This window comes from Carcharhinus amblyrhynchos, chromosome 5 (assembly GCF_965287045.1).
Source record: "Carcharhinus amblyrhynchos chromosome 5, sCarAmb.v2.hapA, whole genome shotgun sequence".
Taxonomy (NCBI): Eukaryota; Metazoa; Chordata; class Chondrichthyes; order Carcharhiniformes; family Carcharhinidae; genus Carcharhinus; species Carcharhinus amblyrhynchos.
The window spans coordinates 123,102,682-123,246,860 of record NC_137328.1 but is presented as its reverse complement, the minus strand read 5'-3'; the positions used below and the strand labels follow the sequence as shown (position 1 = coordinate 123,246,860).

Here is a 144,179-nt window from a genome sequence, read left to right as displayed (position 1 = left end):
CCAGATCATCTATATAAATGGTAAATAGCTGAGGCCCCAGCACCGACCCCTGGGGCACTCCACTAGTCACCAACCGCCAATCCGAATAGCACCCATTGACCCCCACTCTCTGCCTCCTATTTGACAACCAATCCTCTATCCAAGTAGTTGTTCTCGAATCAGTCAGTAAGCGATCTGAGACTTCTGAATCTTTTTCCCCAATGGAAGATGGAAGAGTGTACGTCCAGGGTCTGTGGGGCCCTCGAATATGCCTGCTGCTTTTCTAAGGCAGCGGTGAGTGTAGATGAAGTCAATGGATGGGAGGCTGGTTTGGATGACCTGAATGGGATTGTGGTCGGTACAGACTCGATGGGCTGAATGGTCTCCTCCTGTACTGTAGGGATTCTATGGTTCTCCGAGGATAAAGGGCTGACTATCTTGGACAGAGATGAGGAGAAATGTCTTCACTAAAGGGTAGTGATTCTTTGGGAACCTCTATGCCAGAGGGTTATAACTGCTCCTGAGTTGAATAAGGTGAACTCTTGGACAGATAGATTTTTGGTCCCTCAGGGATTAAAAAGATTATTTCTTTTATTTATTACGTCACAAGTAGGCTTACATTAACACCGCAATGAAGTTACTGTGAAAATCCCCCAGTCGCCAGACTCCGGCGCCGCTTTGAGCACACTGAGGGAGAATTTAGCACGGTTAATGCACCGAACCCACACGTCTTTTAGACTGTGGGAGGAAACCAGAACACTCGGAGCAAACCCACACAGACACAGGGAAAGTGTGCAGACTCTGCACAGACAGTGGCCCAAGCCTGGAATCGAACCCAGGTTGTTGGTGCTGTGAGGCAGCAGTGCTAACCACTGTCATCATGTTACCCCATGGAAGAGTGTACACCAGCTGCAGTCTAACTAGAGTGTGAAACAGTTTGTAAGGTCATTAGATGATAAGAAATAAGCCGGGGGAAGGCCATTCAGCCCTTCAAGTCTGCTCCACCAATCATTAAGATCATGGCTGATCTGATTGTGCTCTAAACTTCATTTTCAAAGTACAAAGAACAACACAGCACAGGAGACAGGCCCTTCGGCCCTACAAGCCCACGCCGCCATTTTAACATTCAGTGAGTGCCCTCTTCTAATCCTTCTTCTACCTGTGACCCTTGTCTACACCTCCTGGACTCCACAATAAAGGTGTGCTAATTTAGAGAATTATATGTGCACCAGATTAAGGGAGGTCTAATTTAGGAACAATTTGTTAACACCAATCAGCTTAAAAGCACATTTTCCTGCTGTTCCCACAACCTTTGACTTGTAGGATAAAACTCTGAATAAGCCCTGAATATATTCAATGATTCAGCTTCCACTGCTGTCTGGGGAAGTGAATTCTACAAACAAATGAGCCTCGGAGAGAAGAAGTTCCTGTGCATCTCCATCTTAAACTGGAGATCCTTATTCTGAAACTTTGCCCCCTCGTTCGAGATGCGGGAAAGCTTCCTCTCAGCATCTATATGTCAGGTCCGCTCAGATTCTAAGATATTTCAAGAAGATCACCTTTCAATCTTCTAAACTCCAAAGTTATCGAAACAATCTGCTCACCCTTTCCCTAAAAGACCAACTGCTGAACCCCGGAATAAGCCCAGTGAATCTTTCTGGAACCTTCCTTGGATCTGGAGTCACATGTAGGCCAGGCTGGGTAAGGATGGCAGATTTCCTTCCCTACTGGACATGAGTGAATGAGATGGATTTTTACAATAATCGCTCTAGTCTTCGTTTGGGTTTTAGTTCCAGATTTTTATTTAAAAAGGGTGCAACTTGTAAATGTTTGTGTTCAGAGAGACTTGGGGGTGCTCACACTGGGAACACAGAAAGTTAGCGTAGAGACCCACAGGCATATCCTTCATTGACTCCAGACACCAAAGCCTCTGACCAGTGCAAGAGTAACCTCTTTTTCCGTACTCTATGTATCAGCTAATAACAGGAAAGTTTCCCACACACCTTCACAATGATCTTATCCACCGGGCTATCTGATTTATCCTCTCATTATAGTATCATACATTTGAGGGGTTTCATTTACTGCATTGCAAAATGTTCTTATTTGCAAAGGAAGCGAAACCTAACACACAAATCTAACAACACACATTCGTAACAATTCTTCTGACAGAGCAGCCCCTGATCCTATATCAGTATAAAATTCAGCACAATAGTCAGCAAGATATTTAGTGTGAAAGCATTATATTCAGTGTCATATTGAGTATCATATTCAGCAAGATTTTCCATGTGTATTCTGTATAATATTCAGAATACAATTCCATATATATTGGGGAACCGTAAAGTCACCATAGTGCCAGATGACCAGAGGCTGCTCTCCCTTTCAGTGGGAGAGCTGACTGGTGATGATTCAACCTGAGGATCATCACACCTCAGGTCAGGGACAAGGTTGAGAAGGCAGGGCCTTCATGAATAACCCCAGCTGGTACAGGAATTGAACCCACACTGTTGGCATAACTCACCAGCTGGCCATCCAACTGAGCTAAACAAACCCACAGTACTCTTGCAGGTATAATATTCAGTATAATATTAAGTTTTATATTCAGTATAATATTCCATGTAACACAAAGTCACTGATCTTTCTCATTTGCGGTGAGCCAGTTTTTTTCGACACTGTGAATTATTTTACTGAAACAGTACAGCAGAGGGAAAATGAGTTCATTCTTTGAAAATACATACATTTTGCTGAGCTGGTCACTGTGAGTGTACACAGCACGATCCACAGCATTCTCTTCACTCCTGCAGTATACAGAGCTCTCTGAAGGCTCAGCACCCACTCGACGGGACTAAGACCATTGCTCACTATCTGATCTCATTGCTTCCTTCAGTAAACTTGGTGTTTACAAAGAAACGAAGATACTGCTGAAATTTCGCAAGAATGCTGACCAGTTTAACATGGGGAAGTGCATTCTAACATGAGTTCAAAAACAGGATTCTATATTTATTCTTTCACAGGATGAGGGAGGTGGTCATTGCTGGCTAGGTTAGCACCTATTTGCCATGTATAATTGCCTTTCCAATGTGTTCATGAGCTGCCTTCTTGAACCGCTACAGTCCATGTGTTGTAGGTACACCCACAGTGCAGTTAGAAAGGGAGTTCCAGGACTTTGACACAGCGACAGTGAGGGAACAGTGACATATTTCCAAGTTAGGTTGAGTGTAGCTTGGAGGGGAACTTGTAGAGGGTGGGTGTTCCCATGTGTCTGCTTCCCTTGTCCATCTAGGTGGTAGAGGTTGCTGGGATTAAGGGTTGTGGGGAGAGGGCGGGGATGTGGAACTGAGGCACGTGTGGATCAGCCATGATCTTATTGAATGGCGGGGCAGGCTCGAGGGGCTAGATGGCCTACTCCTGCTCCTATTTCTTATGTTCTTATGTTCTTATGTTTGGAATATACTCTCAAAGGAGTCTTGGCGAGTTGCTGCAATGCATTGTGGAAATGGTACACAAGGCTGCCACTGTGCATCAGCAGTGGAGGGAGTCAATAGTTAAAGCGGTGGATGGGATGTCAGTTAAGTGGGCTGCTTTGTCCTGGATGAAGTCCAGCTTCTTGAGTGTTGTTGGAGTTGCACTCATCCAGGAAAATGGAGAGTATTTTGTTACATTACTGAATTGAGCCTTGTCAATGGTGGAATGGTTCCAAGGAATCAGGAGGTGAGTGACTCACTGCAGAATTCCAAGTCTCCAACCTGCTTTGTAGCCACAATATTTATATGGTTAGTCCAGTTCAATTTCTGGCCAATGGCAAGACCCAGTGTGTTGATAGTGGGGGATTCAGAAATGCTAATGCAGCTGAATGTCATGGGGAGATGGTTGGATTCTCTTTTGTTGGTGGTGCTTATTGACTGGCATGAATGTTACTTGTCACTTATCAGCCCAAGTCTCAATCTTATCCACGATTTGTTTCATTTGGACATGGACTGATTCAGTATCTGTGGAATCCCGACTGATAATGAACACTGTGGAATCATCTACGAGCATCCCCAGTCCTGATCTTGTGATAGAACATAGAACATAGAACATAGAACATAGAACATAACAGCGCGGAACAGGCCCTTCGGCCCACAATGTTGCGCCGACCAGTCTTATTTTTAAAAAAAAACATTGACCCACTAATCTAAACCAATCCCTTTTCGTCCATAAACCTATCCACCAATCTCTTAAACGCCCCCAAACTAGGCGCATTTACAACTGCAGCAGGCAGGGCATTCCAGTCCCTCACCACCCTCTGGGTAAAGAACCTGCCCCTGACATCCGTCCTATAACTACCCCCCCTTAATTTAAAGCCATGCCCCCTCGTGCTAGATTTCTCCATCCGAGGAAACAGGCTATCACCATCCACCCTATCTAAACCTCTAATCATCTTATATGTTTCAATAAGATCCCCTCTTAGCCGCCTTCTTTCCAGTGAAAACAACCCCAAATCCCTCAGTCTCTCCTCATAGGACCTCCCCTGCATACCAGGCAACATCCTGGTAAACCTCCTCTGCACCCTCTCCAAAGCCTCCACATCCTTCCTGTAATGTGGGGACCAGAACTGCACACAGTACTCCAAGTGCGGCCGCACCAGAGTTGTGTACAGTTGCAACATGACGCTGCGACTCCTAAATTCAATCCCCCTACCAATAAACGCCAAGACACCGTACGCCTTCTTAACAACCTTATCTACTTGATTCCCAACTTTCAGGGATCTATGTACACATACACCTAGATCCCTCTGCTCCTCCACTCTATTCAAAGTCCTCCCGTTAGCCCTATACTCAACACATCTGTTACTCCTACCAAAATGAATTACCTCACACTTCTCCGCATTAAACTCCATCCGCCACCTCGCGGCCCAGCTCTGCAACCTGTCCAAGTCACCCTGCAAACTTCGACACCCTTCCTCACAATCTACCACACCTCCGACTTTGGTGTCATCAGCAAACTTACTAATCCACCCAACTATACCCTCATCCAGATCATTAATAAAGATTACAAACAGCAGTGGCCCCAAAACAGATCCCTGAAGCACACCACTCGTAACCGAACTCCATGATGAATAATTACTATCAACCACCACCCTCTGTCTCCTATCTGCTAACCAATTCCTGATCCAAGTACCTAAATTACCACCAATCCCATACATCTGCATTTTCTGCAGAAGCATACCATGGTGAACCTTATCAAACGCCTTACTAAAATCCATATATACCACGTCTACTGCCTTACCCCTATCCACCTCTTTGGTCACCTTCTCAAAGAACTCAATAAGGTTAGTAAGGCACGACCTTCCCGCTACAAAACCATGCTGACTATCTCTAATCAATTCATTACTCTCCAAATAACTATAAATCCTATCCCTAATAATTCTTTCTAAAACCTTGCCCACTACAGAAGTAAGACTCACTGGTCTATAATTCCCAGGGAAGTCTCTGTTCCCCTTCTTAAACAATGGGACAACATTCGCTGTCCTCCAATCTTCCGGTACTATACCAGAGACCAACGACGACCTGAAGATCAGAGCCAGTGGCTCTGCAATCACCTCTCTTGCCTCCCATAGAATCCTAGGGTAAATCCCGTCTGGACCAGGGGACTTATCTATTTTCAACCCTTCTAGAATATCCAACACATCCTCTGTATCAACTGCAATACTTTCTATTTTACACCCCTTCACCCCAGTGACCTCCTCAGCTACATTCATATCGTCCTGCGTGAACACCGAAGAGAAATAATGGTTCAATGCCTCTCCAATCTCTTCCGGTTCCACACACAACTTCCCCCTACTGTCTGTAACTGGCCCTAATCTTGCCCTAACCAACCTTCTGTTCTTGACATACCTATAGAACGCCTTAGGATTCTCCTTAATCCTATCAGCCAAAGTCATCTCATGCCCTCTTCTTGATGGAGGGAAAGTCATTGATGAAGCAGCTGAAGATGGTTGGGCCTAGGGACATTACCCTGAGGAATTCCTGCAGAGATGTCCTGGAAGTGAGATGATTCACCTCCAGTCATCACAACCACCTTCCTTTGTGCCAGGTATGATTCCAATCAGCAGAGATGTTTCCCCCGATTCCCAGTTTCCCCCAGTTTGCAAGGGCTGCCTTCTGCCATCCTGGGTCCAATGGTGCCTTGATGTAAAGGACAGATCATGTCACCTCATCGCTTCAGTTCAGCTCTTTTGTCCATGTTTGAACCAAGGCTGTAATGTGGTCAGGAACTGAGTGACTTTGGCAGAACTCAAACTGGGCGACACAGAGCAGGTTATTGCTGAGCAGGTGCTGCTTGATATTCGATGACCCCTTCCATCACTTTACTGATGACAGAGAGCGGCAAGTTTTAGAGCACAAGCCTTCAGAACGACTGTCAGAATGATATCAGGGTCCGTTGCCTTTGCAGTATCCAGTGCTTTCAGCCATTTCTTGTTATCACCTGGAGTGCATCAATGGCTAGAGACTGGTATGTATGATGCTGGGATATTTGGAGGAGTCCGAGATGGATCATCCATTTGGCCCTTCCAGCTGAAGATTGTTGTGAATCCTTCAGCCTAATCTTTTGTAGTGATGTGCTGGGCTCCTCCATCATTGAGGATGGGGATATTTGTGGAGCCTGCCTTGACTGTGGTGGTACACCTGAGATACTCCTGGTGATAGGCATTGGAGGATATCTGTGGATTGAGGTTTTCCAGCATTCACCGATGGGGCAGAAACAGGTGAAAACAAGGGACAAAGTGATTTATGTTTCGCTGAGCTTAATCTGTTTGTAAAGATTAAAGCCTGGATTGAATCTCCCTAAAGTTTTGGGACTGAAACTTGTAAATTCTACTGGAGGCATTTAAAATTAGAAATACATGAGCTGAAAAACATGGGTGATTTATTAATATTTCTACCTAACAGATTCCCTCTGCTGGTACATGTGTTTATGGTAGCTTCAAGTGGACAAAATACACAATGCAATTTTTAAAATGCATTTTCTTTCAAGGGATGTGGGGGTCACTGGCTAGGCCAGCATTCATGGCCTTTCTCAATTTGCCCTTGAGAAGGTTGTCCACGTGGTGTTGGTATGCCCATCGTAATTAAATTAGATATAGCTCTTGGGGCTAATGGGATCCAGGGATATGATGGGGATGGCAGGATCAGGATGATCAGCCATGATCAAGATGAATAGTGGAGCAGGCTCAAAAGGCTCAATGACCAACTCCTGCTTCCATTTTCTAGTTTCTAAACAACACTGTGAGGTCAGGAATAAAGTGACCCCAGTGCGTGCTGAGTCCTTGCAAACTCCAGACTTCCTGCACATTTGTGTGATCCACCGCTGTGTTTGCAAAGGTGACAACATTCCTGCATCAGGCAATGTTCCTTCACCATTGAACACAACATGACAGAATTCAATTCTGCTTATACTGAACATACACTTGTCATTTTTTTCAACATGAGGTTACATTTTCCAAGTTATTATTGGCCTGCATGTGTGTGCACCTCATTTTCAGTGTGACCACTGATGAGAATATCAACACTGACGATCAGCCTGTTTCACTTCCTGAAATCGCTGATTGAATCATGGTCTGAAATAGCTCAGCTGCTGAACTGACTCCAAAGTTGAGCCTCTTGTATTGAAAAAGTCCGATGTGAGTGGAGAATGCTGTAAGGCACCTCGGTTCTTCAGCATGCTCAGTTTGATGGTCGCCTGCATTGGGGTCTAGTTGAACAAAGTGTTTAGCACCATGGATGTTCTCTACGGTCATGATGTGGGTATGCCGGCGTTGGACAGACTTTTTACTGTTCTCTACGGTGTCATTGATTGTCAGTGGCAAGGGTCTTTCTCGTTGCATACCTTGCTTTGGTGGTCGTGTTTCAATGCAGATTCTAATCTGCTTCTCACTCTTCGGTTTCCTAATGATCCTTAATGGTGAGACCTGAGGTATGGACTCATCACCAACTTTCTCAATAATATCCTGTTCAGGTAGACTCTGATGGTCCTTCCCTGGAAGGGGCTAAAGAGAGAGTTAAGAAGAGCTAGAAGAGCACATGAGAAGACTTTGGCAGATAGGATCAAGGAGAACCCTAAAGCTTTCTATAGGTACATCAAGAATAAAAGATTGGTTAGGGCAAGATTACGGCCAGTCAGAGACAGCCGTGGGAAGTTGTGCATGGAGCCTGAAGAGATAGGAGAGGCACGAATGTATATTTTTCATCAGTATTCACGCAGGAAAATGTCAGTGTAGTCGAGGAGTATACTGCGATACCAGGTTGTAGACTAGACGGGATTGAGGTACATAAGGAGGAGGTGTTAGCAATTCTTGAGAGTATGAAAATAGGTAAGTCCCCTGGGCCGGATGGGATTTACCCTAGGATTCTCTGGGACACTAGGGAGGAGATTGCAGAGCCTTTGGCTTTGATCTTCATGTCGTCATTGGCTACAGGTATCGTGCTGGAAGGCTGGAGGATAGCAAATGTTGTCCCCTTGTTCAAGAAGGGGAGTAGAGACCATCCTGGGAATTATAGACCGGTGAGCCTTACTTCTGTTGTGGGCAAAGTTTTGGAAAGAATTATAAGGGATAGGATTTATAATCATCTAGAGAGAAATAAATTGATTAGGGATAGTCAACACGGTTTTGTGAAGGGTAGGTCATGCCTCACAAACCTTATTGAGTTTTTTGAAAAGGTGACCAAAGAGGTGGATAAGGGTAAGGCAGTTGATGTGGTGTATATGGATTTTAGCAAAGCGCTTGATAAGGTTCCCCATGGTATGCTACTGCAGAAAATGCAGATGCATGGGATTGAGGGTGACTTAGCAGTTTGGAACAGGAATTGGCTAGCTGATAGAAGACAGAGGGTGGTGGTTGATGGGAAATATTCAACCTGGAGTTCAGTTACAAGTGGTGTACCTCAAGGATCTGTTTTGGGGCCACTGCTGTTTGTCATTTTTATAAATGACCTAGATGAGGTTGTAGAAGGATGGGTTAGTAAATTTGCTGATGACACCAAAGTTGGAGGAGTTGTCGACAGTGAGGATGGATGTTACAGTTTGCAGAGGGACATAGATAAGCTGCAGAGCTGGGCCGAGAGGTGGCAAATGGAGTTTAATATGGAAAAGAGTGAGGTGATTCACTTTGGTAAGAGTAACAGGAGTACAGAATATAGGGCTAATGGAAGGACTCTTAGTAGTGTTGACGAGCAGAGAGATCTCGGTGTACAGGTGCATAACTCCCTGAAAGTTGGCACCCAGGTTGATAAGGTTGTTAAGAAGGCGTATGGTGTGTTAGCTTTTATTGGTAGGGGGATTGAATTTCAGAGCCGTGAGGTCGTGTTGCAACTGTATAAAACTCTGGTGCGGCCGCACTTGGAGTATTGCGTACAGTTCTGGTCGCCGCATTATAGGAAGGATGTGGAAGCATCGGAAAGGCTGCAGAGGAGATTTACCAGGATGTTGCCTGGTATGGTGGGAAGGTCTTATGAGGAAAGGCTGAGGGACTTGAGGTTATTTTCATTAGAGAGAAAAAGGTTACGAGGTCACCTAATTGAGGTATACAGGATGATCAGAGGGTTAGGCAGGGTGGACAGTGAGAGCCTTTTTCCTCGGATGGTGATGGCTAACACAAGGGGACATAGCTTTAAATTAAGGGGTGGTAATTATAGGACGGATGTCAGAGGTAGGTTCTTTACTCAGAGGGTAGTAAGGGCGCGGAATGCCCTGCCTGCAGCAGTTGTGGACTCGTCAACTTTAAGGGCGTTTAAATGGTCAGTGGATAGGCATATGGATAACATTGGAATAGCTTAGGTTAGAGGGTCATTAGATTGGTTCCACTGGTCGGTGCAACATCGAGGGCCGAAGGGCCTGTACTGCGCTGTAATGTTCTATGTTCTATGTCCTCTGCCTGTTTCTGCCACGGAATGGGATTTGTCACTGTAGATGTGTGACTGGGGCCAACGTGCAGATTGTAACACTTCTTAGTGAGGAGTTTAGCACAGTTTGAGATTGCTCTTGTTACGTGTAGGAATTGCGCATGTAGCTGCAATCAGGTCTAGATCTGTAGCTGTGTGGAAACTGAGAAGTGTGTCACATTTTCCAGACATGTGACATAGAATCGAGCATTTATTCTGGTGTCTTTGAATGAGGCTGGTGTTTCCAAAATCAAGACACATTTCAGATTGCTCTGATGGCTTTCTGTCTTTCCCCAGCGATTCTGGGGTATTTATCCAGAGGAACAACCATCAATTCTTTCAGCTTTGATTTCCTGTTTGACACCTTCAACATCACCAAAATCACATTTAGTTGCTGGTTGCCAAAATCATGCACAATATTGGCCAATTGCCTGGTTAGTTTCTTGCTTAGTGTTTCGGAAGACAATTGTTTCATAATCTGTGCTTTGTTTCTGTGTGAAACAAGTTGTTTGTGAACTTAAACTGTGTTGTGGTCACTTAGCTCAGGCAGAAATATTTGAAAAATGTCTTCCAATTCCTCACCTCCACTGTGGTGATAATAATAATGCAATTGATAAATACATGTATATATCTCGATAGTTTTTTATGTTTAAGGGATATGTTTAAAAATTCAGCTTTATGCTCCAGGCAGTCGCTTTGTCTGGTGGGAATGCAGCTCAGATTCTGGTAGAGCAGGATAATTACTCATTTTAGCCTTGGTGTTTTGGCTAAGTTTAGGTTTATTTATTAGTGTCACAAGTAGGCTTACATTAAGACTGCAATGAAGTTATTGTGAAAATCACCACACTCCAGCATCCGTTCAGGTACACTGAGGGAGAATTTAGCATGGCCAATGCACCTAACCTGCATGTCATTCAGACTGTGGGAGGAAACTGGAAAACCCGAAAGAAATCCATGCCAGACCAGGAGAGAACATGCAGATATCACACCAGCAGTGACCCAAGCCAGGAATCGGATCCAGCTCCCTGGCACTGTGAGGCAACAGTGCTAAACATTGTGCCACAGTACCACCAATGTCTATAGATCTCTGAAAGTATATGTCAGTGAGGTGGTGAAAAAGGCATATGGAACACTTGTCTTTATCAATCGAGGAATAGATTACAAAAGCAGGGAAGTCATGTTGGACTTGTATAGAACTTTAGTGAGTCCACAACTAGAGTACTATGTGCAGTTCTGGTTGCCACATTATCGGAAGGATATGATTGCAGGTCTTCTGTGTTGGTGGGTACTCAATAGGTCGAAGGGTCTTTCTGTGCTCAATGATTCTATGATTCTCACCTTGCATGTAGTTCTGTTAAATAGAGTTCAATCACTTTTGGTTACTTTGTTCCCCCCAGCTTTCTGATCAGACTGATTAGAGCAATGATTTATGGTTTATGATTAGAGCAGTGGTTTATGTGCAGTCCTGGGTCTGTAGCAAAGAGAAAAAGCTTTTGCAGAAAGCAGTGAGTTTGCAGCTGAAGCCTGGTTAAATTTGGAAGGATTTTGAAGGCTTCTGGAACTCTAACTCTCTGAAAGCTCCAAGATTGTTAACAAATGTTAAAGCAAATATAGCTGGGTTTTGTGACTGTATTTATTTAAAAGTGGATTTAATTTATGCATGAATGAGGCTTATTTGGCAATGGAATAAGCTAAAAAATCAAGCTGCTTCCTTTCATTTTTAAATATTATTCAACTGCTAATAGCTAAACTAAATCATTTATTAGCGTTATATTAAAATTGTGGTATTAAATAAAGTTTGTTTCACTATTAATCACTCCTGGAAGGAATTCTGCCTATATATACTGTGCCTGCGGATCTCACTCCACTCCACCTGATGAAGGAGCAGTGCTCTGAAAGCTTGTAATTTCAAATAAACCTGTTGAATTACAACCCGGTGTCATACGACCTCTCATCTTGTCCACCCCAGTCCAACACCGGCATCTCCACATTTGAAGGAAGTATTCTTTCCTTAAATTTATGCCAAAGTAGAAAATTTTTTGAGGGCAATTCTCCCAAAGTATGTGCTGAATTCACAGTATAAATCACGATTATTTTTCAGTGGAAGTTCACACTAGAATCTCCCACTCCATGCAAATCAGAGGTCACAAGCATGAATATCATTAAACGTTCAGGGCCAATTGATGCCAGAGTCTGACCCTGAACTGTCAATCTGCAGTTTGCTGGTCAGCTCAATCACTGGCCATACTGGGATCTCCACAGTCCTGGCCCTCCCAACATCCCCATGGCATGATTGTGGCACCCACGGCCATTCCCTGGCCAGCCCTGACCACACTCCCCCCTCCTGAAGTGCCTCAATCACCAGCCTCCCCCATCCAGCAGTGACAATCCCTCCATCCTGGCAGGTCTCCCTGACAAACCACCCGTCTCCCAGCCCAGCCCAATCATTGGCATCTCTCCAACTCTGATCAATCCCAATGCAGAGTAGCAGCAGGACCTCTCACACACCACTGATCGCTCCTAAGTCCTGAACCCTACGCCCCATCCCACTGACACTGCCTGATGCCTGGCGGGCAATGCCAAGGTGCCCCCTGGGCATGGACACTTAGCCCTTTGGGCACTGCCGGGGGCACAGGCTGGCACTGCCAAAAGTGCCCATGCCCAGTAGGCATCATCCCATGCCGCCCAACCTCCTATGGGACCTCTATTGCCCCTCTTCACTCCAGCGGGGTCTCCCGCTAGTTTCCCAAAGCTGGGGAATTAGTTTGAACCCCGCCCGAGTGAAATTGTACTGGTGGGGTGAAAGATGCTATTGGGTGCGGAGACTTCAGTCCCAGGCCCAATAATGACATACAAAGAACATTGAAATAAGATTAAATTACTTACCAGCTAGTCTCGTCGGTTTCAAGCGTGGTCCCCACCGTGCCAGATATCCGGCACTCAGAGATGCGCGTGCTTCAGGAATGCATGCACAAATTCCATGAATCGGCGCATGTGCGATTCTGCTGGCCTGACACGATAAAAAATTAGCACATCGGGATGGGAGAATCACCCCTTGAGGTCTGAAGTCATGCATCAACCGACTCAAGAACAGCTTCTTCCCTGCTGCTGTCAGACTTTTGAATGGATCTACCTTGCATTAAGTTGATCTTTCTCTCCACCCTAGCTATGACTGTAACACTACATTCTGCAGTATCTCCTTTCCTTCTCTATGAATGGTATGCTTTGTCTCTATAGCGCACAAGAAACAATACTTTCACTGTATGTTAATACATGTGACAATAATAAACCAAAACAAATTAAAATCAAATTAAATTAAATCAAATCAAACCTGGCATCCTGATGTAATTTGGAGTTCTGCTCCGGGACCCTAACACTGTGAAGAAATAAAGCCTTTTTTCTTTGTTACCTATGGCTGCAAAACTGCCATTGCACCTTCAAAATGAATTAAATTCGTACATTGCTTCAGTCTTCACAAAGAAAGACATGAATAATTTACCAGCAGTGCTGAATCATAGAGTCATAGAGGTTTACAGTATGGAAACAGGCCCTTTGGCCCAACTTATCCATGCTGCCTTTTTTTTAAAACCCCTAAGCTAATCCTAAATACCTGCATTTGGCCCACATCCCTCTATACCCATCGTACCCTTGTAACTATCTAAATGCTTTTTAAAGAACAAAATTGTGCCCGCCTCTACTACTACCTCTGGCAGCTTGTTCCAGATACTCACCACTCTTTATGTGAAAAAATTGCCCCTCTGGACACTTTTGTATCTCTCCCCTCTCACCTTAAACCTATGCCCTCTAGTTTTAGACTCCCCTACATTTGGAAAAAGATATTGGCTATCTACCTTGTCTATGCCCCTCATTATTTTATAGACCTCTATATGATCACCCCTCAGCCTCCTACGCTCCAGAGAAAAAAGTCCCAGTCTACCCAGCCTCTCCTTATAACTCAAACTATCAAGTCCCGATAGCTTCCTAGTAAATTTCTTCTACACTCTTTCTAGTTCAACAGTATCCTTTCTATAATACCACCAGGCAGGCGTATTCTCTTCCTGTCGGGGAACACTTCAGCAGTCAAGGGCATTCAGTCTCTACCTTCGGGTAAATGTTCTCTAAGACGGTCTTCAAGACACATGACAATGCAGAATTGCTGAGCAGAAAATGATGACCAAGTTTCGCATACATGAGAATGGTCTCAATCGGGATCCTGGGTTCATGTCACACTACATGTAACCCCCATGACTTGCCTGGGCTTGCAAAATCTCACTAACTGACCTAGCTTGAGGCAATTCACACCTCTTTAACCTGTACTTAACGCTCTCTTCACTCACATTTTCTGTACCTGTAAAGACTCGATCACCTGTTAAGGCTCACATTCCATCCATTATTTTGTAATTGAGTTTGTATCTATATATGCTGTGTTTGTGAATCCAACTCCCACTCACCTGATGAAGGAGCAGCGCTCCTAAAGCTTGTGATTCCAAATAAACCTGTTGGACTTCAACTTGGTGTTATGAGACTTCTTATTATGCCCACCACAGTCCAACACCAGCATCTCCACATCTTTCTATAATAGTGTGACCAGAATTGTACACAGTTTTCCAAGTGTGGTCTTACCAATGTCTTGTACAACTTCACCAAGATGTTCCAACTCCTGTATTCAATGTTCTGACCAATGAAACCAAACATGCCAAATGCCTTCTTCATCATCCTGTCCACCTGTGAGCTATGAACCTGTACTCCTAGATCTCTTTGTTCTAAAACTCTCCCCAATGCCCTACCATAACCGAGTAGGTCCAGCTCCAAAATGCGTCACATCACATTTATCTAAATTAAACTCCATCTACCATTCATCGGTTCACTGGCCCAATTGATCAAGATCCCGTTGCAATCTAGATAACCTTCTTTACTATGTCCACTATGCCACCAATTTTGGTGTCATTAAAAACTTACTAACCATGCCTCTAAATTCTCATCCAAATCATGAATATAAATTACAAATAACAGCATACCCTTGAGAAGGTGGTGGTGAGCTACCTTCTTGGATTGCTGCAGTCCATGTGCTGTGGGTTGACCCACAATGCCGTTCGGAAGGGAATTCCAGGATTTTGATCCAGCGACAGTGAAGGAACGGTGATATATTTCCAAGTCAGGATGGTGAGTGACTTGGAGGGGAACTTGCAGGTGGTTGTGTTCCCCATGTATATGCTGCTCTTGTCCTTCTAGATGGAAGCAATCATGGGTTTAAAAGATGAGTTTAATGATCTATGGTGAATTGCTGCAATGCATCTTGTAGATGGTACACATGGCTGCTACTGAATGTGTGTACATGTGTGTGAATGTGTGTATGTGTATCTGTGTGCATGTGTGTGTGTGTATCTGTGTGTGTGTATCTGGTTGTGTGCGTATGTGTGTGTGTGTGTGTGTGTGTGTGTGTGTGTGTGTGCGTGTATGTACAGAAACAATGAAGGTAGGAGCAGGAGGAAGCCATTTGGCCCTTTGAGCTTGCTCTGCCATTCATTAAGATCATGGCTGATCATCCAACTCAATAACCTAATTCTGCTTTTTCCCCATAACCTTTGATCTTGTTTGCCCCAAGTGCTATATGTGGCTGCCTCTTGAATATATTCAATGTTTTGGCATCAAGTACTTTCTGTGGTAATGAATTCCACAGGCTCACCACTCTTTGGATAAAGAAATATCTCCTCACCTCCATCCTAAATGGTCTGTCCCGAATCCTCAGATTGTAACACCTGGTTCTGGACTCCCCCCACCATCAGGAATATCCTCCCTGCATCTACCATGTCCAGTTCGTTAGAATTTTATAAGTCTGGATGAGATTGGCTCTCATCCGTCTGAACTCCAGTGAAAACCTAGTCTGTTGCTTCTCGTACATCAGTCTCGCTATCCTTGGAATCAGCCTGATAAACCTTTGCTGCACTTCCTCAAGAGCAAGAACATCCTTCCTCAGAAAAGGAGACCAAAACTGCACACAATACTCTAGGTGTGGCTTCACCAAGGCCCCTGTATAATCGCAACAACACATCCCTGCTCCTGTACTCGAAACCTCTCGCAATGAAGGCCAACATACATTTACCTTCTTTACCACATGCTGCACCTGCATACTTACCTTCAGTGTCCAGTGCACAAGGACACCAACTAGAGAGCAGGCCATCTTGGTCTGGGTACCATGTACTGAAAAGGGAATCATTGCCAATCTAGCTGTACAAGACCCCTTGAGGATGAGCGAACATAGCATGATAGAATTTTTTTATCAAGATGGAGAGTGAAATAGTTGATACGGCGATGATAGTGCTTATCTTAAAAAAGGAAACTATGAGAATATGAGGTGTGAGTTGGTCTTGATAAATTGGGGGAGAGTTACTTAAAGGGATGACAGTGGATAGACAATGGCAAACATTCAAGAAACCAATGGGGGAACTGCAGCAACTGTTTGTTCCTGCCTGGCACAAAAACAAAATGGGTAAAAGGGCCAATCTCGCTGCACACTCCCCTCTCCCAATTTACAGCCATTCAGGCAGTAATCTGCCTTCCTGTTTTTGCTTCCAAAGTGAATAACCTCACATTTATCCAAATTATACTGCATCTGCCATTGATTTAACCACTCACCCAACCTGCCCAGATCATTCTGAACAATCTCTGCATCCTTGTCACAGTTCATCCTCCCACCAAACTTGGTATCATTGCAAACGTTGAGATGTTACATTTTGTTCCCTCGCCCAAATCATTAATATATATTGTGAATAGCTGAGGTCCCAGCACCGATCACTGTGGCACCCCCACTAGTTACTGCCTGCCAATTTGAAAAGCACCCATTAATTCCTACTCTTTGTTTCCTCTCTGCCAACAGTTTTCTATCAGCTCAATAACTTCCTCCAATCCCACGTGCTTTAATCTTGCACATTAATCTCTTGGGCAGGGCATTGTCAAATGCTTTCTGACAGTCCAAATATACATAAGAACATAAGAACATAAGAAATAGGAGCAGGAGTAGGCCATCCAGCCCTTCGAGCCTGCCCCGCCATTCAATAAGATCATGGCTGATCTGTCGTGGCTCAGTTCCACATTCCTGCCCTCTCCCCATAACCCTTAATCCCCTCGCTTATCAAAAACCCATCAACCCGCATCTTAAAAATATTTAGCGAGGCAGCCTCCACCACCTCAACGGGCAGAGAATTCCAGAGATTCACCACCCTTTGAGTGAAGAAGTTCTTCCTCAACTCCGTTCTAAACCGCCCCCCCTTTATCTTGAGGCTGTGCCCCCTAGTCCTACTGTCCTTTCTGAGCGGGAAGAGTCTCTCCACCTCTATCCTATCCATCCCATTCATCATCTTATACATCTCAATGAGATCTCCCCTCATTCTTCTAAACTCTAACGAGTACAAGCCTAGTTTATTCAGCCTCTCCTCATAGTTCAACCCCCTCAACTCCGGCATCAGCCTAGTAAACCTCCTCTGCACTCCCTCCAAGGCCAAAATATCCTTGCGTAAGTGCGGCGACCAAAACTGCACACAATACTCCAGCTGCGGCCTCACCAATGCCCTATACAGCCGCAGCAAGACTAGTTCCCCCTTGTCAACTCTACTGGTTACATCTTCAAAGAATTCCAACAGATTTGTCAAGCATGACTTCCCCTTCATACTGACCCTGTCTGATCCTGCCACTGCTTTCTAAATGCTCCACTATAACTTCCTTGATAATGGATTTGAGAATGTTCCCCGCTATTGATGTTAAGCTTACTGGTTTATAATTCCCTGTTTTCTCTCCACCTCCCTTTTTGAATATGGGAATGGCATTCACTACCCTCCAATCTGCAGCGACTGTTCGAGAGTCTATAGAATCCTGGAGGATGACCACCAATGCATCCACTATTTCCTTAACTACTCAAGGGTGTAGATTATTAGGCCCTGGGGATTTATCCATTTTCAATCAGATCAACTTTACCAGTACCATTTCTCTTCTAATATTGATCTCCTTCAGTTCTTCCCTCTCACTAAATCTTTCATTCTCCAACATTTCTGGCATCTGATTCTTTTATGAAGACAGAACCAAAGTATGTATTCAGTTGCTTGGCCATTTCTTTGTCCTCTATTATACATTCCCCCGTTTCTGTCTGTAGGAGACCCCATAAATCTTCACCAACCTCTTTCTCTTCATTTATCTGTGGAAACTCTTAGTGTCAGTCTTGATGTTCCCTGCAAGCTTACTTTCATACTGTATTTGCCCTTTCTTAATCAATCTCTTGATCCTTCTTTGCTGAATTCTAAACTGCTTCCAGTCCTCAGACCTATTATTTTTCTTGGCCAATCTGTATGCTTCTTTCTTAGATTGGATACGCTCTCTAATTTCCTTTTGTAAGCCATGGATTGGTCCTTTAACCCATTTTGCTTTTGTGCCAGACAGGAACAAACAGTTGCTGCAGTTCCCCCATGGGTTCCTTGAATGTTTGTCATTACCTATCCACTGCCATCCCTTTAAGTAACTCTCCCCCAATTTATCAAGGCCAACGCATGCCTCATATTCTCATAGTTTCCTTTCAGTACATAGTACCCAGTCTAAGATGGCCTGCTCTCTAGTTGGTTCGTCTGCATATTGATCAAGAAAATCATCATGTGTTTACTCCAAGAATTCCTCTATGGCATTGTGGCTAATTTGATTTCCCAATCTAACCACAGATTAAAATCACCCATGATCACTGATATTCCCTGATCACATGCATCACTAATTTTGTGTTTAATGCCATTCCCAACATCACTACTGCAGTTTGGGGTCTATATATGACACCCACTCATGTTTTTTGCCCTTGGTATTTCTCAGCTCTACCCATACAGACTCCACATTATCAGAGCCAATATCCTTTCTCACTATTGTGTTAATTTCCTCTTTACCCAGCAGTGCCACTCCACCACCTTTTCCTTTATGCCTGTCCTTCCTAAATATTGAATACCCTGGGACATTCAATTCCCACACTGGTCACCAATTATATTGGACCTGTTTATATCTATCTGTGCGATTAGTTCATTCAGTTTATTGCAAATGCTCCACGCATTAAGGCACAGAGCCTTTAAGCTTGTCTTTTTAACATTGTTTGTCTTGATCCCTGTATTTTTCTCTATAGTCAGTTTGAACTTTGTCCTTGGTTTCTCTGCCTATCACTTTTCTTATTACCTTTTCTACCTTTTGTATTTATCCTTGCTCCCTCCTTCTCAGATCCTTACATTGGTTCCCATCCCCCTGGCATATTAGTTTAAACCCTCCCCAACCTCTCTAGCAAACACTCCCCCTAGTACAGTAAGAGTAGGCGGTAAAAGAGGTGGAGGAGCATCTTTTAATCAAGGATAGTTTAACGGCTGCTGAAAGGCATTTCGAGGGGGACCTGCCTACTGAGGTAATATGGGCTGAAGTTAGAAATAGGAAAGGATCGATCACGTTGTTAGGAGTTTTCTGTAGGCCCTCAAATAGTAATAGAGATCTGGAGGAGAAAATGGCAAAGCAGATTATGGATAGGTGTGGGGGTCACAGGGTAGTTATTATGGGTGACTTTGACTCTCCAAATATTGATTGGAACCTTTATAGGTCGGATAGTTCAGATGGGATACTTCTTGTACAGTGTGTGCAGGAGGGTTTCCTGACACAATATGTGGATAAGCCAACAAGAGGTGGGGCCACATTGGACTTGGTACTGGGTAATGAACTGGGCCAAGTGTTATATTTGTTTGTGGAAGAACACTTTGGAAATAGTGACCACAATTCAGTGTCCTTCATTATTGCAATGGAGAGGGGTAGGGTCACATGGCAGGGCAAGGTTTATAATTGGGGAAGGGGTAATTATGATGTGATTAGGCAAGAATTAGGGAGCATTAGATGGGAACAGAAACTCTCAGGTATGGGCACAAATGAAAAGTGGAGCTTGTTCAAGGAACAAATACTGCGCGTCCTTGATAGGTATGTCCCTGGCAGGCAGGGAGGAAATGGCCGAGTGAGGGAACCATGGTTCACAAAGAAGGTTGAATGTCTTGTTAAGAGACAAAAGGAAGCGTATCTAAGGATGAAAAAATAAAGTTCAGTTGGGTCGCTTCAGGGTTACAAGGTAGCTAGGAATGAGTTAAAGAAAGAGCTTAGGAGAGCTAGAAGGGCACAAGAAGTCCTTGGCAGGTCGAATAAAGGAAAACACCAAGGCTTTTTACTCTTACGTGAGAAATAAAAGAATGGCCAAGGTGAGGTTAGGGCCAGTCAAGGATAGTAGTGGGAACTTGTGCATGGAGTCAGAAGAGATAGGTGAGGCATTGAATGAATGCTTTTCTTCAGTGTTCCCTAAGGAGAGGGGCCATGTTTTTGAGGATGAGAGTGTGATACAGGCTGATAGGATGGAGGAGGTAGATGTTCTGAGGGAAGATGTATTAGCAATTTTTAAAAACCCGAGGGTCGGTAAGTCCCCTGGGCCAGATGGGATACATTCTAGGATACTTTGGGAGGCAAGGGATGAGTTTGCGGAGCCTTGAGCTTTGATCTTTGGGTCCTCTCTGTCCAGATTGTGCCAGGGAACTGGAGAGTAGGGAATAAGAACATAAGAACATAAGAAATGGGAGCAGGAGTAGGCCATCTGGCCCTTCGAGCCTGCCCCGCCATTCAATAAGATCATGGCTGATCTGTCGTGGCTCAGTTCCTCATTCCCGCCCTCTCCCCATAACCCTTAATCCCCTCTCTTATCAAAAACCCATCAACCCACGTCTTAAAAATATTTAGCGAGGCAGCCTCCACCACTTCAACGGGCAGAGAATTCCAGAGATTCACCACCCTTTGAGTGAAGAAGTTCTTCCTCAACTCCGTTCTAAACCGCCCCCCCTTTATCTTGAGGCTGTGCCCCCTAGTCCTACTGTCCTTTCTGAGCGGGAAGAGTCTCTCCACCTCTATCCTATCCATCCCATTCATCATCTTAAATGTCTCAATGAGATCTCCCCTCATTCTTCTAAACTCTAACGAGTACAAGCCTAGTTTATTCAGCCTCTCCTCATAGTTCAACCCCCTCAACTCCAGTATCAGTCTAGTAAACCTCCTCTGCACTCCCTCCAAGGCCAAAATATCCTTGCGTAAGTGCGGCAACCAAAACTGCACACAGTACTCCAGCTGCGGCCTCACCAGTACCCTGTACAGTTGCAGCAAGACCTCCCTACTTTTATATTCTATCCCCCTCACTATAAAGGCCAACATCCCATTTGCCTTCCATTCGAGTAATATGTGCAATTTTGGTCGCTGCATCCAAGAAAGGATATACTTGGCATCGAGGGAGCGCAGCGAAGAGTCACCAGATTGATTCCTGGAATTGTCATATCAAGAGGGAATGGGTCGATTGGGCCTGTATTCACTACCACTAAGAAAGCGTGAGAGGGGATTTAATTGAAACATATGAAATTCTGACAGGGCTAGACAGACTGGATGCAGGGTTGATGTTGCTGCTGGCTGTGAGGTGCCTAGAACAAAGGGTCACAGTCTCAGGAATTTTGTGAAGGCCATTTAGGACAGAAGTGAAGAGAAAATTCTTTACTCGGAGGGTGGTGAACATGTGGAATTCTCTGTCACGGAAGGCCGTTGAGGCCAAGTCATTGAATATATTTGTGAAGGGCTTAGATTTCTGGACTCCAGTGATATCAAGGGGTATGGGAAGAAAACAAGTGCATGGCTTTGAGATCAAAGATCAGCCATGATCATGTAGAATGGGGAAGCAGGCTCAAGGGGCCTAATGGCCTACTCCTGCTCCTATTTTCTATGCTGCCAAAGTGCAAAACAATGCTTGCTGCTGCAGTTGTGTCTGGTTCTTTCACAGTCCTCCCTGAACAATGGCAGCAATGCATTCCAAACCCACTTCCTGCTGTGGTGTGAGAGTGCGGCACGCGGTTCCAGAAAGACACTGCAATGTAGAAAGCACAGGAAGCTTCTTGGTTTGTCCGTGAACATAGAATATAGAACAGTACAGCACAGTACAGGCCCTTCAGCCCTCAATGTTGTGCCAAGCTATGTCTAAACCCAAGATCAAGCTATCCCACTCCCTATCATTCTGTGCCTATCCAATAACCACTTGAAAGTCCCTAAAGTGTCCAACTCCACTATCACAGCAGGCAGTGCAAACACTCTCTGATTGAAGAATCTACCTCAGACATCCCTGCTGTTTCTTCCACCATGAACCTTATAGTAACAGCTACATCCACCTGAGGAAATAGTCTCTGCACGTCCACTCTTTCTATCCCCCTCATCATCTTATAAACCTCTATTAAGTCGCCTCTCATCCTCTTCTGGTCTAAAGAGAAAAGCCCCAGCTCCCTCAATCTTTCCTCATAAGACCTACCCTCCAAACCAGGCAGCATCCTGGTAAATCTCCTCTGCACTCTCCCCAATGCTTCCACATCCTTTTTATAGTGAGGTGACCAGAACTGAACACAATATCCCAAATGTGGTCTCACTAAACTCTCTGACAGTTTTCCACCATTCATCCACATCTCTTCTCATCCAATTCTGCCAGCATAACCTACTTGTAATGACCTACTGGAATATGAACTCTCTGAATGAGGTCCAAGTGATGGGCCAATTGGGGAGTCTTTGCCTTGTACTTAATCGGGTGTGTCAGTTCCTCTGACACCCCTGGGGATAGACTGCTAACTGTTCACACTCTGTTAGAGTGTGTTAGAGTTTGTAAAGAAAGGGATTTTGGTGAAGGAACTTCTACTCCCGAAGATTTATTACACCACTATTCCATTCTCACACCTGCCTATCTTGTCTTTCTTCAGATGCATTGATAATCTCCCCTGCTGGCAACATCCCCCCCTCCCCCACAAGTCTCTCACAGCTGCAAAAAGAGAAGTTCACAATTGGAATACCTTCAACTCACAAGTGAAAAGAATCAGCGATAATACCACAGGTGCTGCCATTGAGTCACAGAGCTTTACAGCACAGAGAGGCCCTTCAGCCCATCATGTCTGTGCCAGCCATCAAGCACCTACCTTTTCTAATCCCATTTCTGCCTGCCTTTGACGATATACTTGCCATAGAGGGGGTGCAGCGAAGGTTTGCTGCAAGGCCCAGTCTGCTCTCTCAGGCAGAAATAAAAGATCCCATGGCCACAATGGGTTGCTCTTCCTCCCATTTATCACTGGAGAGGTTCTTCCATTTCCTACTTCAAGGTAGATGGTGCTGGGCCGACTTCTCCCAGAATGTTCAGTGAAGTCCCTCTGCCGCCTCTACCTTTAACCCTTTCACTGGACACAGTTATTAATATGGTTACTGTTCTCCTTCCCATGTATCTTTAGTATGGATATTATTCTTCCTCAACAATGGTGCAAGGAGTACAGGTAATGATATTGAGAGTGTGACAGAAGGGGCAGAGTGTACTAACATAACACTGCACCTGCAAATAATGTCAAAGTAAGGAAAAACAGTGAAAGAAACAGAGTTAAAGGCTCTTTATCTGAATGCTCAGGTTGTTTGTGATAAGATGGATGAATTTATAGCACAAATTGAAATAAATGAGTTTGATGTGACAGTCATTACAGAAACTTGGTTACAAAGTGACCATGACCCAGACCTGAATATTCAAGGGTATTTGGCATTTCAGGAGATTAAGAAGAAAGGAAAAGGTGGTGGGGTATCTCTGTTAACAGTAGTGAGAAATGATCTTGGTTCAGAAGACAACATTTTAGATTCATTAGGCAATCAAGGACACTAGGGGCTTACTGGTTGGGTTGCAATCTTGACATGGACCTCAATTCTGGATTGGGAATCCGCGGTGTCAGCGATGATCTTTCCAGAGGCAGCTAGGTAAGAAGCAGGTACTGGGACCAATGTCCAATTAAGGATGGTGGGCAGACTGCGGAAATGGGACACCCAAGGTGGCAGCACAGTGGCACAGTGGGTTAGCACTGCTGTCTCACAGTGCCAGGGGCCCGGGTTCAATTCTGGCTTCAGGTCACTGTCAGTATGGAGTTTACACATTCTCCCTGTGTCTGCGTGGGTTTCCTCCAGGTGCTCCAGTTTCCTCCCACAGTCAAAAGATGTGTGGCATAGGTTGATTGGCCATGAGAAATTGCCCTGTGGTGTCAGAGAGATTAGCAAGGGTTACGGGGATAGAGCCTGGATGGGATTGTTAAGTTTCTTTATTAGTCACAAGTAGGCTAACATTAACACTGCAATGAAGTTACTGTGAAAATCCCCTAGTTACCACACTCCAACACCACACTCAGTGTTCAGGTACGCTGAGAGAGAATTTAGCATGGCCAATGCACCTAATTAGCATGCCTTCCAGACAGTTGGAGGAAACCCGAGCACCTAGAGGAAACCCACGCAGACACAGGGAGAACATGCAGCTCCACACAGATAGTGTGTACCATACTAATGAGCCTAATCGTCTACCTGCCACCACCTCAGTGACCCAAGCTCCCGCAAAGTCACTCGATTGAAGGAATGAGTTGGGTTGGGCTGTCCCAGGGACTATTTTGCGTTGTTTCCAGTTCCTCTTCCCCACACCCACTCCCACTCCTATTCTCAAGTCCCCTATTCCTGCCACCCCCACGTTTCCTATATTTGAAAGATGTCTCTTTATATCCATATACCTGAAACATTCAAGAGTAGAGAAAATGATCATTGTGGTAAAACATCCAATCAAACTTGACAGCTTCAATTACCAGCAGAGAGGAGTTGGTATTTCAAGGTTAAATTATTTGACTTGTCTCATATTGGTGACAGTGAATGCTGTAATATAGGTTTTTTAGATGTCTGGGTAATGAAATCTTGAGACTTGTCTATTTAAAAATGAACCATTTATTATTAATCTTTATGAACAGAACCCAGGCAGTGCTTTGGCATGCTGGTATGCTGCATTCAGAGAGTTCTCTCTGCCTGTCTTACCATGTGACTCTATACATCATACCATACCATGATGTATAGTAACAGTAATGGGAAAATGGTTGTGGTTGTGGAGGGTCAGACAATTTAGCTCCAGGACACCTTTGCAGGAGTTCTTCAGGGTAGTGCTCTAGGCCCTACAATTTTCAGCTGCTTCATCAATGACCTTTCCCCCATCATAAGATCAGAAGTGGGAATGCACACCAATGATTGCACAATGTTCAGCGCCATTCGCGACTCCTCAGATACAGAAGCAGCACGTATTCAAATACAACAAGATCTGGACAATACCCAGGCTTGGGCTGACAAGTGGCAAGCAACATTCACCCAAAACAAATGTCAGGCAATGACCATCACCAATAAGCGACGCTCTAACCACCGCCCCTTGACATTCAATGGTTTAAACATCACTCAATCCCCCACTATCAACATCCTTGAGGTTACCATTGACCAGAAACTCAACTAGACTCACCACATAAACACAGTGGCTACAAGAGCAGGTCAGAGGCTAGAAATATTGATAGTAACTTACCTTCTGACTTCCCAAAGCATCTCCACCATCTACAAGGCACAAGTCAGGAGTGTGATGGAACACTCCCCACTTGCCTGGATGGAGATGTAGCTCCAACAACACTCAAGAAACTTGATACCATCCAGGACAAAGCAGCCCGCTTGACTGGCACCACATCTACAAACATTCAATTCGTCCACCACCGACACTCAGTAGCAGCAGTGTGTACTACCTACAAGATGCACTGCAGCAATTCACCAAAGATCCTTAGACAGCACCTTCCAAACTCATGACCACTTCCATCTAGAAGGACAAGGGCAGCAGGTAAATGGAAACACCACTACCTGCTAGTTCCTCTCCAAGCCACTCACCATCCTGACTTGGAAATATATCGCCGTTCCTTTGCAGTCACTGGGTCAAAATCCTGTAATTCCATCCCTTATGGCATTGTGGGTCAATCCACAGCACATGGACTGCAGCGATTCAAGAAGGCAGCTCACCACCACTTTCTCAAGGACAACTAAGGAAGGACAATAAATGCTGGCCAGCCAGTGACGCCCATGTCCCACGAATGTATAAAAAAAAGACAAGGATCTCAGGAGTTGTGAGATACTGACCAATCAGGAATGTGGGATTTGTGGCTTCCTTGTAATTGGATGAAGGTTGAACCAGGTTACACCACCCCCAACAGGCATCACTGTGGAGGGATGTGTAAACACAGTAAAAAGTCTGACAACACCAGGTTTAAGTCCAACTGATTTATTTGATAATACTCACTAGCTTTCGGGGTTAGCCCCTTCGTCAGGTGAATGGAGAGTTCTGGCCTCAGACAGAGCATATAAAGCACAGACAGTTTACAGTGATTGTTTCAGTGATTGTTCTCCATGAGGCCAAAGGAAGAAAATGTCATCGATGTATCTAGTGTATAGCGTCGGTTGAAGATTCTGTGCAGTGAAGAAGCCTTGTTCGAACCTGTTCATGACAATCAGTGAAACAACTATATGAGGACATCAACAAGTTCCATCCCACCATCAGACTCACCATGGACTATTCCCCAGAATCAGTTGCATTCTTGGACACACGCATCTCCATCAAGGACGGTCACCTCAGCACCTCACTGTACCACAAGCCCACAGACAATCTCACAATGCTCCACTTCTCTAGCTTCCACCCTAAACATGTTAAAGAAGCCATCCCTTATGGACAAGCCCTCCGTATACAGAGGATTTGCTCAGATGAAGAAGATCATGACAGACACCTCCAGACGCTGAAAGATGCCCTCGTAACAACAGAATATGACACTCGACTCATAGATCGGCAGTTCCGATGCGCCACAGCAAAAAACCGCACCGATCTCCTCAGAAGACAAACACGGGACACGGTGGACAGAGTACCCTTCGTCGTCCAGTACTTCCCCGGAGCGGAGAAGCTACGACATCTTCTCCGGAGTCTTCAACATATCATTGATGAAGACGAACATCTCGCCAGGGCCATCCTCACACCCCCACTTCTTGCTTTCAGACAACCACACAACCTCAAACAGACCATTGTACGCAGCAAACTACCCAGTCTTCAGGAGAACAGTGACCACAACACCACACAACCCTGCCACAGCAAACTCTGCAAGACATGCCGGATCATCGACATGGATACCATCATCACACGTGAGAATACCATCCACCAGGTACACGGTAAATACTCTTGCAACTCGGCCAACGTTGTCTACCTGATACGTTGCAAGAAAGGATGTCCTGAAGCATGGTATATTGGGGAGACCATGCAGACGCTACAACAACGGATGGATGAACATCGCTCGACAGTCACCAGGCAAGACTGTTCCCTTCCTGTTGGGGAACACTTCAGTGGTCACGGGCATTTAGCCTCTGACCTTCGGGTAAGCATTCTCCAAGGCGGCCTTCACAACACACGACAGCGCAGAGTCGCTGAACAGAGACTGATAGCCAAGTTCCGCACACATGAGGACGGTCTCAACAAGGATCTTGGGTTCATGTCGCACTATCTGTAACCCCCACGACTTGCCTGGGTTTGCAAAACCTCACTTACTGTACTGTCTGGAGACAATACACATCTCTTTAACCTGTGATCAGTGCTCCTTTCACTCACATTGTCAGCCACTTTAAGACTTGAACAGCAGGTTAGGTGTAAAGATTCGCATTCTAATCAGTAATCTGTAAACTGTCTGTGCTTTATATGCTCTGTCTGAGGCCAGAACTCTCCATTCACCTGACGAAGGGGCTAACCCGAAAGCTTAAACCTGGTGTTGTCAGACTTTTTATTGTGTTTACCCCAGTCCAACGCCGGCACATCCACATCATGACTACGAGGGATGTGTACACAGATCGAGCTCTTTGAGAGCTGGGATTTTCAGGGTATTCAGTAAGGAGCCAAACATCAGACAGAGCCAACCAAAGATAAAATGGGCTAATGAAGGCACCTCACTCATGCTGCGCAAACTGGATTGGGGCACGTAGAGCATAAACCAAAGATCATGACCTTCTACCCAGCTGAAAACACATAACATAACCTACAAGCACACATTAAAAACCATTGCTCAGATACTGCTGTCAAATCTCATTTATACCAAATAAAAATATGTAATCACTGTTGTGATATTGTGTGCACGCCACTGTAAAGGTGCTCAGCAGAGTGAGGGTTAATGTGGGACTGGAAAATGGCACCAGCCATGATATGATGTATAGAGTCACATGGTAAGACAGGTAGCGAGAACTCTCTGAATGCAGCATACCAACATGACAACAACACTACCTGGGATTTGTTCATAAAGGTGGATAATAAATGGTTCATGTCTAAATAGACAAGTCTCAAGATTTCATCATTCAGACATCTAAAGAACCTATATTACAGCATTCACTGTCACCAATATGAGACAAGTCAAATCATTTAACCTTGAAATTCCGACTCTTCTCTGCTGGTAATTGAAGCTGTCGTGTTTGATTGGATGTTTTACCACAATGATCATTTTCTCTGATGCTGAATATTTCTCTTCCTTTTCAGCTCTGACTCCATGTTCACTCAGAATGCGAAATCTGAGCCAATCCGGTCTAAGTGATAATCTTCTCTTTACTGAGCTTTCTAACTCCGTGTCAAAAAGCCACTCAATCCGGCCTTGTGAGAGCCCCAAGCTTACGATCAACTATAGATATACTTCAGCCACTAGATGGTAGTGTGGCATCACCTATTACTCAACAGCTATCCACCAATGATTCTATTTAATTGTCCATCAAAATAGACTTTCCACTCTATCCCAATCCTTGCTAAGTACAAAACAAACCATTAGCAGTAAGAAGTAGAGAAGGAAACCCTCCCAGTTCAACTCTCTGCCCATCAGTTCCTTCGGTGGAATTTTACGGCCTTGCTTGACCCAAGACCGGAAAATCCCACCCAAGTTCAATGGACCTTCCCATTATCCGCCCCTCACCCGTTCCAATTCCCATGACGGGCGGGCCGGTAGAATTCCGATGCATCTTTCTGGTCTCATTTCTGTTGGTCAATGGAAAACTTCACACATCCTTTGGAATCCATCTGGCTAGTGTATTAGATCCTACATTCCCATTCAAAACCCTTGAATACCTCATCCTTCAATGCACCTTGCCAATTGTAGAGAAGGCCTTAGCATCAACAAGCTGGTTTCCACAATAACCACAGCACAGGGGACAGGTACTGGTCCTATATTAAAAACAGCTTTCAGAAAAACCTGAAGACAGGTGTGGTGTTCCTCGACCTCTCAACTGCCTACCACACTGGCCCTCTCCTGAAACTGCTCCCCCACCCACCCCCGCCCACCCCTTCCTGGGCAACTAAAAGCATCAGAACATTGTTGAACAATTGATGGTTCGGAGTTCACCTTGGACAGGCAAAAAGTACATTGACAGGTTAAATTGACGAGTAGAACTATGACTAGTGGCCGTCAACGTGGGGAAAACACGAGGCTATTTACTTCCTTTGAGAAACAAATCAGAGAAACTGACCAGAATTCTCTGGTCCCCATTGCCGCTGCCAGTGAGGATGGAGAATTCGGCGCTCAGACAAATCTCTGTTCACAGCAGTGAGGGTGGATAATCCCAGCCGCGGGCAAGGTCAGAGAATCCTGGCCAGTATTTTCTAAACAGCGAGAAGCTTGGTGCTACAGAGAAACAGAGGGATTAACAGGTCTAAGAATCATACAGTGCAGAAGAGGTCCTTTGGCCCATCAAGTCTGCACCGACACATGAGGAACACCTGAACTCCCACCTAATCCCATTTACCAGCACTTGGCCCATAGAATGTTATGATGAGCCAGGTGCTCATCCAGGCACTTTCACCGCCCTCTCAGGCAGCACATTCCAGACTGTCACCCACCCTCTGAGTAGAAAAGGTTTTCCTTGCATTCCCCTCCCCTAAGCCTCCTGCCCCTCACCTTGAACCTATGTCCCATTGTGACTGATCCTTCAACTGCCCATTTGACCATTCTATCTATATCTTCTTGCAGCCCACTGTTAGCCACCCAGTAAATCTTTGTGTCACCCACAAACTTACTAATCCTAGCCCCCACATTGTCATCCATGTCATTTATATAAATGGTGAATAATAGGTAGCCCAACACAGATCTCTGTGGTACACCACTGGACACTGGCCTCCAGTTATTAAAGCAGCCATCTGTCATCACCCTCTGTCTTATACAAGAAATGACTGAAATTTAATGCAAGTAGAAAAATGAATTAAAAACCTAATGGGATCTTGTTTTTTTCTCTCAGACACTAGAATGGAAAAAATGATGAATGCAATGTTAGACTTAGACCACACACTGGCTCTCTACCTCAGAAAGGATATCTTAGTCTTGGAGGGAGTAGAGGGTAGATTCCCCAGAATGACACCAGCCCTAAATAGGTTAAGTTATGAGAGCGGGTTGCATAGACTGTGTGTGTATCTCCTGGAATATAAAGGGCAATTATAATTGTGGTGTTTAAGATGATTGGAGGAGTTGATGGGGCAGATAGAGAGAAACCATTCCCTCTGCCAGCAGAGAGTCCAGAACAAGGGAAGAGTTTTAAAATGAGAGATCAGCAGGTCAGGGGTGACGTCAGGAAACATTTTTTCACGCAAAGCCTGGTAAACATCTGCAACTCGCCTCTCTGGAAAGATGAAACTGGGGCTCGATTGAAAATTTCCAAATGGAGGTTGAACAGAGGAGTGTCACGGTGGCACAGTGGTAAGCACTGCTGCTTCACAGTGCCAGGGACCCAGGTTCGATTTCCTGTCTGTGTGGAGTTTGCATGTTCTCCCTGTGCCTGCGTGGGTTTTCTCCAGGTGCTCCGGTTTCCTTCCACAGTCCAAAGGTGTGCTGGTTAAGTGCATTGGCCATGCTAAATCCTCCTTTGGTGGATCCACACAGGTGCCAGAGTGTGGCGACTAGGGGATTTTCACAGTAACTTCATTGCAGTATTAATGTAAGCCAACTTGCGACGCTAATAAATAAACTTTACTTTAGATTTTTGACAGGGAAAAGGATATTCAGGGTTACAGAATAAAGACTGGTAGAGGGGTTGTGGCAGAGATAAACTATGATTTAATTGAATAGTGAATCAGACTCCAGGAGCTGATAGTCTCAGTCCGGTTCTTATGTTCCGATAAATCCATTTTAATGAAACGAGATAAATCTCCTCTGAAAGCCCATTGCGCTCATTCTGACCTCCAGCACCATAAAACTTCAATACTTTCACAGTAATGTCACTGCAGTATTAATATAAGCCTCCTTATGACACTAATAAAGAAACATTAAATTTAAAATATTTAAGATATCTTTCTCTCCTAATGTTGGATAAAGAAAGCTCCTGAAGACTTTGAAATGGAGAGTAAGGATGAACAAAGAGACAGTCTGGCGTTGATTGGTAGGTCACTGATAGGTCTACACGGGACTCACTGGGACAACTCCTAATCTTTATCCTCTGTTTTCTGTCTGATTGTATTCATATGTCAGAAAAAATTCTAAGGAACTTTGGAATGGCACTGTGTTTATGGATCGAATAGCTGTAATGTTGGGGATAATGGTAATAGCAATATAGAGGCCTGGACTATTGGTCTGAAGACGAGTTGTCAACTCCTACAGCAACAGCTGGGGAATTTAAATTCAATAACTTACAGAATCGCAAGTTTATTAGTCATAAGTAAGCCTTACATTAACGCTGCAATAAAGTTACTGTGAAATTCCCCTAGAATTCCCATGGATTCCCTACAGCGCAGAAGGAGTCCACTCGCCCCATTGAGTCTGCACTGACCCTCTGACAGAATATCTTACCCAGGCCCTTTCCCTGGAAACCCATGTATTTACCTGACTAATTCCCCTCACCTGCACATCTTTGGACACTAAGGGGCAATGTAACATGGGCAATTTGCCTAACCTGCACATTCTTGGAGTGTGGGAGAAAACCAGAGCACCCAGGGGAAACCCATGCAGAAATGGTGAGAATGTGCAGACTCTGCACAGACAGTGACCCAAGACCGAATCTAACCCAGGTCCCTGGTGCTGTGAGGCAGCAGTGCTAACCACTATGCCACCGTGCTGCCTTGGAATAAAAAGTTAGTCTCTGCAACAGAGACATAAGGAGGAATCTTTTCACACAGAGTGGGAATGGATGTCATTTTTAAAAATAGTTTTGAGGAATATTGTGTTAGTCTGTGAAGAAGGGTGTGAAGGTTATTCTGTGCCTGTGTGCGTGCAAATACTTTAACTAAGCTCGGGTAAGGTTATTAGAGACAGGCTGTCTGGGAGGTTCAAGCCATGAAAGGAAACAGGCATTAAGTTTGAGCATTTGCTATGAGATTTGATGGTGGGTTTGAGGTATCAGTATATAGGTTGAATCTAACAGTTACACTTTTAGATAAGTTGAGAGTTTGTCTGAACATCAAAGGGAAGTCAGAAGTGACAAGAAACCTCTTTGCATCGGAATTCCACAGATAAACAGAAGAGGGTACATTAATTTCATTAATCTGAAAGCAGAAATAAAATTAAAACATGGAAGATTTTAAATTGGAAGGATCTGAGTTTCAAAGAGGTGTGAGAATAATGGAACCAGACATGAAAGGCGGTGGGGCGTTTGGGGGCGGGTGGGGGGAGGGGGGGTGGGACAGGCGTGCGGGAGGGATGGAGAGGGCAATGTTAGACTTACTGTGGAAAGCTTAGGGGCTAGCTATATGAGAATCATCTCCTATAAACAGCTCTAGGTTGAAAGCAGGTGTAAAGTTTGAATCCAATCAAGTCAGTAAAGTGTTTCTGAAGGTTTCCTGGATTTCCACAGCAGAGTGGGGGTGAGTTTGAGAGGTCATGTGATATATGTGATTAAAGAGACAACAGCTTTGCCTTGGGTAAATATTGCCAGATTTTTATAGCTAAACAACTAACAGTGAGTGTTGGCTAGGTTGTGATTAGTCGTGAGTCTTTTTGGGGGAATGTTTTGTGAGACTATTTTTAACCATGTAACTGTAATGTTTCATTTCAATTTAATTTTTAAATCCCAAAAGTGTTCCTGGATTTTGTGCTCTGAGATTTGTACATATCTTCTCAACACAAAATAAAAAGGTATGGTCCAGTAACCAAACATCCCCCTGGAATTTAAGTTACTCAGCAATTAACATCTGCTGTGGTCATAGTACAGAATGGGTGGTCAGGATCTGGGAAGCACATCTTGAGAGAACCCAGGTATTCAAGAAGGAATTGGATTATTATTTGAAAAGGAAGAATGTTCAGGGTTGCGGAGGGAAGGTGGGGGAATGGCACCTGCTGAATCTTCTTTCGTGGGGGCCAGCAGAGACATAATGGCCAAATAGTCTCCTTCTAAGCTGTTACAACTCTGTGATAATAATCATAAATGTATCAGATTGTTGTGAAAACAATCCATTTTGTGTACTTATGTTGTTTAGGAAAGGAAATATGCCAATGGTACCTGATCTATAAGTGACTTCATCCACAATAGCCTGGCAAGCAACTCAATTGTATAGGGATGGGTGATAGTTGCTGGGTTTGCCAAAGATGCCACACTGAGAATGCATTAATAACTTCACCCAGAGTATCAAAATATTGAATTCACTGTCACAAGAAGTAGGCAAATCACAAAACCTCTCCAAGGAGGTTAGATAAGCACATGTGGGAGAAAAGAGTAGAAAACTGTGTTGACTGTTTTTATTCTTCCATGGGATAAGGGGTTCACCAGCAAGTCCAGCATTTGTTGCCCATTCCTAATTACACTTGAACTGAGTGTCTTGCTCATTTCAGAGGGCGTTTAAAAGTCAACCACATTGCTGTGGCTCAGGAGTACCGTGTAGGCCAGGCCGGGTAAAGATGGCAAATTTCCTTTCCTAGAGGACATTAGTGAACCAGATGGGTTTTTAGCAGTCAATGATCAACTATCCAATGATAATTGTTATGGTGACCATTACTGAGACTAGCTTTCAATTCCAGATGTTATCAATTGAACTTATATCCCATCTGCTGGCAGCTGTGATTGTGGGATTGAAATCTCTGTCCTCAGAGTATGAGCCCAGGCCTGTGGATTATATTAGCACTGTGCTACCATCTATCCCCTGTTATAGTGGGAAACTGATATTGAGCGTCTGCAAAATTCAATGTAATCCTGGTTCTTCGAGTAGCTGGAGAGTCTCTGACACTCTGGCTGGAATTCTACCACCTCACCCATCCAGAATTGGAGTGGATGAGGATCCAACAATAGAAATCTCTGTTGGGAAACCTTGGGCGGGAACTTTTGGTCTCATCTGAGCAAGGCCATAAAATCCCGGCCCTCTGTATCTCAGTGTGAACTAGGGGTGTTTTGATGAGATGCTGAAGGCTGATTGGTGATGACCTAGTTGTATTATTGCTAAACTGTTAATCCAAAAAACTCAGCTAATGTTCTGGGGTTCAAATCCCACCACAGCAGATGGTGGAATTTGAATTCAATAAAAAATATCTGAAATTAAGAATCTACTGATGACCATGAAACCATTGTCGATTGTTGGAAAAACTGATAGATTCATTAACGTCCTTTAGGGAAGGAAATCTGCTGTCCTTACCCGATCTGGCTGACACGTGACTCCAGATACACAGCAATGTGGTTGACTCTCAACTGCCCTCGGGCAACTAGGGATGGGCAATAAATGTTGGCCAACCAGCAATGCCCATGACCCACGAATGAATTAATAAAAAGGTTGCTGGCCGGTGTGGAAACAGACTCAGCATGGACTGGGAATAGAATAGGTTTCATGGATTGTAATGTTATGTGTAAATTACAGAGTCCAACTTGCATTAAAGTAAACGTTACACAAAGTAAAATAGTGGGCAGAATTGGACTAGCCACATAAATACTGTGGCTACCAGAGCAGGCTAGAGGCTAGGAATACTGCAGTGACTAGCTCACCTCCTGACTTCCCAAGGCCTGTCCACAATGCACAAGTCAGCTGTGTGATAGGATACTCCCCACTTGCCCAGATGAGCGCAACTTCAACAATATTCAAGAAGCTTGACATCATCCAGGACAAAGCAGCCCCACTTAACTAGCATTCCATCCACCACCTCTAACATTCAATCCCTCCACCACTGACGCTCAGTAGCAGCAGTATGTACCATCTACAAGCTGCACTGCAGGAACTCACCAAGGTTCCTTCGACAGCACATTCCAAACTCGCAATGTCTACCACCTGGAAGGACAAGGGCAGCAGATATCTGGGAACAGCACCACTTGTAAGTTCCCCTCCAAGCCACTCACCACCTAAACTTGGAAATATATCACTGTTCCTTCACTATCACTGAGTCAAAATCCTTGTATTCCTTAACAGCACTGTGTTTGCACCTGCACCACATGGACTGCAGCAGTTCAAGAAGGCAGCTTCTCAAGGGCAATTGGGGATGGGCAATAAACGCTGGCCTAGCCAGCGATGCTCACTTTCCATGCAAGAAGTTTTTAAAAACTACCATTTCCCCCACTTACATAGAATCAGAGGTTTACAGCATGGAAACAGGTCCTTCGGCCCAACTTGTCCATGCCGCCCAGTTTTTACCACTAATTGCCTGTGTTTGACCATATCCCTCTATACCCATCTTACCCATGTAACTGTCTAAACGCTTTTTAAAAGAAAAAAATTGTATCCATCTCTACTACTACCTCTGGCAACTCATTCCTGTGTCTGTATGGGTTTCCTCTGGGTGCTCCAGTTTCCTCCCACAGTCCAAATGATGTGCTGGTTAGGTGCATTGGCCATGCTAAATTCTCCCTCAGTGTGCCCAAACTGGCGCAGGAATGTGGCAACTAGGGGATTTTTGCAGTAACTTCATTGCAGTGTTAATGTAGGCCTACTTGTGATGCTAATAAACAAACTTAAAAATAATGGCAAATATGACAAAATCACAGCAACTTATTTTGGTGAGCGAGAACAGTTGTAAATGTCACATCTGAAAAAAAATAAAGCATTATTCTTAGTGAATAGTTCTGTGGATTCCTAAACACATATAAGAAAACAATAAAAAACACTGGCTTATCATTGAAAAATCAACTTCAATATTTATGAGTTAATGGTGGTATATATTTTGGTAGTTAGAATAAGGAGGCCACATGATCCTTGGAAAACAAGTGTCTGAATGGCATTCGGGAACAAAGATACACAAATTTCGAGAAGTAGGGACAAAGGTCAGTAGGGGCATAAAACAAATTGCAGACAGAGTCATTGGGGTCATTTCTAGAGGGACAGGATTGAAAAACAGAGAGGTCAATGAGGACAGAACCTTGGTTAGTCCACACTCAGTATTACTGTATACAGTTCTGGTCATTATTTTAATTAAAAAGATATAGAGACACTGGGAAAAGTACAGAAAGGATTTGCAGGGATGATAGCAGAACTGAGAGGCTGTTTCCATCAGGAAAGATGGAACAAGCTTGGCTCCTTTCTCAAGTAAATGGGGAAGGAGGAACCAAATCAAAATCTTTAAGATTTTTTAACATTCATTCATGGGATGTGGGCATCGCTGACTGGACAGAATTTATTGCCCATCCTTAGATACCCTTGAGTCATTGGTTTGGTAGGCCTTTTCAGAGGGCATTTTGAAGAGTCAACCACATTGCTGTGGGCTCTGGAGTCACATGTGGGCCAGACCGGGTAAGGACGGCAGATTTCCTTCCCTAAAGGACATTAGTGAACCAGATGGGTTCTTACAACAAAGGTTTCCTGGGCATCATTAGACTTTTAATTTCAGATTTTTTTAATTGAATTCAGATTTCACCATCTGCCATGATGGGTCCCCGGATCATGACCCTGGGCGTCCGGATTACTCGTGCAATGGCTAAAGCACTCTGGCACTGCCTCACCCATGAAAAGGTTTCACAGAATCTCAGAATCAGAATCACAAAATACTACAGCGCAGAAGAGGCCTTTCGGCCCATCGAGTCTGCACCAACACATGAAATGCCCTGACCTGCCCACCTAATCCCACTTGCCAGCACTTGGCCGATGGCCGTGAAGGTTATGGTGTGCCAAGTACTCATCCAGGTACTTTTTAAAGGAAATGAGTCATCCCCCCTCCATCACCCTCCCAGGCAACGCAGTCCAGACCATCACCACCCTCTGAGTAAAAATGTTTTTCCTCAAATCCCCCCTAAACCTCCCACCCCTCATTTTTAACTTCTGCCCTCATATCTGCATCTTCAACTAAGGGGAACAGCTGCTCCCTGTCCATCCTGTCCATGCCCCTCATAATCTTGAACACCTCAATCAGATCACCCCTCAGTCTTCTCTGCTCCAACAAAAACAACCCAAACCTATCCAATATCTCTTCATAACTTAAATTTCTATCCTGGTAGCATCCTGGTAAATTTCCTCTGCACCCCCTCCTCTGTGTTCACGTGCTTCCTATAATGTGGTGACCAAAACTACACACAGTACTCCAGCTGTGGCCTCACCAAAGTTCTACACAATGATCTCTCTGTGCTTTTGTAATCTATACTCCGATTGTCAAAGGGTCATCTGGACTCAAAACATCAGCTCTTTTCTCTCCTTACAGATGTTGTTGCCAGACCTGTGAGATTTTCCAGCATTCTCTTTTGGTTTCAGATCCCAGCATCTGCGGTAATTTGCTTTTATGAATCTACCTTATCAGATCACCCTGTATCCCATGTGCTTTAGCCTTCTTAATAAGTCTTCCATGTGGAACTTTGTCAAAGGCTTTGATAAAATCCATGTAAAGTCCATCAACCACAGTACCCTCATCCACACAACTGGTTACATGCTCAAAAATTGAAATCCCCATCCAGAGTACATTTTGTGCCCTTACCACCCTCAGTGCTTACTCCAAGTGTAGTTCAACATGGAGGAATACTGTTTCCTGTATTAGCTGAAGGTTTGACAAGGTACCTCACAAGAGGTTATTGCAGAAGGTCAGGGGGCATGGAGTTGGGGGTAAGGTGTTAGCGTGGATAGAGGATTGGTTGTCAAATAGGAGGCATAGAGTGGGGGTCAACGGGTGCTATTCGGATTGGCGGATGGTGACTAGTGGAGTGCCCCAGGGGTCGGTGCTGGGGCCTCAGCTATTTACCATTTATATAGATGATCTGGAGGAGGGAACCGAGTGTAGGGTGTCGAAATTTGCCGATGACACCAAGATTGGAGGAAAGGCAAATTGCGCGGAGGGTGTGGAGAGTGTGCAGAAGGATCTAGATAGGCTGGGCGAATGGGCCAGGAAATGGCAAATGGAATTTAATGTTGGCAAGTGTGAGGTGGTCCACTTTGGTAGGAATAATGGTAGGAAGGATTATCACTTACGTGGCGAAAAACTGCAGCAGGCGACGGTGCAGAGGGACCTTGGAGTCCTTGTGCATGAGTCGCAAAAACCCAGCTTGCAGGTGCAGCAGGTGGTCAGGAAGGCGAATGGGATGCTGGCCTTCATAGCGAGGGGGATTGAATATAGAACATAGAACATAGAACATAGAACACTACAGCACAAACAGGCCCTTCGGCCCACAAGTTGCGCCGATCACATCACCTACCTACCTACAGACCTATCTATAACCCTCAATCTCATTAAACCCCATATACTCATCCAGAAGTCTTTTAAAAGACCCCAGCTAGTTCGCCTCCACCACCACTGACGGCAGCCGATTCCATTCACTCACCACCCTCTGAGTGAAAAACTTACCCCTAACATCACTTCTGAACCTCCCTCCCCGCACCTTAAATCTGTGTCCTCTCGTAGCGACCATTTCAAACCGGGGAAATAGCCTCTGAGAATCCACCCTATCTATTCCTCTCAACATTTTGTAAACTTCTATCAGGTCGCCTCTCAACCTTCGTCTCTCCAGGGAAAAGAGTCCCAGCTCCCTCAACCTAACTTCATAAGGCATGCCTCCCAGTCCAGGCAACATCCTTGTAAATCTCCTCTGCACCCTCTCAATAGCTTCTACATCTTTCCTATAGTGAGGCGACCAGAACTGCGCACAATACTCCAAATGAGGCCTGACAAGGGTCTTATAAAGTTCCAGCATTACCTCCCGACTCCTAAACTCAATCCCTCGATTAATGAAGGCCAGTACACCATATGCCTTCTTGACCACCTCCTCCACCTGCGAGGCCGATTTAAGAGTCCTGTGGACCCGGACCCCAAGATCCCTCTGCTCCTCAACACTACTCAGACTTCTGCCCTTGATAGTGTACTCGTTCATCCTGTTGGTTCTGCCAAAATGGACGACTACACATTTATCCGCGTTGAAGTCCATCTGCCACTTCTCCGCCCAGTCCTGCATCCTATCTATGTCCTGCTGCAACTTTTGCCATCCTTCCAGATCATCCACAACACCACCGACCTTCGTGTCATCAGCGAACTTACTTACCCATCCCTCCACTTCCTCATCCAGGTCATTTATGAAAATGACAAACAACAAGGGTCCCAGAACAGATCCTTGAGGCACTCCGCTGGTGACTGACCTCCATTCAGAAAAAGCCCCATCCACAACCACTCTCTGCCTTCTGCAGGCAAGCCAGTTCTGGATCCACAAGGCCAAAGGCCCTTGGATCCCATGACCTCTCACCTTCTCAAGAAGTCTTGCATGGGGGACCTTATCAAACGCCTTGCTGAAGTCCATGTACACTACGTATATAAAAGTAGGGAGGTCTTGCTGCGGCTGTATAGGGCATTGGTGAGGCCGCAGCTGGAGTACTGTGTGCAGTTTTGGGCGCCGCACCTGCGCAAGGATATTTTGGCCTTGGAGGGAGTGCAGAGGAGGTTTACTAGGCTGATACCGGAGTTGAGGGGGTTGAGCTATGAGGAGAGGCTGAATAAACTAGGCTTGTACTCGTTAGAGTTTAGAAGAATGAGGGGAGATCTCATTGAGACGTATAAGATGATGAATGGGATGGATAGGATAGAGGTGGAAAGACTCTTCCCGCTCAAAAAAGACAGTAGGACTAGGGGGCACAGCCTGAAGATAAAGGGGGGGCGGTTTAGAACGGAGTTGAGGAGGAACTTCTTCACTCAAAGGGTGGTGAATCTCTGGAATTCTCTGCCCGTTGAAGTGGTGGAGGCTGCCTCGCTAAATATTTTTAAGAAGCGGGTTGATGGGTTTTTGATAAGAGAGGGGATTAAGGGTTATGGGGAGAGGGCGGGAAAGTGGAACTGAGCCACGACAGATCAGCCATGATCTTATTGAATGGCGGGGCAGGCTCGAAGGGCCAGATGGCCTACTCCTGCTCCTATTTCTTATGTTCTTATGTTCTCAAGGGCAGCTGGGATGGGCAATAAATGCTGGCCAGCCAGCGATGCCATGTCCCATGAATGAATAAAAAAACATTCATGTGCTGGTGAGGCTGAATGGCCTGTTACTGTGCTCCACATTCTATGCAGCATAACTTTCTGACATGGTTTTAAAATCTCTGTACCAGTGTTTCTGAGCAGTTCTGAATCTCTTCAGATCTTTAGTTCCAGCTCTTCACACTTGAAAATGTTAAGAGCATTAAAAACTGACAGTGGGAGGAGGATCGTCACTTCACACTGATTTCTTCTGCCCTCGAGCCAGAAGCTGGCAAGCTGCACACAGCAGTCGTAGCTAACTTACAGGAAGGACTGAGGGTTGTCATCCTTTTTAATACTCAGACTTCCTGATCAGGAAAAAGTTTATTTATTAGTGTCACAAGTAGGTTTACATCAACACTGCAATGAAATTCCCCTAATCGCCACACTTGGGCACCTGTTCGGATACACCGAGTGAGAGTTTAGCATGGCCAATGCATCTAACCAGCACATCTTTTGGATGTGGGAGGAAACTGGATCACCTGGAGGAAACCCACACAGACATGGGGAGGATGTGCAGACTCCGCACAGACAGTGACCCAAGCATTTGCTGTATTGTGCTTTTCGACTTATTAGGTTTAGTGTAGTTTCCCTGTCTTTCTAACCCAGGCTTCTATTAATAAAGCTTAAAAATTGTGGGTTGTTTTAAGAGCCTTGTCAAGTGTGCTGCAGCATTGAATGATGAATGTAAGTACACTTCCAGGGTCTCTCCCTTCCTGCACCTCCTTTACTATTGGCTCATCCTGTTCATGATGTCTCTCCTCACTCTTTCTCCCACATTATATCACTGCAGTGGTCTCTGCGTTAAATTCCATGCAGCGTGCGTCAGCTGTTTCACCAGCCTATCTACATCCTCCTGTCGCCTGTCACCATCCGCCTCTCTGCTACATTTTGGAGTTTGTTGTCATCTGCAAACGTTGCAATGACACTTTGTGTACCCAAGTCCAAGTCATTAGTTTGGGTGGAATTCTCCAGACCTTCCTGTGCAGCAGGGTCTTCCAGTCCTGCCAAAGTCACCCCCACCCATGACAGTGGCACGGGCAAGACATGTGGCACTTTAAATGACAGGCTGTGGACCTCAAAGGTTCAAACACACGGAGAGCTTTATCGAAAGGATGTTAACACTATGTACTGCATAGGCAGACCACTCATTTACCTGTGCAACTGACCAATATCACAGGATTGGTCTCAATGCCCCTGTTCCACAGCAAAGCTACTACTGAGAAAACTCTGGAAATAACACTGGATACTTCCCTTGCCCTTTAAATCAGAGATTCCTGACACCAGTAACAGTATAACAATATTGCAATGAGCTATATGAACAATTAATAAACAACAGTCAGTAGGTCAGATGTTTCGGAGGCTGTCATTCTGTGCAGTTATCAGTGAGCCTCGGCCTTCTAGTGTTTACTGCAACCCAGGTGTCTTACTTTAGTTTGGACGTTATCCGCTGTTGTCTTAACCGGAGTCGACACAGTGTTCTGAGGTTGACTCGGTGTTGTCAGCTGAGGTACTGTCTTCCCCAGTTGGTTTGAATGGTGTTGGTTCTCAGGAAATTCCAGCTCTTCTCTTGGCACAACTTGACGTGGATTCTCTGTCAGTTCTGTCTGTGGCAGATTGGTTCTTGTTGGTAAAAGTTGATCCACATGCCTTCTCCATATATATCGTCTCATGTTTGCATGGTGTAGGAGATCGGTCCTGGCTGTGCTAAGATGATGTCCACTTTTCACTTGTGATATAGTTCCTTGCTAGAACTTCATGACATTGACCAAAAAACACCTTGAGGGCAATCTTACTGGCCAGTCGTTGGGTGAACATAAGAACATAAGAAATAGGAGCAGGAGTAGGCCATCTAGCCCTTCGAACCTGCCCCGCCATTCAATAAGATCATGGCTGATCTGTTGTGGCTCAGTTCCACATTCCCGCCCTCTCCCCATAACCCTTAATCCCCTCGCTTATCAAAAACCCATCAACCCGCATCTTAAAAATATTTAGCGAGGCAGCCTCCACCACTTCAACGGGCAGAGAATTCCAGAGATTCACCACCCTTTGAGTGAAGAAGTTCCTCCTCAACTCCGTTCTAAACCGCACCCCCTTTATCTTGAGGCTGTGCACCCTAGTCCTGCTGTCCTTTCTGAGTGGGAAGAGTCTCTCCACCTCTATCCTATCCATCCCATTCATCATCTTATACGTCTCAATGAGATCTCCCCTCATTCTTCTAAACTCTAACGAGTACAAGCCTAGTTTATTCAGCCTCTCCTCATAGCTCAACCCCCTCAACTCTGGCATCAGCCTAGTAAACCTCCTCTGCACTCCCTCCAAGGCCAAAATATCCTTGCGTAAGTGCGGTGACCAAAACTGTACACAGTACTCCAGCTGCGGCCTCACCAGTGCCCTATACAGCTGCAGCAAGACCTTCCTACTTTTATATTCAATCCCCCTCGCTATGAAATTCAATCGCCCTCGGGTGGCATGAGCCGGTAAGATCACACAAGAAGCAAGAATAGGTTCGCGCCCATTTTCTCACCTCTCTCGATTGAACCAAGTGCAGATTTCTGGTGAGATCAACCTCATGCCTGGGAAGCATATCTGGGGGGAGCTGGGGCTGACAGCTGTTCTGTGCATATGCAATTGCGCTCTCTGATGTGAGCAACCGGATTTCCAGAGAGCTTAGGCCTAGCTCCCTCCCCCTACTGATGGGAATCAGATTGTGCATTTTTTTTGTACTAAGTGCCATTATATTTTGCTTTGTTCTATCATCATATAACCTAATCTCCGTGCCTTTTCTTGACAATTTCTTTCGTCTTGGGGGCGTTAAGCAAATCAAATGCTATGCATAGTTTTTGTTTAATCATGAACAACACCAGAGAAAGTTGTGTTGTTGAATGTGTAGTATTTCTGTACACCAGTAGGAATTGGCTCAATAACTTAGACATCATGTGGAGATGCTGGTGTTGGACTGAGATGGGCACAGTAAGAGGTCTCACAACACCAGATTAAAATCCAACAGGTTTACTTGGGATCACAAGCTTTCAGAGTGCTGCTCCTTCATCAGGTGCGTAGAGAGGTAGGTGTACACACACGGCATATATCAGCAAAGACACAATTGCAAGTTAATTACAGATTGGATGTGAATGATGGTTGGAATGCGAATCTTCATAGGTAATCAAGTCTTTACAGGTACAGACAGTGTGAGTGGGGAGAGAGATAATCACAGCTTAAAGAGGTGTGACTTGTCTCAAGCCAGGATAGTCAGTAGGATTTTGCAAACCCAGACAGTATGGTGGGGGTTACCTGTACTGGGACATGAAGCAAAGATCCCGGTTGAGACCGTCCTCATGTGTGCAGAACTTTAGCCATTAAACATTGCTCTCAACTTACTTTCATTGAATGTTTGAGCATCTGTTCAAGGTGTTCTGTCAGACTATTTTTTAAAATCCATTTTACAGGATGTGGCCATTGCTGACTAGACCAGCATTTATTGCCCATCCCTAGCTGCGCTTGAGAAGGTGGTGGTGAGTTTTAATTTGTGGCCAGATGAGAAAGAGCGGATTGGATGTATTGAATTCCAGGCTCCTTTACATAGTTTGTGAGTTCTTGCGAAATGAACCGTGGCCCATTATTGCTCACATGTTGTTTAGGATAACCAAATTCTTCCAGAAATCTCACCCAGTCTATTGTTCGCTCCAAGAATGTTATCTTCATAACTTCAGGCCATTTCAGTTGCATTTTGATCACAGTGAGAAACATCCGCCCTTCGAACGGTCTGGCATAACCTATACCAACTCTTTGCCAAAGTGGCCATTCCCATGGTGGAATGGTGTTAGTAGTAGCAGGTTCCGAACTTTTGCACAAAACAATCACATTCCCACCTTTTCCTTGATTTTGGCATCAAGTCCCAGCCACCAAAAATAGCTGGATAGTAGCTTTGACAAAGGGTTGTCTGGATTCAAAACGTCAGGTCTTTTCTCTCTTTACTGATGCTGCCAGACCTGCTGAGATTTTCCAGCATTTTCTCTTTTGGTACCAAAAATAGCTCTGGTTATCTCATTCAAACTCACCATAGCACAGTGAGCTTTGTGTAGTCAGTTTAATACACATTTCCTCAATAATGGCAGAATGATGACAATCCCAAAGGAGACAACCTGCCTGTACGGATAGTTCACGTCTTCAGGTGAAATATGTTTTTAACTCAGGGTTTGCTCCCATGGTCTTGCCACAAAGCATCATGTCCTTGACTTCCTGACAGTGTTGGATCATTTCTGCTTTGCTTCCTCCCTTGTGTGTGTGTGTATTGACAGTTGCAATGCCCACCTCTGTATCCTGCTCACTACCACTGATGGAATCATAGAAAATGATTAATTTTTAATGACTAAGAATACTCTGGAAGAATTTGTGTTTTTGAAAAGACACTGTCCCTTAAAGGGTGAATGGAAGAAATCTGGTTGCCACTGCTCCTGGAAAAGATAGCATTTTACCAGAAGAGCTAATTAAGCAGTTTTTAAAAATATATTCTTAGTGAAGATTTTTCCTCATTTTTACAAACAACACATCAAACCCTCAAGGATTGGTACAGAACAATATAATCATTCTTCCATAAATAGAAAAAGAGACAAGGGAACACCAACACAGTTGGTTCAGATTATTCATTATTCATTATAAATGGCGCCTCCAAAGATACAATCTTGTCTTTTCCAGGAGACCTCACCTTCTGTGCTCACGACCCTATTCTGACTAAACTACTAACACCCCCGCTACCTCACAAACATCACTGTGACATCATAAAGATGAAGGAAACTGCCAGAAGCTAATTTTGGTGGTCGGGACTCGATGCCGAAATTGAGGAAAAGGAGGGAATGTGTCCATCTTGTGCAAAAGTACAGAACTTACTGTCATTAGCACCATTACATACATGGGAATGACCGAGAATTAGGAGGCAGAGTAGGCCATTCTGCCCCTCGAGCCTGCTCTGCCATTCTGTGAGATCATGGCTGACCTCACTGAACTTAAACCCACATTCTATAACCCTTAAATCTCTTGTCGATCAAAAGATCCACCTAACTCTTCTTGTATATATTCAATGATTCCCCACTTCTCTCTGTAGAAGAGAATTCCAAACACTAATAACCCTCAGAGAAAAAAAATTGTCCTCATCTTTGCCCTAAATGAGAGACCCTTTACTTTTCAGCTATGTCCCTTAGATCCAGTCTCTCCCACAAGGAGAAACATCCTCTCAGCATTCACCCTGTTGCATCTCCTCAGGATCTTACAATGTTTCAATAAGGTCACCTCTCATTATTCTAAATTCTAATGGATATAGGACCAATCTCTCCAACCTTTCCTCTTTAGATAAGCCCCTCATTCCAGGAATCAGTTGAATGAACCTTCTCTGAACCGCTTTGAATGCAATTATATCCTGTCTTAAGTAAGTAGACCAATATTGTACACAGTGTTCTAGATGTGGTCTCATCAACGCTCTTTACAACTGTAGCAAAATATCCCTATTTTATATATTGCATATCCCTTATAATAAACAATAACATTCCAATTGTCTTTCTGCATTCTAACTTTTCCTGATTCATGAACCAGGACACCCAGATCCCTCTGTACCTCAGAAATCTGTAATCTCTCTCTGTATAAATAGCATGCCATTTTTCTATTCTTCCTGCCAAAGTGGACAGCTCACAGTTTCCCGCAGTATACTCCATCTGCCAAATGTTTGCCCACTCACTTAACCAATCTATATTCCTTTGCAAACTCTTTATGTCCTCTTGACAATTTACTTTCTTCCCTATCTTTGTGTCATCAGTAACTGTCTCTCTCTCTCCTTTAAACCTGCTGTCATTACATCTCATCAAAAAAATCAACACTTGACCCCACCTCCGTTACAAACTATCGGCTCCTCTCCTTTCCCTCTCCAACATCCATGACCACCTCCCAAATCGTGCCTATCTTTTCATGTTTGAATCTCTCCAATCGGGTTCACAGTCCTGCCTTTGTGCCGAAATAACTCTTCTCAAAGTCACATCTGTAACCATGGCAAAGGGAATCTCTCCCTCCCTTTCCTTCTCCAGCTGACTGCAGCCTTTGGCCTGGTGGACCACATAGTCCTCCTCCAACACCTCTCCACCGTCTCCTGCTGGTTCTATTCCTATCTATTCAATCATGAATCACATCCAATGGTTTCTCTTCCCATTTCTGCTCCATTAATGAGAAATTAATCCTTCTATTTCTCATCTTCATGGTGGGCCAGGGCAACATCATCAGAAAATACAAGAGTGGTTTCCACCAGACCCCTGTCACCATCATATCTCTTCCCTCCCCCACTGTCACTAAATTAACAGACCCTTTATCCAGCATCCAGTACTGGAAGGGCAGAAGTATCCTCCAGTTAAACATTGGAAAGTCCAAAGCTCTTGTTTCAGGCCCTGCTCCACAAGTCGTTCCCTAGTTACTGGCCCCCTCCCTCATTGTGTCAGCTGTCTGATGCTGAGCCAGGTTGTTCATGATCTCTGTGTCATATTTACTCCTGAGATAAGCTTTCAACCATATTTACAAATTATCACTTGACTCCCTGTAACATTACTTGACTCCCTCCCATCGGAGTTCATCCATTCCTGGAACACTAACTCGTGCCTTTCTTACCCCCTCCTGACCAGCTTCCCACATTCTACCTCTACCGCTTCGAGGCTGTCCAAACCTTTGCTGTGTCAATTGTACCAACTATGTACATCAATGTGCTGGCTCACATTGGCACCCGGTTAACCAGACCCTCAATTTTTAAACGCTCACCCTTATTGACAATTCATTCCATGTTCCAATCTACCTCCCTATCTCCATAAACCACATATGTAACCCTCCGAGATATCTGCGTACCTGGAATTTTGAGGATCACTGGTGGTCATTCCTTCAGTTGCGTGGCTCCCAGGCTTTGCAATTCCCTCTCTACCTCTCTCCACCTTGCATTCCTCCTTTGGGACATTCCTTCCCCTTTGAGCACACTTTGATCATCTGACTCAATATCACCTTTCATGATAAGTGCCAAGTTAGAACATAGAACATTGAACACTACAGCACACTACAGGCCCGTCAGCCCTCGATGTTGTGCCGAGCTATGTCCGAACCAAGATCAAGCTATCCCACTCCCTATAATTCTGGTGTGCTCCATGTGCCTATCAAATAACCGCTTGAAAGTTCCTAAAGTGTCCGACTCCACTCTCACAGCAGGCAGTGCATCCCACACCCCAACCATTCTCTGGGTAAAGAACCTACCTCGAACATCCCTCCTATATCTCCCACCATGAACCTTATAGTTATGCCCCCTAGTAACAGCTACATCCACCCAAAGAAATAGTCTCTGAACGTCCACTCTATCTATCCCCCTGTCTTAAAAGAGCCTTTGTGGTGTGTTCGGTAGAAAGGGTCGAGTTGTTCAGCCACCTAGTCCATAGAGAGTGTGGCCCTGGCGTTTCAGAGCGTACACCACATCCATGGAGGTGACCGTCATGCGCTTGACGTGTTCAGTGTAGGTGACCACATCCCTGATCACATTCTCCAGGAAAACCTTCAGCACCCCGTGAGTTTCCTCATAGACCAAACCCAAGATCCACTTAACATTGCCACAGTGAGCCTGGCGGCGGATTGCTGGCTTGGTGATGCCCTGGGTATTATCATGAAGCACTTTGCAGTGCTGCTTTGTTCCACCTTTACCCAGTCCTTTGCCTCCTTTCCCTCTGCCAGACATGATGATTCTTCACTCAGGTCACTGCACAATATTCTGATCTGTTTTATTATGCTCCTTTCATTCTCTCTCATTATTATTTAAAAATACAAATAGTTTTTCTATAAAAGTGCCAGTTGATGAGTGATGAGAGTTCAAGGGGAAGATCTGTCACTGGGGGTCAGCACCAAATCACTCCATAGTCAATGCTCTTACAGATTAGGTGGCATCTATTCAATAAACAGCAGTGAGGTGGTTTTGTGGCTCCCTGGTAGAGTTCCTACCTCTGGGCCCAAAACACGGGGTTCAAATTCCACACCAGGACTTACTAACCAAGGAAGGAGAGTTCATGAGGTGGCTCAATGGATGGATACCCAGTTTGAGAATCCTTCCAATATCTCCTCACTATTCCCCATAGCAGACATAGAGTATATGTGAAGATATATGTATTAAAAAAATAAGCTATGGTAACTATTCAATTGTGACTGGATAGGTACCAGCAAGGTACTTAGATAAAGGCAAAATACTGCGGATATTGGAATCTGAAACAAAAGCAGAAAATGCTGGAAAATCTCACCAGGTCTGACAGCATCTGTGAAGAGGGAATAGAGCCAACGTTTTGTGTCTGGATGACCCTTCGTCAGAACAACTTGGGGTCTTGTCACTTTCTACTTGTGTGGAGTCCTTTGATGTTTTGAATAAATAGTAAACCTGAGGTTCTCTCAGACACACATTAAAGGATTCCACAGCCTAATTTTAAGGAACAGGGAGAATGATGTCCCTCAGCCAACAGTATACTGCAAGCTTGTGGCGGACTGAAAAGATTGAGTATGTGGACATTAAGAAAGAGGATGTGTTGAAAATTTCGAATAGCATCAAGATAGATAAGTCACTGGGACCGGATGGGATGCACCCCAGGTTACTGTGGGAGGCAAAGGAAGAGATTGCAGAGCCTCTGGCAATGATCTTTGAGTCATTGATGGAGACGGGAGAGGTTTGGAGAATTGGAGGATTGCGGATGTGGTTCCTACATTCAAGAAGGGAAATAGGGATAGCTCAGGAAATTACTGACCGGTGAGTCTAACCTCAGTGGTTGGTAAGTTGAAGGAGAAGATCCTGAGAGACAGGATTTATGAACATTTAGAGAAGTATAATATGCTCAAAAGTAGTCAGCACGTCTTTGTCAAAGGCAAGTCGTGCCTCACGGGTCTGGTTGAGTTCTTTGAAAATGTGACTAAACACATTGACGAAGGAAGAGCGGTAGATGTGGTTTATATGGACTTCAGCAAGGCATTCGATAAGGTCCCCCATGCAAGACTTCTTGAGAAAGTGAGAGGGCGTGGGATCCAAGGGGCTGTTGTCTTATGGATCCAGAACTGGCTTGCCCGCAGAAGGCAGAGAGTGGTTGTGGATGGGTCTTTTTCTGCTTGGAGGTCGGTCACCAGTAGAGTGCTCCAGGGATCTGTTGTGGGACCCTTGCTGATTGTAATTTTCATAAATGACCTGGATGAGGAAGTGGAGGGATGGGTTGTTAAGTTTGCCGACAACACGAAGGTTGGAGGTGCTGTGGATAGTCTGGAGGGATGTCAAAAGTTGCAGCGTGACATAGATAGGATGCAAGATTGGGCGGAGAAGTGGCAGATGGACTTCAACCCAGATAAGTGCGTAATGGTCCATTTTGGCAGATCCAATGGGATAAAGGAGTATAATATCAAGGGTAGGACTCTTAGCAGTGTAGAGGATCAGAAAGACCTTGGGGCCCGGGTCCATAGGACTCTTAAATTGGCCTCGCAGGTAGAGGATGTGGTCAAAAACGCTTATGGTGTACTGGCCTCCATCAATCAAGGGATTGAGTTTAGGAGTCGGGAGATAATGCTGCAGCTTTATAAGACCCTAGTCAGACCCCACTTGGAGTACTGTGCTCAGTTCTGGTCGCCTCATTACAGGAGGGGTGTGGAAGCCATTGAAAGGGCGCAGAGGAGATTTACAAGGATGTTGCCTGGATTGGGTGGCATACCTTATGAGGATAGGTTGAGGGAGCTCAGTCTTTTCTCCCTGGAGAGACGAAGGATGAGTGGTGACCTGATAGAGGTTTATAAGATGTTGAGAGGTATAGATCGGGTGGATTCTCAGAGGCTATTTCCCAGGGCTGAAATGGTCGCTATGAGACGATACAGATTTAAGGTGCTGGGCAGCAGGTACAAAGGAGATGTCAGGGGTAAGTTTTTCACTCAGAGGGTGGTGGGTGAGTGGAATCGGCTGCCATCGGTGGTGATGGCGGCAAATTTGATAGGGTCTTTTAAGAGACTTCTGGATGAGTGCATGGGACTTAATAGGATTGAGGGTTATAGGTAGGCAAAGGAGGGAGGGATATGATCAGCGCAACTTGTGGGCCGAAGGGCCTGTTTGTGCTGTAGTTTTTCTATGTTCTATGTTCTATACCTGGAGATTCTCACTACTGTTTGTGGGATCTTGCTGTGTGCAAATTGGTCATTATGTTTCTTAAACTGCCACAGTGAGTACACTTCTCCAGCACGTCACTGGCTCATGAATAGTTTCAGAAGTTATCAGCACTGCCCTGTTTTGTTTTGAATGTTTGGCTTGGAGGCTCTTGGATGTAGTGACGGAGTTCCAAACATTCCAAACAGTCAGCAGGCTGAGGGTGAAGTTGCTGAAGGTTCATGCTGCCATTGCAAACACAGCTTCTTTCTGTTCATTGCCCTGGGGGGCAGTGGAGGGGGTCAGTCTGCATCGCAAAGTGCCATACTTACACCCAATCTGGCTCAATCCTGTTTTTTGATTGTTTCTGTTTACAGGATAAGGTTAGGGGTTAAGTGAATGCATCGACTTTACTGCTGTGCTGTGAATGTGTCAGCCTCGGGCAAAAGCAGTTTCCACTTCCTCTGTAACTGGCACAAGGTTTATAGAGTCATAGAGGTCTACAAGCACAGAAGAAGGCCCTTCAGCCCATCACGTCTGCACTGGTCAAAGACAAACCACCTAACTATTTTAAATCCCATTTTCCAGCATTTGGTCCGTAGCCTTGTGTGCCTTGGCATTTCAAGCGCACATCTAAATACTTCTTAAATGTTATGGGGGGGCACTGCCTCCAGCACTCTTTCAGACAGGGAGTTCCAGACTCCCACCCACTTTGGGTAAAAAGGTTTTTATTCACATCCTCTCTAAACCTCCTGCCCCTTAGTTTAAATCTATGCCCCCAAATCATTAATCCCTCCACCAAGGGGAAAAGTTTCTTCCTGTTTATCTTTGCTCCTCATAATTTTATACATTTCAATCATGACCCCCCCCCCCCCCGCACCCCCAGTCTCCTCTGCTCCAGGGAAAACAACCCCAGTCTACCCAATCTCTCTTCATAACTCAAACTCTCCAGCCCAGGCAATGTTCTGGTAAATGTCGTCTGCACCCTCTCCAGTGCTATCACATCCCTCCTGTCACATGGATTCCAGAACTGCACACAATACTCTAGCGATGGCCTAACCAACGTTTTATACAATTCCAGCATAACCTCCCTGTTCTTGAGCTGTGCCTCGGCTAATAAAGACAAGTATACCAATGCCTTCTGAACCACTTTATCTATCTGTCTTGCTACCTAAGGGACCAGTGTACATGGACACCAAGCTCCCTCTGTGCTTCCCGGAGTCCTGCCGTTCATCATGTATTCCTTGTCCTATTTGTCCTGCCTAAGTGTATCACTTCACATTTATCCGGATTGAGTTCCATTTGCCACTGACCAGACTGTCTATTTCCTCTTGTAATCTAAGGCTATCCTCTTCACTATTTACCACCAGGTTTCCTGATGTTATTTTCACCTTTCTCAGGAATCAACGTAAGACAGCATATTGGCCAAATGTTGGATTTTTCCTCAATTTTTTCTGCATCCTGACCCCTAAATTTTCCACCTCTGAGTCCATCCCTTTGACCCTTGGTACAAGTTGTATCAACTGATTCCTAGCAGGGACAGTGAGAGGGAGGGATGACTACAACCAGGGCAATAGAAGAAAACTAACTCAACTTTCAATGTGGCAATCCTGAGCTGCAGATACACCCACAGTGCTGTGTGGAAGAGAGTTCCAGGATTTAGATCCAGTGACAGTGAAGGGGCGGCAATACAGTTCCAAATCAGAATGGTGAGTGACTTTAAGGGGAATCTGCAGGTGGTGGTGTGCCCAGGTATCTGCTGCCTTTGACCCTTTTGATGGTAGAGGTCACAAGTTTGGAAGATACTGCCGAAGGAACCTTGGTGAGTTGCTGAGGTGCCTCTTCTCCAATTTTGACTTTTTGAACATCCTGATTTGAATTGTTCAACTGGCTGCGCCTATGACCAACTGGGCTCTAAATTCTGGAATTCCCTGTCTCTACCTCACTTTCCTCCCTAAACACACTCCTTAAAAGCTACCTCTTTCACCAAGCTTTTGGTCAAATGACCTAATATCTCCTTGTGTCTCTCAGTGTTTAACTTAGCTCATAATGCTTCTGTGAGGTGTTGGAAGAGTGGAGGGTGTTTCCTCAAGTTAATGGTGCTATATAAATACAACTTGTTGCCTATGACAATTCCCTCCAGTTGGTCCATTCCGCCTCACATTAACACCATTGGTTACTTGACTCACTGCCGCCTGCCTTGCCAATCGGAGAGCAACCTGATTGCAATCTGTCACCTGATTGGATGAATTTTGACTGTGAAACACCTTTCTACACTCCACCTCCCCCCATCTCCAAACATTTTGAGCTAATTATGGAAAATACTTCAAGAAAATGAAGAAGTTGCTTTTTTTTCTACAATACTTTTTCTCCTGGAGATTAACTACCAATTTCTGGAGATTAAGAGTTGACAAGCTCCCTGGAAGCAAATTCTCACTGGGTGCTTGGACAACCCTGAGCTGGACAGTGCGTCAATCCCTTACAATCCAACGGCCCACACACAAGTTTCAAGTGCAGCTTTGTAACACCTTCAGAGTAAGGGTGGGGTTTAGTGAGGGAAATCAGGATAAGATTTCACTCAAACATCCTCACTGAAAGTGTGTTAGGGAGAGAGAGTGAGGCAGGCTCCGGTTCTGCTCCCCATCACCCACGCTGCAGCCTTTTTGGAGTTCCCACTGACAACAGGCAGGCACCAAAACCTAGCCTGGCTGGTGGTGAGAAAGGCCCTTCCCATCACATCCATCCTACATGCTCAGAGTTTCATCCCATCTGCACATTTCACTCGAGGTGACTGGAGAGGAGACTGTTGTCCAACTCTGAGCAGAATGTGCCTTTTCAAAGAAGGTCTGGAGAGAGATTTAAAAGTCTGAGGTCCCTTACCAACCAACACAAGAACAGTTTTTTCCCTGCTGCTGGACTTCCTTTGCATTAAGTTGATCTTTCTCTACACCCTAGTTGTGACTATAACACCACATTCTACAGTCTCTTGTTTCCTTTTCTACGAACGGTATGTTTTGTCTGTATAGCGCACAAGAAACAATGCTTTTCATTGTATGTTAATACATGTGACAATAATAAAACAAATTAAATCAAATTAAATCAGATGCAGTGGTATTTGTCGAGTTCATCCCGAGCAGCTCTGCGATGCAGGACTGTGTACTGTATGGAACTGTGTACAGTAAGGAACTGTATGCTGTATGGGACTGTGTGCTCTATGGGACTATGTGCGTATGGGACTGTGTGTTCTATGGGACTGTGTGCTGTACAGGACTGTGTGCTGTATGGCTATGTGTGCTGTACGGGACTGCGTGCTGTATGGGTCTGTGTGCTGTATGAGACTGTGTGCTGTATGGGGCTGTATGCTGTATGGGGCTGTGTGCTGTATGGGTCTGTGTGCTGTATGAGACTGTGTGCTGTATGGGACTATATGCTGTATGGGGCTGTGTGCTGTATGGGTATGTGTGCTGTATGAGACTGTGTGCTGTATGGGACTATATGCTGTATGGGGCTGTGTGCTGTATGGGTATGTGTGCTGTACGGGACTGTGTGCTAAATAGGACTGTGTGCACTATAGGACTGTGCACTCTATGGGACTGTGCGCTCTATGGGATTGTGTGCTGTATGGGTCTGCGTGATCTATGGAACTGTGTGCTGTATGGGACTATGTGCTCTATGGGACTGGGTGCTCTATGGGACTATCTGCTCTGTGGGACTGTGTGCTCTATGGGAGAGTGTGCTGTGCGGGACTGCATGCCCTATGGGACTGTGTACTCTTTGGGACAGTGTGTTGTATGGGACTGTGTGCTGTTTGGGACTGTGTGCTCTATGGGACTGTATACTGTACGGGACTGTGTGTTATACAGGCTGCGTGCTCTATGGGACTGTGTGCTCCATGGGAATCTGTACTCTTCAGATTGTTCCCAGGGACACACACCGAGACAAACATCAGCTGCTGCTGAAGGATGAACTCAAAGAAAGACGCTCTTTGATCCGCCTGAAACCTGTTGACAGTGTTGCAGACTGACACATTCAAATCCCGGGTGCACTAAATGCATTCAGAGCGGCTAAAAATAGTGGGCGATTAGAAGATTGGGAAAGATTTAAAAATCAACAAAGAATGACGAAGAAGGCAATAAAGAAAGGAAAGATAGAGTATGAAGCTAAACTAGCTCTAAAGATAAAAAATGACAATAAAAGTTTTTACAAATATATAAAGAAGAAGAGGCTGGCTAGAGTGAATGTTGGACCCTTAGAGGATGAGAGGGGGGATTTAGTGGTGGGCGATGAGGAAATGGCTGAGGCCTTAAATAAGTTTTTCGCCTCGGTCTTCACGGAGGAGGACACGAATAGTTTGCTGGGTATTAAAGACAGAAGGATGGTAGGAGATGAGGGCCTTAATTCAATTACTGTCGCTAGAGAGGTAGTGCTTGATAGACTAACGGGACTGAAGGTAGATAAGTCCCCGGGACCAGATGGAATGCATCCCAGGGTTCTGAAAGAAATGGCAGAGGTGATAGTGGATGCCTTAGTGATTATTTATCAAAATTCGCTGGACTCCAGGGAAGTGCCGGAAGATTGGAAAATGGCTAATGTTACGCCACTGTTTAAAAAAGGTAGCAGACAAAAGGCAAGGAATTATAGGCCGGTTAGTTTAACGTCTGTAGTTGGAAAAATACTAGAATCTGTCATCAAAGAAGAAATAGCGAGGCACCTAGAAAAGAATGGTTTGATCGAGCAGACGCAGCACGGATTCGTTAAGGGCAAGTCGTGTTTAATGAATTTATTGGATTTCTATGAGGATATGATGAGTGCAGTAGACAGAGGGGAACCGGTGGATGTGGTGTTTTCAGATTTCCAAAAGGCATTTGTTAAGGTGCCTCACAAAGGTTGCTACAGAAGGTTAGGGTGCACGGTGTTGGGGGTAAGGTGTTAGCGTGGATAGAGGATTGGCTGTCTAATAGGAAGCAGAGAGTTGGAATCAATGGCTGTTATTCTGGTTGGCGATTGGTGACCAGTGGAGTGCCGCAGGTATTGGTGCTGGGGTCTCAACTGTTTACCATTTACATAGATGATCTGGAGGAGGGGGCTGAGTGTAGGGTGACGAAATTTGCTGATGACATGAAGATGAGTGGAAAAGCAAATTGCGTGGAAGGTGTGCAAAGTCTGCAGGGAGATCTGGATAGGCTGAGTGAGTCAGTGAGGACCTGGCAGATGGAGTATAATGTTAGCAAGTGTGAGGCTATCTACTTTGGTAGAAATATAGTAGGAGGGATTACTATTTAAAGGGCAAAAAGCTGCAGCACGCTACGGTGTAGAGGGACCTGGGGGTCCTTGTGCACGAATCACAAAAACCCAGTCTGCAGGTGCAGCAAGTGATCAAGAAGGTGAATGGAATGCTGGCCTTTATAGCAAGGGAGGTAGAATATAAAAGTAGGGAGGTCTTGCTGCAACTGTACAGGGCACTGGTGAGGCCGCAGCTGGAGTACTGTGTGCAGTTTTGGCCGCCACACTTGAGGAAGGATATATTGGCCTTGGAGGGAGTGCAGAGAAGGTTCACTAGGCTGATACCGGAGATGAGGGGGTTGGCCTATGAGGAGAGATTGAATAGACTGGATCTGTACTCGTTGGAGTTTAGAAGGATGAGGGGGGATCTTATAGAGACATATAAGATAATGAAGGGGATAGATAGGGTAGAGGTAGAGAGATTCTTCCCGCTTAGAAAGGATAGCAGGGCTAGAGGGCACAGTCTCAAGATAAGGGGGGGGGGGGCAGTTTAGATCAGAGTTGAGGAGGAACTTCTTCACTCAAAGGGTGGTGAATCTCTGGAATTCTCTGCCTGTTGAAGTGGTGGAGGCTACCTCGCTAAATATATTTAAGTCACGGGTAGATAGGTGTCTGGCAGACAGGGGAATTAGGGATTGTGGGGAGAAAGCGGGAAAATGGAACTGATCCACTTCAGATCAGCCATGATCTTATTGAATGGCGGGGCAGGCTCAAAGGGCTAGATGGCCTACTCCTGCTCCTATTTCTTATGTTCTTATGTAAAGCTGGGGCAATCATCGCAGAGACGCAATAAGGAAAGATCACTGTGTGTGTGTGTGTGTGTGTGTGTGTGTGTGTGTGTGTGTGTGTGTGTGTGTGTGTGTGTGTGTGTGTGTGTGTGATTTGATTTATTATTGTCACATGTATTAACATAAGAACATAAGAACATAAGAACATAAGAAATAGGAGCAGGAGTAGGCCATCTAGCCCTTCGAGCCTGCCCCGCCATTCAATAAGATCATGGCTGATCTGTTGTGGCTCAGTTCCACTTTCCCGCCCTCTCCCCATAACCCTTAATCCCCTCTCTTATCAAGAACCCATCAACCCGCTTCTTAAAAATATTTAGCGAGGCAGCCTCCACCACTTCAACGGGCAGAGAATTCCAGAGATTCACCACCCTTTGAGTGAAGAAGTTCCTCCTCAACTCCGTTCTAAACCGCCTCCCCTTTATCTTGAGGCTGTGCCCCCTAGTCCTACTGTCTTTTTTGAGCGGGAAGAGTCTCTCCACCTCTATCCTATCCATCCCATTCATCATCTTATACGTCTCAATGAGATCTCCCCTCATTCTTCTAAACTCTAACGAGTACAAGCCTAGTTTATTCAGCCTCTCCTCATAGCTCAATCCCCTCAACTCCGGTATCAGCCTAGTAAACCTCCTCTGCACTCCCTCCAGGGCCAAAATATCCTTGCGCAGGTGCGGCGCCCAAAACTGCACACAGTACTCCAGCTGCGGCCTCACCAATGCCCTATACAGCTGCAGCAAGACCTCCCTACTTTTATATTCAATCCCCCTCGCTATGAAGGCCAGCATCCCATTCGCCTTCCTGACCACCTGCTGCACCTGCAAGCTGGGTTTTTGCGACTCATGCACAAGGACCCCGAGGTCCCTCTGCACCGTCGCCTGCTGCAGTTTTTCGCCACGTAAGTAATAGTCCTTCCTACCATTCTTCCTACCAAAGTGGACCACCTCACACTTGCCAACATTAAATTCCATTTGCCATTTCCTGGCCCATTCGCCCAGCCTATCTAGATCCTTCTGCAGACTCTCCACACCCTCCGCACAATTTGCCTTTCCCCCAATCTTGGTGTCATCAGCAAATTTCGACACCCTGCACTCGGTTCCCTCCTCCACATACAGTGAAAAGTATTGTTTCTTGCGCACTATACAGACAAAGCATACCGTTCATAGACAAGGAAATGAGAGAATGCAGAATACAATGTTACAGTCATAGCTAGGAAGTAGAGAAAGGTCGACTTAATGCAAGGTAAGTCCATTCAAAAGACTGACAGCAGCAGGGAAGAAACTGTTCTTGAGTCAGGTGGTACGTGATCTCAGACTTTTGTATCTTTTTCCCGATGGAAGAAGGTGGAAGAGAGAATGTCCAGGGTGCGTGGGGTCCTTGATTATGCTGGCTGCTTTGCCAAGGCAGAAGGAAGTGTAGACAGAGTCAATGGATTGTCGGCTGGTTTGCGTGATGGATTGGGCTACATTTACAACCTTTTGTAGTTCCTTGCGATCTTGGGCAGAGCAGGAGCCTTACCAACCTGTGATACAACCAGAAAGAGTGCTTTCTATGGTGCATCAGTAAAGTTGGTGAGAATCGTAGCTGACATGCCAAATTTTCCGTGGCCTTCTGAGAAAGTAGAGGCATTGCTGTGCTTTCTTAACTATAGTGTTGGCATGGGGGGACCAGGACAGGTTGTTGATGATCTGGACACCTAAAATCTTGAAGCTCTTGACCTTTTCTACTTCATCCCCGGGTCATGTTCTCCTTTATGCTTCCTGAAGTCGATGACAATCTTCTTTCATTTTGTTGACATTGAGGGAGAGATTATTGTTGCCACACCAGTTCACCAGATTCTCTGTCTCATTCCTGTATCTGTCTCGTCATTGTTTGAGATCCAACCCACTACAGTGGCGCTATCAGCAAACTTGAAAATTGAATTAAGGTGTGTGTGTGTGTCTGTATGAGTGTGTGTGTGTTTGTGTGTGTGTGTGTGCATGTTTATGAGTGGGTGTGTGTATGGGTGGGTGTGTGAGTGTGTATGTGAGTGGGTGCATGAGTGTGAGTGGGTGCAAGAGTGTGTGTGTGAGTTGGTGTGTGAAGGTATGTGTGTGTGTTTGTGTGAGGACGTGTGTGTGTGGGGGGTGTGTGTGAGTATGTGTGTGTGTGAATGTGAGGATGGTGTGTGTGAGTGTGTAAGGGTGTGTGCATGTGTGTGGGGGTGTGTGTATGTGTGTTTGAGTTTGTGAGGGTGTCTGTGTGTGTGAGGATGTGTGAAACGATGTATGTGAGTATGTGTGCGTGAGTGTGAGTGTGTGTGAATGCGCATGTGTGTGAGAGGATGTCTGTGTATATGTGGGAAAGTGTGTGTGTATGTGTGTGTGAGGGTTTGTGTGTGTGTGTGAGGGTCTGTGCGAGAGTGTGTGTGAGAATGTGTGTGTGAGTGTGTGTGAGGTAGTGCGTGTGTGTGTGAGGATGAGTGTGAGGATATGTGTGTGTGTGTGTGAGGGTGTGTGTATATGTGTGAGAGTGGGTGTGTGGGTGTGAGGGTATGTGTGTGTGTGTTTGAGGGTGTGAGGATATGTGTGTGTTTGAGGGTGTGAGGATATGTGTGTGCGTGAGAGGGTGTGTGTGTGTGTGTGTGTGTGTGTGTGTGTGTGTGTGTGTGTGTGTGTGTGTGTGTGTGTGTGTGTGTGTGTGTGTGTGTGTGTGTGTAGAGGAACGAGGGGGATGTGGGTAGATTTAGAGAAGTCAGATGCTGGGTGATTTCAATGCGCAGAAGGAGGCTGTTCAGCCCATCGAGCTACTGTTGGCTCTTTGAGATTTGTTTACACACAATTAAGACACGTCTTTTCCCAATCCAGAATGGAGATCAAGAAGAGAGAAAGCACCAAACAAATGGTGACTGTTATCACAATAAAGGTTAGTTAAAGACGGCCACAGTCATTATGAAGGAAAGAGGATTCAGAAAGACATTGGTTCCCCCATGCTGATACTATAGTTAAGAAAACCTACCAACGCCTCTACTTTTTCAGAAGTCTAAGGAAATTTGGCATGTCAGCCATGACTCTCACCAATTTTTACAGGTGCACCACAGAAAGCATTTGTTCTGGTTGTATCACAGCTTGGTATGGCTCCCGCTCTGCCCAAGACCACAAGGAAATACAAAAGGTCGTGAATGTAGCCCGATCCATCACTCAAACCAGCCTCCCACCCATTGCCTCTGTCTCCACTTCCCGCTGCCTCGGCAAAGCAGCCGGCATAATTAAGGTCCCCCATGCACCCTGGACATTCTCTCTTCTACCTTCTTCCTTCAGGAAAAGGATACAAAAGTCTGAGGTCACATACCAACCAACTCAAGAACAGTTTCTTCCCTTCTGCTGTCAGACCTTTGAATAGACTTACCTTGCATTAAGTTAATATTTCTCTACACCCTAGCTATGACTGTAACACTACATTCTGCACTCTCGTTTCCTTCTCTATGAGCGGTATGCTTTGTCTGTATAGCATGCAAGAAACAATACTCTTCACTGTGTACTAATACAAGTGACAATAATAAATCAAATTAAATCAAAACAAATCAAATTTAAAACATATCGAGACTGATAGTCGACATTTGAAAATTTGATGAGGACATCTCTAAGTCCTTCTCCCCAGAACCTTCTTAAACTGAGAGAGCCTTCCCCTTGGTTTCTGATACAGTCAACACGCAGAGAGAAATAAATATTGTTCAGTGAACTGGCTTGTTTCAAAGGTTCACACAGTATCTCCACCTCTCCTACTCTCCCCCATACTCCCCCCTCTCCCCCCTCGTACTTCCCCTCTCCCTCACACACTATTTCCCACCCTCCCCCTCTCACATTCCCCCCTCACTCACAAACAGCAGCTCCTCCCCTCCCCTTCTCACACTCCCCACTCTCACACTCCTCCCTCTCACACTTACCCTCCCTAGAACTCCCCCTCTCACTCCCGCCGCTCACATTGCCCCCCTCACACTCCCCCTCTCGCTCTCCCCCTCTCACACTCTTCCTCTCACATTTCCCTCTCTCTCATACACAGTATCTGCCCCCTCACATTCTCCCTTTCCACCCTCTTCCCACTCATGCATTCACACACACACACACACACACACACACACACACACACACACACACACACACACACACACACACACACACACACACACACACACACACACACACACACACACAAACACTCTGCCTCTCACTCTCAAATTCCCTGTCCCTCTCTCTCTCACACACTTCCTCTCTCTCCCTCTCTGCCTCACACACTCCCTCTCTCTCACACACACCTCCACTCTCTCACACACATTCCCTCCCTCTCATGCACACACTCTCTCTCTCACGCAACACATACTCTTCTCTCTCACAACACATTCCCTCCCTTCCTCTCTCACACACACTCCCTTTTTCTCTCACACACACTCTCTTTCATACATTCACTCCCTCCCCCTCTCTTACACACACAGTCCCTCCCTCTCACACACACACTCTCTCACACACACTCCCTCTCTCTCACACACACTCTCTCACACACACTCCCTCTCTCACATACACACTCTCTCTCATACACACACTCCCTCCCCCTCTCTCACATGCACAATCCCTCCGTTTCCCATACACACTCCCTCTCTCACAAACGCTCCCTCACACACACACTCCCAGTCTCTCTCTCTTATGCACACTCCCTCCCTCTTTCACATACACTCCCTCTCTCTCACACACTCCCTCTCTCTCACACACACTCCCTCTCTCTCACACACACTCCCTCTCTCTCACACACACTCCTTCTCTCTCACACACTCCCTCTCGCTCACACACACTTCCTCTCTCTCATGCACGCACACACACACACACACTCCCTCTCACACACACATTCTCTCTCACACGCACACACAGACACACACACACACACACTCCCTCTATCTCACACACACACTCTCTCTCTCACACACACTCCCACTCTCTCACATACACTCCCTCCCTCTCTCACACACACTCTCTCCCTCTCTCTCACACACAGTCTCTCTCTCACACACACTCTCTCCCTCTCTCTCACACACACTCTCTCACACACACTCTCTCCCTCTCTCACACACACTCCCTCCATCTCACACACACACTCTCTCTCTCACACGCACTCCCACTCTCTCACATACACTCAATCCCTCCTTCTCTCACACACACACACTCCCTCCCTCTCTCACACACACACTCTCTGCTGACCAGCTATAAGCAGATTTAAGATTCAAATCCCACAAAGCTCCCAGTTCCATTATTATTGAGCTCACTGTTAAATTCAAGTGCCAGTGAATCAAAAATTAAACCCTTTCTTACCTCATTTCCCCAATTGCACTAACTGGTGGAAACAAATCTTAAAAGATGGTTATAAGTGTGACCAGAAAAGAAAAAAGTAGTGTGAGCATTCAGCTCTTCTCAAATCACTAACAGTGTAGGAGTGCTCCGCTTGCTATCGCTCTCTGTCTCTGACTATCTCCCCCTCAGATCCCTAATCTACAATTACAATCCTAAAACAATTCCAGTCTCTCCAGAGTCTCAAACACAACATGCCGCCTTCACAAGCGAAGGAAAGGGACAAATCTTGTATTTTTTATATATATCTGATTCTAGGAGCCCCCTCACCCATACACAGACACAGACACACACACACACAGATACATTCTAACAGACACACACATACACACAAACATACAAACAGACACACACACACAGACACACAGATAGACCGACTCAAACAGACACACAGACACAGACACACACAAACAGACACAGACAGACACTTAGACAGACACACACACAAGCATACAGACAGACACACACCACAAACAGACACACGTAGACAGACGCACAGACGCAGAATCATACACAGACACACATACAAACAGACACACATACAAACAGACATATACAGAGAAACACACAGACACATATATGCACACACACAAAACCGGACAGACAGACAAACACAAACAGAAACACATACAGGCACACATGCAGACACAGAGACATATACAAAGAATCACACGCAAACACACACATACACAAAAACACACATACACATACACACAGAAACACACACACAGACGGACACACAAACAGATAAACAGACACACAAACACAGATAGGCAGACATACAGACACACACACAGGTACACACATATACACACATGCACACACAGACATATACAGACAGGCACACACAAACACACGCACAGGCACAAACACAGATACACACACACACCCAGACAGACAGACAGACAGACACACACACATACAGAGAGAGACACACATACACAGACACACCATCACCCCCCCACACCACCTCCCCCCCACCCACATCATTGTAATTTTAACCTGCCATTCCACTCAGATGCTGAAAAATGGTAGAAGCCAGTATCCGCCAGGGGGCTTCAGACATGAAGAAAGATTTCTCCAGCAGAATTCATTTTAAAAAAACGTCCTTCCATCTTTGCACCATTTCACTGAATCCGAATCTAAGCAGAGATCACTCGCCTTCCTGCATAAATCATATTCCACTGAAAAATCATCAACTGTTGTCAAATCCAGTAATTCGCCAGCACTTGTATTATATACAGAATACACATCATCTAAATTCGCCAGTAAAGCATTTCTCTGTGATTCCTCTAATCTTTACACCTCGCCGTTTTCCAATATTTAATGTTATCCCAGTTTTAGAAGGAGAAGCCGCGTTGGCAATGGTTGTGACATCAGTGTAGCTCTCTCACCAATGGAGATGTTTATTTCCATTTCATTTCAATGTTTTATTAATAAGAAGCGGCTGGAGCGCTGCTCTGTGTGCGCTGTCCCCAAGGTTACAACTCAATGTCCCTGTTTTTGTGCGAGTCCAGCGGGACATTCCGCACTTTCCCCTAACGTGTGTGGGCTGGTGTGTGGGGGAGATTTGTTTGTCTGTGTGTGTGTGTGTGTGTGTGTGTGATTGTGCGTGTCTGTGGATGTATGATACGTGTGGGGGGTTATGTGTTGTGTGTGGGTATCTACATGTGTGTGTCTGTGTCTCCGTCTGTGTGTGATTCTGCGTCTGCGTGTGTGGATGTGAGTGTCTGTGCGGGCGTCTGTCTGTGTGTACCTCTCTGTGTACGTGTGTGTTTCTGTCTTTGTATGTTTGACTGAGTGTGTCTGTGTGTGGGTATCTGTGTCTCTGTGTCGGTGTGTGTCTTTGTGTCTGTGTGTGTATGTGAGTGTATGTGCGGGCGTATGTGTGTGTGTTTCTCTCTGTATGTGTGTGTTTCTGTCTCTGTATGTCTGACTATGTGTGTCTGTGTGTGGGCGTCTGTGTCTCTGTGTGTGTCTGTCTCAGTGTATATCTCTGTGTCGGCGCCTATCTCTGTGAGTGTGTGTCTCTGTGTGTGGCTGTGCTTGGGTGTCTGTGCGTGTTTCTGTGTCTCTATGTCTGTGTCTCTGTGTGGGTGTCTGTGTGTTTGGAATGGTGTGTGGAAGCGGAGGAGAATGCAGCACATACACCTCAGTGAATGGTTCTGGAGCAGACATGGCCGATAATCTTGTTAGACTGCAGTGTAAACGCAGCCTGGGATACAGGGATGTCAGGATGGAGGGCAATCGGGTGATACCCCGCGGTGGGGGAAAGATTCACTTCTTAAACCACTGCACCTTAAAACTCCCCTCAAAATAAGAATTTAAACCGCTTACTGGCAGCAGGGTGCTGAGGAGAGTGAGCGGCAGAGATTAACATCTATTCTGTCTTTTTAGGAAGAGAAAAAAGGGAGGAAATTAAACAGAGGATGAAATAAAATGGTGAAATGTGTTCCACGCAGTTGGTGTGAGCTGGCTGACTGCTGACACCGTTTATTTATTAATGTTTTGTGCGTGTGCAGACATTGATGCGAAATAAAATGTGATAGTATTGGCAAATGGGAGGAAGGAGAGTTGTTTGGTAGAGAACGCCCTCCCCCAGCCCGCACGGGGGACCTTCCCTGGCCAACTGAACAGCAGGGCTTGGCCATGTGAGTAGCAGCCGGAGCGCAGCCCTATAAATGTGGCTGGGAGGCAGAAAGCAACTCATTCATTCCAGACATTGCTACAGGAGGAAGGAGAGATCAGGGGGGCTCTCTCTCTCTCTCTCTCTCCCACCTTCCATTTCACCATCTCTCTCTCCCCCTTCGCCCACTCCCTCTCCTCCTCCCACACATCGTCATTAGTGTTGTTACTTTGCCGGTTTTATTTGGAGGAGGGGGAGATTGCAGAAGGAGGTCGCCAGGTCTTTTTTATGAATTTTCTGCCAGTCAACATGGTCTGTGAGACGAAGATGGTGGCGGACGAGGAGATGCCGGGATCCAAGAACGACGCGATTGTCTCCTCCAGCCAGATGTGGCCAGCTCCGGGCTCCCCGCCGCCAGTGGCCGCCTCCTCTGGAGCCCCCTCCCCTGGACCCCCCTCCTCTGGATCCTCCTCGCCAGAGGAGGCTGAGGGAGGGGAGCAGAAGCAGTTGAAAGCAGAGGCTGTCCTCATTCGGGAATTCCAGCCCAGTGACCAGGCTAGTGTTTGCCGCATCTTCTACCACGGTATAATGGAGAGGATTCCCAACACGGCGCTCAGAGGGTTAAAACAACAGCCCAAGATCCTTCTCTTTTACTCCTGTCTGACCGGTGAGCCAGATTTTACCAGCATTCCCATTCGCTATAGAAAATGTTCTTACACCCCACTCTTCCCAAAGCCTAAATCCCATTATTCCCAAAACCCCAACTCTTCCCAAATCCGATTATTCCCAAAACCCCAACTCTTCCCCAACTTAGATGTATTTTTGCACCTATTTTATGATCAGGAATGTGTATGTGTGTGTATATATGTGTGTGTATATGTGTATATATCTATGTGTGTGTGCTTTTTTACGCAGCCAAACGTGATGGACAGCAATCTTTAATTTATTTAAATTCTATAAAAGAATATGTACCACTGTATTTAATTATTATTTTTTATTTTAGAACAAAAAAGACACTTAATGTGGCGGTCATTTTAATCTTTTAAGAGTTTTCAGTCTGAAATCATTTGAAAAATCAGAAAATAAGGCAGACGATCGCGAAACTGCATTGTCAATGTAAGTGGAGCTCAGCTTAATGCTGATGGATAGGCGCTATACTGACAGGCGGTGCGCGGACTGGGAAGGGGGTCTGAGGGGGCTGCCGGAGGGGGGGGGGGAGGGGAGGGGTGGAAGAGGGCAGCTGGAAAGCGGCCCGGGTGGTCTCACCCCACAGCGGAGGCAGTCGGGTCTCTGACAGAGACCCACAAGCATGTCAACTCACAGAGCTCCAGCTGTGCACATGGGGGGATCTGGTAAACAGAAATAGTGCGGCCAATGCGGAGCAGCACTCCGGTATTCTAGCAGTATACATTTCTCCAGTGTACACTTCTCTGGTGTACGCTTCCCCAGTATACACTTCTCCAATATGTATTGCTTTAGTATACACTTCCCCAGTATACATTTCTCCAGTATACATTCCCGGTATACACTTCCCTACTACACACCTCCCTGATACACGCTTCTTTCGTATGCACATCCCCACTACAGAGTTCCCCAATATATACTTCCCCAGTTTACCATTCCCCAGCTTACCCTTGCCCAGTTTTTCTTCACCTGGGTAAAGTAACCTTGCTAAGGGTACCTTGTCAGATGCAATCTGATGAAATTGGAGTCACTATGAGCAGACCTGGGCACCACTCCTTTGGAAGTTTATATTGGCTTTGGAGTGAGTGCAGCACAGGTTTACAAGAATGATACCTGAACTTCAGGGATTAAGTTAGAAGGAATGAGTACACAAATTAGACCTGTTTTCTCTAGAATTAAGAAGGTTGAGGGGTGATCTGATCAAAGTCTTCAAGATATTAACAGGAAAAGACAGCTAAATAAGGATAAACTATTTCCACTGGTTGGAGATTCTAGAACTAGGGAGCATTGTCTAAAAATTAGGGCCAGACCATTCAGGAGAGATGTTAGGAAGCACCTCTATACACAAAGGGTGGGGGAGGTTTGGAACTCTCTTCCACAAACAGCAGTTGATGCTAGATCAGTTGCTATCTTTAAATCTGAGATAATGTTTTGTTAAGCAAAGGTAGTGACGGATATGGTCCAAAGGCAGGTAAATGGAGTTAGGCCACAGGTCAGCCATGATCTCATTGAATGGTGGAACAGGCTTGAGGGGCCGAATGGCCTAGTCCTGTTCTTATGTACTCTTACCCATGAACCCTTACCCATATATCTTATCTTTGTACCTTACCCAACTATCCCTTTCCATTTACCCTTACTAAGGTACTCCTATTAATTTCCCCTTATCCATGTAACTTATCCAAATACCCTTGGACATGTACATTTACTCATATATCTTACTCATGTATCTTACCCAGGCACGCCATACACAAGTACCCCTTACCCATGTACACGTTAAAGGGAGGCACTGGACTCATAATCCAGAGACCCAGAGCAAGATCTGGAGATCCGGGTTCGAATCCCACCGTGGCAGTTAGTGAAATTTGAATTCAATAAAAAAAATCTGGATTTAAAATTGTACTGAACCATCTGGGGCACTATCCTTTAGGGAAGGAAATCTGCTGTCCTTACCTGGTCAGGCCTATATGTGACTCCAGAGCCACAGCAATGTGGTTGACTCTTAAATGCCCTCCAATTCAGTGAAATGGAGAGTAGTTAGCAGTTGGCAATAAATGCTAGCCCAGTGTGTATAGCTTTTCAATGTACACCATGTATCCATTCCTATGTATCCTTACCCATGCACCTTATCCATGTATACATTACCCATGTACCCTGCCCCATGTACTTTACCTAAACACCTCACCCAGGTATTTGTAGCTGCAACCACATTACCATGGTTACATTTACCCATGTGCCCTTTTACTTGGTAGCTTTACCCAGGTTATCACTAATTTTGTTTCCATATTATCCTTAACCCGATAAATGTTTCACAGGAGTCTCTGCTGAGGCTGCTCAGTATTTCTGAGTTTTCTGTCTAATTGGCATTTCAGCATGTGCAGTGTTATATCTCACACACTCTGGCATGCAGTGAGAGTACATTCCACGCACACAGATAGGGAATGTTCCCGGTGGGAATGTTCCTCATTCTCTATATGGACAGTGATCCCATGCACACAGAGAATATTCCCAGTGGGAATGTTCCCCATTCTCTGTATAGACAGAGGTCCCATGCACACAGACAGAGAATGTCGCATGGACACAAACCGGGAATGTCCCATGGAGGCAAACCCGGAATGTCCCATGGACGCAAACCGGGAATGTCCCATGCACACAGACGACGAATATTCCTAGTGGGAGTGTTCCCCATTCTCTATATGGACAGTGATTCCATGCACACAAACAGGGACTGTCCCATGCACACAGATAGGGAATATTCCCAGTGGGAGTCTGTATCTTCCTCTGCATCCCACTAAAGGGGAGATGCGTCTTTAAAACATGCGCTTGTCTTTCTTGTTGTGACAAGCGCACCGCGCCCCCGCACTTCTCGTCTGCGGCGCGTGCCCGCGAGACCCGTTCACGCGCAGCGCGCTCAGGTGGCAGAGGAGAGAGGAGAACGCGCTGCGGGTTACAGTCAGCATGTGCACCAGCCCCCGGGGGGAGGCGGGGTGGGTAGGAGCTGAGAGGCGAAGAACAGACTTTTTTTTTGTAGCATTTTAAAATACTGCCAAAGATTGTTCCTAATCCCACTCCAGACTCTTCTTTTAAACAACATCAGGCCTGTGAGCAGTTTGCTGTGTATTGTTAAATGTGAAGACACAGTAGGTAAGTTAGAAGGTGTCACACTGTTTACAGTGTCACTGTGTTAACAATTTGACCAAACTGTTCTTTAAATGATGTGATCAGTTTTGATGGTAGACAGGTTTAAAAAAATACACAGTACTTAACTGTGTTTGGGAAAACTTGTGGACATCACCTGCAGTTGAGACAACAAGTTATGTAAGTATGTACATAAAAATAGGAATTATTACTTTTTAAAACAGCAACATGGGCAGTAAATGTGTATATATTTTTATATATGTGTGTGTCTCCTCTGGGGTTGTTCCGAAATAAACACTCCATTCTCTTTTCTGACAGGTATCGTTTATTTCTCTCCCTTGTCTCCATAGTAATGTGCTTTTATCTGACCAAGTCCTCGCTGCTGACCTGCTGTGTGCCCACCTTACTATTGGGTGCAAGATATTACTACAGTAGGAAAGTTATCCTCAGCTATCTTGAGTGTGTACTACAAACCGACATGTCAGATATAGAGCAGTATTACATGAAACCTGCAGGTGAGTTCCCAATTTTCAGAAGTGCTCAGGAGGGTGTGGGTGGTGTGGGGCTGGGGGAGGGTGGGCATTGATGGTGGGTGGGAGGTCGGGGATTGTTTTCTGTTTACTTGGGTTCTTTTGAAATCACAGAATCAAAGGTGTGGATTGTTGGAGGTTTTCAGTGATAAAATGGGAAAGAATGTTTGAAAGTGGAAGATTTGCAATTGAAACATGTTAAAACAATGCATTTGGTTCAAAGGGCATCTGGAGGTCCTGGCTCTCTGAGCCATAGGATTACCAGGACATTGGAATGTAATTTTTCATGAAAAGGCTATTGAACATTTACTCTCCCCAAGAGACAGTGGGTGCTGTGTTAGCTGACCCTTTCAGAGCTGAGATTGATTTTTTTGGAAAAAGATAGATTTTACGGCCTCGCTTGGGCAAGATCGTAAAATCCCACCCGAGGCCAAAGGAGATTTCTGTTCTGAGAACCTCGCCCGCTCTGAGTGGTAAGTTCTCGGCCATTCAGCCAACTCAGATCAATGAGTTGAGGTTCAGACTGGATGGAGGAACATAATCAAGGGGCTAAATAGACTACTACTGTCTATGTAACTCTGTAAGCTCCCCCCCCACCCCTTCCACACATCCCCTCTCCCACACCACTTCCCCCCACCCCTTCCACACACCCCCCGTCCAACATCCCACACCACTCCCACCCCTCCCACACTATTCTCAACCACCCCACCCCACTCCCAATCACCCCACCCTGCCAACACACTTCTTCATTACTGCAAGTGCTGATTAACAGGGAAAGGACTACGTGCACATCCCAGCTACTCTTGATTAGGAAAATAGTGAATGATATGTGTGTGAATCAATGTAGAGGCAGGCAACCGAGGATCTGGGCAGGAAGTGGGACAGTGGTGAGAGACAGGAGAGTTCTACCAGTGAAGCTATGTTAATTTACATGACAAACAGTCAGTCCTGTTTAGCAGAATTCACCTCAGTGCTACTCATCCCATTTCAACTATTGTGGGGAGGACCCAACTCTACTCACCTAGTGTAGTAACAGCAGGTTTCAACTTCTCCATCATAACAATTCCAGAATTATAACCTGGTGTCTTGCTAATAAATTAATAAATCTTTAAGTTTGAAGAAATTCCCAAGTGTTCCTTGATGCTTAGCTGTCTGAAATGTTGCTTATTGTATAAGAATTTTGACACTTTTCAGAAGATAATATCTTTGGTTGCAGCCGAAACAGTGATTGTATAGATGTTATAGTTTAATATTGTGTTGAATTATGTGATTTTATGTAGAAAATGTATGCAGTTTATTCACTATAATTGAGAGTCCTTTACCACACAAAAGATGTGTTATTCCACTATTTTAAATAAGGAAAACAAAACATATCAAATTTAATGCTGTTTCTTTTTGATTTATAAATAAATTTGAACTAGGTGACGAAGAATAGACATAAATGTAACCATAAAAATCTTGCTTATAGTGTTTGCTTCCTGTGATCTTCCACTGATTCTTTTGTCACACAGTCCCTATCGCATTATACTGTACTGATATCAAATTGTATGTCCTGTTATGTATGTCATTTATAGATGAAGCATTTCAAATACTGGATAGGCATGACTATGAGTATGTGCGAATGTGAAGAATACTTCCAGGCTCACCTAGCATCACACCCACAGGCTCATTGTAAAAGGCATTGACGCAGATTCTAAATCACACCTTCACTGTTACAATAGCCTGTGATGCTGAACCATGAGCCCATGGCTGATTAAGTGAATTGAGATGGTAATCATTACTCTAGTAAATGTTGGAAGGAATAATTGTAATAACAAAACCAGAAAGTGCTGGAAACATGTTCAGTGGCATTGGGCAAGAGAGAGAGTTAGCTCTCCAGTTTTTTACTTGCTGATCAGTAAGATGGCAGAAACTGTTCCGATTCGGCGTTGTAGGTTAAAAGGGCCTAAGGAAAGCAACCTATCTTAAAGCCTTGGCTAGAATTTGCTGGAATGGCTGATCTCTCACTGTATATTATTTATATTGTACAGGTAAATGTCATCTCTCTGCCGTCTGCCTCATAGTCTCTCCCAGCAGGTGTGAGAGCTGAGTAATTCAGAGGCATGAATTGAGATAAAAGATGCCAGTGAGATATAACACAGAGCAGTGGTGTTGAGCTTGTATTAAAGCTTGGTTAGGCCACATTCAAGAACATAAGAACGGTTGGTTTTCAGACTGGTGGAAGGAATGGAGTGGAGTTTTCCAGGGTTGGACATTAGAACCTGGCTTTTTCCAATGTATATTTATGACCTAGATGGGTTACAGGATTTAATTTCAGAATTTGCGGATGATACAAAACTGGAAAATATTGTGAACTGTGAAGAGGATAAAAATAAACTTCAAGAGAAGAGACACAGGTTGGTGGAAATGGGTAGACGCATGGCAGATAAAACTGAATACAGGCGGGTGTGAAATTGGTAAGGAGAACATGGAGAGACAGTATAAAATAAAGGGTACAACTCGGGTTGCAGAACCTGGGGATATTAATGATTTAACATGGCAGGATATATGGGATTCTAAGCTCTGTAAATAGAGGAATGGAGTGTAAAAGTACTGGAGTTTGGTCACAGCTGGGGTTTTGTGTCCAGTTCTAAGGACTGCATGTTTGGAAGAATGTGATGAGAGAGGACAGAAAAGATTTATGAGAATGGTCCGAGGGAAGGAGAAACTGAGCCTGTTCTCTTTGGAGAAGATTGAGAGGACAGCTGCACAAAATGATGAAAGGCAGATAGTATGGGTAGGAATTGTGGAAAAATCAAGAACAAGAGGGCATTGATTTGATGTGATTGGCAAAAGAAGATTAGGAGCAAAAGAAGGGCATTCAACCCATCCAGCCTGCTCTGCCATTCAATTAGATCATGGCTGATTCATCTACCTCAATGTCACTTTCCTGCACTATCTCCATATCCCTTGATATCACTGAGTCCAGAAATCTATCAGTTCCTGTCTTTAACATGTTCTCTGACTGAGCTTCCACAGCCCTCTGGAGGAGAGAATTCCAAAGATTCACCACCCTCTGAATGAAGAAAAATCTCCTGTTCTCAGTCCTAAATGGCCTGCTCCTTATTCTGAGATGGTGATCTTTGGTTCTAGACTTAGCAGCTATGGGAAGCACCTACCTGCATCTACCCTGTCACCCCCTGCAAGAATTTAGTGAGTTTCAATGGGAAATAATGTATCAGGAACATGAGGGAAAAAAAATTTCAGGCAGTGAATGGTTAGAATTTGGAATGCACTGGAGACAGATTCACACAGCGAGTGGTTAGGATCTGGAATGTACTGTCTGAGAGTGTGGTGGAGACAGGTTCACCCAGTGAGTGGTTAGGATCTGGAATGTACTGTCTGAGAGTGTGGTGGAGACAGATTCACACAGCAAGTGGTTAGGATCTGGAATGTACTGTCTGAGAGTGTGGTGGAGACAGATTCACCCAGTGAGTGGTTAGGATCTGGAATGTACTGTCTGAGAGTGTGGTGGAGACAGATTCACACAGCGAGTGGTTAGGATCTGGAATGCACTGTCTGAGAGTGTGGTGGAGACAGATTCACACAGCGAGTGGTTAAGATCTGGAATGCACTGTCTGAGAGTGTGGTGGAGACAGATTCACACAGCGAGTGGTTAAGATCTGGAATGCACTGTCTGAGAGTGTGGTGGAGACAGATTCGCAAAGCGAGTGGTCAGGATCTGGAATGCACTGTCTGAGAGTGTGGTGGAGACACATTCACACAGCGAGTGGATTTTATCTGGAATGCACTGTCTGAGAGTGTGGTGGAGACAGATTTACACAGTGAGTGCTTAGGATCTAGAATGCACTATCTGAGAATGTGGTGGAGACAGATTCACACAGCGAGTGGTTAGGATCTAGAATGCACTATCTGAGAATGTGGTGGAGACAGATTCACACAGCGATTGGTTAGGATCTGGAATGCACTGTCTGAGAGTGTGGTGGAGACAGATTCACACAACGAGTGGTTAGGATCTGGAATGTACTGTCTGAGAGTGTGGTGGAGACAGATTCACACAGCGATTGGTTAGGATCTGGAATGCACTGTCTGAGAGTGTGATGGAGACAGATTCACACAACGAGTGGTTAGGATCTGGAATGCACTGTCTGAGAGTGTGGTGGAGACAGATTTACACAGTGAGTAGTTAGGATCTGGAATGCACTATCTGAGAATGTGGTGGAGACAGATTCACACAGCGATTGGTTAGGATCTAGAATGCACTGTCTGAGAGTGTGGTGGAGACAGATTCAATTACAGCTTTCAGAAGAGGAATTGGACAATTCCCTGGAGACAATGTGCAGGGCTATGGGGAAATGGAGAGGGGACAGTGGGACTAGATGAGTTGCTCTTGCAGAGAGCTGGGTCAGATACAATGGGCCAAATGGCCTGCTTCTCTCCTGTAAAAATTCTATGATTCTAGGGGAACAATACAAATAGCGGATAGGAGGTAGACAATATAGTCCCTTGAGCCTACTCCACCATTCAATAAGCTCATGACTGATATGGTCTTGGCCTCAACTCCATTCTCCTGCCTGGCCCCCATATCTCTATAGTTCAAGAATCTGTCTAACTCAGCCCTGTTTATATTCAATGATCCTGCCTCCATTGCTCCGGTGTCAAGAATTCCAAAGATGAAACAGCTCCAGAGAAGAAATTTCTCCTTGTCTCAATATTAAATGGGAGACCCTTACTTTTAAACAGTATCCCCCTAGTTCCAGATTGTCTCTAGAGGGGGAACATCCTCTCAGTATCAACTCTGTCAAGATCCTCTCCCCCAGCCACCAGAATTTTGTGTGTTTCAATCTGATCACATCTCATTCTTTTAAACTCCAATGTGTAAAGTTCCAACCTGCTCAACCTTTCCTAATAAGACAATCTCCTCATCCAAGGACACAGCCCAATGAACATTCTCTGCATTGTTTCCAGTGTAAATATATTTCTCCTTAAATAAGGAAGTTAGCAGCCAGTACCACAGACAATCTCTCTTCCACCTTCTTCTGCTGGGAAAAAGATACAAAATTCTGAGGTCACGTACCAACCAACTCTAGAATAGCTTCTTCCCTGCTGTCATTAAATTGATCTTTCTCTGCACCCTAGCTATGATTGTATTTATATTTTGCATCCTCTTCTTTCCCTATCCCTTATGTACTTTACGAACAGTATGCTTTGTCTGTAGCGCACACAAGAAATAATACTTTTCACTGCATCCCAATAAATGTGACAATAATAAATCAAATCAAATTAGATCAGCCATGACCTTCTTAAATGGCAGAGTAGGCTCGAGGGGCTGAATGGCCTACTCCTGCTCCTTGTTTGTATGTTTGAGATCAGAATGGTACACAGAAATCTAGGTGTGGTCTTACCAATGTCCTACACTGTTGTAGAAACTTCTCTCCTTTTTGTATTGCATTCCCCTTGCAAGAGAGGCCTGTATTCAATTTCCCTTCCCATTTTCTTTTTGTATCTGCTTGCTACTGTTTGTGCATCATGTACCAGGACACCCAGATCCCTCTACTGCATCATTCTGCAGTTTCTCTCCATTTGAATAATATTCTGATTTTCTACTTTTCATATCAAAGTGGGTAATCTCACATTTCCTCACATTATACTGAACTGCCAATTTTTTGCCCATTTTCTGAATCTGTCTATATCTCTTTGAAGCTCTTTGTATCCTCCTCACAATTTATATTCCTACCTATCAACAGTAAATTTGTCTCCAGTACAACAATCCAGCCATCCCCAGTCACTAATATAGATTGTAAATAGTTGAGGCCCAGTACTGATTCCTGTACCACACTTGGAATTACTGTGCACAGTTCTGGGCTCCATAATGTAAGATGCATAATAGAAGCAGGGGTGAAGGTGGGACAGTGATTCACAAGGTTGACTCCAGAACTGAGAGGATTAAACATTAGTCAGGGAAGGGTGAACAGGTTGGATCTCTGAGGGGTGTCCTGATAGATATTTTTATTATCAAGGGTATATGTAGAGAAGCTGTTTCTGTTTATGGTAGAGACCAAAATATAAAATAATTAGCAATAAGGAAATTGGGAGGAAAAGAAAACTTTTTCACCTAGGAAAGGGATTTGAATTTGGAGGTTTCTGTCAGACGGAGCAATTTAAATAGAAGACGGTTAACTTTTTGCGGGGAAAGGAAGGGAAGATCATACTGACAAGGTTACAGTGGAGAATGGGCTGTTTCCATGTTGTGGACCCTATTGTTTTTTCCTTATTCATTCATGGGATCTTAGTGTTGCTGGCAATCCTGCCCATCCATAATTACCCTTGAACTGAATGGCTCACTGGGCCATTTCAGAGGATAGTTCACAGTCAGCCACATTGATGTGGGTCTGGAGTCACATGTAAGCCAGACCAGGTAATGATGGCAGATTTCCTTCCCCTGGGTGGTTTTTTATGGTAATCAACATTGAGTCATATTCTTGACACTACCTTTTTTTTAAAAAAAATAAGAATTTATTAACAGAATTTAAATTTCACCAGCGATGGTGGCGGGATTTGAATTGATGTTCCAAAGCATGATCCTGGCCTTTTGGATTGCTGACCAATGACAATACTACTCAGGCACTGTCTCCCCTAAGCTGGAAATACAACAGTCTCCACTTGAAGAAAAGTTAAGGTTCATCTATATTCCTCTTCTTCAATACTGCATATTGTACATAACAATAATTGTGAATCATGATAATCAATCTCTCTGGGAGTGATGACCTTTCCTTGTCCTAGATACATAAAGAATTGGATTGAATCTCGCTTCATCCCATTCAAGATAATTAAACTATTTTTTTCCTGTGATAATTGAGAGAATATTCCATCAGTTAATTAGTAATCTAAACCTACATCATCCAGCAGTAAAATAATTAGCACCAGAAATGTCTATGTTTCACAATGAAACTTTAATTTTTCCGCTTCCACAATTTAAATGGAATCAGTTCTTAGTCTCTGAGGATTTATCATTTGTAACATAGATAATGTACAGCAATGAGTGACCAAATGGATAATAAGAAGAGAAAAACTAGAGTGCGAGGTAAAGCTGGCTGGAAATATAAAGACAGATAGTAAGAGTTACGATAGATATTCTAAAAGGAAAATAACTAAAGGAGCGTTGGAAGTGTGCCTGGGGAATTAATAATGGAAAATAAGGAAATGGCAGATGAATTGAACAGGTATTTTGTGTTGGCCTTCACTTTATGGAAATCGGTAACATCCCAGAAATATCTGTAAATCAGGAAATGGAAGGAAGGAACTCAGGAAAATTACAATCACCAGGGAACTGATGTTGAGTAAATACCTGGAGCTGCGGATTGACAAGTCCACAGGTCCCAATGGACTTCATCTTATGATCTTAAAAGGAAGTGGCTATCAGATAGTTGGTACATTGATTTTAATTTTCTAAAATTCACTAGATTTAGGGAAGGCTCCAGTATATTGAAAGTTAGCAAATGTAACATCTTTATTAAAAAGGGGAGAGAGAAAGCAAGAAATTGTACATAAGAAACCACAGGCAAGTTAATTTAAATCTTTCATAAGGAAAATATTAGAAGCCATTATTAGTGAAGTTATAAGAAGGCGTTTAGATAAATTCAAGGTAATCAGGCATGATCAACATGTTTTGTGAAAGGAAAATCATGTTTAACCAACTTACTAAGGTTCTGCGAAGAAGTAGTCAGTGCTGTGACTAAAGGGGAACTGATGGCTGTACTGATGGATAGACTTTCAGAAGGCATTGATAAGATGCCACATCAAATGTTATTGCGGAAAATGAAAGCTCATGGTGTAGCAAGTAACATATTGGCATGGATAAAAGATTGGTTAGCTAATAGGAAACAGAAATTGAAATTCTCCGGTCTCACATGCTCAGCTACTGCTGCCAGTGAGAATGGAGGATTTGGCGCTCAGCCAAATCACTTTTCACAGCAGCATGCCTGGAGAATCCCAGCTGCAGGTGAGGTCAGAGATGTCCAGCCCAAGAGTGGGTATAAATGTGTCATTTTCTGATTGGCAGGATGTGAGAGTGGTGATCAGTGCTGAGGCCTCAACTCTGTACAACTTATAAAATGATTTGCATGAAGGAATCAATGGTTTCCAGTTTTGTTGATGACAAAAATAGATAGGAAAATAAGTTATGAAGAGGGCATAAGGAGGATACAAAAGAAAATATATGGATCTGCCAGATGGAGTCTAATGTGGGAAACTGTGGAATTGTCCGTCTTGACAGTAAGAATAGAAAATAAGCTTATTATCTAAATGGTGAGAGATTGTAGAGCTCTGAGGTACAGACGGATCTGGGCGTCCTAGTGCATGAATTACAAAACATTAGTGTGCAGATACAGCAAGTAATTAACAATGTTAATAGAATGTCATTTTGTGTTGCAAGTGGATTTGATTCAAAAGTAGGGAGATTATCCTTCAGTTATGCAGGGAATTAGTGAGACCATATCTTTGTACTATGCACAGTATTGGTGTCCTTATTTAAAGAAGGGTATAAGTTTGTTGGAAGCAGTTCAGAGAAGGTTTACTAAACTAATATCTGGAATGCATGGGTTGTCTTATGAGGAAAAGCTGGACTGTCTGTCTAAGCTTGTGTCTGCTGGGTTTAGAAGAGTTAAAAGATGACTTGATTGAAACATGTAAGATCTTGAGGAGTTTTGATAGGGTGGATGTGGAAAGGATGTTTCTTCTTGTGGGAGAATCTAGAACTAGGGGTCACCCATTTAGAACAGCGATGAGGAAACATTTTTTCTCTGACAGTTGTAAGTCTTTGGAACTTTCTTCCTCAACGGGTGATGGAGGCAGAGTCTTTGAATAGTCGTAAGGCAGAGGTAGATCGATTCTTGCTAAGCAAGGGGGTTATTAAGGTTGGCAGGAATGGAGTTGAGATTAAAATAACGATCTTATTGAATGTTGGAGCAGGCTCAAAAGGCCAAAAAGCCTACTCCTGCTCCTAATTCATAAGTTAATATGTACGTATGTTCGTACATGGTATATAAGCTCACATCAAACACACTGTTACAATCCAGAGATAGACTTATTGTCTTCTTTCGAAAGGAAACACTTGTCTTTGTATAGCACCTTTCACAGATATCCAGAAGCAGTTTACAACCACGGAAGTGTAGTCTTAGATCATAGAATCTACAGTGCAGGAAGAGACCATTTGGCCCTTCGAGCCTGCACCGACAACAATTTCATTCAGGTCCTTTCCTATCCCTGTAACCCCACATATTTACCCGTCTAATCCCCTGACAAGGGGAATTTATCATGGCCAATCAATCTAACCTGCACATATTTGAATTGTGGGAGGAAACAGGAGCACCGGAGGAAACCCACGCAGACACGGGGAGAATGTGCAAACTCCACACAGATAGTCACCTGAGGCTAGAATTGAACCCAGGTCCCTGGCGCAGTGCTAACCACTGTGCCACTGAGCCGTCACTGTTGTAAGGATGGCAGCTCCCACAAACAAAAATGTTATTGTGATGTTGACTGGCCAATAAAACTTGGCTGGGAGACTGGGATTTACACTGCTGTTCTGTTTCAGATTAATGTTATGAGATCTTTTGCACGCATACAAAAAGATGGACAGGAGCATGACATCATTTGAAAGTCGAGACCTCCTACAGAGCAGCAGTCCCCTGGCTGTGTCCTCTACACTGGGGAGATTAAATGCACACTGTGTGCCTGCTTTGCAGAACACCGTCGATCGTCCGCAGGCTTGACCCCAACCTTCCAGTTGCTTACCATTTCAATTCCCCATCTTGCTCTCATGTCCACATGTCCGTTGGCACAAAGGCATTTTACAGCCTTCTGGACTTGAGACTGAGATCAACAACTTCACACCATGAATTCTATCCTCCATTTTGATCATTTTTTTTCCTAACCCCTTCCTCCCACAGTGCCAGTCGGGAACTTGTTCTCATGTTTTGCTTTCAGAGTACAGACCTGTTTTCTGCTATTAACATGTCCTGCTATCTCTCCTTGAGGCCACTATTCACAACATCTTTAGTCTTTATTGCTATCATTAATGCTCCCTTTGTCTTGTGTCCATTACATCTTTGTTAAGTCTCTCCTGACTCACCTGTTCCTGTCTTGTTCCACCCCCATCACATTTCTCCCTCTCTTTAACTCTGAGGAAGAGTCATGTGGACTCTAAATGTTAATTCTGTTTCTCTCTCCACAGATGCTGCCAGACCAGCTGAGCTTTTCCAGCATTTTGTTTTTAATTTCAGATTTCCAGTATCCAGAGTATTTTGCTTTTATTTTACACTCTTAGTATCCTTGTCTTTTGTGTTTAAGTCCAGGGGTGGTTTTGAACCCAGGATCCTGTGACCCAGACGTGAGAATACAACCAGCTGAGCTACAGCTGACACTGCAGGTTGAGGGGAGATTGAATGAAGGTGTTCAGAAAGGAAATAAGGAAAAGCTGTTGCCACTGGCAGCTCAGACAATGATGTAGAGATGCCGGCGTTGGACTGGGGTAAACACAGTAAGAAGTCTCACAACACCGGATTTAAGTCCAACCAGATTATTTGATAGTCATCCCACAAGCCTTTATGTATGCCTTTCTTGGATCAGAACCTTCCATACATCTGACGAAGGAACACCGTCTCCAAAAGCTTGTGGGATTACTATCAAATAAACTGGTTGGACTTAAACCTGGTGTTGAGGATGGACAATAATAGGGGGATAACATAATTGGTGGAAATCAAGAGGGAGAGAAAATTCTTTTCATAGAACGTGTTTTTAAAGGGAATTGGATAAACACTTTAAGGGGAGAAATGTGCAGATCTCTAGGTAAAGGACAGAGAAGCAAGATTTTTTAAAAATTTATTTACAACATGTGGGTGTCACTGACTGGACCAGCACTTATTGCCCAAGCCTAGTTGGCCACCAGAAAGTGGTGGTAAGCTGCCTAGTTGAACCGCTACATCTCTGTGGTTATGTACACCCACAGTGCTGTTGGGGAGGGAGTTCCAGGATTTTGACCCAGCGACAATGAAGGAACAGCGTTATATTTCCAAATCAGGATGGTGAGTGACCTGAATGGGAACTTTCAGGTTGTGGTGTTCCCAGATGTCTGCTACTTTTGTCCTAGATGATAATGGGTGTGGGTTTGGAAAGTGCTGCCTAAAGGACCTTGGTGAATTCCTGCAGTGCATCTTGTAGATGGTACACGTGGCTGTCATTGTCCATAGGCAATGGAGAGACTGAATGTCTGTGGAAGGGGTAGCAATCAAACAGGTTGCTTTGTTCTGGATGTTGACAAACTTTTTGAGTGTTGTTGGAGCTGCAGTCATCCAGATAAGTGCAAAGTATTCCATCACACTCCTGACTTATCCATTGTAGATTGTGGACAGGGGGGTCAGGAGGTGAGTTACTCACTGCAGGATTCCCAACCTCTGACCTGCTGTGGTAGCCACAGTATTTAAATGGCTAGTCCAGTTCAGTTGCTAGTCAATGGTAATCCCCAGGATGTTGAGACTAATTGAATTATTCTTCCAAAGAGCCAATACTGACAGGATGGGGGTGAGAGGCCTCCCTGAGTAGTATGTGATTCTGTGATTGCTTTGCCAGCAGACTCTGACGGTGTCCCACAGCAAACTTTAATCTCTGTCTTAAATGGTTCATCCCATATCCTCAGACTGTGGCCCCTGGTTCTGGACACTTTCACCAATAGGAACACCCTTCTTGCATCTACCCTGTCTATTCCTATTAGAATTTTATATGTTTTTAATGAGATCCCCCTCATTCTTCTAAACTCCTGTGAATATAATCCTAACCAACTCAATTGCTCTTAATACATTAATCCCACCATCCCAGGAATCGTCTTCACTGTACTCACTCAATAGCAAAAATCTTCTTCCTCAGATAAGGCGACCAAAACTGCACGCAGTACTCCAGGTGTTGACTCACCAAGGCCCTGTATAATTGCATTAAGACATCCCTGCTCCTGCACAGAATCCTCTCGCTATGAAGGCCAACATACATTTGCCTTCTTTACATCCTGCTGCACCTGCATGCTTACCTTCAGTGACTGGTGTATAAGGACACCCAGGTCTCATTGCACATTTTTTTTAAATTCCAATTCAATCAAATCAAGTCCAATTCAGAGTCTCAACAAGTTGAGACATTCCCAATCCAAGCTGACAAGACAGGGCTCTCACTTCCTGTCTTGGGCTTGATCTACATGGTTCAAGCTGATTGGAGTAGGCATAGCTGCTCCTCGAAGGCTTGATCTCATTTACATCTTAGCCAAAAGGCTGAGATGCCACTTTTAAAAGTTGCTTCAAATGAAGATAAAATGTAACCTAATGACTTCAACCAAGCACAGCATGTTGATACTACACTTGATCTTAGCCAAAAGAATTTCCCTCTCTCAATTTATAGCCATTCAGATAATGACTTGCTTTCCTGCTTTTGCTACCAAAGTAGATAACCTCACATTTATCCACATTATATTGCGTCTGATATGCATTTGCCCACTCACTCAACTTGTCCAAATCACATTGAAACATCTCTGCATCTTTCTCACAGCTCACCCTCCCACCCAGCTTTCTGTCATCTGCAAATGTGGAGATAGTGCAATTAGTTCCCTCATCTAAATCATTAATATATAATGTCAATAGCTGGGTTGGTAGCACGAATCCATGCAGTAACTCACTAGACCCATTTATTCATCCTAAACAAAGAACAAAAAGCAAAGAAAATTACAGCACAGGAACAGGCCCTTTGGCCCTCCAAGCATGCATCGACCATGCTGCCCGACTTAACTAACAGTCCCTACCCTTCCGGGGACCATATCCCTCTATTCCTATCCTATTCACGTGTTTGTTAAGGCGCTCCTTAAAAGTCACTACCATATACACTTCCACTACCTCCCCCAGCAATGAGTTCTAGGCACCCACTACTCTCTATGTAAAAAATCTGCCTCATCCATCTCCTTTAAACCTTGCCCCTTGCATCTTCAACCTATGCCCCTAGTAATTGACTCTGGGAAAAAGCTTCTGACTATCCACTCTGTCCATGCCGCTCATAATCTTGTAGATTTCTTGTAGGGTCACCCCTCAAACTCCGTCGCTCCAGTGAGGACAAACCAAGTTTCTTCAACCTCTCCTCATAGCTAATGCCCTCCATAGCAGGCAACATCCTGGTATATCTTTTCTCTATCCTCTCTAAAGCATCCACATCCTTCTGGTAGTGTGGCGACCAGAATTGAACACTATATTCCAAGTGTGACTGAACTAAGGTTCTATAAAGCTGCAGCATGACTTGCCAATTTTTAAACTCAGTGCCCTGACCGATGAAGGCAAACATGCTGTATGCCTTCTTGGCTACCTTCTCCACCTGTACTTCCAGTGACGAGTGTACCTGTAACCCAGATCCCTTTGCCTGTCAATACTCTTAAGGGTTCTGCCATTTACTGTATATTTCCTATCTGTATTGGACTTTCCAAAATGCATTACCTCACATTTGCCCAAATTAAACTCCATCTGCCATCTCTCCGCCCAAGTTTCCAACTGATCTATATCCTGCTGTATCCTCTGATGATCCTCATCACTATCTGCAAATCCACCAACCTTTGTGTCGTCCGCAAACTTATGAATCAATTCAGTTACATTTTCCTCCAAATCATTTATGTATAACAAACAGCAAAGGTCCCTGCACTGATCCCTGAAGAACGCCACTTGTCACAGCCCTCTATTCAGAAACGCACCCTTCCACTGCTACCCTCTATCTTTTTCGGCTGAGCCAATTTTGTATTCATCTTGCCAGCTCACCTGTGATTTTGCCTTTTGTACCAGTCTGCCATGAGGTACCTTGTCAAAGGCCTTACTGAAATCCATGTAGACAACATCCACTGCCCTACCCTCACCAATCATCTTTGTCACTTCCTCAAAAAACTCAATCAAGTTCGTGAGACACGACCTCACCTTCACAAAACCATGTTGCCCCTCACTAATACATCCACTTATTTCCAAGTGTGAATAAACCCTGTCTCAAAGAATCCTCTCCAATAATTTCCCTACCACTGATGTAAGGCTCACCGGCGTGTAATTATCTGGATTGTTCTTGCTACCCTTCTTAAACAAAGGAACAACATTGGCTATTCTCCAATCCTCTGGGATCTCCCCTGTAAGAAGTCTCACAACACCAGGTTAGAGTCCAACCAGTTTATTTGATAGTAATCTCACAAGCTTTCAGAAACGGTGTTCCTTCGTCAGGTGTGTGGAAGGTTCTGATCAGAGAAGGTTGGTGTTGTGAGACTTCTTACAGTATTTACCCCAGTCCAATGCCGGCATCTCTACATCACATCATCCCTGTAGCCAGTGAGGATGCAAAGATTTCTCTCAAGGCCCAAGCAATTTCGTCCCTTGCTTCTCCCAGTATTCTGGGGTATATCCCATGAGGCCCTGGGGACTTGTCTACCTTAATGTTTCTCAAGATTCCCGATACCACCTCCTTTTTGATCTCAACATGACTCAAACTATCTACACTTCCTTTCCCAGACTCATCATCCATCAAGTGAATACTTGATGAATACTGACACAAAGTACTCATTTGATACCTCGCCCATTTCCTCTGGCTCCACACATAGATTCGCTCCCTTGTCCTTCAGTGGGCCAACCCTCTCCCTGGCTACCCTCTTGCTCTTTACGTATGTATAAAGCGTCTTGGGATTTTCCTTCATCCTGCTGGCCAATGCTTTTTCATGACCCTTTTAGTCCTTCTTACTCCTTGCTTAAATTTCTTTCTACTTCCCTTGTATTCCACACTTGCTTCGTGTGTTCCCAGCCTCCTAGCCTTGACAAATGCTTCCTTCTTCTCTTTGACTAGGTTCACAATATCTCACGTTATCCAAGATTCCCAAAGCTTGCCATACTTGTCCTTCATCCTTACAAGAATGTGCCGGTCCTGAATCCCTATCAACTTATACTTGAAAGCCTCCCACATGCCTGATGTTGATTTACCCTCAAACATCTACCCCCAATTTACATTCTTCAGTTCCTGTCTAATATTGTTGTAATTAGTCTTCCCGCATTTTAGCACTATAACTTATCTTTATCCATCAGTACCTTAAAGCTTATTGAATTGTGGTCACTGTTCCTGAACTGCTCCCCTATTGAAACATCTACCACCTGGCTGCACTCATTCCCCAATACCAGGTCCAGTATGGCCCCTTCGCTAGTTGGACTATCCACATACTGTTTCAGAAAGCCCTCCTGGATGTTGCTTACAAATTCTGACCCATCCATGCCCCAAGCACTAAGTGAGTCTCAATCAATATAGGGGAAGTTAAAATCTCCCACCACAGCAACCCTGTTATTTTTACACCTTGCCAAAATCTACCTACATATCTGTTCCTCAATCTCCCACTGGCATTTGGGTGGTCCTCTGACTGAAAAGATGACAATGCTACTACTGAGCTCTAACATAGCTCTGACAGCTATGGAATACTAATAACCTAATGCTCTGGGTCTCTGAGCCAAAGGCTGCGTTATTGGGTGTATTTTAAATGTGGTAGTGGGCACAGACAATCTTTTCATTCTTTCAGTGGATCTGGCTGACATTTATTGCCAATCCCTAATTACCCTTTAACTGGTGGCTTGCTCGGCCATTTCAGAGGGCAGTTAAGAGTCAACCACATTGCTGTGGGTCTGGAACCACAGGTAGGCCAGGCCAGGTAAGGACTGCAGATTTCCTTCCCTAAAGGACATCCGTGAATCAGGTAGGTTTTTACAACAATTATAGAGTCATTGAAGTTTACAGCATGGAAACAGGCCCTTCAGCCCAACTTGTCCATTCCGCCCTTTCTTTTTTAAAACCCCTAAGCTAATCCCAATTGCCCGCATTTGGCCCATAACCGTCTATACTCATTGTACCCATGTAACTACCTAAATGCTTTTTAAAAGACAAAATTGTATCCGCCTCTCAGACACTCACTATCCTCTGTGTGAAAATAACTCCTCTGGACACTTATGTATCTCTCTCCTCTCACCTTAAACCTATGCCCTCTAGTTTTCGACTCCCCGACCTTTGGGAAAAGATATTGACTATCTAGCTGATCTGTGCCCCTCATTATTTTATAGACCTCTATAAGACCACCCCTCAGCCTCCTATGCTCCAGAGGAAAAAGTCCCAGTCTATCCAGCCTCTCCTTATAACTCAATCCGTCAAGTCCCGGTAGCATCCTAGCAAATCTTCTTTGCACTCTTTCTAGTTTAATAATATCCTTTCTTTAATGGGGTGACCGGAACTGCACACAGTATTCCAAGTGTGGTCTTATCAATGTTTTGTACAACTTCAACAAGACGTCCCAACTCCTGTATTCAATGTTCTGACCGATGAAACCAAGCATGCCGAATGTCGTCGTCACCACTCTGTCCACCTGTGACTCCACTTTCAAGGAGCTATGAACATGTACCCCTAGATTTTTTGTTCTGTAACTCCTCCCAACGCCCTTTCAATTAACTGAGTAAGTCCTGCCCTGGTTCAGTCTACCAAAATGCATCACCTTGCATTTGTCTAAATTAAACTCCATCTGCCATTCATCAGCCCACCGGCCCAATTGATCAAGATCCCGTTGCAATTGAAGATAACTTTCTTCACTGCCCACTATGCCACCAATCTTGGTGTTATCTGCAAACTTACTAACCATGCCTCCTATATTCTCATTCAAATCATTAACATAAATGACAAATAACAATGGACCCAGCACTGATCCCTGAGGCACACCGCTTGTCACAAGCCTCCAGTTTGAAAAACAACATTTAGATCCCTCACCCTGGATCCCGTGAGATTTAACCTTATGCAACAACCTACCATGTGGTACCTTGTCAAAGGCTTGCTAAATTCCATGTAGACAACATCAACTGCACTGTCCTCATTTATCTTCTTGGTTACCCCTTCAAAAAACTCAACCAAATTTGTGAGACGTGGTTTTTCCACTCACAGAGCCATGCTGACTGTCCCTAATCAGTCCTTGTGTCTCTAAATGCTGTAGATCCTGTCTCTCAAAATACCTTCGAACAATTTACCCACCACAGATGTGAGGCTCAGTAGCCTGTAGTTCCCAGGCTTTTCCCTGCAGCCCTTTTTAAACGAAGGTACAACATTTGCCACTCTCCAACTTTCAGGCACATCACCCATGACTGTTGATGATTCAAATATCTCGGCTAGGAGACCCACAATTTCCTCCCTAACCTCCCACAATGTCCTGGGATACACTTCATCAGGTCCCAGGGATTTATCTATCTTAATGCCCTTTAAAACTTCCAGCACCTCCTTCTCTGTATCACCCCTAAGGCTACTATGCTCCAGGGAAAAATATCCCAGTCTGTCCAGGTCCCTCCTTATAACCCAAGCCATCAAGTCTCAGTAGCATCCTAGTAAATATTTTCTGCACTCTTTCTAGTTTAATAATTTCCTTTCTGTAATAGGGTGACCAGAACTGTACATGGTATTCCAAGTGTGGCCTTACCAATCTCTTGTGCTGCTTCAACAAGACGTCCCAACTCCTGTATTCAATGTACTGACCAATGAATCTAAACATGTTGAATGCCTTCTTCATCACTCTGTCCACCTGTGACTCCACTTTCAAGGAGCTATGACTCTGTATCCCTAGATCTCTTTGCTATATAACTCTCCCCAACACTCTACGTTAACTGCTGTACCATTACCTACCATTAACTGCTCTATCCAGCCCCCTAATGATTTTGAACATCTCGATCAAATCTCCTATTAGTCTTCTCTCGAAGGAGAACAGTCCCAACCTCTCCAATCTATCCTCATAACTGGAGTTTCTCATCCCTGGAACCATTCCTATAAAGCTCTTCTGCACTCTCTCCAGTGCGTTCACATCCTTCCTATAGTGTAATAGACTCCCCTGAGTTTAGAGCAGATTGGAAGATTCTGGCCAATACCCTAGTAATTTCCACTCTGACTTCCTTCAATACCCTTGGATGTGTGTTATCCAATCCCAGTGCCTCATGAACTTTCAGTACCAACAGTCTATTCAACGCTTCCTTCTTATCAACTTGGAACGGTTCTAGGGACAGAATTTCAGCATCTGTCACCACCTGGAACTCTCAGCCCCAAACACCTGGTAGGGACCTGAACATTCAACTGAAACTCCCAAATATGAGATTGATAGATATTTACTAGGCAAGGGCATTATGAGTAATGGAACCAAGCAGTTAAGTGGAATTAAGATAGAGATTAGCCATGATTTAATTAAATATTGTAACAGGCACAAGGGGAGAAATGTTGCAATATTCCTATGACTAGAATCTAAAGTATATGCACCATGTAGGGAAGGCCAGCTTAAGTGTAGTAATGTGTGTATGATGTTAGGAGCATGCAAAGTTTCTGTTGTCTTTGGCTTTTGATGATTGTCATTGTGGTTGTTACACTCAAGCTCTTTAGCAACTCTCAAGCTGCTGAGCCTGTACAGGGGAAAGGAAGCAAAACTCAAATAGATTTATCTTTGAAGGATGTTTTCCACTTGCATAGGCGCCACAGAGCATGAGGCCAAACCACAAATGAGTCGATTCTCAAATTTTAAAATACAGATCATTTCCTGTATCTGGCAAGGCCACTGGACATGTATTACCCATCTCTCCTAGTTTCCTGAGGTGGTGATGACGGTCTTTAACTCTTTGTCCTGATTTTTGCTGCAACTAAGTGGCTTGAGAGGCTTTTTCAGTGGCTATTAAAAATCAACTACGCTGGTTTGTGACGAGAGCCACATGTCTGCCAGACTGGGCAAGGATGACAAATTTCCTTCCCCAAAGGGTATGAGCAAATCGTATGGGTTTTTACATTGCTCAATTCACAGCTCTTGTTCTATGATATATTCTGTCAATTACACAATGTCTATTAACGTGAGATGAAGTGGTTTCCAGTGATTGCAGTTTTTGCTATTGATACCTTAATGGGTCTGAATAATTGACACTTTCATAGAGTTATAATTAAGAAAGTAGAAAGTTATGTATGAATGTGTTTTTGAAGCATTTTCTCAATTTATTTTGTTGTTATTCTGTACTATAATAGGCGAATGGTTATGGAGGACATGAGGGGCTGGATGGGGGCATGGGTTGGCATAGGTGGAGTTTGTGTGTGTGGAGGGGAGGGGGGTGATCAGGGGGTGTAAGGGTGAGGGCCAGAAGGCTGTTTTTTGTTTTGCCATCATTATTACACAAAAGTGGGCCTTTTCAATTCATTATTGATTTTAAATCTAAATTTGATAGGTAACATATCTTTGCAGACACTTTCTCCTGTGATGGATGTGCCAAGCCAGGAAATTTCCCAGCTGCCACTAAGCACCTTGTGGATGAAAATCCAGGCCTATATTTCAGGCCTGTGCCTTTTCTGTTCTGTCAGAAAGTCATGTGTCAAAATAAATTTCATAATTTACATTTATTGGGCACACTCATTCATTTAAAATAAAATATATATCCAGAAATATGAATAGCAAAGTTGTCATATTCTCCTGTGAAGGGGAGAGTTGACTGGTGGCGATTTAACCTGAGGATCACCACATCTCAGGCAAGGGCAAGGTTGAGAAGGTGAGGCCTTCATGAATGATCTCAGCCGGTATGGGGATTAAACCCGCGCTGTTGACATTGCTGGGTATTACTAACCAGCTGTCCAGCCAACTGAGCTAACCGGTGGCAATACCACTATGCCACCACCTCTCCTTCATGTACTGATCCCCCAAATCTCTTTGGACTCCTTCTGTTTCTGGCTTTTCACCATTTGGAAAGTGCCCTTTTCTATCCCTTTTAAGTTCACAGTTGGATTGCAATGTGGATGGTCTCATTGCAAACCAGTTGCCCCAGTTTTGACTAGTCAGTTGATCTTTCAATTCTTAACAGGGTCCAAGCAGTTTGGTGAAGCAGAAATCAAAACAAAAAACTTTATTGAGAACGTTTGTTAAGAGTTTGTTAAATCTCACGGCTTTCTTCCCAGTGTACCAGCTATCCCCTATTTACATGCATTCAGTTGATACACACCATCAGTTTTTCTCAACCTTCGTACCTTGTCAAATTAAATTGTTAACGTCAATGTCTCTTTTAACGTCAATGTGTCTTTCTACACAAATGGCAACTTTTAGATATAAAGCTTTTTATCCCATTATCCGATTAATTCATAAATAGAGTGAATAATTGGGGCCCCTTCACAGATTCCTTTAAAAATCTCCCATCACATCCTACCCATTATCCCTCATCTCTAACTCCTTCTGCTCATCCAATCTCCGAAGCAAGTTAGCTTTCAGACCCTCGTAAGGGATTTTATGAATCTTCTGGAAGACCATATAAATAATATGCAAAGACAGTCCCCAGTACATTCAATCGGATTCATCAGACATGACCTATCCATTGTGAATCTACGCTGATTCTCTGATAAGATGGAAATTTTCAGTGTGTTCAGTCACCCTATTCTTAATTATATACTCCAGCAATACCTGAACAACAGATGCTAAACTAACTGGTTTATAATTCTTTGGGTTTTCTCTCCCTGTCACCTTTTGTTGCAGATTGGCGTATGCACATTTCCAAATTAAAGAGCAGCATGGTGGCTAGCTTTGCTGCCTCACATCCAGGTTCAGTTCCTGGCTTGGGTGACTGTCTGTGCTGCATATTCTCCTTGTCTCTGAGTGCTCCACTTTCCTCCCACAGTCTGAAAGATGTACTGGTTAGGTGGATTGGTCATGCCAAATTGTCCTTTAGTGTCCAAAGATGTGTAGGTTCCAGAGATTTGTGAGTAAATCGTCAGCGACACACTGATTACTTTTTCCTAAATAATTGTGGAAATGAGTTGTGTTGATTTTAATATATCTAACAAGTTTCTTTTCACACTCCCTTCTTGTAGCTCTTACTATATTATGTCACCATATGACTGTTCTTTGTATCTTTCCCATTTGCCAGGATCTGTGCTTTTTAAACGCTCATTTTTATGCTTTTTCTTTTAGTTTGATGTTGTCTCTTAACCTTTTGGTTGTCCATGGCTCTTGTTTTTGGGCAAGTCCAACATATTTTCCTCAGGGGTATGTGCTGGTTCTGTCCCACAGTAAATATTTCTTGAACACCCCCCACTGATCATTCATTTTATTCATTCACACATTTGTCCAGTTCATTGTGAACAGTTCCTGTTTCATCCCATTGAAGTCAACCTGAGCTAAATCTAGAATCTTAATAACTGTGTTTTTATATTCAAGCATTGTGCTAATTGCTACTTGATGAATTTTCAGGCACTGTCAGGCTATTAACTAAACCTAGCTTGTTACTCATTACTGAGATGGCCTGTTTCACTCCTCCCACACAGCACCCGCTCCTCCCCCACTACCCACCTCATATCCTTTGACACCTTTAGAATCTAGAAATCTATCTACTTCCTTCAATATATTCAACGACTTGGCCTCCACAGCCTTCTTGTGGTAAAGAATTCCACAGGCCCACCACCACTTTTCCATGTCCTAAATGGCCTATGCTGTATCCTGAGACTGTGACCCCTTGTTCTAACCTACACATCCCCCTCCCCCAGCCAGAAGAAACAACATCCTTCCACCCTTAGTGCTGCGAGAGAGGGAGTTCCAGGATTGTGACCCAGAGACAGTGAAAATACGTCAATGTATTTTCAAGTTAAGATAGTGTGTAACTGGTGTTCCCAAGTCTCTGCTGCCCTTGTCCTTCTAGGTAGTAGAGATTGTGGGTTTAGAAGGTGCTGTCGAAGGAGCTTTGGTGAATTGTTGCAGTCCATCTTGTGGATAGTACACACTGCTGCCATTTTATATCGGAGGTGGAGGGAGTGAATGTTTAAGATCATGGATGAGGTGCCAGTCAAGCAGGCTGCTTTTTCTAGATGGTGCTGAGCTTCTTGAGCTGTACCCAGCCAGGCAAGTGGAGAGTATTCCATCACAATCCTGATATGCGCCTTAGAGATTTGGGAAGTCAGGTGGTGAGTTACTCTCTGCAGAATCCCCAGCTTCTGACCTGCCGTGGTAGCCACAGTATTTATATGGCGAGTCTGGTTCAGTTTCTGGTCAATGTAACTCCCAGGTTGTTGATAGTGAGGAATTCGGCGATGGTGATGCAGCTGAGTTCATGGGCAGATGATCAAATTCTCTCTTGTTGAAGATGGTCATTACCTGACATTTGTGTAGCACAAATATTACTTTCTGTTCAATGGTAACCTCCAGGGTGTTGATAATGGGGGATTCAACGATGGTGGTGCCATTGAATGTCAATGGGTGTTGTTTGGATTCTTTGTTGTTGGTCATTGCCCGGCATTGTGTGGTGTGAATCTTAATGTCACTTTTCAGTCCAAGCCTGAATTTTGTCTAGATCTTGCTGCATTTGGATGTAGACTGGCTCTGTTGCTTCTCTGATGACCTTTGGTGTCCGTGCCTTCAACTCTAAGCTCCAGAGTTCCCTCCCACAACCTCCCCACCAATCTTTGCTCCTTTGAGAAGCTTCTTAAAGAGACTTCTTTGATCAATTAGGCCACCTGTCCTAAGATCTCGTTATGTGCACACTTTGTAGCTAATATTCCTGTGAAGCACCTGGGGACATTTTACAATGCTATAACAGTGCTATATAAATGCAAGTTGTTGTTGAGAGAGTAACCAACACCTGGACTGGACTCAGGATAGGACAATAGCAGCCAAGAGGAGACACCTATTGGCTGTGATAGTGAGACCAGAGATTTCAATGGAGGTTTAAATGGATCAGATGACTTCCAGTAACCATACCAATCCCTGTGATCATTTGGGGCTGCATTGAGTGATTTGAAAAAAAGCAAAATTAAAATGGTTAGCATTCTGGTTTGCCCTGTTGTTATCAGATCAGCCCTGAGCTGATTCTTGTCCCTTAGTTTTATTACTGTAACAACGTTAACTAAGGCCTGCATTTAGATAGCATCCTTTGTAACCGAAGCCAATGAGCTATTTCTAAAGTGTGGGCGCTGTTGTGATGCAGGAGATTTGCACACAGTCAGATCCCACAGGCAGCAAGATGAAAATGGCCATACAATTTCTTTTGGTGATGTTGAGTGAGGGATGGATGCTGAATAGTTTGGGATACTGGGGACAACTCCACTTCCCTTTCTCAAGATAATCCCCTGGGATCCTTCATGTCTACCTGAGGGGGCAATTATGACCTCGATTTAAGGTCTCAATCACTAGGTAATTGTCCAAGATAATTCAGAACAGAAAAACCCACACAGAAATGTGAGGCTCGAAACGAGCAATGTCAGATATATTTTGTGAATGAAAGGTTATGCCTGAGCCAAAGAAAGATGATTCCTGCTGACATTTAATTTCCACTTTGATTGGTGCTTAACATTTAAATTGGCCAAAATATTTCAAAGGCTTTGTAAATTTTCTCTTTGGCAATTTGACTCTTTTTTTTGGCTGCTTTGCTATGTTTTCACCTTCATTACGATTGCAAATTCCACTGTATGTATTTATAAAGACGGCAGAAGTCAGAGACACGTACGTGGAAACAAGACAACTAAATTATTCCTCAGTCCTGTGACCAGCTCATTGTGGGTCTAGAAGGAAGATTCCCCATGTGTTACTGGTACAGAAACACATATCTGAAGACAGCCATGATTTACATTCCAGGACTGATCCCAGAGTGATTTACCAAAAGACATAGGAGCAGAATTAGACCACTCGGCCCATCGAGTCTGCTCCGCCATTCAATCATGGCTTATATTTTTCTCATCCCCATTCTCCTGCCTTTTCCCCATAACCCACGGTCCCCATAGTAATCAAGATAATATCTATCTCTGTCTTAAAGACACTCAATGACCTGACCTCCATAGTCTTCTGCAGCAAAGAGTTCCACAGATTCACACTCTCTGGCTGAAGAAATTCCTCATCTCTGTTTTAAAGGATCGTCCCTTTAGCCTGATGTTGTGCCCTCTGGTTCTAGTTTTGCCTACTAGTGGAAACATCCTCTCCATGTCCACTCTATTCAGACCTTGCAATATCCTGTAAGTTTCAATAAGATCCCCCCTCATCCTTCTAAACTCCAATCAGTACAGACCCAGAAGCCTCAACTGTTCCACATACGACAAACTCTTTATTCCAGAGATCATTCTTGTGAATGTCCTCTGGACTCTTTCCAAAGCCAGCACATTCATCCTTAGATATGGGACTCAAAACTACACACAGTATTCCAAATAGAATCTGGCCAAAGCCTTATACAGCCTCAGAAATACATCCCTGCTCTTGTATGCTAGCCCTCTCGACATGAATGATAACTTTGCATTTGCCTTCCTAACTGCTGACTGAACCTGCATGTTAACCTTAAGAGAATCTTGAACAATGACTCCCAAGTCCCTTTGTGTGTCTGATTCCCTAAGCATTTTTCCTTTTAGAAAATAGTCTATGCCTCAATTCCTCCCTCCAAAGTGCATTACCTCACACTTTTCCATATTGTATTCCATCTGCCATTTCTTTGCTCACTCTCCTAACCTGACCAAGTCATTCTGCAGCCCCCTGCTTCCTCAATACTAACTGTACTTTGACATATCTTTGTGTCTTCTGCAAACTTAGCAACAGTGTCTTCAGTTCCCCCTCCAAATTGTTAATGTATATTGTGAAAAGCTGTGGTCCCAGCATTGACCCAAAAGGCACACCACTAGTCACTGGCTGCCATCCTGAAAAAGACCCCTTTATCCCCACTCTCTGCCTTCTGACAATCAGTCAATCTTCTATCCATGCCAGGATCTTACCTTAACACCATGGACATTTAGCTTATTTAACAGTCTCCTATGCAGCACCTTGTCAAAGGCCTTCTGGAAATCTAAATAAATCATGTCCACTGGTTCTCCTTCATCTAACTTTCTCGATACCTCCTCAAAGAACTTACTTGGCGTAGAGTTTCCATATAAGGCAAGTTTGATGAGCCTCTAATGGAATAGAGTAGAAGAAGGCCATTCCATCCAATGACTCTTTTCCATCTTTCAATGAAATCATCACTGACCTTATCTTAACCTCATTTACAATCATTAAATAACTCTTCATTCCTTTAGCCAGCAAAACTCAAATCAATCACATTTCAGAAATATTCAGCCGATCCTCCCCACTCCCACATGCAGCTTTCTGAGGAACGAGTTCCAGATTTCATTTATCTAGCACCTTTCATGCCTCATAAGTGTCCCAAAACACTTCACTGCCAATGAAGTATTTAACATAGTGTCATCACTGTTAGAATGTGGAAATGCAGCAGCCAATTTGTGCACAGCAAACTCCCACAAACAGCAATGTGATGATGATCCACATCGTCTGTTTGTGTGATGTTGATTGAAGAATATTGTCTAGGACACCAGGCAGGTTCCCCTGCTCTTCTCTGCAATTGTGCCTTGAATCTTTCTCATTCACCTGAGAGAGTGGAGAGACCTCACTTAGTTTCACCAGAGAAGGTGACTCCCTGCCAGTGCCGCACCTCCATCAGTACTGCACTGAGGTGTCCCCAGACTGGCTCCATGACCACCAACTATCTCCATGTTATAATATGGACAGCGTAATATTTAGGACATAGAACATAGAACATTACAGCGCAGTACAGGCCCTTCGGCCCTCAATGTTGTGCCAACCAGTGGAATGAAGCTGATGATCCTCTAACCTAAACTATTCCAATATTATCCATATGCCTATCCAATGACCACTTGAATGCACTTAAAGTTGGCAAGTCCACTACTGCTGCAGGCAGGGCATTCCACGTCCTTACTACCCTCCGAGTAAAGAACCTACCTCTGACAGCTGTCCTATATTTATCACCCCTCAATTTAAAGCTATGTCCCCTTGTGTTAGCCATCACCATCCAAGGAAAAAGGCTGTCACTGTCCACCCTATCTAATCCTCTGATCATCTTGTATGCCTCAATTAAGTCACGTCGTAACCTTCTCTCTAACGAAAACAACCTCAAGTCCCTCAGCCTTTCTTCATAAGATCTTCCCACCATACCAGGCAACATCCTGGTAAATCTCCTCTGCACCCTTTCCAATGCTTCCACATCTTTCTTATAATGCGGCGACCAGAACTGTATGCAATACTCCAAGTGCGGCCGCACCAGAGTTTTGTACAGTTGCAACATGATCTCATGGCTCCAAAACTCAATCCCTCTACCAATAAAAGCTAACACACCGTACGCCTTCTCAATAACCCTATCAACCTGGGTGCCAACTTTCAGGGATCTATGCACATGGACACCAAGATCTCTCTGCTCATCCACACTACCAAGAGTCTTTCCATTAGCCCAATACTCTGTAATCCTGTTACTCCTTCCAAAGTGAATCACCTCACACTTTTCTGCATTAAACTCCATTAGCCACCTCACAGCCCAGCTCTGCAGCTTATCTATGTCCCTTTGCAAACTACAACATCAATCTGCACTGTCTACAACTCCTCCGACTTTAATGTCATCCGCAAAATTACTAATCCATCCTTCTACACCCTCATTGAGGTCATTTATAAAAATGACAAACAGCAGTGGCCCCAAAACAGATCCCTGCGGTACACCACTCGCAACTGAACTCCAGGTTGAACATTTCCCATCAACCACCACCCTCTGTCTTCTTCCAGCTAGCCAATTCCTGATCCAAACCGCTAAATCACCCTCAATCCCATTTGGGTCAATTAGCTTGACAGGCAGACTGCCAACTTCGATATCTGCCCACCTAACATGATATGAGGTACAAGTCAGGATAGATGGTGAGATACCGCCCCTTGTATTTTATAACTGTCCCCCATGCTGAAGCCATTGCCAAAAGAGTGGGGGAGGAGGGGGGTGGGTACAAGGGGGAGCTATAAAATCCGGCCTGGGGAGAGACTTCTTCACACAGTGAGTGGTTAGGATCTGGAATGCACTGTCTGAGAGTGTGGTGGAGACAGATTCACACAGCGAGTGGTTTGGGTCTGGAATGCACTGTCTGAGAGTATGGTGGAGACAGATTCACACAGCGAGTAGTTTGGATCTGGAATGTACTGTCTGAGAGTGTGGTGGAGACAGGTTCAGCTGAGGCTTTCAGGAGGGAACTGGATAATTATCTGAAAATGGAAAATGCGCTGGGCTACATGGAGAAAGTGGAGAAGGGCTTTAAGTGCATTGTTCATTCAGAGAATTGATGCAGACGTGATGGGCTTAATTGGCCACCTATGCGGTAACAATTCTGGGTTCCATAGTGTGCTGAGTGGAACAGTGGATAAGAAAGAAAAATGCTCACAATTACATCCAAAATTTTTTTTACACAGTTGATAGATAAGGAAGAAGGTGTTTTAAAAATTCTTTCTTGGGATATGGGCGTCTCTGACATGGCCATCCTTAATTGCTCTTGATTTGACTGCCTCCCCTTGAATGAGTGACTTAATGAATTAGCATACTGTCCAATTGCCCTGGATTTCAGCACTGGGATTAGGCTGGGGTTTTTCAATAAGTGGGAATCTCGAGGTGGGAGAGAGTTCACAGTCATTGCTTTCAACATGTTCAATCTCATTGTGATGCTGGGAGTATATTACTGTCATTAGGGGAGGCAGTGGCCTAGTGGTATTGTCACTAAACTAGAATCTCGAGACCCAGCGTAATGTTCTGGGGACCTGGGTTCGAATCCCACCAACAGGAATAGTAAAATTTGAATTTGGTAAAAATCTGGAATTAAAAGTCTACTGATGACCATGAAACCATTGTTGTAAAAACCCAGCTGGTTCACTTATATCCTTTAGTGAAGGAACTCTGCCATCCTTACCCAGTCTGGCCTCCCTGTGACTCCAGACCCTCTGCCCATGAGATTGACTCTCAGGTGCCCTCTGGAAATAAACGCTGGGCCTAGACAGTGATGCCCAAATCACATTAAATAAACAAAAAATAACTAGGGACAAGATGTCATGTTCTCCTGATCTGCATGATTGAGGTAACCTGAAATTGAAAACATTGACTTGGGAGACTTTTTCATAGCATGACCTAATTCTCAAGCCTATTGTCAAACATAAGAGCAGCAGCAGCAATAACTAACAGCATTATGTGTGTACCTACACCACATGGACTGCAGTGGTTCCAGGCGGTGGCTCACATTGCTTTCTCGAGGGGCTGTTAGGGATGGGCAATAAATGCTGGCCTAGCCAAAGATGCCCACATCCCATTCACAAATTAAAAATAAATTGCGTTGCACCTTTAATGTAATAATCCCATGGTGCTGCACAGGAGAGTTATAAAACAAGACATGACACTTTGTCACATTAGGAAGTTTTTGGTCAGATGAGTAAAACCTTGGTGAAAGGAGAATGTAACAGTGTTTTTTAAAAAAAGGGAAATAAGTTCACGAGGCAGAGAAGTTTAGGGAGGGCGGTCCGGAGCTTGGGACTAGGCAGCTGAAGACACAACCAGCACTGGTGGAGCAATTATAATCCGTTTGCTCAGGAGGCCAGAATTAGAGGACTGCAGGTATCTTCAAGTATTGTGGGGCTGGAGGTGAATATAGAGATGTAGGCCAGAGTGGGGTGGGGGCAGGAAGGCTGGGTGGGGGTTAGTGGAGGGATTTGAAAACAAGGGTGAGAATTTTACAACGAAGACATTGCTTGAGCAGGAGCCAGTGTGGCTCAGTGAGAATAGGGGTGATGGTGGAACGCGACTTGGGACAAGTTAAGGGACTAGAGTTTTGGGTGACCTCAAGTTTCCAGAAGGTGGAATATGGGAGAGCAGCAGGAGTGCATCGGAGTCATCGAGTCTGGAGGTAACAAAGACGTGAATGAATGATGATTTCAGCAGCAGAGGTGCTGCGACAGGGGTGAAGTTAAGTGATATTACTGAGGTGGAAACGGGTGGTCTTAGTAGTGGTACAAATGTGTCATTGGAAGCTCATCTCAGGGTGACATGTGACACCAAAGTTGTGATCAAACTTGTTTAATACCAGGCTGTTGACAGCTCAAGGGATAGAGTCTATATGGCAGGAAACAAAGTCTGGACTCCAGACTGAAAACAATGGCTTCAGTCTCCCTAATATTTAATGGCAGGAAATTTCTGTAAATGGTCTGAAAATATAACCACAGTGTAGAAGTTGACAGAGCTGAGAAATACGTAGCAAACTCACCATAAAAATGAAAACTAAATTCATTGAGGGGATGGTGGTCGAACTTTCTTGAGCATTACAATGTGATACAACTCAGACACTTCACGTTGATGTGGGAATGGAGTCACATATATACATCAGCCCAGCCAAACAGAGCAGCTTCTCTTCCCCAGAGAACAGGTAGTAAACTGTATGAATTTTTGATGACAAGCCAACAACCTCTTGAATTCAATATCATGATCTTGTTTCTTCCCCTCCTTCCTGTTTTTTTTCTCTTGTTCATGAGTGGGACATGGACGTTGTTGGTTGGCCAGCATTTATTGCCTATCCCTAGTTGCCCTTGAATAGGTAATGGTGAGCTGCCTTCTAGAATCGCTGCAGTCCATCTTCTGTGTCTAATTTCTTCTTGAAAACACACAACGTTTTGGCCTCAATTACTTTCTGTGGTAGTGAATTCCACAACATTCACCACCTTCTGGATAAAGAAATTTCTCCTCACCTCAGTTCTAAAAAGTCCCTTAACTGCAGTGGTGATATTGGGAATGGCATTAAACACAAAATTAGAGACGTATGTGATGAGGGAATATCAGTGATCATGGGTGATTCTAATCTGCACATAGATTGGCAAATCAAATTAGCCATAATGCCGTAGAATTCTTGGAGTGTATACAGGATGGTTTTCTTGACCAATATGTGAAGGAACCACTAGAGAGCAGGCCATCTTAGACTAGGTACTGTGCACTAAAAATGAATCATTGCCAGTCTAGCTGTACAAGATCCCTTGGGGATGAGCGACCAGAACATGATAGAATTTTTTATCAAGATGGAGAGTGAAATAGTTGATCGGAGGCTGGGGTCCTAATCTTAATAAAGGAAACTATGAGGATATGAGGCGTGAGTTGGTCTTGATAAATTGGGGAGAGTTACTTAAAGGGATGACAGTGGATAAGTAATGGCAAACATTCAAGGAACCCATGGGGGAACTGCAGCAACTGTTTGTTCCTGTCTGGCACAAAAGCAAAATGGGTTAAAGGACCAATCCATGGGTTACAAAAGGAATTAGAGACAGTATCCAATCTAAGAAAGAAGCATACAGATTGGCCAAAAGAAAAGGTCTGAGAATTGGTAGCAGTTTAGAGGTCAGCAAAGAAGGACCAAGGGATTGATTAAGAATGGTAAAATACAGTATGAAAGTAAGCTTGCAGGGAACATAAAGACAGGCACCAGAAGTTTCTATGGATATACAATAAAAAGGAGTTGGTGAAGACAAATGTAGGTCCCCTGCAGATAGAAACAGGGGAATGTAAAATAGGGGATAAAGAAATGGCCAAGCAATTGAATACATACTTTGGTTCTGTCTTCACAAAAAAGGACACAAATCAAATGCCAGAAACATTGGAGAATGCAAGATTTTAGTGAGGAGGAAAGAACTGGGGGAGATCAATATTAGTAAAGAAATGGTGCTGGAAAAATTGATGGAATTGAAGGCTAATAAATCCCCCGGGCCTGATAATCTACATCCCAGAGTACTTAAGTGGCTCTAGAAATAGTGGATGTATTGGTGGTCATCTTCCAGGATTCTATAGACTCAAGAACAGTCCCTGAAGATTGGAGGATGGCTAATGTCACTCCAATATTCAAAAAGGGAGGTAGAGAGAAAACAAGGAATTATAGACCAGTAAGCTTAACATCGATAGTGGGGAAATTCTCAAATCCATTATCAAGGACTTTATAGTGGAGCATTTAGTAACAGTGGCAGGATCAGACAGTCAGCATGATTAACGAAGGGGAAATCATGCTTGATAAATCTGTTGGCATTCTTTGAAGATGTAACCAGTAGAGTTGGCGAGGGGGAACGAGTTGCTGTGGTATAACACAGAAAGTGTTTGACAAAGTCTCGCACAAGAGATTAACGTGCAAGATTAAACCACATGGGATTGAGGAAATGTATTGAGATGGATAGAAAACTGGTTGGCAGAGACAATACATAAGAACATAAAAACTAGGAGCAGAAGTAGGCCATCTGGCCCCTTGAGCCTGCTCCGCCATTCAATAAAATCATGGCTGATCTTTTCGTGGACTCACTTACCTGCCTGGTCACCCTTAATTCCTTTACTGTTCAAAAATGTATCTATCCTTGCCTTAAAAACATTCAATGAGTTAGCCTGAACTGCTTCACTGGGCAGGGAATTCCACAAATTCACAGCCCTTTGTGTGAAAAAGTTCCTCCTCAACTCAGTCCTAAATCTGCTTCCTCTTATTTTGAGGCTATGCCCCCTAGTTCTAGTTTCACCTGCTAGTGGAAATAACTTCCCTGCTCTATCTTATCTATTCCCTTCATAATCTTATATGTTTCTATAAGATCTCCCTCATTCTTCTAAATTCCAATAAGTATAGCCCCTATCTACTCAGTGTCTCCTCATAAGCCAACCCTCACAACTCCGGAATCAACCTAGTGAATCCCCTCTGCACCCCCTCCAGTGCCAGTATATCCTTTCTCAAGTAAGGAGACCAAAACTGCACACAGTACTCCAGGTGTGGCCTCACCAGTGCCTTATACAGCTGCAACATAATCTTGCTATTTTTAAACTCCATCCCTCTAGCAAGGACAAAATTCCATTTGCCTTCTTAATTATCTGCTGCACCTGAAACAAAGAATAGGAATTAATGGGTACTTTTCAAATTAGTAACTAGTGGGGTGCCATAGGGATTGGTGCTGGGACCCCAGCTATTCACAATATATACTAATGATTTGGATGAGGGAACAAAATATAACATCTCAAAGTTTGCACATGATACCAAGTTGGGTGGGAGGGTGAACTGTGATGAGAATGCAGAAATCCTTCAACATGATCGGGACAGGTTGGCTGAGTGAACAAATCAATGGCAGATGCAATATAATTTGGATAATTGTGAAATTATTCACTTTGGAAGCAAAAACAAGAAGGCAGATTACTATTTGAAAGGCTGTAAATTAGGACAAGGAATGTGCAGCAGGACTTACGTGTCCTTGTGCACCAGTCACTGAAGGCAAGCATGTAGGTGCAACAGTTGGTAAAGAAGGCAAATGGCATGTTGGCCTTCATTGCAAGAGGTTTTGAGTACAGGAGCAGGGATGTGTTGTTGCAATTATGCAGGACCTTGGTGAGGCCACATCTAGAGTATTGTGTACAGTTTTGGTCTCCTTTTCTGAGGCAGGATGTTCTTGCTCTCGAGGGAGTGCAGCAAAGGTTTATCAGGCTGATTCCAGTGATGGTGGGACTGATGTATGAGGAGAGATTGACTAGGTTAGGATTGTTTTCGCTGGAGTTCAGATGAATGAGGGGGGGTGAATCTCATAGAGACTTATAAAATTCTAACAGGACTAGACAGGGTAGATGCAGGGAGGATATTCCCAACGATGGGGGAGTCCAGAACCAGAGGTCACAGTCTGAGGATTTAGGGTAGACCATTTAGGATGGAGGTGAAGAGACATTTCTTCACCCAAAGAGTGGTGAACCTGTGGAATTCATTACCACAGGAAGTAGTAGATATCAAAACATTGAATGTATTCAAAAGGCAGCTGGATACAGCACTTGGGACAAATGGGATCAAAGGTTATGAGGATAAAGCAGGATTAGGCTATTGAATTGGATGTTCAGCCGTGATCATAATGAATGGTAGAGCAGGCTTGAAGGGCCAAATGACCTCTCCTGGTCCTATCTTCTATGTTTCTATGTTATTCTCAAACTATGACCCCTAGTTCTGGATTCCACCCATTGGGAACATTCTTTTTGAAACTATCCTGTCTAACCCTGTTAGAATCTTATAAATTTCTATGGGATCCCTTCTCAGTCTTCTAAACTCTAATGAATATAATCCTAACTGACTTAGTCTCTCCACATAGACAGACCTGTCATCCTGGGAATCAGCCTGGTAAACCTTCGCTATACTCCCTGTATGAGTCATTTCTGACTCAATATTGAGTTTTTTGAGGAGGTGACAAAAATGACTGACGAGGGAAGGCCTGTGGATATTGTCTACATGGACTTCAGTAAAGCATTTGACAAGGTCCCTCATTGCAGGCTGGAGTAAAAGGTTAAATCACACAGGACCAAGGGTGAACTAGCTAGATGGATTCAGAACTGGCTTAGCCATAGAGGACAGAAATTAGAAGAATGTTTTTCTGAATGGAGGTCTGTAGCTAGTGGTGTTCCACAGGGATCAGTGCTGGGACCTCTGTTGTTTGTAATATGTTTAAATGACTTGGAAGAAAACGTAGCTGGTCTGATTAGCAAGTTTGCGAATGATACTTAGATTGCTGGAGTTGTGGATAATGATGAAGATTGTCAGAGAATACAGCAGGATATTAGATAGACTGGAAAATTGGACAGAGAAATGGCAGATGGAATTTAATGCGGACAAATGCGAGGTGATGTGTTTTGGTAGATCCAATTCAGGTGGGAGTTATAAAATAAATGGCAGAACCATCAGGAGCACAGACACACAGACAGATCTGGGAGTACAGGTCCACAGATCCTTAAAAGTAGCAGCATAGGTGCAAAAGGTGGTGAAGAAGGCATATGGCATGCTTGCTTTCATCAGCCGGGACATTGAGTATAAAGTTGGCAAATTATGTTACACTCCAAAAGATGTGCTGGTCAGGTGCATTGGCCATGCTAAATTCTCCCTCAGTGTAGCTGAACAAGCACCAGAGTGTGGCAACTAGGGGATTTTCACAGTAACGTCACTGCTGTGTTTCCTGGAGGGTGGTGGGGGGGGAGCCCAGACAATTGAGTGCCGGGCTCGCTAATGACACGTAAATGCTCCGTTAAATAAATTTCAATAAAGTAATCCTCTTCTTGTCCATTTCCGGCGAAAGGCTGACCATGCTGGAAATCCAGCGCTGGTAAAATGGCACTGGTTTTCGTGAAAACCGGTACCAAGCACGCTAATCACTTTACTCCCCACTTTACGACTGCGTTGGCGCAAGGTGATGTAAATTCACCCCCACTGTGAATAATTCTGGTCGCCACACTACCAGAAGGATGTGGAGGCATTGGAGGGAGTTCGGAAAAAGTTTACCAGGATGTTGCTTGGTATGGAGGGTATCAGCAATGAGGAGAGATTAAATAAACTGGGAAGACGGAGGCTGAGGGGTGACCAGATAGAAGTTTATAAAATGATGAAGGGTATGGATAGAGTGAACAGTTGAAAGATTTTTCCCAGGGCAGAAATGACAATTACAAGGGGGCATAAATTCAATGTAAGGGTGTGGGGGCGGGAAAAGGTTCAATGGAGTTGTACGGGGAAAGTTTTTTTTACACAGAGGATGGTGCGGGCCTGGAATGCACTGCCAAATGAGGTGGTTGAATCAAACACATTAGTAACATTTAAGGCTTATCTGGATAGACACATGAACAGGCAGGGAATAGAGCGATACAGGCTGTTGGTCTGGATAGGACAATGTAGCACTCACCTAAGGAAGGAGCAGCACTCCGAAAGCTTGTGATTGCAAATAAACTGTTGGATTTTAACCTGGTGTTGTGAGACTTCTTACTGTGCCCACCCCAGTCCAACACTGATGTCTCACCATTATAGATAGGATAATGTGATTAGTGCAGACTTGGTGGGTCGAAGGGACTGTTCCTGAGTTGCATCCTTCCCCAGATAAGGGCACTAAAACTGCACACAATACTCCAGGTGTGGCTTTCCCAACACCTTGCACAATTCCAGATCTTAAACCAGTTTCTACGTGAAAACACTTCTAATTACCTTAAATCTATCTGTGCCCCCTCATTCTCAACCCTTCCGCCAATGGGCATAGTTTCTCCCTATCTAGCCTGTCCAGGCCTCTCATGATTTTGAATAGCTCTATCAAATCTCTATGTAAAATGTAACTTGAAGATAATTGAGTTGGCATCTTTCCCGATGGCCTTCTCAGTAGATATGTATTTCAGGATTATGACATAGAGGTGTTTTATCGGTGAAGTCATTTCACAGCATTGTGTGGGAACAGTTCCCAACTATAGCCCAATCGAGATCAGCCTCCTAACAGTGCTGGGTGACGAAAACTAGGTTATGTTACTTTGCTGGAATTTCTGGACATCTGCAGTCACTTTGGAAGGTCAAAAGTGCTGATAAGCTGCATGGCCCACGGACAGCAATGCAGTGACCAACTGCAATGCCTATGTGTGCCAGAATTAAAATGACAAAGTGCAGATAGAGAGAGAGAGAGGCAGTCACAGAGGGGTAGAGAGAAAGGCTTATTCCATCACATAGGCATATTAAACATCTGCGGTGAGTTAATTGGCAGGAGCTGTGGCAGAGTAAGCATAAAATGTTACCTGACTTGTGATCAGGAATGCGCTGCCTGAAAAGGTGGCAGAAGCAGACTCCAAATAATATTTCTAGAAGGGATAGATACTTGATGAAGAAAGATTATCAGTACTATAGGGAAAGAACACAGCAGTGTGACAAATTGACAGGATGAATATGCAGTAAAATTTCACATTTTCGGAATAACTGAGAAAGAAGAAGATAAGAATTAGTCTGGAAAGTTAAACTATGTGGCAGGGAAGCATGGATAAATGTGAGGTTATCTGCTTTGGTGGCAAAAACAGGAAGGAAGATTATTATCTAATGGTGGCTGTTTAGGAAAAGGGTAAGTGCAACCTGACCTGGGTGCCATGGTGGAACAGTCACTGAAGGTTGGCATGCAGTACAACAGGTGGTGAGGAAAGCTAATGGCATGCTGGCCTTCATAGCAAGAGGATTTGAGTCTTGGAATTACGATGTCTTACTGCAGTTAAAACAGAAAGAAATCTCACAACACCAGCTTAAAGTCCAACAAGTTTATTTGTAGCAAACGCCCCAAGCTTTCGGAACACGTTGTTCCTTCGTCAGGTGGGTGGGAGTTCTGATCACAGACAGGGCACAAAGACACAAACTCAATTTACATGCATAATGATTGGAATGTGAGTCTTTACAGCTAATCAATTCTTAAAGGTACAGACAATGTGAGTGGAGAGAGCTTTAAGCACAGGTTAAAAGGATGTGTACTGTTTCCAGACAGGAAAGTTAGTGAGATTTTGCAAGTTCAGGCAAGTTGTGAGGGTTACAGATGTAACAGAGGGTTACAGATGTTAGTGAGATTTTGCAAGTTCAGGCAAGTTGTGAGGGTTACAGATGTAACAGAGGGTTACAGATGTTGTGAGGGTTACAGATGTTAGTGAGATTTTGCAAGTTCAGGCAAGTTGTGAGGGTTACAGATGAGATGAATCTAAGATTCTGGTTGAGGCTGTCCTCATGTGTGCGGAACTTGGCTACCAGCCTCTGCTCAGCGACTCTGTGCTGTCGTGTGTTGTGAAGGCTGCCTTTGAGAACGCTTACCCAAAGATCAGGGGCCAAATGTTCGTGACCGCTGAAGTGTTCCCCGACAGGAAAAGAACATTCCTGCCTGGTGATTGTCGAGCGGTGTTCATTCATCCATTGTCGTAACATCTGCATGGTCTCGCCAATGTACCAAGCCTCGGGACATCTTTGCCTGCAGCGGAATCTCTGGAATTCTCTGCCCGTTGAAGTGATGGAGGCTGCCTCACTAAATATTTTTAAGATGCGGGTTGATGGGTTTTTGATAAGCGAGGGGATTAAGGGTTATGGGGAGAGGGTGGGAATGTGGAACTGAGCCACGACAGATCAGCCATGATCTTATTAAATGGCGGGGCAGGCTCGAAGGGCTAGATGGCCTACTCCTGCTCCTATTTCTTATGTTCTTATGTTCTTATGTATCAGGTAGATAACATTGGCCGAGTTGCAAGAGTATGTACCGTGTACCTAGTGGATGGTGTTCTCACGTGAGATGATGGCATCCGTGTTGATGATCCGGCACATCTTACAGAGATTGCTGTGGCAGGGTTGTGTGGTGTCGTGGTCACTGTTCCCCTGAAGGATGGGTAGTTTGCTGCAGACAATGGTCTGTTTGAGGTTGTGCGGTTGTTTGAAGGAAAGAAGTGGGGGTGTGAGGATGGCCTTGGCAATCTGTTTGTCTTCATCAATGATATGCTGAAGGCTCCGGAGAAGATGCCATAGCCTCTCCGCTCTGGGAAAGTACTGGACGACGAAGGGTACTCTGTCCACCATGTCCCGTGTTTGTCTTCTGAGGAGGTCAGTGCGGTTTTTGGCTGTGGCGCGTTGGAACTGTCGATCGATGAGTTGAGTGTCATATCCTGTTCTTATGAGGGCATCTTTCAGTGTCTGGAGGTGTCTGTCATGATCCTCCTCATCTGAGCAGATCCTGTGTATACGGAGGGCTTGTCCGTAGGGGATGGCTTCTTTAACGTGTTTAGGGTTGAAGCTGGAGAAGAGGAGCACTGTGAGATTATCTGTGGGCTTGCGGTTCGGTTCGGTGCTGAGGTGACCATCTTAAATGGAGATGCGTGTGTCCAAGAATGTAACTGATTCCGGAGAGTAGTCCATGGTGAGTCTGATGGTGGGATGGAACTTGTTGATGTCATCACATAGTTGTTTCAGTGATTGTTCACCATGAGTCCAAAGGAAGAAAATGTCATCAATGTATCTAGTGTATAGCATCGGTTGAAGGTCCTGTGCAGTGAAGAAGTCTTGTTCAAACCCGTGCATGAAGACGTTGGCATATTGAGGTGCGAACTTGGTCCCCATGGCTGTTCCATGTGTCTGGATGAAGAACTGGTTGTTGAAAGCTTGGGGCGTTTGCTACAAATAAACTTGTTGGACTTTAAGCTGGTGTTGTGATATTTCTTTCTGTTTTACCCCAGTCCAATGCCGGCATCTCCACATCGTTACTGCAGTTATACAGGGCCTTGGTGAGGCCACACCTTGAGTACTGTGTGCAGTTTTGGTCGCCTAGTCTGAGGAAGGACGTTCTTGTAATTGAGGGAGTCCAGCGAAGGTTCACCAGACTGATTCCTGGAATGGCAGGGTTGACAAATAAAAATAGACTAGATTGGCTCAGCTTGTACTCACTGGAATTTAGAAGAATGAGAGGGGACCTCATAGGAATATATAAAATCCTGGTGGGACCGGACAGGCTAGATCCCGATATTGGGGAAGTGCAGAACTAGGGGGTCACAGTCTAAGAATAAGGGATAAGCCATTCGGGAGATGAGGAAGAACTCCTTCATTCAGAGAGTTGTGAACCTGTGGAATTCTCTATCACAGAAAGCTGTTGGGGTCAGTTCATTAGATATGTTCAAGAGGGAGCTGGATGTGGCCCTTGCAGCTAAAGGGATCAAGGGATATGGAGAGAAAGCGGGAGTGGGATTTTAAAAGTGCAGGATCAGCCAAGATCATATTGAATGGTGGTGCAGCCTCCAAAGGCCAAATGGCCTACTCCTGCACCTATTTTCTCTCTTTCTATGTTTTTTTAAATCATGATGGAGTTCTATAGAACTTTGGTAAGGCCACAGCTAGAATACTGTGTGCCGTTCTGGTCACCATGTTATAGGAAGGATGTGATTGCCCTGGAGGTGCAGAGGAGATTCACTAGGATGCTGCCTGGGATGGAACATTTAAGTTATGAAGAGAGGTTGGATATGCTTGGGTTGTTTTCTCTGGAGCAGAGAAGACTAAAGGGCAACCTGACTGAGGTGTTGAAGATCATGATGGACATGGACAGGGTGAATAAGGAGCAGCTGTTCCCTTTAGTTGAAGGGTCAGTCACAAGGGATATAAGTTCAAGGTGCGGGACAGGAGGTTTCAGGGGGGGTGTGAGGAGAAACATTTTTACCCAGAAGGTGGTAACAGTCTGGAATGTGCTGCCTGGAATGGTGCTAGAGGCGGAATGCCTTACATTGTTTAAAAAGTACCTGGATGAGCACATGGCACATCATAACATTCAGGGCTATGGGCCAAGTGCTGGTAGATAGGATTAGGTGGGAGTTCAGATGTTTCTCGTGTGCCATTGTAGAATCCATCGGCCAAAGGGCTCTTCTGCTCTGTATGATTCTATGAAACCAATTCCAGGGTCCCCTCACTCTAATGCACATGACAGCATCATTCACCAGATCACTTTTTTTCAAAGAATAAGTTACAGCAACATCAGTTATATTTAAATAGCACGAGCTCAGCCATGTTTCATGATAATGGCAGGCATGCCTTCTACTTCTGAGGCTGAATTCCCTCCATTCTCGACCATTCGCTCCTCCTAAAAGTCACCATTTCCAATCAATTTTGCCACTTGCTCAAATATGACTGTGCCATTGTTGCAATTCATCCGAAACACCGGGACATTTAACATATTAAAGCTGCAAAATCAGTGCAAGTTGTTTTATGGAAAGCTGTGCGCTGCTCTGAACGGCTGCATGCTAAAGATCAGATAATTTAGAAAAAGCAGGTGATAAATTCACCCATACAGAATGATGCCAAGATATCAAACTGACAGGTCAGATTGTTCATTAGATACCCAATATACACGCGGTTCATTATAAACTCGATATACACCCAGTTCATTATAACCCTGATGTACACCCGATTCATTATAAACTCAAATATACACCCGGTTCATTATAAACCCAAATATACACCCGGTTCATTACAAACACCAATATACATCCTGTTTATTATAAACCCTGATATACACCTGGTTTATTATAAACCCTGATATATACCCAGTTCATTATAAACCCTGATATACACCTGTTTCATAATAAACCTGAGACACACCCAGTTCGTTTTATATCCCAATATACACCCGATTCATTATAAACCCCGATATACACTCGGGTCATTGTAAACCCCAATATACGCCCGATTAGTTATGAACCCAATACACACCCTGTTAATTATAAACCCTGCTATACACTCGGGTCATTGTAAATATCAATATGTACCCAGTTCAATATAAACCCCGATATACACCTGGTTAATTATAAACCTCGATATACACCTGGTTAATTATAAACCTCGATATACACCCAGTTCAATATAAACCCCGATATACACCTGGTTAATTATAAACCCCGATTTACACCCAGATCATTAAATGCCCTGATATACACCTGGGTTCATTATAAACCCGATATACACCTGGCTCATTATAAACCCTGATATACACCCGGTTCAGTTCAGACTCCGATATACACCCGGTTCATTACACACCCGAAAAACACCTGGTTCATCATAAACACTGATGTATACCTGGTTCATTATAAGCCATGATATACACCCGTTTCATAATAAACCCTGATATACACAGGGTTTGTTATAAACCCCAATATACACCCAATTAATTATGAACCCAATACGCATCCTGTTAATTATAAACCCTGATATACACCCGGTTTATTACAAACTCCAATATACACTCAGTCCATTATAAACCCGGTGTACACCTGGTTTGTTATAAACCCCGATATAGTCCCAGGACATTGTAAATCCAATACACACTTGGACCATTACACACACGATACACACCCGGTCCAATATAAACTCCAATATACATCCAGTTAATTGTAAACCCTGAAATACATCTGGTTAATCATAAACCTGATATACGCCCGGTTCATTATAAACCCAATATACACCCGGTTCATTACAAACCCCGATATACACCCAGTTCATTATAAACCCCAATATACAGCCAGTTCTTTATAAATCCCGATATACACCAGGTTCATAATAAACCCTGATATACACCCACTTCATTATACACCTGGTGTACACTTGATTCATTATAAACCCTGGTATACACTCAGTTTATTTTGAACCCTGATGTACACCCGGTTCATTATAAACCCGATACACTCCCAGTTGGTTTTACACCCCGCTATACATCCTGTTAATTATAAACCCAATATACGATTGTTCGTTACAAACCCCAATATACACCTGGATCTTTACAAACCCCAACATACACCCAGTTCATCATAAACCCAGTATACACCTGGTTCATTATAAACCCCGATGTACACCTGGTTCATTATAAATCCCGATATACATCTGGTTCATTATGAACCCAATACACACCTGGCTCATCGAAACCCTGGTTCATTGTAAACCCCGATATACACCGTGTTCAATATAAACCCCGATATGCACCCAATTCATTATAAACCCCGGTATTCACCCGGTTCATTATAAACCCCAATATACACTCAGTTCATTATAAACCCCAATATTCACCCGGTTCATTATCAACCCCGATATTCATCTGGTTCATTATAAAACCCAAATACACCCAATTCATTATAAACCCCGATATACACCCAGTTCATTATAAACCCGGATATTCACCCAGTTCATTATAAATCCCGATATATACCCAGTTCATTATAAACCCCGATAATCACCCGGTTCATTATCAACCCTGATATTCACCCAGTTCATTATAAAACCCAATATACACCCAATTCATTATAAGCCCCGATATACATCCGGTTCATTATAAACCCAACATACACCTGGTTCATTTGATACCTGATATACACCATGTTAACTGTAAAACCAGATTTACATCCAGTTCATTATAAACCCTGATACACCCGGTTCATTATCACCCAATGTACACCCAGTTTACTGTAAATGCAGTATACTCCTGGTTCACTGTAAACCCCAATATACACCCTGTTCGTTATAAACCCCCGATATTCACCTAGTTCATTATGAACCTCAATATACATCCAGTTCATTATGATACTTAATATATACGTGGTTCATTACGAACCCTGATATTCACCCGGTTCATTATAAACCCCCGATATTCACCTGGTTCCCGATATAAACCCCGATATACACCGGCTTATTATAAACCCCAATATACAGCTGGTTCATTATAATCCTCGATATACACCTGATTCATTATAAAACCCCAATATACACCCAGGTCATTATAAACCCCAATATACACCCGGTTCATTATAAACCCAATATACACCTGGTTCATTATGTACCCATATACACCAGATTTACATCCAGTTCATTATAAACCCCTATATACACTGGGTTCATTATCACCTGAGATACACCCAGTTCATCATAAACCCCGATATACACCTGGTTCATTACACACCCCGATATACACCCGGTTCAATATAAACCCCGATATATACCCGGCTCATTATTAACCCCGTCTACACCCAGTTCATAATAAACCCAGACATACACCTGGTTCATTATAAAGCCAATATACACCCAGTTCATTGTAAACCCTGTGTACACCTGGTTCATCATAAACCTCGATGTACACCCCTGATATGCATCCAGTTCATTATATATCCGATATACACCCGGTTCATCATAAACCCGATATACACCCAGTTCATTATAAACCCCGATATACACCTAATTCATCATAAACCCCGATATACACCCAGTTCATTATAAACCCCGATATATATCCGGTTAATTATAAACCCGATATACACTGGGTTCATTATAAATCCTAATATACACTGGGTTCATTATAAACCCTAATATACATCCAGTTCATTAAAAACCTCAATAAACACCTGGTTCATTAAGAATCCTGTTAAACACTGGGTTCATTATTAACCCCATATACACCTGGATCATCATTATCCTCGAATTCAACCAGTTCATTTTAAACCTTGATATACACAAGGTTCATCATAAACCCCAATATACACCCTGTTCATTGTAAAATCAGATATACACCCAGTTCATTATGAACCCAGATGTACGCCCAGTCCATAATTAGCCATAATATACATTGCGTTCATTATAAACCTGATATACACCCAATTCATAAAAACCTCGATATACATCAAGCTTATTATAAACCCTGATGTGCAACTGGTTTATTATAAATCGCAATATACACCTGAATCATTAAATACCCCAATATACACCCGGTTCATTATAAACACTGATATACACCCGGTTCATTATAAATGCCAATATACACTCGGTTCAGTATAGATGCCAATATACATCTGGTTCATTAATAACCCTGATTTATACCCAGATCATTAAAAACCCTGATAAATACTGGGTTCATTATAAACCCCAATATACACCCGGTTCATTATTAACCCCATATACACCCAGTTTATTGTAAAACTGGATATACATCCAGTTCATTATAAACCCCAATATACACCTGGTCTGTAATTAGCCCCAATATGTACCATGTTCATTATAAACCCAATATACACCTAGTTCATTAAAACCCCAATATACAGCCAGTTCAATGTAAACTCAATATCCACCCGGTTCATTGTAAACCCCGATATACACCAGGTTCATTATAAACCCCAATATACACCTGGATCAATAAACACCCCAATATACACCTGGTTCATTATAAATACCGATATACACCCCGTTCAGTATAAACCCCAATATACATCAACGTCATTACACACCCAATATACAACTGGTTGGCCGCAGCTGGAGTACTGTGTGCAGTTTTGGGCGCCGCACCTGCGCAAAGATATTTTGGCCTTGGAGGGAGTGCAGAGGATGTTTACTAGGCTGATACCGGAGTTGAGGGGGTTGAGCTATGAGGAGAGGCTGAATAAACTGGGCTTGTACTCATTAGAGTTTAGAAGAATGAGGGGAGATCTCATTGAGACGTATAAGATGATGAATGGGATGGATAGGATAGAGGTGGAGAGACTCTTCCCGCTCAAAAAAGACAGTAGGACTAGGGGGCACAGCCTCAAGATAAAAGGGGGGCGGTTTAGAACGGAGTTGAGGAGGAACTTCTTCACTCAAAGGGTGGTGAATCTCTGGAATTCTCTGCCCGTTGAAGTGGTGGAGGCTGCCTCGCTAAATATTTTTAAGACGCGGGTTGATGGGTTTTTGATAAGAGAGGGGATTAAGGGTTATGGGGAGAAAGCGGGAAAGTGGAACTGAGCAGCGACAGATCAGCCATGATCTTATTGAATGGCGGGGCAGGCTCGAAGGGCTAGATGGCCTACTCTTGCTCCTATATCTTATGTTCTTATAAACCCCAATATCCACCCATTTTAGTATAAACTCCGATATACATCCAGTTCATTTTAAACCCTGCTATGGACCTGGTTCATTAAAAACCTGATAGATACCTTGTTCATTATACACCTCGATATAACCTAGTTCATTATAAACACCAATATATATCCTGGTGACTGTAAGCCTCGATATGCACCCAGTTCATGATAAATTCCGATATACACCCAGTTTAATATCAACTCCAATTTACACCCGATTCGTTATAAACCTGATACACACCTGGTTAATTATAAACCCTGTTCACGCTACACCCCAATATACACCCAGTTCATTATAAACCCTAATGTACACCCGGCTCATTATACACTCCAATATACACCCAACTCATTATAAACCCTGGTATACCCCTGGTTCATTATAAACTCCAGTATAAGAACATAAGAACATAAGAAATAGGAGCAGGAGTAGGCCATCTGGCCCTTCGAGCCTGCCCCGCCATTCAATAAGATCATGGCTGATCTGTCGTGGCTCAGTTCCACTTTCCCGCCCTCTCCCCATAACCCTTAATCCCCTCTCTTATCAAAAACCCATCAACCCGCTTCTTAAAAATATTTAGCGAGGCAGCCTCCACCACTTCAACGGGCAGAGAATTCCAGAGATTCACCACCCTTTGAGTGAAGAAGTTCCTCCTCAACTCCGTTCTGAACCGCCCCCCCTTTATCTTGAGGCTGTGCCCCCTAGTCCTACTGTCTTTTTTGAGCGGGAAGAGTCTTTCCACCTCTATCCTATCCATCCCATTCATCATCTTATACGTCTCAATGAGATCTCCCCTCATTCTTCTAAACTCTAACGAGTACAAGCCTAGTTTATTCAGCCTCTCCTCATAGCTCAACCCCCTCAACTCCGGTATCAGCCTAGTAAACCTCCTCTGCACTCCCTCCAGGGCCAAAATATCCTTGCGCAGGTGCGGCGCCCAAAACTGCACACAGTACTCCAGCTGCGGCCTCACCAATGCCCTATACAGCTGCAGCAAGACCTCCCTACTTTTATATTCAATCCCCCTCGCTATGAAGGCCAGCATCCCATTCGCCTTCCTGACCACCTGCTGCACTTGCAGGCTGGGTTTTTGCGACTCATGCACAAGGACCCCGAGGTCCCTCTGCACCGTCGCCTGCTGCAGTTTTTCGCCACGTAAGTAATAGTCCTTCCTACCATTCTTCCTACCAAAGTGGACCACCTCACACTTGCCAACATTAAATTCCATTTGCCATTTCCTGGCCCATTCGCCCAGCCTATCTAGATCCTTCTGCAGACTCTCCACACCCTCCGCACAATTTGCCTTTCCCCCAATCTTGGTGTCATCAGCAAATTTCGACACCCTACACTCGGTTCCCTCCTCCAGATCATCTATATAAATGGTAAATAGCTGATACACGCGGTTCATTATAAACCCCGATATACACCTGGCTCATTATAAACCCCGATATACACCCGGTTCATTATCAACCCCAATGTACACCCAGTTCATTATAAACCAAGATACACCCAGTTCATGATAAACCGTGATACACGCCCGTCTCATTATAAAACTGGTAATACGCCAGTTCATTCTTAACTCTGATATACACCTGGTCCATTATAATCCCTGATATACACCTGGTCCATTATAATCCCTGATATACACCCAGTTCATGATAAACCCCAATATACACACTGTTCATTAAAACCCAATATATCTCTGGATCATTATTCACCCCGATACACGCATGGTTCATTAAAAACCATGATATACACCTGGTTAATTATGAAGCCGATATACACCCGTTTCATTATAAACCCCTATATACGCATGGGTTATTGTAAGCCCAGATATACATCCAGTTCATTATAAAGCCTGACATAAACCTGGTTTATTCTAAACCCCGACATACATGAGCATCATTATATACCCCAATATATATCCATAAGAACATAAGAACATAAGAAATAGGAGCAGGAGTAGGCCATCTAGCCCTTCGAGCCTGCCCCGCCATTCAATAAGATCGTGGCTGATCTGTCGTGGCTCAGTTCCACTTTCCCGCCCTCTCCCCATAACCCTTAATCCCCTCTCTTATCAAGAACCCATCAACCCGCTTCTTAAAAATATTTAGCGAGGCAGCCTCCACCACTTCAACGGGCAGAGAATTCCAGAGATTCACCACCCTTTGAGTGAAGAAGTTCCTCCTCAACTCCGTTCTAAACCGCCTCCCCTTTATCTTGAGGCTGTGCCCCCTAGTCCTACTGTCTTTTTTGAGCGGGAAGAGTCTCTCCACCTCTATCCTATCCATCCCATTCATCATCTTATACGTCTGAATGAGATCTCCCCTCATTCTTCTAAACTCTAACGAGTACAAGCCTAGTTTATTCAGCCTCTCCTCATAGCCCAATCCCCTCAACTCCGGTATCAGCCTAGTAAACCTCCTCTGCACTCCCTCCAGGGCCAAAATATCCTTGCGCAGGTGCGGCGCCCAAAACTGCACACAGTACTCCAGCTGCGGCCTCACCAATGCCCTATACAGCTGCAGCAAGACCTCCCTACTTTTATATTCAATCCCCCTCGCTATGAAGGCCAGCATCCCATTCGCCTTCCTGACCACCTGCTGCACGTGCAAGCTGGGTTTTTGCGACTCGTGCACAAGGACCCCGAGGTCCCTCTGCACCGTCGCCTGCTGCAGTTTTTCGCCACGTAAGTAATAGTCCTTCCTACCATTCTTCCTACCAAAGTGGACCACCTCACACTTGCCAACATTAAATTCCAGTTAATTATAAACCTGATATAATTATAACCTGACCTAACCTGATATAACCTGACCTAATTATAAACCTGTAGCTAAGAGCAGTGGGCGAGAAGAGGATTGGGAAAGGTTTAAATGTCAACAAAGATTGACAAAAAAGTTGATAAAGGAGGGTAGAAGAAGCTATGAAGCTGGGCTAGCACTTAATATAAAAAAGGATAGCAAGAGTTTTTATAAATATATAAAAAGGAAGAGGCTGGCTAGGGTGAACGTTGGTCCCTTAGCGGATGAGAAAGGGGACCTAGTGGTAGGGGATGGGGATATGGCTAAGGTCTTGAATAACTTTTTTGTTTCTGTCTTCACGGAGGAGGACGTGAATAATTTGCCGGGTGTTAGCGATGGAAAGGTGGTAGGACTGGAGGGTCTTAATGACATTATCGTTACTAGCGAGGTGGTGCGCGACAGACTGGAGGGGCTGATTGTGGACAAGTCCCCAGGACCGGATGGAATGCATCCGAGGGTTCTGAAAGAAATGGCGGAGGTGATAGTGGATGCCTTGGTGGTTATTTTCCAGACGTCGCTGGATTCCGGGGAAGTGCCGGAGGATTGGAAAACGGCTAATGTTACGCCGTTGTTTAAGAAGGGTGCCAGGCAAAAGGCGGGGAATTACAGGCCGGTTAGTTTAACGTCTGTGGTAGGTAAAATGTTAGAATCCGTCATTAAGGAGGAAATTGCGAGGCATCTTGAAGGCAATTGCTTGATAGGGCAGACGCAACACGGTTTCATTAAAGGGAAGTCGTGTCTGACAAATTTACTGGAGTTCTATGAGGATGTGTCTAGGGCGGTGGATAGAGGAGAGCCGGTGGATGTGGTCTTTCTGGATTTTCAGAAGGCGTTTGATAAGGTACCTCACAAGAGGTTACTGCAGAAGGTCAGAGGACATGGAGTTGGGGGTAGGGTGTTAGCGTGGATAGAGGATTGGTTGTCAAATAGGAGGCAGAGAGTGGGGGTCAATGGGTGCTATTCGGATTGGCGGTTGGTGACTAGTGGAGTGCCCCAGGGGTCGGTGCTGGGGCCTCAGCTATTTACCATTTATATAGATGATCTGGAGGAGGGAACCGAGTGTAGGGTGTCGAAATTTGCTGATGACACCAAGATTGGGGGAAAGGCAAATTGTGCGGAGGGTGTGGAGAGTCTGCAGAAGGATCTAGATAGCCTGGGCGAATGGGCCAGGAAATGGCAAATGGAATTTAATGTTGGCAAGTGTGAGGTGGTCCACTTTGGTAGGAAGAATGGTAGGAAGGACTATTACTTACGTGGCGAAAAACTGCAGCAGGCGACGGTGCAGAGGGACCTCGGGGTCCTTGTGCATGAGTCGCAAAAACCCAGCCTGCAGGTGCAGCAGGTGGTCAGGAAGGCGAATGGGATGCTGGCCTTCATAGCGAGGGGGATTGAATATAAAAGTAGGGAGGTCTTGCTGCAGCTGTATAGGGCATTGGTGAGGCCGCAGCTGGAGTACTGTGTGCAGTTTTGGGCGCCGCACCTGCGCAAGGATATTTTGGCCTTGGAGGGAGTGCAGAGGAGGTTTACTAGGCTGATACCGGAGTTGAGGGGGTTGAGCTATGAGGAGAGGCTGAATAAACTAGGCTTGTACTCGTTAGAGTTTAGAAGAATGAGGGGAGATCTCATTGAGACGTATAAGATGATGAATGGGATGGATAGGATAGAGGTGGAAAGACTCTTCCCGCTCAAAAAAGACAGTAGGACTAGGGGGCACAGCCTCAAGATAAAGGGGGGGCAGTTCAGAACGGAGTTGAGGAGGAACTTCTTCACTCAAAGGGTGGTGAATCTCTGGAATTCTCTGCCCGTTGAAGTGGTGGAGGCTGCCTCGCTAAATATTTTTAAGAAGCAGGTTGATGGGTTTTTGATAAGAGAGGGGATTAAGGGTTATGGGGAGAGGGCGGGAAAGTGGAACTGAGCCACGACAGATCAGCCATGATCTTATTGAATGGCGGGGCAGGCTCGAAGGGCCAGATGGCCTACTCCTGCTCCTATTTCTTATGTTCTTATGTTCTTATGATATACACCAGATTCATTATAAACCCAATGTACACCCGGTTCATTATAAACCCCAATATACAACTGGTTCATTATAAACCCTAATATACACCCGGTTCACTCAAAACCCTGATAAACACCTAGTTCATTAAAAATCTGATAAACACCAGGTTCATTATTAACTCCGCATACACACGGATCATCATAAACCCCGATATACACCCAGTTCATTCTAAACCCCGATATACACCCTGTTCATTGTAAAATCAGATATACATCCAGTTCATTATAAACCCCGATTTACACCAGGTTCATTATAAACTCCGATATACATCTGGTTCATTATAATTCCCGATATACACCTGGTTCATACTAAGCCTCAAAATACACCTGGTTCATTATAAAGCCCGATATACATCCAGTTCATTATAAACCTTGATATACACCTTGGATTATTCAACAGCCGGACATATGCCCAGTTCATTATAAACCCCGATATACACATGCCTCATAATAAACCCCGATATACACCCAGTTCATTATGAACCCTGATATACAACCGGTTCATTATAAACCCCAAGATACATCTGGTTCATTATCAACCCCGATTTATACCCAGTTCATTATAAAACCATCCTGTTCAGTATAACCCCTGATATACACCCAGTTCATTAGAAGCCCTGATATATAACCGTTTCATAATAAACCCCGATATACTCCCAGTTCATTAAAAACCCTGATATACACCTGGCTCATTATACACCCTGATATACCTCCAGTTCATTAGAAACTCCAATATACACCCGGTTCATTATAAACACCGATATACACTTGGTTCATTATAAACCCTGATATTCACCTGGTTCATTATAAACCCCGATATTCACCTGGTTCTTTATAAACCCCGAGATGCACCCGGTTCATTATTTAGTTCAGTTGGGCAGCATGGTCGGTATAGGCTCGGAGGGCCGAAGGGCTGTTACTGTGGTGTAATTTTATTTGTTCTTTGTTAGTTTTTACACCCGGTTCATTATAAACCGCTATATACACCCAGTGCATTATAAATCCTGATATGCACCCAGTTCATTATAAATCCTGATATATACATTTTGATTTGATTTGATTTGAATCATTATTGTCACATGTATTAGCATACAGTGAAAATTATTGTTTCTTGCACACTATAGAGACAAAACATACCATTCATAGGGAAGGAAACAAGAGAGGCAGAATGTAGTATTACAGTCCCAGCTAGGGTATAGAGAAAGATCAACTTAATGCAAGGTAAGTCCATTCAAAGGTCTGACAGCAGCAGGGAAGAGGCTGTTCTTGAGTCAGTTGGTCCGTGATCTTAGACTTCTGTATCCTTTTCCCAATGGAAGAAGGCAGAAGAGAGAATGTCCGAGGTGCGTGGGGTCCTTAATTATGCTGCCTGCTTTGCCAAGATAGCAGGAGGTGTAGACAGAGTCAATGGATAGGAGGCTGGTTGCATGATGGATTGGGCTACGTTCACAACCTTTTGTAGTTCCTTGCCGTCTTCGGCAGAGCAAGATCCACACCAAGCTGTGAAACAACCAGAAAGAATGCTTTCTATGATGCATCTGTAAACTTTGGTGAGAGTTGTAGCTAACACGCAAAATTTCCTTAGTCTTCTAAGGAAGTAGAGGCATTGGTGGGCTTCCTTAACTATAGTGTAGGCGTGGGGGGACCAGGGCAGCTTGTTGGTGATCTGGACACCTGAAAACATGAAGCTCTTGACCCTTTCTACTTTGTTCCTGTTGATGTAGACAGGGGCATGTTCTCCTTTACGCTTCCTGAAGTCGATGACAATCTCTTTCATTTTGTTGACATTGAGGGAGAGATTATTGTCACCGCACTAGTTCACCAAATTCTCTATCTCATTCCTGTACTCTGTCTCGTCATTGTTTGAGATTCGACCCACTATGGTGATATCGTCAGCAAATTTGAAAATCCAATTGGAGGGGAATATGGCTGCACAGTCGTAGGTGTATAAGGAGTCTAGTAGGGGGCTGAGAACACAGCCTTGTAGGGCACCAGTGTTGAGGATGATTGTAGAGAAGGTGTTGTTGCCTATCCTTATTGATTGTGGTCTGTGTGTTAGGAAGTTCAGGATCCAGTTGCAGAGGGCAGTGCCAAGGCCCAGGTCACAGAGTTTGGAGATGAGTTTCGTGGGAATAATGGTGTTGAAGGCTGAGCTTTAGTCAATAAATAGGAGTCTGACATAGGTGTCCTTGTTATCTAGATTCCAGGGTTTTGTGCAGGGCCAGCGGCATGGCATCTGCTGTGAACCTGGTTCATTATAAACCCCGATATACACTAGGTTCATTATAAACCATGATATACACCCAGTTGGTTATAAACCTCAGTATACACCCGGATTATTATAAACCTCGATACACATCGGTTCATTATAAACCCCGAGATACACCCGGCTCAGGATTTATCCCACTATACACCTGGTTCATCATAAACACCGATACACACCCGGTTCATTATAAACCCCGAGATACACCCGGTTCAGGATAAATCCCGCTATACACCCGGTTCATTATAAACGCCGATACACACCCGATTCATTATAAAACCCAATATACTCCCAGTTCATCATAAACCCCAATGTACACCTGGTTCATTATCTACCCAGGGATGCACCTGGTTCATTGTAAACCCAGATAAACACCCAGTTCATAATAATAGTCACAGAGATATACAGCATGGGAACAGGCCCTTCGGCCTAATTTGTCCATGCCGCCCCTTTCTTTAACCCCTAAGCTAGTCCTGAATTGCCTATGTCGGATGGGATTTAGCCTAGGATTCTCTGGGACACTAGGGAGGAGATTGCAGAGCCTTTGGCTTTGATCTTCATGTCGTCATTGGCTGCAGGTATAGTGCCGGAAGACTGGAGGATAGCAAATGTTGTTCCCTTGTTCAAGAAGGGGAGTAGAGACCATCCTGGGAATTATAGACCGGTGAGCCTTACTTCTGTTGTGGGCAAAGTTTTGGAAAGAATTATAAGGGATAGGATTTATAATCATCTAGAGAGAAATAAATTGATTAGGGATAGTCAACACGGTTTTGTGAAGGGTAGGTCGTGCCTCACAAACCTTATTGAGTTTTTTGAAAAGGTGACCAAAGAGGTGGATAAGGGTAAGGCAGTTGACATGGTGTATATGGATTTTAGTAAAGTGTTTGATAAGGTTCCCCATGGTAGGCTACTGCAGAAAATGCAGATGCAAGGGATTGAGGGTGATTCAGCAGTTTGGATCAGGAATTGGCTAGCTGATAGAAGACAGAGGGTGGTGGTTGATGGGAAATATTCAACCTGGAGTTCAGTTACAAGTGGTGTACCTCAAGGATCTGTTTTGGGGCCACTGCTGTTTGTCATTTTTATAAATGACCTAGATGAGGGTGCAGAAGGATGGGTTAGTAAATTTGCTGATGACACCAAAGTCGGAGGAGTTGTCGACAGTGAGGATGGATGTTACAGTTTGCAGAGGGACATAGATAAGCTACAGAGCTGGGCCAAGAGGTGGCAAATGGAGTTTAATATGGAAAAGAGTGAGGTGATTCACTTTGGTAAGAGTAACAGGAGTACAGAACATAGGGCTAATGGAAGGACTCTTAGTAGTGTTGACAAGCAGAGAGATCTTGGTGTACATGTGCATAGCTCCCTGAAAGTTGGCACCCAGGTTGATAAGGTTGTTAAGAAAGCGTACGGTGTGTTAGCTTTTATTGGTAGAGGGATTGAATTTCAGAGCCGTGAGGCTCTGGAGCGGCCACACTTGGAGTATTGCGTACAGTTCTGGTTGCTGCATTATAAGAAGGATGTGGAGGCATTGGAAAGGGTTTTAGAGGTTTACCAGGATGTTGCCTGGTATGGTGGGAAGGTCTTATGAGGAGAGGCTGAGGGTCTTGAGGTTATTTTCATTAGAGAGAAGAAGGTTACGAGGTGACCTAATTGAGGCATACAAGATGATCAGAGGGTTAGATAGGGTGGACAGTGGGAGCCTTTTTCCTCGGATGGTGATGGCTAACACGAGGGGACATAGCTTTAAATTAAGGGGTGGTAGTTATAGGACGGATGTCAGAGGTAGGTTCTTTACTCAGAGGGTAGTAAGGGCGTGGAATGCCCTGCCTGCAGCAGTTGTGAATTCACCAACTTTAAGGGCGTTCAAATGGTCAGTGGATAGGCATAAGGATAACATTGGAATAGTTTAGGTTAGAGGGTCATTAGATTGGTTCCACTGGTCGGCGCAACATTGAGGGCTGAAGGGCCTGTACTGCGCTGTAATGTTCTATGTTCTACATTTAGCCCATTTTCCTCAATACCATCTTACCCATGTAACTGTTAAAACACTTTTTAAAAGACAACATTGTATCCGCTTCCACTACTACCTCTGGCAGCTTGTTCCAGACTCTCACCGCCCTTTGGGTGAAAACATTGCTGCTCAGGACCCTTTTGTATCTCTCCCCTCTCACCTTAAACCTATGCTCTCTAGTTTTAGATTCCCCTACCTTTGGGAAAAGATATTGACTATTGAGCTGATCTAAGATTGCTCCTACATTCCAGAGAAAAGTCCCAGTCTATTCAGCCTCTCCTTACAACTCAAACCAGTAGCATCCTAGTAAATCTTTTCTGTACTCTTTCCAGTTTAGTAATATCCATTCTATGATAGGGTGACCAGAACTGTACACAATACTCCAAGTGTGGCCTTACCACACTTTGTACAACTTTAATAAGACATCCCAACTCCTGTATTCAATGATCTGACCAATGAAACCAAGTATGCTGAATGCCTTCTTCACCACTCTGTCTACTTGTGACTCCACTTTCAAGGAGCTATGAACTTGTCCCCCTTGATCGTTTTGTTCTGTAACTCTCCCCAATGTCCTACCATTAACTGAGTGAGTCCTGTCCTGATTCGATCTACCAAAATGCATCACCTCGGCATTTATCTAAATTAAATTGTCAATTGTCAGCCCACTGGCCCATTTGATCAAGATCCCATTGCAATCCCAGATAACCTTCTTCGCTGTCCACTATGTCACCAATCTTTCCCAGGCTGATTTTGTTCTTGTATCTGCAAACTTACTAACCATGTCTACTAAATTCTCATCCAAATCATTAATATAAATGACAAATAACTGTGGACCTAGCACCGATCCCTGAGGCACACTGCTGGTCACAGTCCTCCAGTTTGAAAAACAACCCTTTACAATCACTCTCTGGCTTCTGTCATCAAGCCAATTTTGTATCCATTTGGCTATCTCACCCTAAATCCTGTGAGGTTTAACCTTGTGCAATAACCTACTATGTGGTACCTAGCCAAAGGCCTTGCTAAGTCTATGTAGACTTAGTCCATGAGGAATTGAGTTTAGGAGTCGGGAGATAATGCTGCAGCTGTATAAGACCCTGGTCAGACCTCACTTGGAGTACTGTGCTCAGTTCTGGTCACCTCATTACAGGAAGGATGTGGGAGTCATAGAAAGGGTGCAGAGGAGATTTACAAGGATGTTGCCTGGATTGGGTGACATGCCTTATGAGGATAGGTTGAGAGAGCTCGGTCTTTTCTCCTTGGAGAGACAAAGGATGAGAGGTGACCTGATAGAGGTGTATAAGATGTTGAGAAGAATTGATCGGGTGGATCCTCAGGCTTTTTCCCAGGGCTGAAATGGCTGCCACAAGAGGACACAGGTTTAGGGTGCTAGGGAGTAGGTACAGAGGAGATATCAGGGGTAAGTTTTTCACTCAGAGAGTGGTGGGTATGTGGAATTGGCTGCCATCGGTGGTGGTGGAGGCAAATTCGATAGGGTCTTTAAGAGACTTCTGGATGAGTACATGGGACTTAGTAGTATTGAGGATTATAGGTAAGCCTAGTAGGTAGAGATATGATCAGCACAACTTGTGGGCCGCAGGGCCTGTTTGTGGTGTAGTTTTTCTATGTTCTATGTTCTAGACAACATCAACTGTACTGCTCTCATCTATCTTCTTGGTTATCTCTTCAAAAAACTCATTCAAATTTGTGAGACATGATTTTCCACTCACAAAGCCATGCTGACTGTCCTTGTGTCTCAAAATGCTGGTAGATTATGTTTCTCAAAATACCTTCTATCAACTTACCCACTGCAGATGTGAGGCTCACCAGCCTATAGTTCCCAAGCTTTTCCCTGCAACCCTTCTTAAACAAAGGCACAACATTTGTCACTTTTCAATCTTCAGGCACCTCGTCTGTGATTATCGATGATTCAAAGATCTCTGCTTGGGGATCTGCAAATTCCTCCCTAGATTCCCCAATATACACCTGGTTCATGATAAACCCCGATAAACATCCAGTACATTACAAAACCGATATGAACCTGGTTCATTATACACCCTGATATATATTCGGTTCATTATCAACTCTGATATACTCCAGGTTCGTTATAAAACTAATATACACCTGCTTCAATATAAACTCGGATATACACCGGGTTTATTATAAACCCAACATACGCCCTGTTCATCATGAACCCCAAGATACACCCTGTGCTTTATCAACCCAATGTACACGCGATTCATTATAAACCCAATATACACCCTGTTCACTATTGACCCAATATACACCTTGTTCATTATAAACCCCGATATACACCCAGTTCATGACAAACCCGATATATTGTAAATCCTGATATACACCTGGTTCAATATAAACCCTGACATACATCCGTCTCATTATAAACCCTGATATATACCCAGTTCATTATTATCCCCGATATACATCTAGTTCATTATAAACCCAATATACACCCGGTTCATTTTAAACCAATATACACCCGGTTCACTATTATCCCCAATATACATCTGGTTCATTGTAAACCCCGATATACACCTGGTTCAATATAAACCCAATTTACAACTGGCTCACTATAAACCCAATATACACCCAGTTAGTATAAATCCTGATATACACCTGGTTTGTTATAAGCCCCAAAATACACCCAGTTAATTATAAACCCCAATAAACACTCAGTTCATTTGAAACCCTGATATACACCCAGTTCATTATAAACCACGATATGCACCTGGTTCATTATAAACCCCGATATATGCCCAGTTCATTTTACACACCAATACATACCCAGTTAAATATAAACCTTGATATATACCTCGTTCATTATTATCCCCAATATACACCAGGTCTATTATAAACTCCAATATACACCCAGTTCATTCTACATACTGAGATACACCTGTTTCATTATAAGCCCAATATGCACATGGCTCATTATAAACCCCAATGCAGACGTGGTTCATTATAAACCCTGATATACACCCTGTTCATTATGAACCCCGATATACACCCGATCCATTATAAACCCCAAAATACACCCAGTTCATTATAAATCCTGATGCACACCTATTTCATTATAAACCCGATATACACCCGGTTCATTATACACTCGATATACGCCTGGTTCATTACACACCCTGATATATACCTGGTTCATTACAAACCCCAATATGCACGTGATTCATTATACACCCCAGTATGCACCTGGTTCATTATAAACCCCGATATACACACTGGTTCATTACAAACCCTGATATAAACCAGATTCAATATAAACCCCGATATACACCTGGTTCATTATAAACCCCCGATATACACCCAGTTCATTACATACCCCGATATATACCCAGTTTATTATACATCCTGATATACACCTGGTTCAGTATAAACCCCGATATACACTTGGTTCAGTATAAACCACAATGTACACCCGGTCCACAATAAACCCGATATACACCCAGTTTATCATACACCCGCTATGAACCCTATTCGTTATAAACTCTGTTATACACCCATTTCATTACACACAAGATATACACGGGGTTCATTATACACCCCAATATACCCCGATTCAGTATGAACTCCAATATTCACCCAGTTCATTCTATACCCCGATATATACCTGTTTCATCATAAGCCCAATATACATACAGCTCATTATAAACCCCAATGTACACTTGGTTCATTATAAACCCCGATATACACCTGGTTCGTTATAATCACTATTATACACTCAGCTCAGTATAAACCTGATCTACACTTGTTTCATTATAAACCCAATATACACCCGGTTCATTATAAACCCCGATATACACTTATTTCATTATAAACCCCCGATATTCATCCAGTTCATTATGAACCTGATATACACCTGGGTCATTATAAACCCTGATATATACCTGGTTCATTGTAAAATCGATAGACACCTGGTTCATTATGCACCCGATGTACACCCGGTTCATTAAAAACCCCAATATACACCCTGTTCATTATAATCCCTGATATACACCTTGTTCATTGTAAAACCCAGTATACACCCAGCTCATTATAAACCCCGATATACACCTAGTTCATTATAAACCCGATATACACCCAGTTCATTGTAAAACTGATATACACCCACTTCATTATACACACCAATGTACAACCAGTTCATTATACACCCAAAATATACCCGATATATACCCAATTCATTATTATCCCCGATATACACTCGGTTCATTATAAACCCTGATATACACCTGGTTCATATTTACCCCGATATACACCCGGTTCATTATAGACCCCAATATACTCCTGGTTCATTGTAAACCCAATATACACCTGATTCATTATAAACCCCAATATACACCTGATTCATTATAAACCCCAATATACACCCGGTTCATTATAAACTTCCCGCTCAAAAAAGACAGTAGGACTAGGGGGCACAGCCTCAAGATAAAGGGGAGGCGGTTTAGAACGGAGTTGAGGAGGAACTTCTTCACTCAAAGGGTGGTGAATCTCTGGAATTCTCTGCCCGTTGAAGTGGTGGAGGCTGCCTCGCTAAATATTTTTAAGAAGCGGGTTGATGGGTTCTTGATAGGAGAGGGGATTAAGGGTTATGGGGAGAGGGCGGGAAAGTGGAACTGAGCCACAACAGATCAGCCATGATCTTATTGAATGGCGGGGCAGGCTGGAACGGCTAGATGGCCTACTCCTGCTCCTATTTCTTATGTTCTTAATATATATGCAGTACATTGTGAATCCAATACACACCCAGTTCATTATAAATCCCGATACACCCCTGGTTCATTATAAACCCCGATAAACACCTGGTTCATTATAAACTCCAATATATACCCAGTTCATTGTAGACCCGATATATGCCCAGCTCATTATATACTCGTTATACACCCGGTTCATTATAAATCCTGATATACACCCGGTTCATTATAAACCCTGATATGCACCCAGTTCATTATAAACTTCAATATATACCCAATTCATTGTAACCCCCAAGATACATGCGGTTCATTGTAGACCGATACACGCCCGGTTTATTATATACTCATTATACATCCGGTTCATTATAAACCCCCATTTACACCTGGTTCATTATAAGCGCTGATATACGCCCGGTTCATTATAAACCCCGATATACACCCGGTTTGTTATAAACCCCGATTTACACCCGGTTCATTATAATCCCCAATACATATCTGGTTCATTGTAATTCCGACATGAACCCTGTCTGAATATTCATTTTGATTTATGTCATTTGTAGGGAGAATTTGCTGAGGTGCAAATGAGGCTGACAGGTTGCATACTACCTTTATTACGCTCTTCTGTACTTCCTGGTCTCCATTTACTCTTCTATAATGGTATAGATTTCTTAGGTCATAAGAAATTGGAGCTGGAGTACACTGACCATTGAGTGCGCTCCGTTATTCTATAACATTGTGGCTGATCTGATTGCTTCCTTCATTCAACATTCTTCCCTCCTCCCATAACCCTTGACTTACTTGTCAATCAAATTTCTCTCTTGCTCAGCCCTGACCATATCCAATGATCTCTTTCTCACATCATTTCACGTTGGAAACTTCTCATTCTGAAACTGTGTCCCAGGTTCCAGATTCCCTTACAACAAGAAACATCCTCTCAGCATCCACCCAGTCACGTTTTATGTTTCATTTCTCATTTTTCTAAGCTTCAATTGGCACAAGTCCAACTTGCTCAACCTTTCCTCAAAAGACAGACTCCTTCATCCCAGGAATCAGCCTTCTCTGATGCAGGTATATCCCTCCTTAAGTGATGTGATCAAAATTTCAGCTAATACTCCAAATGTAATCTCACCAACACCCTGTACAGTTATAACAAAACTTTCATAATTTTATATTCCATTCCTCTTGCAATAAAGGCCAACATTCCATTTACCTTCCTAATTACTTGCTGTACCTGCACTTTCATATAAAAGGACACCCAGATCCCTCTGTAGTGAAGCATTCAAGGATATCCAGATCCCTCTTAACTGAAGCATTCTACATGTTTATCCATTTAAAAACATTCTACTTTTCAATTCTTACTGCCAAAATGGAAACATTGCATTTTCCCAGAATCTATTCCATCTGCCAATTTTTGGCCACCAACCCTATCCTAAATCTCTTTACAAAATCTTTCTATCCATCGTCAAGGAGGAAATAGCGAGGCATTTTGAGAGGAATTGCTTGATAGAGCAGACGCAGCATGGTTTCATTAAAGGGAAGTCGTGTCTGACAAATTTACTGGAGTTCTATGAGGATGTGACGAGGGCGGTGGATAGAGGAGAGCCGGTGGATGTGGTCTTTCTGGATTTTCAGAAGGCGTTTGACAAGGTACCTCACAGGAGGTTATTGCAGAAGGTCAGGGGACAGGGAGTTGGGGGTAGGGTGTTGGCGTGGATAGAGGATTGGTTGTCAAATAGGAGGCAGAGAGTGGGGGTCAATGGGTGCTATTCGGATTGGCGGATGGTGACTAGTGGAGTGCCTCAGGGGTCGGTGCTGGGGCCTCAGCTATTTACCATTTATATAGATGATCTGAAGGAGGGAACCGAGTGTAGGGTGTCGAAATTTGCTGATGACACCAAGATTGGAGGAAAGGCAAATTGTGTGGAGGGTGTGGAGAGTCTACAGAAGGATCTAGATAGGCTGGGCGAATGGGCCAGGAAATGGCAAATGGAATTTAATGTTGGCAAGTGCGAGGTGGTCCACTTTGGTAGGAAGGATTATCACTTACGTGGAGAAAAACTGCAGCAGGCGACGGTGCAGAGGGACCTTGGGGTCCTTGTGCATGAGTCACAAAAACCCAGCTTGCAGGTGCAGCAGGTGGTCAGGAAGGCAAATGGGATGCTGGCCTTCATAGCGAGGGGGATTGAGTATAAAAGTAGGGAGGTCTTGCTGCGGCTGTATAGGGCATTGGTGAGGCCGCAGCTGGAGTACTGTGTGCAGTTTTGGGCGCCGTACTTACGCAAGGATATTTTGGCCTTGGAGGGAGTGCAGAGGAGGTTTACTAGGCTGATACCGGAGTTGAGGGGGTTGAGCTATGAGGAGAGGCTGAATAAACTAGGCTTGTACTCGTTAGAGTTTAGAAGAATGAGGGGAGATCTCATTGAGACGTATAAGACGATGATTGGGATGGATAGAATAGAGGTGGAGAGACTCTTCCCGCTCAGAAAGGATAGTAGGACTAGGGGGCACAGCCTCAAGATAAAGGGGGGGCAGTTTAGAACGGAGTTGAGGAGGAACTTCTTCACTCAAAGGGTGGTGGATCTCTGGAATTCTCTGCCCGTTGAAGTGGTGGAGGCTACCTCGCTAAATATTTTTAAGACGCGGGTTGATGGGTTTTTGATAAGAGAGGGGATTAAGGGTTATGGGGAGAGGGCGGGAATGTGGAACTGAGCCATGACAGATCAGCCATGATCTTATTGAATGGCAGGGCAGGCTCGAAGGGCTAGATGGCCTACTCTTGCTCCTATTTCTTATGTTCTTATGTTCTCTTCCTAACTTGATTTTCCATCTATCTTTGTATTGTCAGCAAATATACAGTCAGTCCCTTCATCCAAATAAATAAATACTTTCAAAGGCAAACTTCCCTGTATAGTTTGTAAAAAGTGATGGTGTGTGAAATCACAGATGGAATAGCTATAGACCCTGAATGGAATGGACTCTATATCAAATACTGTCTCCCACTTTATTTTGCTGGATGGGGAGCCAAACTGAATGGGGTTGGGGAAAGATCTACTTAAGGAGCAGAGCAGACTTGAGAACCAATTGAGACAGTAGTTCCACAAGGAATAGGTGAAACAAATAGTATAGATGTGTTTAATCAGAACCTGGATAAATGGGGTGAGGGGCTGTCGGTGGTGTTCAAATGGAGCATAAATACTAGCACAGACCAGTGAGGTTGAATGGTCTGTTTCTGTGTTGTAAATTCAATATCATTCTTCGTCTCACATGCAGGGAATTAAAAGCAGGGTAGGCTGTCTTACCTAGTATGTTCCACGTAGTATCTTCTTGTCAGATGGTCCAAGAGGGTCATTGCCCCAGAACGGTGCATTTGTCCATTTGACTAGAAGAAGGGTGACCCGACTAAAATTGAAAGATAACAGTACACAATGTGCTGATGGTACTGGAGAATAACCAGGGGATTATGAGCAAAGATTCCATCATCTGGGAATGGGCCTGCTAGAAGGAAGCCTGAGAAGATTGGCAGAAATTTTCAATGTTCCACTGATAGAGGCTGGGCCAAAGCCTCACTATAATCCTTGGCCCATTTCTCATGTTGACCTCTTAGTAGTGGGTTTCCAGGGCTGGCAGAGTTGGAGAATGGGGCAAATGCAATTGGAGCAAAATAAAAGCAAAAAGGATTATGTTTCTATCCATAAAGAAAGACAGATTTACAATTGCTGTTAAATGCAGGACATCCCAAAGTGCTTTACAGCAGGTAAAGAACTTTCTGAAATGTAGTCACTGTTATGACATAGGGAAACGCGGCAGCCAGTTTGTGCACAATAAGATCCCACAATTAAATAAATGGTTTGCATATAGGCATGGGCTAAGAAGTGAAGTTGGTGAAAATTAAACCAATTTCATGTGTGACTCAGAACAAGCTGACAAAGGTTTTCTGATTCTGTGCTTGCAGCCCCTGATCCCTATGCTTTAAAACAGATGGGTGGAAAATGAGAGGTTGGCGAGCACAGGAGCGGAAAACCATGAACATCTCCCCACCCAAAAGGATTCTTCCCGTGACAGAACTGGTGTCTCCAATGGAACAAGTTCTGCAGCCAGATTCTTGTCTTTTGTCATCGGTTTTACAGGTATTTTGTGCAGTTATTATTCACTTAATACGGGCAGCAAAATCTGGGCCATTCCCAGCTCGCTGCTCTTCACTTGTTGATGGTCACATTCAAAGGGCAGTGGCACAGCTGAGCGGACATCCAATTTTCCTGCTTTTCTGTTGGGCAGTAAGTCCAGATAAATGCTTTTTTTTATCTTAGTGGCCAGCCCTTTACTCACTTTGAGTAGAAAGTCTGCATGCTCTTTGCCAATAGTATTATAGCGTCATTACAACATAGAAGGAGGCCATTTGGCCTGTTGATTCCATGCTAGCTCTCTGAAGAGCAATCCAGTCAATCCCCTTTAATATCAATAGCCCCGCAGATTAACTTCTGCCAAATGCCCATCAAATTTCCTTTTGAAATCATTCATCATCTCTGCTTCCAATACTGTCATAGGCAGTGAGTTCTGTATCTCTTGCTCAGAAAGTTAAATCTGTCCTTCAAGGTTTATTTTCGCTCCTAAAAATAATAGGATTCAAACAATAGTCAGTGGATCTGCTATTGACTGTGAATCTTCACTAACTGGAGACCGATAAACACATTCAGTTGCTTTGAACTGAGGACATGTACTCACACACTCAATTAGTTTGCAGTGAAAGGAAGGAAAGATTTGCATTTATACAGGGACCTCTGGATGTCCCAAAATACTTTACAGCCAATGAAGTACTTTTGAAGTATACATACTGTGTGAAATATGAAATACACGAGTCAACTTGCACACAATACGCTCCCACAAACCACAAGACGTTAATGATTGAACAGTCAGTTTTTGTGATGAAATATTGTCTTGGAGACCGGGAGTAACACTCCAAACCACACTGAGGAGTCTTTTACATCCACCCGGACAGACAGGTGGAGGCTGAACATTGCCTTTGGAACTGCCTGTTGGGCTGCCAATACTACCCCCAGGCACTTCACCTTGGCGCTGACTGCACAACCCCTGGTACTGCCAAGGTACTGCCTGGCTGTATGCCCCTCTCCCCAGAGGTTAAACTTCTCTGTGCGCCTCCAGCGTGGTCTCCTCATCTGGTTCACATTTCTCCAGACCTGTTACAAACCTCATCATGTCAGTTGGGGGGAGGGGGCAATCCGATGTTTGGGGGCGGGGGGGGCGGTCAGCACAGCAGGGAAACGCCAATGAACGTGAAAGTAATGTATTAGCTTCCCGACCTTCCTGGGTGGGAACATCATTATGTCAATGGCGGGCAGGTTGGTGATGATAGCGTCACCAGACATTGCCAGTGAGATTTTGCGACCATGTCCCCAACCATGAGTGCAAAATCTCAGCTAGAATCTTTGACAGTGCGGTGACCCCTCAGTACTACATTGGGAGTGTCAGCCTTAATTATTTGTCTGTAAGTCTCAGGAGTGGGGCTTTGAACCATGAATCTTGTAATAAGACTAGCAACTGAGTCATGGCTGATAGTGAAGCTCTGTACTCATTCTGTCTGCTGGGAGTAATTAGTTGGTTTAAGAGTGAAACCAATAAGGTAATGCCAAACTGCATCTTACTCTCAAACTGTTATTCACTGGTGAGGTAATGGTTCCTCTGGTGGGGGAGAACAGGGCAAGAACTTGGTCCACTGTGGCAGACACAGCTGTACAGTGTGAGATGGAGAAAGGTCAGGAAAGCAATAACAATAGAGGTTTCAACAATTAGGGAAACTAGCAGGGGTTTCTGTAGCCATGAATGGAATTCCAGGATAGTATGTCACCTCTCTGGTGCCAGGGTCAAGAAGGTCACTGAATAGCTGCAGAGCAACCTGAGGGAAGAGGAAACAGTCAAGAGGTTGCAGTTCACAAAGGTATCGACCGCATAGGTAGATTGAGGGAGGCTGAGCTTGAAAGATAATTTTAGGGAGCTAGGAAAGTAATTGATAAGCAGGATTAATAAGCATCTCTGAATTGCTGTCACAGGGCAGAGCGATGGCACAGTGGTTAGCACTGCTGCTTCACAGCACCAGGGACTCAGGGTCAATTCCAACCTTAGATCACTATCTGTGTGGAGTTTGTACATTCTCCCCATGTCTGCTTGGGTTTCCTCCGGGTGCTCCGGTTTCCTCCCGCAGTCCAAATATGTATTGGGCTTATAATGAAACAGTCCAAATATATGCCTACGTGTGACTCCAGACCCACAGCAATGTGGTTGACTCTTACTTGCACTCTGAAATGGGCTAGCGAGACACTTAGTTCAAGGGCAATGAGGGATCGGCAACAAATCTGGCCAGCCAGCGATGTCCACATCTCATGAAATAACTTTTGTTTTAAAAAGCTGGAAATGGAAGGTGGAAACTGAGGGGCTTTGGGTTCAGACTGAGGTGTACAGAGCAGTATTATGAAATTTGAAAGTGGTACAGAATTCTTGTGGTGGTGCTGAGATGATCTGAAGCATGATAATATGATGTTCGATGTGGAGAAGTGTAAAGTGATGCACTTTGGGAGGATTAATATGGAAAGAAGCATACTATAAATAGCATGTTTTTGAAATGTGTAAATGATTGGAGAAATCTTGGTGCTCATTCATGTAAATACTTAAAGGTGGCACAGCAAATTGATATAGCATTCAACAAAGCAAATGGTTTGTTGGTTTACAAATGGAGGAATAAAGCAAAGAAATCATATTCTGGACCTGCACAGATTTGGTCGTTGCTGCATATTGGGTGTTAGCAATGGAAAGATGGTAGGAGTGGAGGGCCTGAATGACATTATTGTTACTAGAGAGGCAGTGCTCGACAGACTAGAGGGACTGATTGTGGACAAGTCCCCAGGACCGGATGGAATGCATCCAAGGGTTCTGAAAGAAATGGCGGAGGTGATAGTGGATGCCTTGGTGGTTATTTTCCAAACGTCACTGGATTCCGGGGAAGTGCCGGAAGATTGGAAAACAGCTAATGTTATGCCGTTGTTTAAGAAAGGTGGCAGGCAAAAGGCAGGGAATTATAGGCCGGTTAGTTTAACGTCTGTTGTAGGTAAAATGTTAGAATCCGTGATCAAGGAGAAAATAGCGAGGCATCTTGAGGAAAATTGTTTGATAGAGCAGACGCAGCACGGTTTCGTTAAGGGGAAGTCGTGTCTGACAAATTTATTGGAGTTCTATGAGGATGTGTCTAGGGCGGTGGATAGAGGAGAGCCGGTGGATGTGGTCTTTCTTGATTTTCAGAAGGCGTTTGATAAGGTGCCTCACAAGAGGTTGTTACAGAAGGTCAAGGGGCATGGAGTTGGGGGTATGGTGTTAGCATGGATAGAGGATTGGCTGTCAAATAGGAGGCAGAGAGTGGGGGTCAATGGGTGCTATTCGGATTGGCGGTTGGTGACTAATGGAGTGCCCCAGGGGTCTGTGCTGGGGCCTCAGCTATTTACCATTTATATAGATGATCTGGAGGAGGGAACCGAGTGTATGGTGTCGAAATTTGCTGATGACACCAAGATTGGTGGAAAGGCAAATTGTGCGGAGGGTGTGGAGAGTCTGCAGAAGGATCTAGATAGGCTGGGCGAATGGCCCAGGAACTGGCAAATGGAATTTAATGTTGGCAAATGTGAGGTTGTCCACTTTGGTAGGAATAATGGTAGGAAGGACTATTACTTACATGGCGAAAAACTGCAGCAGGCGACGGTGCAGAGGGACCTCGGGGTCCTTGTGCATGAGTCGCAAAAACCCAGCCTGCAGGTGCAGCAGGTGGTCAGGAAGGCAAATGGGATGCTGGCCTTCATAGCAAGGGGGATTGAATATAAAAGTAGGGATGTCTTGCTGCAGCTGTATAGGGCACTGGTGAGGCTGCAGCTGGAGTACTGTGTGCAGTTTTGGTCGCTGCACTTACGCAAGGATATTTTGGCCTTGGAGGGAGTGCAGAGGAGGTTTACTAGGCTGATACCGGAGTTGAGGGGGTTGAACTATGAGGAGAGGCTGAATAAACTAGGCTTGTACTCGTTAGAGTTTAGAAGAATGAGGGGAGATCTCATTGAGACGTATAAGATGATGAATGGGATGGATAGGATAGAGGTGGAGAGGTTCTTCCCGCTCAGAAAGGACAGTAGGACTAGAGGGCACAGCCTCAAGATAAAGGGGGGGCGGTTTAGAACGGAGTTGAGGAGGAACTTCTTCACTCAAAGGGTGGTGAATCTCTGGAATTCTCTGCCCGTTGAAGTGGTGGAGGCTGCCTCGCTAAATATATTTAAGACGCGGGTTGATAGGTTTTTGATAGGCAAGGGGATTAAGGGTTATGGGGAGAGGGCGGGAATGTGGAACTGAGACACGACAGATCAGCCATGATCTTATTGAATGGCGGGGCAGGCTCGAGGGGCTAGATGGCCTACTCCTGCTCCTATTTCTTATGTTCTTATATTGTGCACAATTGTGGGCACCACACTTCAAAAAAAGATGTAAAAGTCTTGGTGAGGGTACAGAGGGGTTTGACCAGGGAAGAGAAACTTCAGTTATTAGGAGAAGTTGGAAAACTGAGGACTGTGGAAAGTCATTGAGTATGTTCAAGACAAAGATTGATAGATTTCTAGATATTAAAGACATCAAGATATGAGAATACTGTGGGGGAAACGGCATTGAGCTTGAGGGTCAGCCATAGGTGAATGGTAGAGCAAGCTCGAGGGGCCTGCTCCTCTTCCTTAGAGAGAGTTAAGTGGTACCTTGATACAGGCTTTTAAGATGATCAGAGGTTTTAATTTAGTAAATGGGGAGAAACTATTCCCTCTGGCAAGTTGGCCAATAACGAGAGATCAGAGATTTAAGGTCATTGGGAAAAGATTTAGAGGAGAGATGAGGAGGACCAGGATCTGGAATACTCCAACTACAAAAATGGTGGGAGCTGATTCCATAATTTTAAAAGAGAGTTAGGCAAGTACTTAAGGATGTGAAATTTAAAGGGTTACATAGAAAAGGCGAGGGGGTAGATGGTGGTACGGGGATTAATATAGTACAGGTATAATGGGCCGTATTACCATGTTCAGTCCTATAATTTCTATCATTCTATGAGGTATTGCATTGGACTCCTTTAGATTATTAGTACTGAAGACTTGTTAAACTGATGGAACGATGGAATGGCTAAAGCACAGAAAGAGATCATTCAGCCCATCATGTCCTAGACCCAAACATCTTCAACTGCTTCATCAATGACCTTCCCTTCATTCTAAGGTCAGAATTGGGGATGGTCACCGATGAGTGTCCATTACCTACAAGGCACGTCAGGAGTATGATAAAATATCCCCACTTGCTTGGATGGGTGCAGCTTCAACAACACTCAAGAAGCTAGACACCATCCAGGGCAAAGCAGCCCACTTGATCGGATACAAACATCCACTCCCTCCACCACTGACGCTCAGTAGCAGCTGTGTGTACTATCTACAAGATGCACTGCAGCAGACCCTCAGACAGCATTTTCCAAACTTACGATCACTTCCATCTAGAAGGACAAGGGTGGCAGATACATGGGAACACCACCACCTGCAAGTTCCCCTCCAAGACACTCACCATCCTGACTTGGAAATATATCACCATGCCTTTGCAATCACTGGGTCAAAATCCTGGAATTCCCTTGCTTTTGGCATTTAGGGTTAACCCACAAAACATGGACTGCAGCGATTCAAGAAGGCAGCTCACCACCACCTTCTCAAAGGCAACTAGGATGGGCAATAAACGTTGGCCAGCCAGCGATGCCCATGTCCTACAAATGAATTTAAAATAAATGTCCCTGGCTCTCTGTGAGCGTACCTCAGCCAGTCCCACAGCCCTGCTGCTCAGCAAATCTTTCTCTTCAGGAGCTTCTGCAATTAATTCCCTTTTGAAAGCCTTGATTGGATGTATCTCTTCCACACTCTCATACAGAATGTTCCAGATCCTAACCACTCGCTGTGTGAATCTGTCTCTACCATTCTCTCAGACAGTGCATTCCAGATCCTAACCACTCGTTGTGTGAATCTGTCTCCACCACACTCTCAGTCAGAGCATCCCAGATCCTAATCATTCACTGTGTGAATCTGTCTCCACCACTCTCTCAGACAGTACATTCCAGATCCTGGTCACTCATTGCAGAAATAAAACTTTTTCTCATATCAGCTCAGGTTCTTTTGCCCTTCACCTTACATAGACCCCTTCTCATTCTTGATCCTTCCACCAATGGGAACAGTGTTTCCTTATCGACTCTGTCTACACATTCAGTTTGTTCAAAATGAAAACTCGTCCTCCTTTAGTTTGTTGGAAGACATGAACATCTTTGACTTGGACATTTCTTCAGATTGAGTACAAATCTTCATCAATTTGCTTAGGATAAAGGCCTGTACTCTGTGCATTTGTTTGAGAAGATGTGTATTCACTCAGTTCTTTCCAGCTCTAGATATATATTCCTCATGGTTACTTAAGAGAATGATTGCAAATTGTGCTAAAAGCCAGACAGTCAAACATTGTTCTCATTTGAATTGTTAAAAAAGAGTGTTCCTTCCCAAAACTTTCCCACAGAACTCACTGAGCAAGGGAAAACGCATAACTTGTTACGTATAAAACTGCTAAACAGTAAAGGAAAAGAGAACAGAAATGTTTGAGAAATGTGGATAAGCTAGGAGGGTGATCACTGCAATTGGCAGTTTTGAGGTTCAGTATGTTGGAAGGTCTTCAATTCTTCAGTTCACAAGGTCAAACAAACTCAGTCCTTTTGGATTGGTGTAAAATCTTTATTTCCATCACCTCAACTCTTCTCACACACTGAGGTGAATTTTCTTGTCCTCCCCACCGTGGGAACCGTAGCAAGGGGAAAGGTCCGTTGACCGCAGGTGGGATTTTCCGGTTGCGGGGCGAGCACGGCTAGAAAATTCCGCTCACTATGTGACTTTGGAACAGTGTTTGGGACTTGTCATTGTGGGGGGGAGGAAGTGAAAGTGGATAGTTAAGGAGGGAGATGCTCACCAAAATACCCCAAATAACTTACTCCAGTTTTATTGAGCATATGTGTTGGTGTCAATGTGCTTCCATCCCTTGTGACATTCAGGATGTTGGGTCCCATAGAAACATACAAAATTGGAGCAAGAGCAGGCCATTCAGCCCCTCAAGCTTGTGCTGCCATTTAGTATGATCATGACTGATCCCCTATACCAAAGCCATACTCCCGTTCTCCCCCAGTGCCTTTAGCATCCAGAAATCTATTTCCTTCTTAAATATATTCAATGATTTGGCCTCCATAGCTTTCTGTGATAGAGAATTCCACAGTTTCACCAACTTCTGAGTGAAGTAATTTCTCCTCATCTCAGTCCTAACCCCTGTATCCTGGGACTGTGACCCCCTATTCTAGACCCTCCAACCAGGGGAAACAACATCCCTGCATCCAGGCTGTAAGCCTGCTAGAATTTTATACATTTCAATCAGATCCCCTCTCATTCTTCTAAACTCCAGTGAATACAAGCTCAGTATCTCTCATACACAATCCTGCTGTCCCAGGAATGAGTCTGGTGAAACTTTGCTGTATGCCCTTGATGGCATATATATCCTTTCTTAGGTAAGGAGACCAAAACTGAACACAGTACTCCAGATGTGGACTCACCACAGCCCTGTATAGATGTAGTAAGACATTGTTGCATCTCTATTCAAGTCCTATTACAATGGAAGCCAACATACCATTTGTCTTCCTAACTGCTTACAGCACCTACATGGTTGCTTATAGTGATTAGCATATTAGGACACCCAGTTGTCTTTGTACATCAACATTTCCAAATCCATCACCATTTAAATAATACTTTGTCACTCTGTTTTTCTAACTGAACTATTAGCTTCACAGTTATCCACTTTATACTGCATCTGCTTTGTATTTGCCCCTCACTCAACTTGTCTAAATTGCCTTGAAGCCTCTTAACATCTTCCTTACCACTCACATTCCCACCTAGTTTTGTGTCATCAGCAAACTTGCAAATATTACATTTGGTTCCCTAATCCAAATCGTTATGAAGCTGGGGCCCAAGCTCTGATCCCTGTGGTACTCCGCTAGTCACTTCCTGCCACTTCGAATAAGACCCATTTATTCCTACTCTCTGTTTCCTGTCTGCTAACCAATTCTCAATCCATGCGAGTGTATAACCCCCAGTCCCATGTGCCTTATATTTTGCACACTAACCGCTTATGTGGGACTTTATCAAAAGGTTTCTGAAAATCAAATCATATTCTGTTTACATTAATAGTTTTGTGTGACAAGTATGTTGGACTAACTCTTGAAGATTTTTCTTTATAGTTATTGTTGATGTTAGTGAGATGTTATCATGTAGATTTTGACTTGGTGCCTTAAGGTCTACAGCCATTTTTAAATCTCATTCGTCCAACCTTTATGTCCATTAAAGTCAGTGGACACAATCACACAGTCAAGATCTACCTTTGTCAACAGAAACCCAGGAAACCCAAAATATTCAGCCAGCTCTTCTTCTTGCCATAGGTTCCTGCTTCTGGGTTGCGGTTCTGGATGGGAACGTTGTGGGCATCGTGGCTGCCAGAGGCAACGAGGAGGATAACACGGTGGAACTCCGCCGCATGTCCGTGGACTTTGACCAGCGGGGGAAGGGCATTGCCAAGGCCCTGGGCCGCAAGGTCCTGGAGTTTGCGGTTCTCAACAACTACTCGGCTGTGGTGCTGGGGACCACTGCCGTCAAGCCGGCCGCCCACAAGCTGTACGAGTCTTTGGGATTCAAATATGTGGGTGTCACTGAACACTACGTGCTCCCAGGGATGAACCACTCGATCTTGGAGAAAATGTTTTTCCAGCTTCGTTACCACCGCTACCGGCTGCTTCTCCGTGAAGAGTAAATGTTTCCCGGCTCACCTCTTGCCCATCCCTCACCTCTTCCCTTTACAAACACCGGAATCGAATGCCCGACGCTTCGTAATATTTTTGATTTTTTTTTCTCCACCCTCCTTACTACCCTGAACCTCTCATGGCCGATGAGAATTACAATTGCCCCAGACTTGCTGTAGGATGGTGGTGCCTGTGACCAAAGCAACCTGCCTGCAGCTAATATTCTTACTGTATGCAGCATGTCTGGCTGGGGTCAACATACAACACGACCCAACTTACCCTCAACTAGACCTCCATCAGTACATCAGTCACACAGTATGGATGCGGTAACAATTACTGTACTGGCGTAGCTTTTTGGGAGAGAGCATGGATTGATACGGGGTGGATCATTGCACCTGCATTTAATGTACTGCCAGTGATGATCAATGATGGTACTCTTTCCCACCCCGCCCCCCCCAACCCCACCATTGCCCGCCAAATGTCTCCCTCCCATGCCAGTGACTCGTAACTCCCTTCATCGCCAGCTGTTACCGTGACAGCCATCGCAATCATGTGATAGTGTTTGAGAACGAAACACACCCAGCTTGCTCTGCTGCATGCCGAGGAAGTGTGAAGAAGATCATTCCTGGCTGGGCCGGGCTTGGCCAGGCCTGGCCTGATTCACCTGTACCCAGACTCCAACAGCACTTCCTTTATATTAAAATAAAGAAAAATTAAATCCAGGATGTGCTGCATCCTGCCAAACTAGGGAGAGAGAGAGAGAGAGAGAAAAAGCAAGAATCAGAGAAAGGTGCATCCAATAACATGACTCTTATTTCCATTGTCTTCACAAGCCAGCAAGATTTAGTCATTTGGATGTTCTTGATCCCATGTTGCATATTGTAAAATAAGCATTTATTTTGTTCCTTCTCCTGGGTGGCAGTGAGTAAACTATCCGCATGCGTACTGAAGTATCTATGCTGCTGTTAGGTTTTTTTTGTTCCTCTTTTCATTTTTATTTCTGCTTGAGGTGAATGATGTCATTTGAGCAGAACGGAGGCTGTGGTTTCTAAGGAAACACATCCCCCCTCCCCTCTCCTCCCCTGCCCTTCCCCACCCCCTCAACCCTCCTCTCCCACCATATCAATGATAAACGCAGAGTCCAAAAATAGCAAGTAGGGAACCAGGAGCACGACTCCTGCAAACAGTAAAAGAAGATGACATATGACAATATGACACAAAATCCATAAGCAAAAAAAAATCTTATTATTAATTACAAATAATAGTTGTGATTGGTCTTCTGCTGCCTTGCTTAGTGTTGCTATGGTAGTTGCTTTAATGACATCAACCTTGTGACTGGTAGAATGCAGAAGCAATGCAATTGGCATGTGTCTGTACCCTAAGTGTGTGTGTACAGTGCCTGCCTGAACAATAAGACAAAGGATATAGCTCCTTAACCATGAAATAAAAACTGTATATCTTTAAAGCATTTTTTTTTGCATGCTGAATGTCTGTCTTGAATTCCAAACAACAACAAAAAATTGGTAGCTGAATTTTAGTTTCAACAATGGAAATGTTCTATATATATATAAAAAATCTTCTGGAAATGCACTTCAATTACTTTCTCAGAGACGCGAGCCTTGATGATTTGTAAAGGATTTTAGTATCAGTACTTTGTAATAGAAATGCTGTGTGCGTGTGTGTGCGTGTGTGCGCGTAAAAAAGGAAGAGAGATACTTTTTTCACAAAGTCATTCCTGGTTAAAGGACAAAGATTGGTTGCTCTGTTTATTTTTATTACGCCGATGTTTTCTTGAAAGATACCGAAGTTCAGTTGGCACAAGCCGATTTTTCTTTTTCGAGAGTAATATCTTACTGGTGATGAATATCTCTTAGCTTTTAATGAACAGTCAAGCTTCGGCATTACTGAAATAGTGAAGATCTCTCACATCAGTCCGAATTATTTTTAAGTCATTTTCTGTACATAGATTGTACCTCGCTGGCGATGGTGAGTTCGTTGCAGTTCTCAAACCAGTGCAATATTGGTCTACATTGGTCCTGCAGCTCTTGTGACCAAGCACGGTCAAACCCTACGAGTGAAAGGACTGTTTTATTGTGTGTCGCTCCCACTGGAACCTCGGTGATTTTATTTTTCATTTTCAGGTTAATTTTCATATCAATAGGCTCTTCTGTTTCTCTCCTCAGTCTCTCTGGATCGTGGCCTGGTGGTTAATAGGGCTGTACCCAAGATGGCCACTGGGAGGGGCAAGAGGGCGATCGTCAAATGACCTTTGGTGCCTCCCCACAGTGATAACCGGCTGAGATCAGGAAATCAAGTGGCCCATTAGGGGCAACAGGACCTGAGTCTCCACCTCGTCATAGCACCAGTGTTGAATTCTGAGTATATCAGTTTGCTACAGGCGGTGGAATCATTAGTTTTGCTCCAAAATAAAATGTTAATATGTGTGTATATAGTATTGATCCATTGAAAAAAAACTACTCTAGTTTAAGTAGGAGTAGATTTTTTTTGGTGTTGCATTGGATAGTGAATTGCTTTCAAGAGTCCCCAGAGCACTGTTTTTCCATCAGCCTGGTCATTCATCGGATGAGTTAAAATTTGACCTGTTATAAGTTAATGGACCTTGAGGAAAGTCCTGACCTGGAACCGTTCCTGACAAGCTGGTCAATTGTCACAGCTTGCAATATGCTATGGAGTTTTTACGCAACAGGTGCAGACATTTGAAAAAGATGCTTGATTCTGAAAGCCCGTATTTCAGAATCTGCACCTTTGTTGTTGTACCTTTTGCTCAGAGTGACAAACTTTTAATTGGTTTCAGCGCTTGTTTTAAGATGTGGGCTTTGCTGTTCAAATCAATAGCTTGGGTTTGAAGAGTTTTAGTGACCAGGACCTTGTTTGTTCAGATATGCACCATGTCCTCAGCTCTGCAAATCCAACCTGAAGATCTTTCTTTTTAAAGTAAAGGCTATGTTTGTCCACCTGAATTGCTCCATACTGACTTTTTAAAGTCTCTTCCCCACCTCCTCAGCCAATCAGGGTCGGTTCCCTGCTCAGGTGTGTTTACAGGTAACCTTCCCTCAGCCTCCAGTCTTGATCTGGCCACCAAGATGTACAAGGGTGAAGGACTGAGTGAAACAGAAAAGCCTGGAATGAAGAACGGTTTTCACATCCGTGAGAATACAAAGCGGTTCCATTACCAATTTCTCCTAACTCATAATTATATATAGGAGCAATAAAACCTGAATTGTCAAGTTTTGAAGATAAGACTTCAGAAGCCCAGTAATGCATTTATTGTAATGTAAATCTGTCCCATTTAAGAAGTCTCACAACAACAGGTAAAAGTCCAACAGACTTATTTGGAATCATGAACTTTCAAAACACTGCTCCAGACTCACCTGATGAAGGAGCAGCGCTCTGAGAGCTTGTGATTCCAGGTAAACCTGTTGGACTTTAACCTGGTGTTGTGAAACTTCTTACTATGCCCACCCAGTGCAACGCCAGCATCGCCACATCATGAACCATCTAAGATAGAGATGAGAATTATTTTCTCTCCAAGGGCTTTCTTTGGAACTCTTCCTCAGCAGGCAGTGAAAGCAGTCTTGGAATATTTTTAAGGCAGAGGTAGATAGATTCTTGATTTACAGGGTTGGGGGGGGGTGTGGGGATGAAAGTTTAGCAAGGGTAGGCAGGAACGCGGGATTGAGGTTATAAGCAGATTAGCCATGATCTTATTGAATGGTGGAGCAGGCTCAAGGGGCCAAGTGGCCTACTCCTCTCCTAATTTTTATATTTGAATAAATAACTCCTAAAATAGATTGTGTTTCTTCTCCAGCAACTCTGACGCAGGCACCCAGAATGCTTTAAATGTGGCAAGATTCTGTGCTGCATTTTTACAATGGAGAATTTTACTTCTATTAGTCTGGACATGGTGCAGAGATGTTTATAACTTTCTGAGCTTGTAGCAAGGGCATGGCCTGTTGCTGGTGGGTATCCTGCTCAAAAGGCAGTCTTTGAGCTCATTAAATATAAGTGCACCACTTATACCGAGTTGTGTAGATTATGAGGGTCAGATCCCTGTCCTCAAGAATGCGTAATATCTTTCTGACTGAAACCCACGACCTCCATCATCTAGAAGGCAAAGAGCAACAGGCACATTGGAATACCACCCCCAGCAAATTCCCCCAATCCTCCCCCATCAGCCATATACCATCTTGACTTGGAACATCCTTCCTAACAGCATTGTGAATGTACCAACACTAGATAGACCAGAACAGTTCAAAGACAATTAGGGGGATGAGCAATAAATTCTGGCCTAGATTTCATGAGTGAAGGAAGAGGGAAGTCTCCATATTAGACCAGGGTATGGGAAGAAGATAATCACCCAAGGCCCCAGCTTTCACACCCCTGCTCGGAGTTATAGGCATTACAAGTAAAGGACAGACCTGAACCTCTAGCCAAATTGGCTATGGCCACTGAGACCTGAGCAGTGTGATTGGAATACTTGGTGACTAATTACCCGCAAGCCAAGAGAGGAGAGGACAAGTTAATCTTCTTTGGGAAGAGCTGTAGAAAAGTCTACATTCAAATTGTT

At 44.1% G+C, this 144,179-nt stretch overlaps 1 protein-coding gene across 1 annotated transcript; it reads left to right on the top strand.

Annotated features, from left to right (window-relative positions):
• Window positions 1-64,490: 64,490 nt before the first annotated feature.
• Window positions 64,491-142,927, top strand: nat8l (N-acetyltransferase 8-like). The gene is made up of 3 exons (XM_080189515.1): window positions 64,491-65,057; window positions 68,560-68,724; window positions 139,235-142,927. The coding sequence occupies exons 1-3, from the start codon at window positions 64,679-64,681 to the stop codon at window positions 139,600-139,602; spliced, it is 912 nt and encodes a 303-aa protein (XP_080045641.1). The 5' UTR covers window positions 64,491-64,678; the 3' UTR covers window positions 139,603-142,927.
• The last annotated feature ends 1,252 nt before the right edge of the window (window positions 142,928-144,179 follow it).

Bases quoted from the DNA above. Each gene is read 5' to 3' on its own strand.
- nat8l (XM_080189515.1), top strand. From the start codon at position 64,679: ATGAATTTTCTGCCAGTCAACATGGTCTGTGAGACGAAGATGGTGGCG. The intron at 65,058-68,559 runs GTGAGCCAGATT...TTGTCTCCATAG, and splicing joins CTTTTACTCCTGTCTGACCG to TAATGTGCTTTTATCTGACC. The intron at 68,725-139,234 runs GTGAGTTCCCAA...TTCTTGCCATAG, and splicing joins GTATTACATGAAACCTGCAG to GTTCCTGCTTCTGGGTTGCG.